General features: G+C 39.6%; 1 protein-coding gene across 4 annotated transcripts; it reads right to left on the bottom strand.

Annotated features, from left to right (window-relative positions):
• Positions 1-24,657: 24,657 nt before the first annotated feature.
• Positions 24,658-98,475, bottom strand: LOC125405445 (zinc finger MYM-type protein 2). 4 transcript variants are annotated; one of them, XM_085698574.2, is made up of 26 exons: positions 98,284-98,302; positions 97,258-97,323; positions 81,482-81,983; positions 81,127-81,220; positions 73,793-74,078; positions 70,945-71,110; positions 69,857-70,069; positions 65,855-65,926; positions 64,443-64,593; positions 63,706-63,821; positions 59,527-59,643; positions 57,148-57,298; positions 53,604-53,776; positions 45,975-46,140; positions 45,263-45,297; positions 43,311-43,440; positions 41,968-42,083; positions 40,735-40,906; positions 38,550-38,675; positions 37,548-37,642; positions 35,165-35,333; positions 34,562-34,713; positions 31,022-31,136; positions 30,213-30,464; positions 28,905-29,025; positions 24,658-27,296 (listed from the first exon to the last, which is right to left on the bottom strand). In XM_085698574.2, the coding sequence occupies exons 3-26, from the start codon at positions 81,971-81,973 to the stop codon at positions 27,104-27,106; spliced, it is 3,873 nt and encodes a 1,290-aa protein (XP_085554700.1). In that variant the 5' UTR covers positions 81,974-81,983; positions 97,258-97,323; positions 98,284-98,302; the 3' UTR covers positions 24,658-27,103. The 4 variants fall into 4 exon arrangements, with proteins under 4 accessions (XP_085554700.1, XP_085554696.1, XP_085554697.1 ...); XM_085698570.2 differs by lacking the exon at positions 98,284-98,302 and adding an exon at positions 98,402-98,475 and having other exon boundaries at positions 81,127-81,983; XM_085698571.2 differs by lacking the exon at positions 98,284-98,302 and adding an exon at positions 98,111-98,194 and having other exon boundaries at positions 81,127-81,983.
• Positions 98,476-112,121: the final 13,646 nt, after the last annotated feature.

Below are 112,121 nucleotides of genomic sequence, written 5' to 3'. Positions count from 1 at the left end.
GGTTGTCAAGTCTGGCAAGGAAAACCGCCAGTGAATATGGGAGGTGCCCCTGTGCAAGGGACAGATGAGAAACTGAAGGTTCTGTCCTTTGAGAAGTCCTCACCCACTCTCCCCAGCTCGCATTTTCCCAACTTCCTTTCTGTTCTCATAGTGCTAAAAGTCCATACTTGACTCTCCTAATAAATGCCAGCTGTGCTTCAAACAGCCAAGGGTATCAGACCAATTGTAAGACCCAATACTTCTCCATCTCCTGCAAATAAACATGGCTGTTTCCCAGCCTGTTTCACCTGCATAGTCCTCCTGAGACTGTTCAGCTCCACGGAGTCAGGGACCTGGGCTTCTCAGAGCGTTGTTGGGTGCTCAGAGTCTGGAGTGTGGAGGGAGAGCTCTGCTCACTTTCCTGGCTTCTGCAGGTCAGAGACTCTTTGGAGAGCTGGCCCCTTATAAAGCTCTGGTTAGTGATTGACTCTGGCCCACCTATCCGGATTACAGGGCGGGTGGGCAGAGGATCACAACGAGCCTTTAATCCCATCTCAGGAGGCTGAGACAGGAGGCTTCCCCAGGCCTCTACTTCTCAGTCTCGATTTAAAATTACCAAAGAAGCAAAGCCAAAACAAGGACAGCTATCTTCATTTTCTTTTCTGAGAATTGTTTCTTGGTTTGTTTGTTTTTACACAGTCCTGGCCATCATGAAACTCACTCTTATTTACACTTAACAGTCCTGGAGACACACTGACCTGCCTGCCTCTGGATCACCCTCCTGAATGCTAGGAATAAAGCATGGGCCTCCGAGTGTCATACACGTAATAATCTTTTAACGATATTTTCTAAAGATGTTCATTTTGTCAACTTTCATTGAAAACCTGAGAGATACAAAACTTTTTGGAATTGTTATTTTGTTAGAATAAATCACCTCTAAAACTGGCTAATCCAAGTATTTGGTAAGCGGAGCTTGGAGGAAAAGGAAACAGTGGGGGACCGCAGGGAGAGAGGGGAGCATGGATGTGGGAAAGGCAGAGTGGGGAAGCAGGGGCCACACTGGGAACGGCCATGCTGGGCCAGGCCAGAAGCCTTCACTGTCCTCTCAGTGCTGTCACAGCTGACAACAGAGTCACGCACCGTTCTCTCTCCTGCAGAAGCACAGCTGATTCATCTGCCACAGCAGATCTTACCGTGTGGGTTTTCACACTACAATTCATAGCAATAGTCAGTTTACACTTAAAGAGTGGCTCTAAAATAATGGAAAGTTGGGGGTCACCCCAACAAGAGGAACTATGTCAAATGGTTGCAGTACCAGGAAGGTTGAGCACCACTGGTCTACACCATGTGTGGGAAGGTTTCCATCCTGTGCTTGCTGTCATTGAAAGGATACTTGAGTGACACCATGGATAATCACTTTAATCAGGGATCCGCAGGATTAACTCTGAGGGTCAGGGACAACCTTCGTTCTGTTCCCTGGTGGGGGTTCCTGGTTTGCTTTTCTTGATTCAGTATCTCATGGATCATGGGCTATCATTCAACCCACGTTCTAACTAAGGACGAGCATGATCTTCTGCCCCTCCTCACTGGATCTCCCTGTTGCTGGGATGATCCACACACTCCTTTGACTCATATGATGTAGGATTTCCCTCTTTGTGGATTAATAAAGAAACTGGCTTGGCCTGATAGGGCAGAGTAGAGCTAGGCAGAGAAAACTAAACTGAATGCCGGGAGAAAGAAAGTGAAGTTTAGGGAGAAGCTATGTAGCCCTGCCAGAGACAGATGCCAGAACTTTATCTGGTAAGTCACAGCCTTGTGGCGATATACAGATTAATAGAAATGGGTTAAATTAATATGTAAGCGTTAGCCAATAAGAAGCTAGAGCCAATGGGCCAAGCAATGATTTAAATAATACAGTTTCTGTGTGGTTATTTCAGGGCTGAGCAGCCAGGAACAAACAATTGGTCTCCTTACAACACTCATATACAACTGCTGAGCTGGAGTACATAGGAGTTTTTAACATGGATTTTTGGCACCAGGACAAGAGAAAGTCGCCTGGCAATCCTGTTGGATAGGTGCTTCTTTTTCTTTTCTTCTTCCTTTGGAGACAGGGTTGTCATGTACACTGGGGCTGACCCACAACTTCCCCAATAACACAGGATGACCTTGAGTCCTGATACGCCTGCCCTCAGTGATCTCACATATCTGCCTGTCTACAGGTTCAGCAGCTATGCAAAGTCCCATTTAAAGGAGTTAAGATGTGAGCTATGCATTAGGAGATCCTTTCTATATAACCAATGTCCCATAAAATCCCTGTCTTTTCTGATGCCGATTCCTGGAGCTTCCTAGCAAGCCTTAATAATTTTGATTACTGAACGTATTATTCATTTTGTGTTATTCAGAGTCCTCTCGAGCAATAGAAGTACAGAATGAACGAGAGAGATTATCTGTGTGTGTTATGTTTTTACATATATAGGTATATAAGATTTCTAGAACGTCATACGGGCCATAGTCCAGCTAATCCAACAATCTCTGTTGGTGAATGAGTGTTCCAAAATTCTATTAGTTATTTATTCCCTGAGGCTGAATATTTCACCTGTCTATTGGTATGCACTGGAATCCTAAACTTGTAGGCTCTCACGTCAGTGATGGAATGGAATGGACTTGCCGCTGAGGTGAGAAGAGGCAAAGAGCAAACACCTCCTTCCTCCATGTGCTTGTGTGTAGGTTTCCAGTGCAAGGGTTTGCCCACATTAGGTCTTGGCCAAGAGTGTGTCTTCCCGGCTGGAATTCTGGTGAAAGATGTGTGTGTTCCTCCCTCAAAGATCTGGATTAGAATTAGGTCTTCCCACTGCAGATTGAGCAGTTTTCCTTCATAGGCGTGTCCTCCATTTGGGTGTTTTTTACTAATTTTTTACTAATTCCAAATGTTGTCAATATGGCTGCCAATAATAGCTGTCACGTGACCTAGCAAGACTCTATTTCTTTCTTTTTTTTTTTTAAATAAGTTGAAGAAATTGTCCTGAGTGAAGCAGGAACTAGAGTGAAACAGAAGGTGTACAGGAAAAGTTGGGGTCTCCTTTGAGTGTTCTGAGTCTCACTGATGAACCCTAACAAGGGAGTCAACGCTCTAGATCAATTGCCCAGAGACGGTTATGGGAAGGAGAGCGGGGAAGCCATGCTTTATAAATTGGCCAGTTCAGACACCTGCCAACAAGCAACTACATGAGGGGATCGCAAAGGAATGACTCTAGAGAATGAATAAGGAAGCTTAAGATGGGGGGAGGCAGAAAGTGTTAGGGAGAGCACACTCAGAAAGAGACAAGCAGGCAGACATCTGTGTCATATAGATTGCCTTAGCCTATAAACTAAGAATGGGGATTCTGGGAAGGAAAAAGTATCTCGTTAAAGGACTAATAATTCTTTTTTTAAAAAAGATTTATTTATTATGTATACAATATTCTGTCTGCATGTATGCCTGCAGGCCAGAAGAGGGCACCAGACCTCATCATAGATGATTGTGAGCCACCATGTGGTTGCTGGGAATTGAACTCACTACCTTTGGAAGAGCAGGCAATGTTCTTAACCACTGAGCCATCTCTCCAGCTCCAAGACTAATAATTCTTACTATCTCTTTATCTAGACTTCAGGTGAGCCAGCCTTCTTTGGGGAGTTCCCTTGGACAGGTGAATGCAGCATTCAATTGGAATGCTAGGTCTCCACCCAGGCCAGAGATTCAATTTTCTTGACCAGGAATTGAATTCTACTCTAACAGTATGAGAAACAAATTTTGGGTCAGAAAGTCTCATGTTACATTAACAAACTAGCAGGTTGGTGGTAGCGCGTGTCTTTAACCTCAGCACTCAGGAGGCAGAGGGAGATGAATCTCTGTGTGTTTGAGGCTAACCTGGACTACTGAACGAGTTCCAGGACAGCCAAAGCTACAGAGAGAAACCCTGCCATGAAAAAACAAAACAAGTCAGGTGGTAGTGGCACATGCCTTTAATGCCCGCGCTCAGAGACAGGTGGATCTCTGTGCGTTCAAGGCCAGCCTGGTCTAGAGAGCAAGTTATAGGACAGACTCCAAAGCTACAGAGAAACCCTGTCTTGAAAAACAAACAAACAAAAAACAAGAAAAAAAAACATGCTAGAAGGGAAAGAGGCAAGTGGGAGCAGGGACAGTATGTGAGAAGACCAATCTTGTCAAGTCTAACGAGAATCCTATCCATGGATTCAAACCCTGTGATTTCCAAGTTGTCCCTCATGGTGCCTCAAGACTCCTTATAGAGGACATATAGACACAAAGGCGTGAAGGAGCTACAAAGGGAATTTCTCTCTTAGCACTCTCAGGTCAGGTCAACTCTGTTTATAGTTTGTGGGTTTTTTGTTGTTGCTGTTGTTGCTACTGGTTTTTGTTTGTTTGTTTGTTTGTTTGTTTTGTGTTGTGTTGTTTGGTTAGGTTTGGTTTTTTGAGAAAGGATTTCTCTGTGTAGCCCTGGCTACCTTGGAACTCAGACTGGCCTCAAACTCACAGAGATCCACCTGCCTCTGCCTCCCGAGTGCTGGGAATTAGAGGCACAGAGAATCTTGGTTATTCATGTTTCTCTACATTTTTTCCTATTATATCATGAATATTCTCGACATTAGTACATTTTCTTCTTCAAATTTATAAAAATCTAAAGACTACAGTCCAACTAACCCAGCAGCTAGCTGTGAATAGATAGTCCAAGATTCTAAGTAGTTGTACCCACGGGGCTGGGTGTCTCAGCTGGTCTCTGCATCTGCTGAATTCTGAAGAAGTAGGCTCCAATGCCAGTGAAGACAGAGATGTGCTGGCAGCGTGAAGGCAGGGAGACAAGGAAGGCAAAGGACTGCCTGACTTCCAGCAGAAGGTGTGGCCCTGATTAAAGGTGTGTGCTCCCCAGGTCCCTGGGGGAGTTACTTACATCAGGTGTACACTCATACCTGTAACCCTGACACTCAGGAAACTGAGGCAGGATCACCAAGATCTGACCAGCCTGGGCTACAGAGCGGACTGAAGATAACCTAGACTACAGTGTGAGGCCCTGTCTTAAAAGCCAGCAACAACAAAATAAATAAACAGATTCTGCCATTTCATTGTATGATCATTTGTTTAATCAGAAACTAATTTTGTACAGACATCTTTTCTCTTTTTTCTCTCCATTTTTCATGTGCGTGGTGTGCATATATGTGGTGATATTTTGTTTGTGCTTTAACAAATAAAACTTGCCTGAAGATCAGAGTGTGGAGCCAGCCACACTCGTTAGCCATAGAGGTGAGGCAGTGGCAGCACACACCTTTAATCCTAGCATGTGGGAGACAAATCTCTGCGAGTTCATGGCTGCCCTGGCTATATAAGATTGAATCAATCTAAATGAGAAACAAAGCCAAGTGGTGGTGGCTCACACCTTTAACCCCATCACTAGGGATCTCCTCAGCTTCCCCTGGGACCACCCAGAAATGCTTTGCTCAGAATAAACCTGGATATGTTAATTCGGTTTGATTGGCTTATTACATCAGTGGCAGCATGTGGAGGGCCAGACCACATTCTCCATTGCTTCTAGGAACAAAGGTAGAGATTGACCTCAGTGACCCCAAGGTGTGGCGGTACACGCCTTTAGTCCTGTTGCCTGGGCGGCAGAGGCAGATTGACCTCTGTGACCTCAAGGCGTGGTAGTATACGCCTTTGGTCCCAATGCCTGGGAGGCAGAGACATGCAGATCTCTGTGAGTTCAAGGTGATGTAGCACACGCCTTTTATCCCAGCGCACGTGCTTGGTAACTCTCTACCGCTGCGTCCCTGCCTACTCCCGAGGCATCATCTGGGATAATGGGCAGTGAACCAATCAAAGAGTGACACGTCCAAAGCAGGGTCTGTTTCCTATATAAGGGATGGGTTCCATCTTATCTGGGTCTCCGCCATGTGGCTTATGCTCTAGCTCCCAAGAGACATAAAGCTTTTCTGCAGAAGGATCCTATGTGTACCGCGTGGTTCTTGCTGGCGAGACGGTAGCGCGGGACAGCAGCAGATTTCCATTAACCAGGAATTTAAATAATTAACATTTGGTGCCAAACCTGAGTAGAGTGCCCCCCCCCCACCGCTACCAGGTTCCCTGCCGTAGGAGACTTGGCTTGGTGAGTTACCCAATTTCCAAGCCCTGGCCTCTAAAGCGATCCAGGATCCCTTTCATCTTCCAGCCTGCCTGTCAAGACACTACAGTACCAGGTGACTGGCCTGTTCTGGGGTAGAGACAGTCTCAACCTTTTGGGGCCTTTGTATGGGGACCCCAAACCTCCTACTGTTTTGACCCCAGGCTATTTCAGAGGAAGCTCTGTCTTAGTCTTCGGGTCTCCGTCTAACAAGGCCGGGCCCAAGTTCACTCCTCGGACACCCTATAAAATTTATCAGAACAGGGTACTGCATCCCTGCCCCGTCTCCTCCCACTGTCCCTAATCTTTCTCTCTACTCCCAGCTTTTGCTTGCAGCAATCTCCCTGCTTCTCGGCCTATCTGTATTTCATACTTCCATCAGATTGCTCTTCTAATTTCCCCGACTTTGCCTGTGCTACCCCGCCATGCTGGGATTCATGCCCAGCGCATGGCTGCTTACCCCCTCCCTCAATAGTCTGGGGGGGGATCCACAGCTTAAGCTGCTACTGGCTGTGTCCTCCACGTGGCTCCTACTCCGTTCACTCCTGCAACGCCTTCTCCATGCTCCAGGCAGCAGGCTGCCCCAACCTGGTGAAAGCTGCCTTAAAGCCAAAAAACGTCTTTCATTCTTACGGTTTCTTTCTTACTTTAGGGTTTTTAAATCAGTCCTCTGACATAGTTTCCCGGGCAGAATTTTGTTCACCCTTTTTGTTAAGTTTTGTTTCTGTTAAAAGTCTAGTCTGTTCCCTGAGCATGAAGATATGCAAATAATGTGGCCGCAGTATGCTCGTTTTATGCCTGTGTATGTATGTGTGCTTGTTTTAAAATCGGTAAAACTTGTAATTCCAGATTATATCAGCTCTGGAAAGATACAAACATGTGGATAGTCGCTATTTTGGTTGAGGTCAAAACAAAAACCCCAGCACCATCTTGACTAAGAACACCCACATGCATTGGCCCCACCCAGGAGACACTCCTCTCCAACACACTTTGGCTTCCAATCTACTTCTGTATCATCCCAGCACGAGGGAGGTAGAGATGGAAAGTGATGCGGCTGTGCAGGGGGAGGAATACAAGGCCAGAAGAGCCAGGAGCTCAGCAGCCAGTCTGAGTTTTGTAGAGACAGGATCACCCTTTCAGCCTGAGGCAGAGGTTAGCATTAGTGGCTGGCTGCTCTGCTTCTCTGATTTTTCAGTTTTCACCCCAATAGCTGACTCTGGCTGTAGACGGAGGTGGCCACATGGCATCTCCTTGACTCCGCCTTCTTTCTCCCAGCATTCAGTTTGTTCTCCCCCACCCCTCACCCCCTCACCCCCCCACACGCCTAGCTCTATTCTGCCCTGCCATAGGCCAAAGTAGCTTCTTTATTAACCAATGGTAATAAAACACATTCACAGCATACAGAGGGGAATCCCACATCATCTGGGTTTTTATTATTAAGGCAAATTAGAATTTCCAATACACATGTGTGTGTGCACATTTTTGCATGTGTGGGGAGAGCGCATGCATGTACTCCAGCGTAAAGGCTTTAAAGGTGACGTCGAAAATCAGTTTCAACCGCACTTCCACTTCATCCATTGATCCAGGATCTATCAATCAAGCTCAGAGCTCACAGCCATGACTGGTCTTGCTGGGCACCTTACTCGGGTGATCTCCACCTTCAGAAGCTGGAGTTACAGGTGATCCACCATGCCGACCAGACATTTACATGGTTTTCCTGGGCATCCAAACTCCGATCCTGACACCTGCTGAGCCATCTCCGCAGTCCCCACTCATGACTGCTCCAGGACAGACGCCTAGGAGTGGGTTGCGGGCATGAGGGCGAGGAACCCTAAGGTGTACATTACCAAACTGCTTTTCAGGAAGATTGTCCTCTACCTCAACCCGAGGACCCTGTCTCAGGTCTCAGCTGTGGGTTAGCCACTGTCCCCAAGTTATGTTAATTGACTTTCATGAGTGACCCTATCCAATAAATGAAAGCCCAGCTACATATAGACCCGGAAAAGAGCCCCCAAAGCACTCATGCCCCTTAGAAGCACAAAAACATGAAAACGTGGAAACCCTCTTGGTTTGCGAGCTTTGCTTCTGTTTTCCAAAACAATGGTGCTTCATTTGCTTGAACAAAACCTGTTAAAGTGCAGCTGTCATCTGTTCTCCCCCCCCAGCACCCGACAGTTTGTTTTATGACAAATGGTGGCCTTAATTCAGACCACGTGGCGAAAGACATTCAGTACACATCCCAGCCTCTAATCCCAGCCCATAATCTCGTTTTCACATTGCTCTCTGGCTCTCCTGCTTGACCCTGCTGACCAAAGCACCTTCATTGTGCTGCGTACAAAGGCGAGGTCTGAGAACTGTCACACCATGTGCCCGGCCAGCTCTGCCCTCACATGAATAGAAACGAGCTGGAGTCTAGCCAACACCACTTGATGGAAAACGCTTGACTTCTAAAAACATGTTCCTGGTGCTTTTGAAAATGCACCACCATTAGCCCAGGTTGAAAGGAAGACTGGTGTGGTCACAACAATCGCACAGCTCTCCGCCTCCCCTCCCCCACTGCCTGGCATCCCTGGACTCCACAGGCCTTTCCTCTACAGGGGGTACTTTAGACATGAGAGCCAAATGGTCTCTTATGCAACCACTCAATACTGCCTCTGGCACAGGAAGTGGCCACAGACACTAGGTCAATGAGTGTGGCGGTACCCACACAGCATCATCCAGCGTGAGCGGCGGCAGGATTCAGTCTGTGAGCAGTCCTTTTCCAATTCCTGTTTATAATCTGACAGCCACTCTTGACCTCTTTAACTGTGTGACTGGGTTCAGTCCAGTGGGGAAGGAGTGGCAGTTTGGAATTTGGTTGTCTAGTGATGGGGGACAGAGCGGGCTGAAGAGCGCCCCTGTGAAGCCCCTGCCTGCTTTCCTGGCTCCCACTGTCACAGATGCTTATGGAGGAGGTAAGAGTCAGAACGAGCCACCCACCAGTGACTGGGCTCAGCTTTCAGGGCAGTTTTCTCATCTCTTCCCTTCCACCAACAGGATTCCCAGGAGCAATATTGCTTTCTTAAGCCTTGATCTGCATTTTAAACTCCACATTCACGTTGGCTCAATGCCTCTGACATCAACCTCCTGCTTCCTCTAAATGCCCCCCCACAGTCTCCCCAGTTCCCCCAAATCTTGTCTTTCATTCTTCTCTTTAAATAGGCTCCTTCTGGGCTCTCACCTTCTTCCAGGCCCATGTCTTTGTAATCAGCTCCCACTTCTTCGCCTTCCCTAGAGTTTAGCTTGTGACACATCTCTCCTGCTACCCAATGTGAGAGGAGCCTCTCCTGATGGACAAGTCCGCGAGGAAAGGAACCGGGTATCCTGTAGCAACAATGGATGTGACAGAGAAAGGAGGCTGCTTTTCTCATTCCCAAAGAGAAGATCACAAAGCCAGTTTTGTTTCAGGGTTGAATTTTTGATAGTTCTTTATCTGCTACACAGGCTGCCATATACCTGTATTTTATTGCTATTCTTAAATGGCAAATGAATATTGGTAACAAAAAAAGATAGGAACAGAAATGAGGCACAGTATATTAACTGCAGAACATTTTATTAAATATGCCTTAAAGGAACTACATGAAATATTAATGTTATACCAAGAACAAGATAGAATACAAAACGATTGTACTTACACAGAAAATAATATGAAGGTGTGGCTAAGGCCCACACGGAGGAGGTGACAGTAAGGGAAACCTTCAGACATATTTGCTGTATTAGCTTCATCTTGCCCCTAGCCAGGGAAGCAGATAGGCTGACTGCAGATCTTCCCTCACAGCTTCTCCAAAACCTGCCAGTCTCACCCCAGCTCTGTGGCAGACCACCGGCTGCAGACCCCCCCCACACACACACACACAGAGACCTTCTCCTCCTAGCTCCCCTCCCCCCACTCACTGCTTTATCGCAGCCCCTAACGCCTGCAGGACTTCCTGGGGACCCGCAGGCCTCTCCAGCCAGCTAAGCAGGAAGGTTAATGGCAGATCTTCTCCACCTCTCTCCACCCCTCCGAGTCCAATCCCCCATCTCATCCCCAGCTCTGCGCCAGACCTTCTGCTGTGGTCTCTCCTCACTCTCTGCCCCATTCCCAGTGAACTAAGCAAAACCTGGTGAGACAGCTGCTTCCTTTCCTCCTGTGGATCTGCTCAGCCCTCCCGCAAAGCCCATTCCCATTCCCAGGTGGCAGTTCCCAATACCCAAAACACACTTTATCAGGAAGCTCCAGTGTCCACACCAGACACCAGTCAGGATCCCAGAAGAATTTCCTACCAGGCAACACACAGCCACCACACCCTCTTAGGAACCAGAGAGGGCAACAGAAGTCAAGGATCAAAACACCTACCAACAGAGACAAGACCAGATATCAGCACCTAGAAGTACAATCTTCCCAAACCTAGATGCTGGCATAAAAACACAATCAGTAATAGCCAGGAAAACATGGCTCCACTAGAACCCAGCAACCCTCCCACAGCAGGCCCTGAGTATCGCAACACAGCTGAAGCACGAGCAAAGGGTATTAAAATAGCTTATAAATATGACAGAGGTCCTCAAAGAGGAAATCAATAAACCCCTTAAAGGAATCTATGAAAACACAAACAGTGGAAGCAAAAGAGTAAGACAGTTCACGACCTGAAAGTGGAAATAGAATCAAGAAAGAAAGCCCGAACTGAGGGCAATCCGGAGATGAAATATTCAGGAACTCAAGTGGGAACCTCAGAGGCAAGCTTCACTAACATAAAACAAGAGATTAGAAGAGAGAATCTCTGGCATTGAAGACATGATAGAAGAAATGGATACATTCATCAAAAAAAATGTTAAAATCCAAAAACTGGCACAAAACATCCAAGAAATCTGGGATACCATGAAAAGACCAAATCTAAGACTAATAGGAATAAAGGAAGGAGACCAAACCCAGACCAAAGGCAAAGAAAATATTTTCAATAAAATCATAGAAGAAAATTTCCCTAAAGAAAGGGAAATTTTCAAAGTACAAGAAGCTTGCAAAACACCAAATAGACTGGACCAGAAAAAAAATTATGTATTATGATACATAATAATCAAAACACTAAATGTACAGAACAAAGAAGGAATTATAAACTACAAGAAAAAAAAGACTAAGCAACATATAAAGGCAGACCCATTAGAGTTACATCTAAATTCTCAATGGAGAATCTAGAAGCCAGAAAGGACTGAACAACTGTTATACAGACTTGAAGAGACCACAGATGCCAGCCCAGACAACTATAGCCAGCAAAACTTTCTATCACAATAGATGGAGAAAATAAGCTATTCCATGATAAACCCAAATTTAAGCAATATCTGTCTACATAACTAGACCTACAAAAGGTGCTAAAAGGAAAACTCCAACCTAAGGTTAACTACAACACAAGAACAATCTCAGATCAGAAAAATCAAAAGAGGAGAAACACACACACCACAACAAAATGCAGAAATCAACAAACACTGTTCATTGATATCTCTCAACATCAATTGTCTCAACTACCCAACCAAAAGATACAGACTAACAGAACGGATGCATCCTTCTGCTGCCTCCAAGAAACACACCTCAACATCAAGGAAAGACATCACCTCAGGGTAAAAGGATGGAAAATTATATTCTATGCAAATAAACCTAAGAAACAGGCTGCTGTAGCCATTTAAGTATCTAATAAAATAGACTTCAAACTGAAACTAATCAGAAGAGATAGGGAAGGACACTACATACTCAGCAGAAAAAGCCACCAAGTAGACAGACATTACAATTCTTCACATCCATGCACCTAACACAGGGCATTCAAAGCTACCAAGAAATAACACTACAACTTACATCACATGTTGGCCTGCACACACGTATAGTGGGAGACCTCAGCACCCTACTCTCACCAATAGACAGGTCACCTAGATAAACAAATTAAACAGAGAAATGCTGGCACTAACAGATGTATAAACCAAATGAATCTAACAAATGTCTACGGAACATTTCACCTAAACACAAAAGAATATACCACCTTCTCAGAATCTCATGGAACTTTCTCCAAAATTGACCACATACTCAGACACAGAGAAAAGTATCAATAGATGTGAGAAAATTGAACTGACTCCCTGCATCCTATCTGACCACACAGAATAAAGCTGAATAGCAACAGAAAGCTGACCAACTTACGGAAACAGGACAACTCACTACTAGATGAAAAATGAGTCAAGGTAAAAATTAAGAAAAAATAAAAGATTTTCTAGAATTTAATGAAAATTAATACACAACATACCCAAACTTATGGGACACAATGAAGGCAGTTCTAAGTGACAAATTCATAATACTAAGCGTCTACATAAAACAAGGTGAGACTGCATACTAGTAACCTGACAGCATACCTGAAAGACCTAGAGAAGAACAAGAAGAAGAAAAGAAATCACAGCCAACAGGGGTAGACAGACAGAAATAATCAAACTCAGGTCTGAAATCAATAAGATAGAAACACAACAACAATACAAAAAAGAAGCAATGAAGCAAACTCTTAGTTCTTTGAAAAAAATCAATTTTTTGACAAACCTTTTGTCAAACCTTTTCAATTGGATGACAAACCCTTATCCAAATTATCTAAAAGGAGCAGAGAGAATATCCAAATTAATAAAATTAAACATGAAAAGTGGGACACAAAATAGACACCTAGGAAATCCAGAGAATTCTAAGGACATACTTTCAAACCTGTACTCCATCACATTGGAAAATCTTAAAGAAATGGATAATTTTATCAATATACACAACTTACCAAAGTTAAATCAAGATCAAGTAAGCAAATTAAACCCTTAATGAAATAGCAGTCATCAAAAGTCAACAACAACAACAAAAAGCCCAGGGCCAGACGGTTTTAATGCAGAATTCTACCAGACTGTTAAAGAAAAGTTAATGCCAATACAAAATAGAAATAGAAGGAACATTTCTCAGTTCATATTAGGCGTGATTACCCTGATAGTCACATCACATAAAAAACAAAGAAAGAGAATTACAGCTCAAACCCCTGATGAACACAGATGCAAAAATTCTTTTTTTGTTGTTGTTACATGACTTTTTAATTGTTTTTATTGAGCTATATATTTTTATCCACTCCCCTCCTTTCCTCTTCTTTCCCCACAAAAATTCTTAATAAAATATTTGTGAACCAACTCTAACAGCACATCGAAAAGAACATCCACCATGATCAAGTGGGCTTCATCCCAGAGATGCGGGGATGTAAATATGTAACATATGTGTCAACATATGTAAACTGATAAATGTAATCTATCATATAAGCAAACTGAAGTAAGAAAACCACATGATTATTTCATTAGATACAGAAAAGTCCTTTGACAAAAATCCAACATCCCTTTACAATAAAAATCATGAAGAGATTAGGGGTACAAGAGACATACTTCAACATAATAAAGGCAATTTATAGCAATCTCACAGTCAACATCAACTTAAATGGAGAGAAACTCAAAGCAATTCTGCTACAGTGAGGAACAATGTTGCCTCTTTTTCCATACCTACTGAAATCAAAGTATTTGCTGATGATATGGGAGTATACATAAGTGGCCCTAAAAATTCACTGGGAAACTCCTATAGATAATAAACACTTTCAGTAAAGTAGCAGGACACAAAATATTCAAAGAACATTTCATCCTACCATAGTGATACTTGTTCAACCGTGTTTATTGCTGCTCTAGTCACAATAGCCAAAAACTAGAAACAACCTAGATACCCCTCAACAAAAGAATAAGTAAAGAAAATATGGTACATTTACATAATGAAATATCACTTAGCTGTTAAAAATGAAATTATGAAATTTGCAGGTAAATGAATAAAACTAGAAAAAAACATCCTGAGGCATCCCAGACTCAGAAAGACAACTATGGCATATATTCACTTATATGTGGATATTAGCTATGAAGTCAATAACAAACAAGCTACAGGCCATAGAACCACAGAGGTTAGGTACAGAGTAAGGAACTGGGGCAGGGCAGATAGATCTCCCCAGGAAATGGAACTAGAATAGATAGTTACGAATGGATTGGGGGATGGAATGGGAGGATCAAGTGAGGAGAGGGAGGAAAGAGGTTGATGAAGGAGGAAATACAAGAAAAAAATGCAGCCGGGCAGTGGTGGTGCACGCCTTTAATCCCAGCACTCAGGAGACAGAGGCAGGCAGATTTCTGTGAGTTCGAAGCCAGCCTGGTCTACAAGAGCTAGTTCCAGGACAGGCTCCAAAGCTACAGAGAAATCCTGTCTCAAAAAAAAACAAAAAACAAAAAAACAAAAAAATAAGAAAAGAAAAAACATGCTTTATCTTGTCTACTTTTTCCATACCTATTCAACATAGTACTTGTTTGTTTAACAGTTAATATCCATGTATAAGTGAATACAAACCATAGTTGTCTTTCTGTGTCTGGAATACCTCACCCAGAGTGATTTTTTTCCCTAGTTCTTCTATTCATTTACCTGCAAATTTCACTATTTCATCAATTAACTAATTAATTAGAAAATTAACAAAATACTGACTCAGAAAATTTAAAATCTAAAGTAGAATATTTTACTAATAATCTGAAAGAGAGTTGTCTGGAAGCCGTTGTTGGAACCTAAATTCCTGCTCTCCTTGTCACGAACCTCTGCAATCTCTTTGCCTCACATCCCTGCCGTCCTGCAGTTCGCCAGAATGTGTTCCCATCAGCCTTTTCTGACACCCTGACCATATCTGGCTGCAGCTCTTTGTTGTGTTTCATTGAAAGCTTGGCCACGTGATGGTCTCAGACATTTCATTCAACAGGACAGAGAAGGTTCTGGGCCACATCATCGGACTCCAGGGAAAGAGGAAACAGGGTGAGAGAGGTTTTAAATCATTGTCTCTGATCTCAGAAGGTTTGATTTTCTATAGAAATGTCTGAGTAAAATTTACCTCGATTTTGAGGGCTTCTAGAAGGTACCACAGAGCTGGGATTTCTGTTAGAACATAAGACCACGTCTCTTTCCTTCGGTGTCACCTTCTGATAACATGACTCAGAGGAATCCATTGTGGTCAAAGCAAAAGATTTTTCTTCCTTCCACGTGGGGGTGTGGGGAATACTCCAAAGATTCCGTGGCAGACACACACAGGCACCAGCATCAGGGAAGGAAACTGCTAAATCTCTGGCACGCCGACTTGTGTCAGAACCGAATTCTTAACCCACAGAGCCAGCTTGAGTTGATCCAGAGGGCTCAGGAGATAGCAGCAAAAACATTTCAAATTATAGAAAACTTCAGGTTTAGGATAAAGGGCGGTGTCGCTCTTGCAAAAGTTCAGCAAGGGAATCCTGTGAGCTAACAGGACAAGTTCCTGTAATAGTAAGAGCTACAGCATTTTTCCTGAACCTGCTGCAGCAGCACCACCCCAGAGCTATGGCCTGGCTTTACTGAACCCCCTGGTGTGAGTGCCAAGTGGGGAAAGAAGGAACGCCTTTGCTGGTCCTCAGAGCAGAAAGACTCGGAGTCCCAGACTATCTTCTGTGGGGGAGAGGGGAGTCTTTGTGGAATGGACCGGGGACCTGCACAAACTCCCCAAGGACTCCTAGATAGAAGCTGGCCTTCCCAGTCTCCTGCTCCACACCCACCAATCCAGATCAGCATCGCTCTTTAGTAAAAACTGAACATATGTTGAGAAATGCGGTTTTACACTTATTCTTTTATATGAGGATTAGAAGGAGGGTTGGGGGAGCACATGCCAGTCAACTATGAGTATGTGGCAGTCAGAGGATAACTTGTAGGCATTGGTCCTGTCCTACCATGTGGTCTCAAAGGAACTAAGCCATGTCATCGGGCTTTGTGGCAGGCACTTTCAGTCACTGACCCATCAGGAATGTGATTTTAAGGGGTACCAACTAATGAAACTGCTTAGCTACCAACTCTGCTCACAACCAGCCCTGCTCACTGCACTTCTGCAAAAGTGGTGCTGCCTCCCCACTGCAGGCTGCTGCTGAGCCGGAAGGATGCAAGGACAGCTCTGGGTGACTGTACCTAAATACCTGGTCCTTAATAGTTCAGCCTCTCAAAATCCCAGATAGCTAAATGTTAACCCATATACACTCCATCAGTGAGACACGGGCAGAAAGTGGCCAAGACCAGCCCTGTGAGACTGTCTCCAAAGACCCCTGGGGGTCTGTCTGGATCAGAAAAAGGCAGACAGAACACCAAGCCCAGGGCACTCCAAGGAGCTCCCTTCCTGCCACAGGACTGGCAGAGTGTTTTACTTGGCAGTTAGGAATTTTCCCCCAGGCATCTTGCCTAATCTTGAGAGGTTGGGCCTGGCCCTACCCAGGGTTCTTGTAGGCTGTGGAGTACCACTGGGGCAGAGCCCTGGAGTTGAGAAAGGCTAAGGTCACCCAGAGCAGCTGTGAATTGCTCGGCTAACCCTCATCACTATACAGTCTTCTTCTAGTCTCCCCTTTACTTTTTCCTTTCTTGGGGGTGTGAGGGTATATGTGTAAGACCAAAATCACACTTTACAGCCCAAGCTAGCCTCAATCTCTCAATTCTCCTGCCTCAGATCCCCAAGTGCAGGGACTAATGGTGTCCAATCACCACACCCGCTTTCACTCCACTCTTGGTAAGTCTGGTGATTTTACTGACACACCTTGGTTGTTTCCTAAGAAGTCATCCCAGATTGAGAAAGCTTAAGAGTCAGCTTTTTCTTTACTCTTTCTCACAGGGCTAGAGAAAGGAAGAACCCAAGACCTTGTATATGATGTGATAGGCCAGCATTCTGCCACAGAGCTCCACCAGCCCTCCCAATTAAACTTCTATCAATAGATCTGTATGGGAAAATGTACCACAGAGCTGGGATTTCATCCACTTAAACCTGAAAAAAGATGCTGAGATAGGTGTGAAGCAAAACTCAGCAGAGATTGAAATGGTCAGAGCTGGTGGTAGCTGATGGTCCTCAGCAGGTCCCCCTGTAGCATGCCTCAGTCTACCCATGATTGAACCTGCAGTGCCACGGGCCATCTCCTGGATCCATAGACTTTTGTCAAGGATAGCCCTGAAGAGCAGCCCGATTGTTCTCACCACAGTTGAGCTTAACACTAGTAAACTTTAATTGCGACGTTTTGCACTCAGGGCCAAGTTCAATTTTTTTTTCCCTTAGGTAGTGTGTGTGTGTGTGTGTGTGTGTGTGTGTGTGTGCGCGCGCGTGAACATGCACACGTGTTCCAATCTCCACACCAAACACTAAAGTTTTGGGAACTATTTTTGTTATAGTTAGTAATGTTTCCTAATGAGCAAGTCAAAAGTCACAAGACAATGAGTGCTGCAGCATAAGACATCCTGCAGGAGAGTGATTTCTAAAAATTAACATTTACCTGTGTAGTGATATTTCGTTTGTATTTTAATAAATAAAGCATGCCTGACATTCAGAGAGTAAAAGAGCTGCACTGAGAAGCCTTACAGACCAGGCAGTGATGACACACAACTTTAATCCCAATAGTCACACTAGTTTGTCAAAGAAACCAGGCAGTAGTGGTACACACCTTTAATCTCAGCACTAGAGACAGGAGGAGCTCTCAGACAGTCTTATTCTGAGATTCCTGGAAGCAGGATCGCTATTTCAGACTGAGGTAGAGATAAGACAGTGGCTGTTTTGCTTTTCTGACCTTCAGGTTGAACCCTGATATCTGTCTCTGGGTTTTTATTAATTGTACTACATACAACCTGACAGCTGATGGTGCAAGCAGTCCATGGAACTCTGGATGGAAAGGGATTGCTGTGCAGCATGAGACTTAAATGAAAGAATTGTGCTATTGCCTTCCAAGGAATAGACTTGACTCATGACTTGCCAATATTCAGCAATCCCTACCCATTCAAGGAGACATTCTTGAGACACAGAGCAAGATGTGACTGTCTCGCCAAAAAAGGTACAAAGTCACGTGGCTAACACAGACAGGAATTATGGGCCAATATAAATTATAAAAGTTAATAAGAAACTTGAGCTACTAGGCCAATCAGTTTATAACTAAGGTAGACCTCTTTGTGTTTCTTTGAGACTGAATGACTGCAGGAACCAGGCGGGACAGAAACCTCAGTCAACAGAATTGAGTGCCAATCTCGGGCTGATCAAATCCACTTAAAAGCCTGACAGAGCTTGGGAAGTTATTCTAGATAGAAAAGAATAGTTAAGCATGGCTTCTTGATAGCAGCACTTTCTCAGGTGAGCTCTGCTTGCTAGAAGCAAGTGCTCTCATTTAAAGACAGGCTTCCTGACTCAGCTTTAGCTGTAAAACCTTGCAGCTCTTTTAAGAAGTCCTGCCACGAAATGCTTAAATGGCACTGAGGAAAAGTTGACTGCATACTTTTTGGTGGTGGCAGGGACCTTAAAATGCCATAGAGTTGTGGCAGTAAACATGGCTCCAGGCAGTACCTCTGCCATGAGGCTAGACTCTCAGAAAAATGCTAAGGAATGAGCTGGATCCAGCCACCAGAGCCACGGCTTTAATCCTAGCCATATCGCTTAGAAAATTAAAGACTCATATGGTCAGAAAAAGAGAGATATACAGTAAAGATAAACTCAAAGACAAAGAAAACCACTGAACGGTTTACTGTGTTTAAAAATATATGTAGGCTTGAGGGGGAAAGAAAAGGATAAAGTCCTTAAAAAAAAGGAGTAATTGGGTGTGGAGGCACAAACCTTTAATCCCAACACTTGGGAGGCAGAGGCAGGGGGACAACCTGCTCTACAAAGTGAATTCCAGGATAGCCAAATACACAGACAAACCCTGTCTCAAAAAGCCAAAACTTAAAAAGAGGCTAAAATAAAGCTATGTAAAGATGAAAAATACAGAGTCTGGATATTGTATGTTATTGTGTTGTGTTTAAATTGTCTGATGACTGGGAAAGGAGCAAAAGCTGCTAAAAGACATTTGATTATAAATGCTGTTGGATTAATCCAATATATATATATTGAAAATGCACTGACTTTAAAATTTAAGTCAAAAGATATGTTACTTTGGAGAAGAGGTTTTAATTTTGTTTCCACAGGAAATGAGGGATTGTGGATTCGTTCTGCGTTAAAAAAAAAATCAGGTTTGACCAAGAAAGACCTCCTGAGAAATCTCCAATAGGAGGAATGGCCCAGATGTCTGAGTTCTATATCCAAAACAGTTCAAAGACTGCCCCTGAGATGATCAAGCCGCACAGGATACTCCAGTCAGGGCTTGATCATAGTTCTAAATTTTCTATCAGCGTCCCCAATCAGCAGGAAGTAGCCTGGAAAACTATGCCCACATTCTCAAAAAAAAAAAAATAGATTATGGATGTTCGCCTTTGTTTAGAATGTTGGTTACAAGTTGTTATGGATAATGGTCAGGAGAAAAGCTCAACAAAGGAGATTTGATTCAGAGTTCTTGCTTAAAAAAGGGGGAGGGGGTGCTGTGGGACAATGGTCTATACCCTGTCACTTGTATTTTAAATAAATGCTGATTGGCCAGTAGCCAGGTAGGAAGTAGAGGCGGGACATGAGAAGTATGGGAAGAGGGAAGTTTCTGTCTGGAGTCATCATCCAGATACAGAGAAGCCAGATATAGAGCAAACAAGATGTGACTGCCTCCCTGAAAAAGGTATCAAGCCACGTGGCTAACACAGACAAGAATTATGGGCTGGTATAAGTTATAAAAGTTAGTAAGACACTTGAGTTACTAGGCCAGTCAGTTTATAACTTTAAAAAATTCTTAAAAATAAGAACCAACTGATCAACATCTGCAACCACTTCTGATGATAATTATTGGATTTGAACCCCAATTAAGCACAATGAGTTTGATAAAGGGCATTCCATCCTTATTGGAATTTATTAGAAAATACTGATTTTTCTGTAAATTGATATCTTGTCAGTAAAAACCCTGTGGAAATCCTTTTCAGTATCTCATATCAATGTTTTCCATGGTTCCTAGGACCTGGCATATTCTCTGGTCTTTTACAGCTTCCAGAGAGCACTGTACCCTTGGTGCTGGCAGCTGGGGCAGCACTCCCAGTGCAGCTATTACTGGCTCTGCTGTGGCCACTTTCCATCTGTCTCCTAGCTCCCAAGCCTGTGTCATTGGATGTCCTGTTTCAATCTGCCACCTGCTTGTGTGTCACAGGTCTTTAAATTGTGGGGAATGCCATCACTTTGCAAGTTCATACACAGAAGACACTAGAATTAAGGCAGTTCTTAATCCAATGGAAATTTTTGATGTGACTAGAGTGCTCACACTTTGGGTAAACAGAATCAGTCTGATTCAAACACTCCACTCTAGCTTTGGTGAAAAGTACAATTGTTACAGCATAAATATGGCCCAGTAGAGAGAACTACTAAGTGGAATCTAAAAAAGAAATGTAGGCACAGAGCACCCCTTTAGAAACCCAAGGGTAGGGCTTTCAGACTTTAAGATCATAAAAATATGTATGTCATCAAGCACAGTACGGGTTAAAACATGTTTTGTCAAGAATGCCTTTATCAGTCTACCTGTATGCCTGTTCTTCCTCTAAGGAATTGTGGCTGATTTGGACTAGCTTTTTGTTTTGGTGTTTTTCTGTTTTGTTTTGCTTTGTTTTTTTGGTTTTCTTGAGACAGGGTTTCTCTGTAGCTTTGGAGGCTGTCCTGGAACTAGCTCTTGTAGACTAACCAGGCTAGCCATGAACGCACAGAGATATGTCTGCCTCTGCCTCCAGAATGCTGGGATTAAAGGCATGTGCCAACACCGCCTAACTGGACTTTATTTTTTTGGGGGGGGGGGCTTAAAGATTTTATGTATACAACATTCCTTCCATGTATGCTTGCATGCCAGAAGAGGGCACCAGATCTCATTATAGATGGCTGTGAGACATCATGTAGTTGCTGGGAATTGAACTCGGGACCTCTGGAAGAGCAGTCGGTGCTCTTAACCTCTGAGTAATCTCTCCAGCCCCCCTGGACTAGGTTTTTAACCAATGTTACAAATACAGTTCTAGAGTCTATGAAGACTACTAAGCAAATACCTACATCTAGCCCTGTATTCCAACTCTCCTGATTATTGAAATGGAAGGCCGAGGAACTCACCAGGCATCAGAAGGAGACCCACATAACACAGAGGCTCAGAGGCATACCCTAAAACAGGTCCATTATCATGCATCGTGTCAGTAATCCCAAGGCTCCTTTCCTTTCAGTTTTTTTCAATTAAAGATACTTATAACCATTGATTATAAGCAAATGGGGTCAAACATTTATTGAGACCTAGTTTGTGCCAGAATTCTCCTAGGTACTTGTGATAGAGAAATCTTACCAAGTGCATGCTCTGTTCTTGTACAGGGGAACACGAAAAACAGAATGTACAGGCATGTATGAACAAACGTCTGAAGACTAAAATCTCAAGTCTGAGAGAGATCCTCTGCTATTTACACTTTGCAATGCCCTCTTGAGAGAAGAGGAAGCATGCCAATAAAGAAGCCTTCAACTACAGTCAAAACAGAGCTGGTCTGAGTTTAGGTCCTAGGTATAGTCAAAACACTTTCAGGAAGCCCAAATGATTATCTTATCTGAGTCTCCTTGACTATAGACCATATATCCTGATATATATAGACCATATATAGGGGCTGAGCTCAATGTCCCATTGGGTTCTTCGGACATGAACAGGTGCCTGAATGATGGTCAATTTGTTGAAAGAATAAACAATTCACTCCACGGAAAAAGTGCAGCCCTCCACAAAGGTACAGTTTATGAGCATATGCTACAAGTGCCCAAAAGGGCTGAAAGTGAATGCTACTCTTCAGTGATTTAGAATTCAGCAGTTAAGTCTAAAATTATCACCTGTGCATTTTATTCCTATTCTAGCCATTATGCATTCTTAGAATCCAAATGGGGCCAGGCATGGAGGCACACCTTTAGTTCCAGATTTGGGAGGCTGAGGCAAGCAGACTTCTGTGAGCTGGAAGCCAGTCTACATAGTGATTTCCACGACAGTCATAGCTCACTAACTACATAGACAAAACAAACATAAATAAAATGCAAGACATTTATCTCTAACAAAAATGCTAAATCTTACTAAAAATACCAACCTATTTACTTTTCTCATCACCAATTCTTACTAATAATTTAAAAAATGTGAAAAAACTTCCTTGTGACAGAAACTGACACTGTAAGACACAGCCTATGCCAGTCAGACTGAGCTCTTAAATGTATTGAAGTCTAATAACAAGGTGCTGCCCCAATTTCAGTAGCACAAATCTACAGCATATAATTCATCTTTGAAAATTCTGCATTCCAAGATTTCCTAGGGATTTTAAATAAAGTAATATGCATACTATAAAAGACTGTTAGTGTTCTGCACTGCTGCCACCTGCTGACAGGAACTTATAACTACAAATTTATACACCGGAGGGAGGCTAGAGAATCAGGAGTTTGAGGTCATTCTGATAGGTGAATGAGATGCTATCTCAAATAAGCAACAAAAACAAACTGTGATCAAAGTGGGAATGTCTTATACTGCATATAGAGTTAGGAACATACTATACTACAATATAGTGAGCTGAGACTGTTTCAAAAGAAATTACTATGGAAAACCCTCTATCACTGTAAAATTCTTAGCCTGTAACATGTTGGACATTGTATGTTCCACTTACTGTACAGAGCACAGAAACTGGCTTATTCTTGATCCACTGTGGCTGAGGTTCTTGTAGCCTTGTTTAACCCATGAAAAACATTCCAAGTCTGCGGTTGAGAACTACTTTTCAACTACTCATATACGTGATTGGGCCTAAAACCAGGGACCAGGGCTGATACCATCATTGTTGAGAACCGCTCTGACCATTTCCATTGGAGACACTAACCATGTGTAGTCACAGGAAGTAATCTATAACATGTTCACAGGCAATGACGACCTCTCCAAACCTAGAGCATACCAATGGCCTTTGGGAGTACTTTTAGACTGCACACAGCCTTCTAAAGGTAGAGTGCACTCCTAGCAGTTAAATGTGGTGTATTTATTTAGAAGCACACTTTGACACATGATCTTTTTCTTCTCTTCACCTACCATGGACAGAGGCAGTTCTTGGGGCACAGAAGACAATGTAGCAGCCACAGCACTCAGGCAGGCAGATCTCAGAGGCCAGCCTGGTCTACAATGTGAGTTCCAGGACAGACAGGGGTTACACAGAAAAGCCCTGTCTCGAAAAATCAAAAAGAGAAGGGGGCGGGGGGCAGTTATCAAAAAGAGAAGGGGGGGGGCGGTTAATGTGTAGTAAACAATTTTGTGTTAATAATGATGTTGTGAGTTGGCCTTTAAAACCTGATACAGTTTTTAAGCTAATAAAGCTGCTTTAGAACTCTCCCCTCTAAGAAAATCTGTTCCACCAAGCTCCAGAATCAGAATTCAGGCACTATTGGGCTTTATAGACCTTGCCATTGTTCTTGCCACCATGCTGCATCAGGGAACATGGTCAGTTTAGATGTAAGCTCAGAGCCCACTGACTGTGGTCGTCTTCAGTTCTACACAGGCTGAAATGAGTGGTGCCACGGTGGTTCTGTTTGGGGGTCTGTAACATTCTGACTACTCCTCACCCAAACACCTAAAATATGTGTTGTCATGAAGGCTCGTCAACATTTTTAGATTTTAGGCCATTAAAGATTTCAGGTTTTTAAACTAGAAAAGCTCAACTTGCCACTACTTTTTACAAGTTAAATCTCACGTTATACTTTGGTCCCTTTTCAGGTCTATATTCATGAGCTTGTAATTCAGTTATCACAATATTCCCTGCCTTTTGTTGTAGGGACATTGTCCTATCCAGTTCACCTCATGTGGGAAACACAGCCTTCCAAAGGAAGACACAGAGTAGCTGTTTCTACACCCAGTCCCTGAGAGAAGCTGGCTGCTGTGGACACAAGCTCCTAAGCTGGCAATGCTCTGAAACTGGTGTAGTCTTAACGGTACAAGCAGAACAGATTAACAAACTTCAGAATCTACTCTAAATATGAATAATGGCTTGTCAGGGTAAAACTGAACATTCTGCAATCTGGCTAAGAAATTTATTTTTTAGGACATGAAAGTAGTAACTAAAGTAACATAATAAATGGTAGCTTAGAACAATGTAATGTTACCCTCTGAAAATGGCTAGTCTAAAAACTAATGTTCAGTGTTTTAAGTCTACATTTAGGGAATTTAAAGTATTTCAGAGTGAAGACCAAGTAGACCTATAATAGTGCAAACCCAAACGTGTTCTTTTCTGTCCTCCCCATCAGAACAGTCTATTTATGCTACATATACATAAGTTACCCTGATTTGCAAATCACAATTGGCCAGGACAAATGGATGCCAGAAGAAAGTGGTATAAATAGAAAGCACAGCACAATACGCACCCTCCTATTTCAGTATAACACACTGGTAACCACTCCATTTCATGAAAGGAAAACATGAGTTACAACTTGAATAAAAAGAACTTTTATGGGAAAAAAAAAGGCTGAGCGTCTTGCCTAGAAAAATTCTTTAATATCTCACGTTACCTAATACAGTAAAAGCCTTTTGAAATGCGTTGAGAATTCAGTTTGCATGGGAAATCCACCTGCCTCAGAATGGCTAGTCATCTTTTCAATTGAACGATTTTAAGTGGCAAAATCGTTCAGAACAGAAAAATATAGTATCTTCAATAGACATCTCAAGACAATAAAGTTATATTTACAGGATGCTGTCTATAATCAGAAATCACCAAGAAGCAAAAATAAACTAACATTTCATTGTCCTTTCTCTCAGCAGTAGGGCCAAGAACCAAAGAAATGTGTTCCAGGTGAAATAAATTTCCCAGAACAATTCTCATAAAATAGTTTTTTTTTTTTTCCTTTCCCCCTGAGAATCAAGTAGATTAATCATTGGATTGCATGAGACAAAGACAAGCTCTAAATCCTTTATCATGTAAGACCAAAATTCTGTAGGCATTTCTGTTTAGAAAAGCTAAAATGTACAAATAATAAAAACTAAATAGCAAGACAAGGTGCTTAGTAGTAAGTACCACGGCAGGAATTTATGGTATTTGACATTTGTGGATAAGTTTATTGCTTTTTGATGGGCTATAGCACCACTCTGAGGAATAAAAGATGGTCAGGATTAACCAGTCTTTAGTCACAATAAGCGTTTCTAGTAGAAGTATTTCAGAATGAGCACTGAAAAGCCAGGAAACATTTGCATTCTGTTTTAAGTGCTTCCAGCTTCATTCAACAGGCGAATGGGGAATCAATCTTAGTGAAGTAACTTGTACTGGATTTGCTACTGTCAGTCTGATGATTCAAATAGAAAACCAAGGGACTCAGATCATTCAAACTTACAAAAAGTACACTGCAAATTTTCATGCCAAAAAAAAGCAGTAACAAAAACCATTTCAGATAGTTATTGCTTAAATGAGCAGTGGCTATACATGTGAAATTTTGAAAATCATGATTGATCAAATTTCTTTAGTGTGCTAAAATTTATCCTAAGGGAGAGAGAACTGGGCAAGGGATGTGTAGATACTGTCTACTCACTATGGAAAACAGGCCAATTTCCCTCAAAACTACTTTAAAAACTAATATCACCATAGTGATTTCAGGATTCAGAAAAAAGAAAGTAACATCACACATGCTATACAAAGTCAGCCAAATAATTATTTTCAGCTACCACTTTACTCAGTCTTTAGAAAGTATAATTTGAAGTTTCCTTAATCTAAAATTTCTGAACAGATAAACTGCTATGCAGAAGCACAAATATATTTTAAATGCAATCTTCTATAAGAAGTAATTAAAATTTCAAAGCCAAACAATCTAACATCAAGTATGATTTCCTCTGAAACTGACTTTATCCACCAGTCTTTTCTTCAATCATCTGGATTAACCAGCATTCTCCACTGGTAATCTTTGTAGGAAAGTGTGACACTATCTCCCTTCAAGTAGCTTGACTTTCTAAAATGACTATTTCAGGAGTGGAATTTCTAAAAATAATTCTGTCCCACATAAGCATCAGTCACTTTTGGAAGCAGGCACAAGAATTCTCAAGAGTGGTGAAACTTGAGAGAGCTGTGCAGGTTGTAATGCAGCATGGTCTCTACCCTTGGGGAGGGTGGGGTCGGCCATGTACTGACGGTCGGCCTTACACTGTCACCAGACACTCTACAAAGAAAAATGTCTTAACCTTGTTTTCAAGTTACAGTCACTCTCTCTCCTTACATATATTTATGTATATATGTATGTATATACATACTTTTTTATTGATGGGGTGATGCAGAAAGTCACAAGTGAGAAAAGGACACTAAGTTTTAATAAGGGGAACATAAAGTTGTTTTCACCAGCATAGGTTCACATTACAGAACACCAGTATCGACAGCATTCTCTTGTCTATTTTTGGTACAGAAGATGGTATCTCTCTACATAACCTGGTAAGGCTTCAGTAACTAAAACATAAAACAAACAAACAAAAAACCCAAACAAAACAAAAAACCCAGCCTATTAGTTTACAGTTTATTTAAAAATTCTGAAAGACACTGCAAGTTCTAAACTTGAGTAGTGCTACCCATACACAACCATCTGGTCAAGAACGCAGTAAAAGCACGCCCTTTTGGAGGGAGCTTTCCAACAGTAGAGCAGTGCAACAAGAAAAACTTATACATGGCACATTCTCTTCATATTTTGTAATGTAAAAAGTTACAAACATACCTAATCAAATAAATAATAATAAAAAAGAATTTGATGTATTTGTTAAGTATCCTAAAACCACTACATAGAATAATGGCAACTTTCACTCACAGATTATTTACATGGTAATACCCAGTGTGGGTACATTGCTACAAAACTCAGAACAGAAGGAGTAAACTTGAAATGTTTTCCTGTAAAGATCTAGCAGCATGACTATCTAATGCTGTGTTATTCCATTGCTTCTGAAATGGTCCTTTTTTAGTCTGTGTCTTCATCCAGTTCATAATTGTCTTTATCATAAATATCTTTTACTAGAAGAACCCGTACAAGCATATTTTCCAGGGTGTTCCGGTCCAGAGAAGTAGATGTGTACCACACGGGGCTATCTGCAGAACTAGAACATTCTGGTTGCAAATAAAAAACATCCATTCTCTGATTAAGATTCTGTGGACTTTGGAGGAAAAGAGAAAAGGTCAATTTCACAAAACACGACAAACGTCCCCACACAGCTTTACTTCTTTCAAGAACAACTCTGCCCCCAGCAACAGATATGCTCAGCGCCTTCTGCCTCATTAACTGCAGTAATGTTTTATCAGTAAACTGTTCTCTTAAGTTTTTGTGATTAAAAAAAAGTAGGATTAGTTCCCTACTGTAATTTAAATCCTGTATTTCATAGAATCCAAGACTCCACTAATAGATACACTATTATTTCAGTCGTTATTAAAATGGTGCCAATTATAATCTCAAATGCATTAATTTAATGATGCATGTCCGTTTCAGGAAAAGGAAACGTGAAAAATATGACTTAAAATATGCAACACATAAAAAGCCTTATAGCACTGAACAAGAGAAAAAATATTAAATGCCAACAAGACAATACTGAGAAAGGAATTCCCATCGTGCAAATAGTTGCCAACACTGGAAATCCATGAAATTAAACTGATGCTCCAGAAGAGAGTTGAAGAAAACTAACCTTACACCACAGTTAAAAACACGGGCATGCTAGAGGTGAGGTTCATACTTTTACAAATTCTTGAAAGCCACCCAGGAAACTGCACTATAATTTGATAAGTTGGTTACAAAGTACAAGCTAACTCTGAACTTTCTGAAAGTGAAAGTGCTTATTTAAAACAACACTCAAAATGAAACAGTGTCACAGAGGTCTCAACACTTAAAACAGTTCCCAGAGCCTGCGAGTTTCAGACAGGGAAGACAGCAGTCATGCAACTGGAGGACCTCCCAAAGAATGTCTTTTAAAAATTGTTCTCATTCACATCTAGGTATTTCATTTTCATCTTTTTTCATTGCACATTGTACCCACTTTTAAACACATCTACCTTTGCACTAGAAGTTGGCAATGCTCAGCAACCTGTTTACATAAAGCCATGTACCGTGAACTTATTATTGTACAGTATATGGTCTCTTTCTAGCTGTAGTGGGACAATCAAGTAGATAAAATAGAGACTAAATATCCAAAAACCTAAAATAGTTATCTTTAAACAGAAAGCCTATGACCCTGCTTGGCAATCAACAGAACTGCTCCAATCCTCTAATATAGAGAGGATAGCAGGAGTGTTAGTTTTAGTTAAGAGTGATTTCTTAACATGAACTGGAGTCCTAAAGTGTATGTGCTGAAGTTATGGTTGAATATAACTTTGGAATATAAAATTCCATTTAAGAAGAGAGAAATTTCGAAAACTGATAAAATACTGTCACTTTTTCGTGGGGGAAAAGAGAGGGAAGAAAGGAGGGAGAGGGAGAAAGGGAGGGGGGAAGGAGGGGGAGAGAAATGTATATATTGGATTTTCAAGACAGGGTTTCACTGTGTAGCCCTGGCAGTCCTGGAACTCACTCTGGGTGTTGGGATTAAAGGTATGCACCACACTGCCCAACAATACCATCACTTCTGAACAGTATTAAATTCAACCAACTCATACAAACATATTAAAACTTTAAGTTATCAGGCTAAGAATGTAGCTCAGCAGTAGAGCAATTATCTAGGAAACATGAGGTCACAATGTCAATTCCCCAGTACTACAAAATAAAAGCCAAAAATCACCTTTTAGACAAGTAGCATTCAAACATTTTCACAGGACATCTAGAAGGGTTGGCTGTGTTTTCAATTTGCTCAAACACTGGCTCATCATCTTCGTGTTTTCGTTTCCCAGTAGCAATTTTATCTTTAAAAAGCAACAACAACAAAAGAAAAACTTGTAAAACCAATCTTTTTTTTCCTTTTCGTGTATATGTGTATGTATGGTATGTGTATGAATGTGGACACAGTATGCCACACAGCATATATGCTAAGGTCAGAGGACTTTTGAAAGTCAGTTCTTGTCTGGGCAAGGCCTCTCTGCTTTTGCACTGCATACTCCAGGCTAGCGGGCCTATGAGTTTCCTGTTTCTGCCTCTCCTCTCCATAAAGAGTGCAGACCCACTGACTGCACCTGGCTGTTCCTGTGGGCGCCAGGAACTCCAATTCAGACTTTGTGCAGCAACTGGTTTTACTCAGCGAGTTATCCTCTAGCCCCCCGCCCCCCAAACCAATTCTAAGGAAAAACTGTTTACCCATAGGAATATAGGATTAGATTCCCTTCAGAGTTTTCTATGTGGTAGCTTCTGGTAATGTTTAATTTTGCAAAAAAGAAACCGAGAGGCTGAGAATATAGCTCAGTTGGTAGAATGCTTCCCTAGTACGCCTGATGCCTGAGTTTGAAGCCCAACTCAGCATAAAACCAGGTGCACTAGTTCATGCCTGTGCTCAACAAAGAAAGGAGGGTCACAGTTCCAAGGGTCATTTTTTTGCTATATGGTTTAAGGCCAATTTAAATTAGAAATCTAATCTCAAAACAAAATAAATTACAACAAATAAATGAGACATTTTAAGAAGATAAAGTTTGAAGGTGGAGGCAGATGAATGTTTAGGAGTTTGAGGCCATCCTAGTCTACACAGGAAATTCCAGACTAGCAACGATACATAGGTGAGACCACGTCTCAAAGTGAATGAATGAGGATGGCATATTTTGTGTTTTATGAAAGTCATTGTCTTTAGGCTCTTAATGAATGGTTGAAGTGGACTTAAGAAAGTCTGAATATTCCCATCACAGGCAATCTCAAAATAAAAATGCTATACCAGTGATGGCTCAGAGATGAAGATCACTTATTGCTCTTGCAGAAGATCTGGGTTCAGTTCCCAGAACCTTCAATGGTGACTCACAACCCTTCATACCTCCAGTTCCAGGAGATCTGATACCATATTATGAAACCCTCGGACACTGCACATATGTAGTACATACATATATTTGTGCAGGCAAAACACACTCATACACAGAAAAAAGAGTCAATTTTGATTTTAAAGTTACACTACCTTCATTGTCTGTTCCACATAAGGAAGACACCTGATATCGAAGACATGCTTTATTTTCCATTGTTAAAGGATTTTTTTTCCAATGCCTAAACACAGTGCCAAAGGAAAGTCTTAAGTGTTGCTCCACTGTTTTCAGGCCAAAATACTTAGTGTTAAAGTAGAACAGGGTGTTCAAAAGAGCTACTGGAGAGTGTGATCCTAGCTGTTTTATCCTCCAGAGATAGTCTTCTTCAACTCGAGAGAATATTGACCCTTAAATAAAGAGAACTATTTTAAAAGAATTATAAATACAGCAAACAGTTTTAATTTAACCATCTAGAAATAAAATGATTTTAAAACAGTCCTATGCCAATCCACTATACACATTACATCAATGTGAATAAACCTCAGAATTCTGTATTAGCTATTTTAACAACATTGAGGTTGGGAAACAGTCTATAGAACCACCACCCACAGAATAAAGTACAATCCTTCAGTAGGGCAAACACATTATGATCAGAAAATAATTTAAAATCTGTATAATTCTTGGAAACAACACGTGATTCTCATAAACAAATTTCTTCACATTAGAACCTATCTATTGTAGTTCTTAAGATATATCTAAACTTTGCACTCCAAAGAAAGTAGGTCACAGGTTTTACGAAGTTCTTCACAAGCATTAGTTACTGACTACATGTATTTACAAATGAATACATAGGCACAAAGATCTTACTCTCTAATTTAAATTATTTCCTAATTATACTTAAATACTTTCTGTAAAAATAACAATTCCATTATTAACTATCAACATATATTTAAAACAGCATTACCATCTGGAAGGATGCTTGGTTGCCAACTTCGGAGTATTTTATTCAATTCTTGCTCAAACATCTGGTATCCTGGATCAATAAATATGTTGTCCTTTCGATTACTACCACATAAGTACTACAAAAAAATTATTGAAGAAAAACCAGCTAATTATAAACACTGAATGTATTATACTTTTCATTTCTTAAGAAAAAGTTTTATGTTTAATAAAAGCAAAAATTCTAGTAAAACACAAGAGACTACTGTCCTTGGTTATGTGTGTACAAACTGAAAAAGTATAAACTACCAATCAACCATTGCTTTAAGCATACAAAGGGAAAGTATAACACAAAATCCTAAATGTAAAAACTGGATAAGAATCATCAGTCTGGGGTCACAGAAACAGCTTAGCAGGTAAAGTATTTACCATGCAAAAGCCTGACAACCCAAGGAAAGATCTAGAAACCCACTTTTCAGTACTGTCCGCTGACTGCCATCTGTGTAGTGTGGCACACACTGCTTTCATCGTGTATGCATGCTGCGCACACACACACCGCACCAAACACCCACATGCACTCACTGTCAGACAAAATAGTTTATATCACACATGGGAAAAAAAATAAGCGTTTTAAGGAATAATCAATGATTAAAGGAAAGCACTGAGGAGCTGACTCTCTGTGCTCTCTTGTTCCTCTGCCAAAAGGAAAGAGTACATGGCTGTGCTTTTGGAAAAGCAGAGAACCTAACCACGGTTGCAGCACAAGGGAGGAACACCTGATTAATGTGTTCAAACCTAGGCATTATTTCCAGTATAGCAGAAATCAAAACAGACACAATGTTTTCACCTGAAAACTAAACAACTTAGAAAAGAATCTTTATGGTGTAACTTCACCATCACCCTTTATACTTCACACCTGACATCCCGCCATGTTAAACATGGTTCCTGGGAAACTGACTGTCTTCTGGGGATACCATTCTCCTCTCATTCTTTCTGTCTAGGAATTTCTACCTGTATTTCAAAAAATTCAATTTAAAAAGTCTTTCATGCTGTGTACACATTTGTGCAATGTGTGTTTACATGCTGTAATATGTGTGTGTGCGCACATGCATGTAGAGGCCAGAGAGGAATGAGGAGTATCTTCCTTAACTACTTGTCAATGTTTTTGTGAGACAGGGTCTCTCACTGAACATGGATTTTACTAGCCCCTTCTCTCCACCTTCCTAGTACTGGGGATTACAAGCAAACACCACCACACCTAGCTTTTTACATAGGTGCTGGGTATTCAAATTCGGGTTCACATGCTTGTACTAGAAGTACTTTACCAGCTGAGACATCTCCTCACCTCATTATTACACATTTTCCTGAGATACTTGGGTAGAATTCATGTCCAAAAACTGTACTACAAATACTCTTTGGATAGAGCACCATATACATACTTCAAATTCTTGAGCAAACTATATTATGGTGGCCTCCCTTGATAGACTCCCTCATAGCCCATGCTGTCTGGCCTAAAACTCACAACCATATTGCCTCACATATGCTAGCATGTACCACATACCATGCCTGGTTTATAATGATTTTTTTAAGTCAAACTGATCAGATTCTACTTGATTTTTCTTGTTGTGGTGGTATTTTTCTGTTTTGTTTTGCTTTGTTTCTTTGGTGTGGTTTTTTTTTTTTGCGAGGGGGGGGAGAGAGATGGGGACAGGGTCTTGTTATGTAGTCCAGGCTGACCTCACACTGATGAGCCTACCTGCCTCAGCCTCCCAATTACTAATATACTCAGTACAGACTCAAAACTTATGAGTTACTAACTTGGACAAGCTACTACTTAACACATCTCTCCTCATCAGAACAATAGGAAATAATAACAGGAACATCCAACACTTAGCATGGGTATAGAGAAAATCAAACAGTAGCAGTTAGTATATGTAATTTAGCAATAGGAGTACATCAATTTCCAAAACATGCCAATGTCCAGTAAACAGGAAAACTAAAACGAAAGATTAGCAAAACTCAAGTTCACTTCAAAAATATTATTTTTATAGTATATAAATAATGCAGTTTTAAAGTCTCATGAATAAAAGTTGGCTGTATGTATTTTAGTAATTACTGAAAACTACTCATCTGTATAGAACTTTAGCAACACAAGCCACTGCTCTACTATTTACTAATATAATTTACTAATATGGTGCAAAGTTTTAAAACAAACTCTGATTACATCCTACCTATAAAATACTCAAAAGGTAAAATGCTTGAAGAAATTCTGGGATGAAGTGAAGTTAATATTTAGGGAAGCTAGGGAGTTGGAGGAGAAAGAAATCTATCCGAATCTACAATGAAATTCTCAAAGAATAAAATTACTAAAAACAATGAACAAACCCTCAAAACTGAACCAATCAAGCAACCAAAAAAACTAGAAGCTCATTTTTAGGATATGTTTTATATATTTATTTATTTTTTTAATTATGTATGCAATATTCTGTCTGTGTGTATGCCTGCAGGCCAGAAGAGGGCACCAGACCCCATTACAGATGGTTGTGAGCCACCATGTGGTTGCTGGGAATTGAACTCAGAACCTTTGGAAGAGTAGGCAATGCTCTTAAACCTCTGAGCCATCTCTCCAGCCCCAGGAAGATGCTTTTTAAAACTCTAAAACACGACAAAAATAAAAAAATGAATTTTAAAAAAAAAGCCTAAAACTTTCTCTTCTTTCCCACCAAACCCTATTGCTCTGTTTTATACAGAAAAATGGTTGATTATTACATCTGCCTGGTCAAAAATATTGTCTTTTGAAAACAAAGGGCATGTACACTGCTTCCATGGTCTAAGTACATATACTTATATTCTGTACTGAAACAGAAACATCAGCAACTCTAAAGGGAATTCTGTAGCTAACAGTCTAGTCATCACTAAGAAGTGATGTCATCTCCAAACATACAACACTGTTAAGACTCCTCACCAAAGATTCATGAGGCTATGGATAATGGTGCACGTGCTAATTCCAGCATGCAGGAGGCAGAAGGAGGTGGGTTTCTGTGAGTTCCATGCTGGTCAAGGATACACAGTGAGATCCTGCTTTGTTTTGTTTTCATATGAGGGAGTGCAGTTGAGTAAAGTCTATTGTTTTTTTGTTTTGATACACAGTTCTAGAGAACTTGAAATTGTAAGGAACATATATACTTATAGAAAACCACAAAGCACCTAGGAAAATCTTTTATATACCCTAGGTATTTCCAAAGAGATTAAATTCTACCTCTCTTGGTAAGTCAAAAGAAATTCCACAAACCTGACTGGAGAAACGGCACTCCCAAGAGCACTGCTCAATCCTGAGGAGCAGAGCTTGGATACTAGCACCCACATCAGGCAGCTCGCAAACACCAGCTTAAAGGTATCTGACACTCTCTCTGGCCTCTGTGAGCACCCATACACACATGTGCACACATATACACACACATACAAATTAAATTAAAAAATTTCTACCCTTAAATTTTCAAAGGCACATTGGTATCTACAAACTCTACCACAACTTTTCTTAATAATATTGTATTCAAAAACTTACCTCCTGTATACCAAGACAGAGGTAATAGATGCTGTCAGGTGCATAATTCTCTCCATTTGGTCGTCGGATCTCATTAACAAAATGGGCTAACCCATAGTTGAGCTCAGCAGCGGTATGAGAGAGTAGATCTTCTTTTAACTTTACCGATTTAGCTAAAAAGAAATAAAATAATCAGCAACTGTCATGTCTCTGCACCCATGTTGAACAGCTCATAACTGTCTAACTCCAGCTTTAACTCTGAGGCCCTCTTCTGGCTTCCACAGGCACCCATATACACATGGCATATATTCACAAACATACAGACATAGACAAAAATAACATTAAATCCTGGGGTAGAGACGACAAAGTGATTTAAGAGCGATGACCATTCTTCCACAGGATCTAGGTTGATCCCCAGCACCCACATGGCAGCTCACTAATGTCAGTAACCCCAACAGTCTTTCTGGCCTTGGTGGGCACCAGGCATGCAGGTAAAACACTCGTGCACATTAAATAATAAATCTTAGGGGGGAATAAGACATTAAAGATTTAAAAATATTAAAATTAATTACAGAAAACAGATTTTTATACAGAACGTATGATAACAAAACAAAAGACACTTACAGGATTTTAGCTCATCTAATACCAGAAGATCTTCATCAAGCTGCCGAGTTTTGACCCAATGCTTCCATGCATTTACACCATATGAATACTTGAAAGGAAAGCTGCATTCTGAGTTGTCAGAACTATCATCATGAGACTGGTATCCTGACACAGCTTTTCTTTTGGTACCCTGGCAATAAAACAGCACTGTAAATCCTTCCTTTGAGTCTACATTATTCTATGACTTCTATACACGGTATCTTTGAAGAAAAACAACTAAAAAAAGAACTGTATTTATTTGTGTGAAAATTGGCTTGTACTCTGACAACTGATGATAGTTATCCATACTGCTTCTTGAAATCTACCTCCATGTTTCCATACAAATCACTTTGCAAAATAAAATTAGAATTATATGAAAAATACAAGATAAATAATAATAGTAGTAGTAATAGTAACAGAATTCTAAATGCCAACTTGAGACTGAAGAATCTTTTAATAACTTCCACCTATTAGAAATTTACTCTTAATGCCAGCGCTTAGGAGGCAGAAACAAGTAGATATCTGCGTTTAAGGCCAGCCTGGTCTACAAAGTGACTTTCAGGATAGCCAGGGCTACAGAAAAACCCAGTCTCAAACTCCACCCCCCCTCAAATGCAAGAAACAAACTAAAGAATTAAACTTTAGACAAGCAGTGGCAGTGCATACTTTTAATCCCAGCACTTGGGAGGCAGAGGCAGGCAGATCTCAAAATTAAAAGGCCAGGCTGGTCTACAGACTGAATTCCAGGACAGCTAGGACTATACAGAGAAATGCTGTCTTGAAAAACCAAAACAAGAAAAAGAAAAAAAGAAATGTAGTCTTTACTTGGTTTTCACTGTTCTTTGTTTCCTTTCTTTTCTTATTAGTGCTGAGGATCAAATCCAGGAGCATGCACATGCTAAGCAAGTATCTGCCATTACTAAGTCACAACCCCAGTCCCTTCCTTTCAATGTTTGATGGTAAAGTTGATCGCTTGTTTGTTTGTGAGAAAGGGTATCCTTATTTAGTCCGGACACTCTCAAACTCACTATGCCCACAAGGTCATGAAGACTTAGGCCTAAGTTTATACTTTTAGCTCTAACATTTAATACTATGACTCATTTGAGTTAATGGCTGTGTATGGTGTCATTTGGAAAGGATTTTTGGTCTGTTTTGAAGACAGAGGTTTCTCTGTGTAATAATTCTGGCTATCCTAGAACTTGCTCTTTAGACTAGCCTAGCCTACAACTCACAGAGATCGGCCCTGTCTCTGCCTCCAGAGTACTGGGGTTAAAGGTGTGCACCACCACACCTGTCCTGTGTATGGTGTCAAATAAGAGCTCAATTTTATCCTACTATGGATACTCACTCCCTTTTTCAGTTCTTTCTTTAGATATAAATTTATGAAAGTTTTTTTCTTTTTACAATGCCTTTGATCTGGCCTTGTGTTGAAAGTTAGAAACAAAAAGTTGTTGATACAATATTAAACAAATTTAGATTTTGTATGTCTGAATGATCAAACTGTCTAGTTCATATCTAGTTTTTTTTTTCTTGTTTTATTATTGTTTTGTTGCATTATTTTAGGGTTTGGTTTGTTGTTGTTGTTGTTCGTTTGTTTGGTGATGTGTGAAACAGTATGCCATTTATCTCAAGCTGGCCTCAGACCTATGATCCTCCAGCGTCTAATCTCCTGCTAGAATTACAGGCATGTACCATGACACCCAGTTTATATAGTGCTGGGAATCAAACCCAGGACTTCCTGTATGGTAGGCAAACACTCTACCACTGAGCTACATACCCCTAGTTCCCAACATGTCTTTCTCTCTGTGCTTGCATGTTTAAGAATAAATTATAGGTCGGGCAATGGTGGCACACACCTTTAATCCCAGCACTCAGGAGGCAAAGACAGGCAGATCTCTGTGAGTTCGAGGCCAGTCTAGTCTACAAGAGCTAGTTCCAGGACAGGCTCCAAAGCTAAAGAAACCCTGTCTTGAAAAACCAAAAAAGAAAAGAAAAACAGAAGAAAAAAAAAAAGGATAAATTATACCTCTCTTGTATTGATTAACCTAATGAAAAATAATGATGAAAAAACTAACCCTTGAAAATCATCAACTCCTTCCCTCTTCTTTTTGAGACAATCTTCCTGCCTCAGCCTACCAGTGATTAGTTCTCTGCCACCATGCTCACCTAGAAAATACTCTATTATTGTCAGAGTTGAATTTTCTTTTTAAGACAACTATTTTCTATTTTGACCTTGTATTAAGATACATTTTAACATCTTCCTATATTGTCAAGCATAAAAAAAAATGCATCTTTCTCTGACTGAGATGCTGCTATAGAGATACTAAGTGACTACAAGACATAAAAATATTAACAAATTCTGTACCTTTTTTTTAGATCGAGGTCTGGGCTGCTCCTCATATTCTTCTCCAAAAACAGGTGGTAACAAAAACTCGTTTTCCATATCAAGCTCCTCCGCAGCTGACAAATTAGAAAATCTTTTATTGTAAATAGAACAGTAAAGGCTTACATTACAAAAACACAGCAATAAAGAATAGTCACATGACATGGATGATCATTCAGACATGGGGATAGGTTTGAAGTAGGCTAGGCAGTACAAGACTAGGAAGGAGAAGTCCGAGTTTAGATAAATCAACAAGTATCAATACATAAATTTCATAGAACTATATGATACTAGAAAAAGTAAACAACTGTAACTTTAGTTGGAAGACCTAAAATGCCAATCCTATTTAATCTATTAACTCTTTTTCATGGCATGCTTTATATTTCCCTCAAAAGGAACTCAAAATTAGGGAGAAAAATGAAAAAAGGAAAGCATTCGTCTCCCTGTTTATGGTCTGAAATTCACTTTAGAAAGTCTATAAACAGCTAAGAAGCAATGGAATGTATTGTAGCACAAATAACAAACACTCAGAGACAGAATATAGCTTTTTCATTTGAACGTGAATTTAACTTTCAAAAACATTAAGAAAAATGATATCAAACTCGACATGCTGACACGCCTATAATCCCAGCGCTAGACAGGCTGAGGCACAGACTGAGGGCAGCAGGGGCCAACCCAGAATATAGAACAAAACCCTATCTTGATCCCTACCTCAACCCCAACAGTATCAGGACCTTTGAGCTGAAAAGAAACAAAGTATTATGTTCTTCTCTAGTGTCTAAAGCTCCTGTAATGAATTAAGTTGTAGATGGGGAAAGGAAGAACAGAGGGCGAAGGACACAGCTAGGAGGAAAGAGCCGAGGATGAAAAGCACATCCCCACATCCCCAACACAGAACACACAGAAAAAAGGAACAAGTATGGAGACAATGGGTAATGATATTAACATTGATGATCAATTATCTCTATAACTTGATTCAAGTACCTCTAGGGAAATCTATTTCGATATCCAAATCTGGTTCATATGGTACATCAGGCATGTTGGATTGTGCATCTGTGTCAGAGTTCTTTGTGAGATCCGAGCCAATTATGTCAGTCTCAATAATTACACCTGTAAAGAAACAATACTTTAGTAGAAATCAAACTTTCAAAAAACTCAACAATATCTATACTCAATCTACCAAAGAAAGAAATACAAAACCATCTTAATAAGCTACTATAAAAGTCATAACTATAATTGGAAACTTTTAATACTATACATTCTGGCTATCCCTTTTCAAAAAATAAATAAATGTTAGAACACTAAAACAATTCCCATGTTAAGAGTATTTTTCTGTGTGTGTTTGTGTAACAGAGAGACAAGTATATACTTGCTAGCATGGCACAGGTACATCCACACAGATGGGCATGCATGTGGAAACCAGAGATTGATGTGTTTTTCTTTGTTTACTGGATCCACCTTTCCTCCTAGCTCTACCTTCTCCATTCACTGGGCTGATAGGCGCAAGCCACTGAGTGTGACCCATTAAGTGAGTTCTGAGGGTCTGAATTCAGGCTCTCATACTTGTGTAACAGACACTTAACCAAATGAGCCATTTCCACAGGTACTGGAATTCTTAAAAGCAATTCCCTGTCAGAAATAAACTTTTTGAATTTTGACCAAGTTTCCACAAATACTCAGTATATACTTGTTTGTAATTAACATATTTGTTTGGATCAGCTGCTTAACTTTTTTGATGTTGTATAGTTACAAATGCATTCTATTCAATATGTACTGCAAAGTGATGGTTATGGTTGGTCTCCAGAGAAGTAAGACAAATGCATACAAATAGAGAACAAAGGGTTCACAAAGCAGCATAACATTCTTATAAAGGATTCATGATATAGTTCCTCATTCTTGTTCCACAGAATCTCGCTATGTCATGTACTGGGCACACCTAGAACTCACTCTCCCAAGTACAGGGGGTAAGTGATTATGTTGTTTTAATTAAAAACAAAAACCATACAACTAGTTATAGTCCACTAAAATTTTACAATCCCCTAACAACACTGCAAAACTGCTACTACAATTGTCTTCTAGTGTAAATGCAATCAGGTAATTCAGGACTAAAACGGGATTCTGAATATTACCTAAAGGCTAGTCGTAAGAATAAATATTCCAAGGAACAGAACCACCCACAAATCATCTATTAGGTAGCAAACAGTATCCAAACAGAAAGTAGAATAAATTCTGATTTAGATAAAGCAAACTATATTTAATTAATGTAAGAAATAAAATAATACTGGAAAGTATCTATCATAAAATAAATCTTAGAAACTTACACGTTACTAAGAAAAATAACTCGGCTGAAGTTCAAATCAAATTCTATTACTATTAAAAAAAAAAACAAAAAACAGGGAGTGTGTGGCTCAGGAATCAGGGCAAATGACTGCTCTTGCAGAGAACCCGGGTGACTCATCACCTGTAACTCCAGTTCCAGAGAATACAACACTATTTTCTGACTTCTGCAGGTACCAGGCGCACAAGTGATGCAGCTCTCACACTCATAAATAAACCTTTTAAAACTGTTTGATAATTTTGAGAGCACAAGTAAGTGTGTGTTGTGGTAGGTAAAAATAATCTTATCTACTTGGGAGGATGAGGCTGGAAGCCCTCTTTAGTCCAAAAGTTTCTGTCCAAAGCACATACCAAGACTCCATTTCAAGAGAGAGAGGGAAAAAAAGGAACAAATCATTTCACTGGAAATTAATCTTAGAATTAGAGCATACCTTGATCAAGGTGGAATGTGTATCTCTCTTTTCAAAAATATTTATTATTGTCTACAGGTGTTTTGCATGCACTGATTGCATTGTCTGTGCCCCACTTACATGTCTTATGCCTGTGAAGCCAGAAGAGGGCATGAGAACCTCTGGAACTAGAATTATAGATGAATGTAAGCATGTAGGTGTTGGAAGTCAAACCCAGTCTTCTACAAGAACAACTCATGCTGTTAACTCCTAGGCTAAAGTGTGTACCTCTTAATATAAAGTACACTTCTGCTATATAGAATTCCTTCTCCTACTCCCGTATGAAGTTTTGTTACAAGATCCACCTATAAGTACTGTAACAATGACAATGCACAGAACCCATTCCCCAAACCACTTATTGACAAACTGTGAGTATGGCTCACTGTTGACATTGGATGCCTCTGTTTTCCCCTCATCTTCAGTCATCATATCTGGCATTGTAAGCAAATCTGTATCAAGAGGATCTGAAGAAACTTTGCTTTTTACATCTTCAACTGTGGCAGGAATCTTCTCACTGCTGTCCAATGGAGCAGGCAGAAACACAGGAATGGGCACCTAATTAATCAAAGCATTTGATGTTAGGTATATTAAAGAATAAAAGAAATTTCCACAAATTAAATGCATGACATATTACTATATAAATACACTAAAGAAGAAAATATTTGGGAAGAATATATATCAAAACTAAGATGTGTACTATGGCAAGGAAATCCCAAAATATATACATTAAAAATAAAAATTAAGAAAAAAAAGCCAAGTTCAAATACACTATTCTACATATTACAGGTGATTTTAATGAAGTGAACATTTTAAGAACCTCTAGTTGGGCTGGACAGATGGCTCAGAAGTTGAGAGCACTGGCTGCTCTTTCAAAGGTCCTGAGTTCAATTCCCAGCAACTACATGGTGGCTCACAACCATCTATATAAAATGAGATCTGGTGCCCTCTTCTGGCCTGTAGACATACATGCAAGCAGAACACTATACATAATAAGTAAATATCAAAAAAACCCAAAAACTCTATTCCATGTTTCATTTCTAAACCCTATGGTTTCACAAAACATTTCTTTTGAAGATGAATTCAAATGTAAAATCAATAATGTCACAGCACATACATTCATCTGCTCGACTTAACTCTGGGATGACCATATAAACAAGCATCATCATAACAGGAAATTGACAAAAATCTAACTGTGGAAGAACACAACAGATGGCTTCTGTTGGGTGTAATGTCAACTGTTCTTCATATGCTCATGTGTTTGATCATTTGGTTCCCAGCTGCTGGTGCTGCTTTGGAAGGTTGAGGAACCATTAAAGGGAAGAAAACCTCTTTGGGAGAAATGGGTCACTTGAGTCAGGCATTAAGGTTTTATAACCTAGTCCTACTTCCTGTCTTCATCCTGACTGGAGATGCAGGAAACCATCAGCTCCCTCTTGTTCTTGCCTCCATGCCCTCCCTTCTAAATCATGAGCCAAAATGAAGCTCCTCCTCTCAGTAAGTCACTTTTGTCACAGTAACTGTAACAAGTAAAGCATCACCAGTATCACCAAGCTACTAATTAAAAACCATCCCAAACTGCCTGCAAAAACAAGAATGAGAGGGTGAATCTCACGCACAGGAACAGGAACTGTGGTAGGGACAGGAATACTCTGGCTGTACATGTGCATAGGCACGGGCACATAGACAGGTACAGGAATAGGCACTGGGACATACTCTGTCTTCCAATTCTCATCTGAAAAACAAGATACAGGCAAAAAAGAACATGTGTTTTGCTTTGTTTGAGACATAATATCACACTGTTCTACACACGGGCTGACTTTGAACTCCGGGTGTTCCTCCTGCCTCAGCCTCCTACATCCTGGGAATACAGGTATGAGCCACAATAATGGCTCTTTGTTTTTATAAACTTGCTTGAAGACCAAGCTGGTCTTACCCTCATATGTATCCTCTTGTCTCTGTCTCCCCAAAGGGCAATTAAAAGCATAGAAACACCAAGCATGACTTTTCATTTTTCACAATGGCTTTTTGTTTCTTTGGTTATTTGGTTTCATAATGAACTTAACTAGACAACAAAGGAAAATAACTTTGTACTCATTTTAAAAGACATTTCTACTGGGTGGTGCCGGCACATGCCATAAATTCCAGCAGAAGCAGGCTGGTTTCTGTTAGTTCAAGGTCAGTCTGGTCTACAGGTCAAGTTACTACAAGACAGCCAGAAAAACAGAGAGAAACCCTGTCTCAAAAAATTTTGAAAAAGAGAAATTTCTAATTTCTGTAAGACTTAATAAACTTCAAACAGTAAAACTTTGTTGTTTTCTGCAACAACTGTTCTACCTTAAAACAAATACAGCTTACACTTTTTTAAAAAATGAAAAAGAAGTATATATCCTTTTAAAATATCCAGCAGACTGTTCTGGCAATTCCCCTCAGTTTATTTACTTCAACAATTAAAATGCAGCAAACACTGAGCTGCACAGCAGCCCACTCCTGTAATCCTAGCACTCAGAAGGATTGTATTCAAGGCAAACCTGTACACAGCAAAAGAGAATCCTCCCCAAAATCAAAAGAAAACTAAGAATTAATGCTACAGATGTGAAATAAGTACAAAATTATTTAACATCTTTCTGACCAGAAGGAAACAGAACTATCATTGTTATAAACCACAAAATCATTTTCTCAACAGGAACTAAGCAATCCAAGAAAAGTTTTACAGAATTATGTGATTTTTAACAAGTTATACTCTGGGTCTTGAATCAGCTACTAACAGATCACAAGTAATTTAAACACTATGCTTTATTCCCAAGGTGATATTTAAAAAAAAAAGAAGAAAAATCACAGAAGAAAATCAAAAGGACACAATGTCTTAATTTATTTTGTAGCCTTCACCCTAGAAAATCATGCATTTTAGTTCAATAAAGTCTAAGCAGAAGGAGATATAATTCAAAAGTTCCTAAGTTACCTGTTTGACAAGATTTGGTCTGCATGTGAGGCTTACAGTAAGTTGCTTTTGTCATTGTTAAAGGTTTGCAAAGAACTGCTTTATTCTTCATCTCTTTGTTTGGTGTAGGAGAAGGGGGTGGTGCTGAGCCCTACAGAGAAGCAAAGAGAAACATTTTATTTCTTTAATTTTTATCCTGATACCAATAGTCTGTTTTCTTTCCACTTTTCCTCTCTCTTTTCTTTCTTGAGAAAGGGTCTTACTATGTAGCTCTAGCTGGCCTGGAACCCAGTATGCAGCTAAGCTGGCCTAAAACTCACTAAGATCTACCTGGTTTTGCCTCCCGAGTGTTAGAATTAAAGGCATTATCTGTTTTTCAAGTCCTAAGGGGCTTACTTTCACAAAAGTGGAAAAGTATAACCTAAAGCTATTACTACTAGTTTATCAGTCTTAATCTAGGAAGGTCAATGTGAATTTACTCTAAACACTATCCAGCAGCAAGAATTCATTCATTTCTATAAATAAACTTTTTTTTTTTTGGTTTTTTTTTATTTATTTATTTATTATGTATACAATATTCTGTCTGTCTGTGTGCCTGCAGACCAGAAGAGGGCACCAGACCCCATTACAGATGGTTGTGAGCCACCATGTGGTTGCTGGGAATTGAACTCAGGACCTTTGGAAGAACAGGCAATGCTCTTAACCTCTGAGCCATCTCTCCAGCCCCTTTTTTTTGGTTTTTTGAGACAGGGTTTCTCTGTAGCTTTGGAGCCTGTCCTGGAACTAGCTCTTGTAGACCAGGCTGGCCTCAAACTCACAGAGATCCGATAAGCATATTTTAAGGGAAAAAAAAAATATGAAAACAATTATTTCACCAGATCCTGACTACAAATAAAACAACAGCTCAGCCTGACTTTTGACTATGAATACAGAGCTATAAAATATTACAATGCAAAGGAAATAGCTTTGTAAGACGCAGGTCTTAACAGCCATAATGGCATCCTAGTCCAAGGACATGAAGAGTGTATATCTCTTAGTTATTCTCTGCTTTTATATTAAGACTACCCAATAAACTTTCTAAATCACAGTTTCTGAGTTAGAGTCTAGATATCACAGTTCTGAAAATCTGATACGTGATCTTTGCTGGGGCTAAAAATTAGTAACTACACATCATCACCATCTTGACCAGAATTAGGGCTAGTACAGAGGCTTTTTAGGACGCCAACAAACAACTCCTTCAAGCACAGAACTTCATTTGAACAAGAAAGCTATAAATTCCAGAAGAGTCAACATATTGAAGGCAATCAATGGCCCACTGTTCAAGGTATGGGAAAACACTACTTATGCTCTCAAGTAATCATTACATGTAAATGGCCACTACCAACCTATAAAATTCTTAAAGTGATAATTAAGGATTGCTGCATAGTACCAAGAGACAGAAAAAGACCAAAAAAAAAAAAAAGGCTTGGAACATATTATGTACATGTTTTTCAGGTTTAAAAGACTCTCTCTACTAAGAGATCTTTAAATCACTGCTTTTAGCTTCACTTTCCTTATGCTCTCAGAGATCCATATCAGGGTGTGCCCTAATGTGTTGCTCTGTACTTCTCATGTACTTTTTCCTACTGATCCTCTTGACAACGTCCTACTGACTGTTTACACTGACCCATCTACGCTCTCCAGGAAGACAGGCAGAGGGAGAGAGGAGGAAGATTGAGGGAAAGAAAGAGAGAGCAAACAATCATCTCAAAGCTACCGCTATGTCAATTCAAATACCATGTATTATCTTCCCCGTTTGGGTAGAGGCCATCAACAATTCACTTTTATGCTCCTTTTATGTTTCTGATACTAGTAAGCTGAATGTTTCCACTGTTTCAACAAAGTAAAAATCTTTCATGATGATTAGTGCGGCCTAACTATTTTTCACTCATACTGTAAACCACGTCACAGCACTGAACTGAGAAAATACTCACTGTCATTTTGGTTCGGGACGTCTGACAGCCCTGATCTAAAAGACATAAACATTTAAAATAAGACAAATAAAACTTTCTTGTCTTTCTTTGTATCTCTATGTATCATTAAATCTTACCGATTTTAAAATTTAAACAAAGAGTATAAAAATATGGATGAGTAAAGCTGATTTTCCTCTTTGCTTTCTCCGAATACAAAATATTCTAAGAAATACTGCTTAAGTAAAACAAAAGGCCACAACTTCTAAAAGTTGTTGCTCCTTCCAGGCCACAAATAGTACATAATCTGCTAAGAAAGCTTCTTATCTGAAGCTAGATGTCACAGGATAGATTATTTTTAAATGTTCTTTTAGTAGTTTAATTTCTCTCTAATTTAGTTCAATGATGTCCAATATTTTCAGCATACAGGTTTTTAAAGGGGAATAAAATAAGCAATGTATTTATAAAACACCATCATACAGGGGACTTGGACCTAGAGAAAGTATGGGGTTCATTTTAATAGATTATTTTCCATCCGTATATAAACTATGAGAGACCTGACCTTTTCCAATGGGAGACTTACTAGAGTTACATAAAACCTATGGTCCTTCTCTACCATTGATCCATGCCCCAGTCTTATTAACTATCTTCAAATCAACTGCTTATTTATCAATGCTTGGAATTCAAAACTAGAAAAATGAAGAATATAAAGTCTTTAAGTAGCCACAATACATACCATAATGTAGGTTTTCGGGTCCTTTTTGGGTTGTCATATTGGGCTCATTTTGTTGACAGTAGAAACGTAGTAAGCAGTGTTGGTCACAGAAATGTTTCATCTCCCCACGCCACTGCACTCGCTCTTTAAGGGTGCCTTGGGATTTACAGCAGTCACACCTCGCAGCCTTAATAAGAAGGGAAAGTGCTCAGACATTGTAAGTGAGGAGAAGACTTAACATATCATACACATTAGCTGACAAAAGTGATGAGAAAGTACTGAAATGGTATCAAAGCAAAAAATAAAATTGTGGGTCACATACAAAGACTAAATCCAATGCTATATTATTACCAAAATAAATAATTAAAAAAAACATCAATAATGGCAAAGAGATGGCTTAGCAGTTCCTGTATCTGCTAAGCAATCATTAGGACTGGAGTTCTGATTCTAGCACCCGTAAAACTGAGGATCCCATTAACACCCATAAATGCATTTCTACGGGATCTCACGCCCTCTTACGGTATCCATGTGCAGGTATGTGCACCTACATACACACACATAAATCATTTAAAAAATAATTAAATGAACATGATTAGACAAAAACTGATAAAATTTACTTGAAACTGAGCGTGGTGGTGGGCACAAAAATTACTCAAACAGTCAGCAGGCTAAAGCAAGAAGTTGGCAAGTTTGAGGCCACCCTGGGCTACACAGCAAGTCTAGGCTGGATAGCAAGATCCTGACTCAAATAAAAATAAACAAAACAAAACAAAAATTTAAACCAAACAGTAGTGGCATAAGACATTTTTTGAGAGTCATAATCATAACAAGTAGAAGTCTCTAGAAATTATATTATCTTGAACAGTTCCTATAAGAAGCAAATTTCCATGCTTAAGTATAGAAGACCAGACTATTTTCTTTTAATTCAAAGAAAAGAAAATTAGTTCATTGAATGCACTACAAGGTAACACTGGGCAATAAACAGAACAACACTTGTAGGAAGACCAGAGTAATTCTGAAGCAAGCGCTTATATTATGGAAAACTCAAATTATTTGCTTTCTGTGAGTTTAATACAAAACTTAAAAGGAAAAGTTTAGTTTTCTAAGAACTTTGAGAATGTGTTTTAAAAGAGCCAATATTTACTTGAAAAAGACTTAAATAATTTATCAAGATATCCAATCAGAAGCCAGGTGGTGCCTTTAATCAAAGCACTCTGGAGACATATGTCCAGGCTAGTCTACAAAATAAGTCCCATGACAGCCAGAGCTATACAGAGAAACCCTGTCTCAAAATAAATAAATAAATGAATAAATAATGAATAAAGCAAACAAATGTTATGCGACAGATCTACAACCAGGAAAGATCAACAGATCTACAACCAGATCAAAGCAATCCAGAACTTCTTATTAAAATCCAAGAAGAACAACAAAAAAACACTGTAGAATTCAAGACAATAACACTTTAAAATAGTAACTCAATACAGGGGCAGATTTCACTTTAAAGGGATACTAATTCACCTAAATCCTGTCCATCTTTTAAAGACATTTTTGATCAGTGAGTGAAACAAAAGATGTAATTAATTCCAAATAGAATGAGAATGAAGTTTCTAATCTAAAAATAAATTACTATAATTTTTAAAAACTGATTGTCAGCTTAACAATTTAGAAATTCTGATAACACTAAATTATAATAAATGTATCTCTGCCTGCTTCATTACTCTAATTCAGTTTTATATTGTATATATGATTATCTCTCAACTTATATCCCAAATAAAATTCTATTAATAAATACTTTAAGAATGTATCTTAGAAGTAGAGCACATTTTAGCTTAAGAAGGAAAAAAGGTAAGCTCACAGTTGAGAGATATTAATAAAGACTCATATTGGCACACAGGTCTTAAAGAACAAAGAGATGGACCATAATGCACGGTCTCTTTTATTCTATTTCAGCTCCCCTGCTGAACAAGCATGAAATAAATGAAGCTTTGTGGTATATATTATTAGCAGTAACTGATGCTATTATGCCTTGTCTAAAACTTTATGAATCAAATTTTACAATACTGGTAGATTATATGGTAATCTCAATCGCAGAAGCATTAAGTATTTTAACCGAGGTCATTATGATAGCAGTGGGAAGACCCACCTTAAATGTTGACAGCACCCTAGATAGAAAAGCAAAGAAAGAAGATTTGCCTTTGTCCTTTGCCCCCACTATCATGTTCATCTACGTCAGTGCTGCTACCGTGTCTTGGCGACAACAAAACATAGATTTTAGGGGCTTCCAACAAGGACTACCAACAGCTCTCGACCTTGAATACCAAGCCACAACTGCTGAAGAACCCAATCTCAAGGACTGAACTGCTACCAGGTTGAAGGCCTCTCCCGTGAGAGACAGCCATTGCTGGTAGTAGTCCCCTTTTAATATGCACATTCTATCAGGTCTGTTCCTCTACAAAATTCGTAGTACAGTTATACCTGACTCAATAATGGAAACAGCTCGTATGTACAACTCTTATCAACAAAAGACTACTTGAAATCAAAGAAATGTTTCAGATTCTTTTGTCCTTTTTTATAATCAAATCATAAGTAAGGAAATAAGTTTACAACCACTTACAAATAAATCAGAGCACTAAAGAAAACCAAGTGAAACTGCAGCCTGACCACCCCCCCGCTGAGAACCTGAGATTAAAAGCCTAAAACTTACCTACTATCTGCAGTTCTTACAACAGCCCTGCAAAATGGACAGTGAAAAACCAACACTCAAAAATAAAAGATCCGACTAACATCAAATAAAGTTACAGAATTCCAGCAGAAAACCAAGACAAAATTTGCACTTTATCATGACCTCAGGATAGACCAGCAAACAGAAAATAAAGAAGTAGAAAGTAAAAGCCCTAATAAAAGTAAAACACACAAAAAGGGTTCTCAATTTAACATCTAAGTCAAAACTCAGTGTAAAATTTAACAAATTTCCATAGCACATGTACTGTACTGGCTTTCTGAAAAGGTGGGTATCAGGATGTTCAACCTTGCCTCAAACCCCATCAGTTATCTTGCTTCCACATCCCAAGTGCTAAAATTATAGGTGTATACCACCACATCTAACTAAAAATATCTTATCCTGAAATCTGAATAATAAAATAAGACCTTCATTCTAAAATCTTACATACTTTGTTTTCCTACATCTAGCTCCTTTCTTTAAAAATATCGAAAACAATGCCCAAAGAAAACCAGAGCAGGATTAATATCAATTATACATAAAAACAAATTTTCTACTTTTTTTTCAAACTAAAAGGGTGAAAACTCAAAACTAACAATTCTAAGCTTAATGCCATAAACAGAACTGTGAAGGCTGTAAACTTCTATTTATTTGATTTAATGTATCTAAGTATTTTAGTGGCAAATCTGTGAACCATGTGTATGCCTAGTGCCCATGGAAGTCACAAGAGTCAAAGCCGGAGAACCGCAGTTAAGGGTGGTTGTGAGCATCAACACGGGTGTGATGAAAGGAACCTGGATCCTCTGCAAGAAAAGTAGTGCTCTTAACCACTGAACCATCTTTCTAACAGGGTCTTCTTATATAAGCACAGGCTGGCATTCAACTGGCCATACAGAAGGTCAAGTTAAATTACAGGTGTGTAACACACTCAAACAAATTTTACTGTAATATTTTTTGGTTGTCTATCAACACTTTTTTTATATTAACTCAAGAGACAGTTCTCTAAATATAGAGACAACCTACTGCAAAGATCAGAAAATATAGAATTTTTGAAATGTCCGAAGAAGCATATGGAGTAGTTGAATGAGAATGCCAACAGGTTTCCACATCTGAAGACTTGATCCCAGTTGGTAGCAGAGACTTAGGCAGTCTTGTTTTAAAGAAATCAGTCACTGTGCACAGACTTTCAAGAAGTAAAATCCACCTGCCACTTCTAGTTTGCTCTCTGCTTTGTGCTTACAACTAACTCACACTGAGTTCTCAGCACCCTCTCTCCAGCCACCACAACCTGAACGTCTACCTGACATGGACTCTAACCCTCTGGAACCACGAGCCAAAATAAACTTTTGTATAGGTCACCTTGGCCATAATGTTTTATCACAATAACAGAAATGTAATTAATACAGCATACCAGCAGAAAATTTGAAAGCATAATGCTAAATGCTTCAATAAAATTTAAATACTAAAAATATAAAATTATTTCAATTCTAGGTAGTCTCTCAATATTATTATGAATATTACACAAAAGTTTATGGGTTTTACATAAGAATTACTATACTGGTTCAAAAGACAGCAATTTGGAACTGTGAATTTAAACACTACTATAATGGTGTGGTGTGGGGGTAGGTGTGTTTGTGTAACTAGGAACAAACACATCTTTACCCATAAAAACAGGAACCATTACAATTATCAGAGGGGAGGGTGAGAAATGAGAAATGTTTGTTAATTCCATAGAAATCTATACTTTGGGATTTGGTGAACTCTTAGAAAACATTCTCTGTACTCTGCTGATTACAGAAGCACTTTCCCTTCAAAAAGTTGTCAAAGTGCTTGAAATAGTAGTATCTCATTGGCAAGAGGTGGGAACGGTAATCTACCTCATCTTTGGGAGCATTAGTTGTGCAACATGTGGTGGGTGCTGATGAGGAAGAATTGGTCCTTCTGGTGGCCAACGTCAGGTACAGATGCTCGTAGTTTCCAGTGCATCTCATGGGTTTTCTGAACAATTTCTCTGCGGTGTATCAGGCAAGGCAGCAGACAGCCCAACGGTGACATTTTTAGGTGGATGTTTGGTCTTGAAGTGCTTTAGAACTGATTCTCAGCACAGCACTGAACTGCCGACTGCCAGTCGTATACAATTCAATTTTTTTTAAAGGTTTAAACTTATATATTTGTGTATGTATGTCTCTGTGTATATATGCCACATGTATGTAGCTACCCAGAGGCTTGAAGAGGGTGTCAGATTTCCCAGAGACATTTCCTACAGACATTTATGAGCCACCTTATTTGGGTCCTAGGAAATGAACTCAGGTCCTCTGGAAGAGCAGCAAGTGCTCTTAACTATGAAGTCATCTCTCCAGCCACTATTTTTGTCAAATGTCACAATCTGACGAAGAAATGGTTTGTTGCTGGGCAGTGGTAGCACATACCTTTAATCCTAACAGTCGAGAGGCACAGGCAGGGAGATTTCCCTGAGTGAAGCCAGGACAGCCAGCGCTACATAGAGATACCCAGTCTCAATAAAATACAAGATAATTTCAGCCTATGAGACAGACACTTTTCCCACTATCACCTTTCCAGTTTGCCTCAGGTACCTAGTGATCCTTGACTACTCACTCCTCATAAAGCTGTAAGAAGTTCAGCTCCACTGACTGCTTTCCAATAGTCTATGTTAACTTCTCATGGCTGATTACTGCCCTCCGTATCTTCAATGCTCAGGTCTGCTTTGCAAAATCCCTTCAACCACCACAATGCACTCTATAATTTGCTAGCAGCTCTTGGGCCAAAGACATTGCTGATGTGTTACTTCTGTGCTTTATGACTCACTTTGAACTCAAATCTGCTTTCTGTCTAACACACTTTCCATAGTATAAAATAAGAGGTCACTAGCAAAACAAAAACAAAAAGTGAGAAATGAGCACTAAAATGAGATATAGAGCCACATTTATTATACAAGAACATATTTCACTATAAAACGACAAACTTCAACAGCGCAAAACCTGACATTACTTTTATACCAACCTAATATTATACAGAGATCTTATACATTCTAGAATGTACTGCTTCACTGAGTTGTCATAACTGAGCACTATGTAAATAAGCATTATTAGCATGTACAATTAGTATGTATGAGGTCCTAGATTCAATCCCCAGCACTAACAAAATTAAAGTAATAAAGTGGAACATAAGACAACAATGTGGTCTTTTACTAAACAGCCACCAAAGAAAAAGAAACTCTAAGATTTCTCTATTTTCATTATAAGTAATAGAAAGAAAATATTCAAAAAAGAGGTAGGAAAGGGCATCCAAGAGGAAAAAAATAATAAACAGAGAGAACAGCTAGCTCAAAAATGCATTTAGTTTATTCTATGAGCAAAAAACAAAATCTCCAAAATTAAAAAATATTTTAGGTTCACAATTAGGTAGAAACTTTAACAGTAAATTAATTTTAAGGAAATTATTATCACATCATAACAACAACTGTCTCAAGAAGTGAATGATAAAAAGGAATAAATGTCACTTTTAAATATGTAGTCAAACACCTTTACTGTTTTGTGATTATTAAAAAAAAAATTCAAAACTAAAACTTATCCCTAGCACCATCAAAAAAGAAAAAAAAACCAAAACAACAACAAAAACTAAAATCTGAGGATGGAATACAGTGTTGGAGCACTGATGTAAAAGGCTATGAGTTTGATCTCTAGAAGGGAAAACAAACAACTTAATAAAACCTAACCTGAAGGTAACAGAGTATTTGTGTGTGTTAAACAAAAATTAAGCACTAATAATATCAAAGTAGTAAGTGGGGGAAATTTTCTTAAATACACAATAGAATGAAACACTGTTTTAAACTATGAAAGTGTGAACAGAGTGTTAAGACGTGTGTCCTCTGTGTGTTTATAACTTTGAACTTTAAAATTTAAATCATTCAAAAGCAATTCATTCATAATGAATCAAGTTTCTGAAATACATCAAAACCATTTTATGAAGCTACACCACTGAAAATACATGAAATCTCAATTATTTTACCTCTAACCAGGAAAGTATTCTTTAGCTAGTAGGATGATTTTCAGATATATCATTAATACTAATCATCTTCATAAAGTGAATGAACTACATCAGGTTCATCAAACTTCATCTCTCTCACAATTCAGGAGTCATGATATCTATCTTCGCATGCTTTAAAACTGTATCCATAATGAAGCTTTTACCACCGAGGTACTTTTCCATGTTATCAACATAGAAATTAATACTTTGTATAATATCTAACTTTCCCTTGGGTAACATCTGATGATACAAACTCCAACTAATCTTTAATTTCTTATCTAAAAAAGTAGTAGCCAGGAAAGGTGGTCCACATCTTTAATCCCAGCAGTTAGAAACAAAAAGAACTGCGATATCAAGGTCAGCCACTGCTACACAGTGAAACCCTGTCTCAAAAAAAGTAGTCAATGCAATGGGCCAAAGGTCATCATTACTAACTTTTAAAGTCTTTTGTAGGACACAACACAAGAGTTGTTCCACACCTCTGTTCTACAAAGAAACATTTACATGTGAACCTACATACACATAAAAGCAAAGATTTATAAAACACTAGCCAAATATTTAAAGCCACTACTGCTTTGCTCAATACTCACAACAGACTTATTAAATAAAAATTGGAGAAATATCTATTTTATGAAGCTATAAAACTGCAAATACATGAAAAGCCTAATGGTTGGTAGCACCTAAACTCTTAAGAAAAATAATAATAACTCTACTTCACTTTATAAAAAACAAGTAGAAAAGACAAAAACCATTTTAATGAACATCAGAAACAGGGCTAGGCATAAAGTATGCAAATTTAAGTAACAAAAAGAGTTAAATAGCCACCAAGAATTTTAAAAGACTACCCAAAGTAGTTCCTGCAATCAGAATGTGTTGTTACTTGCCTTGTAGTACCACTCCTGAAACTTCTTACAGCAGTCATCACTGCAGAAGTCTCTGAGAACCCCATCAAGCTCTTTAGTGGCTCCCTTCTTACACAGCTGAGAACAATAGTTGCACGTAACACATCTTAATCCTAATCGTCTTGCAAAATCTTGTTTGTATAATAGCTTGCAGCCTGAAAAATGTTACATTTTTTTAAAGAACACATAAAACGACAAATTTTAAACTGAGACAGATCTTTTAAGGCTAGTTACTTATTAGTTTCAGGAAATGCCCAATATATTCACATATAAAGTCCTCTTTCCCTCCTGGTTAAAAACATATGTGTATGTTCAGGTGCATGTGGAGGCCAGAGCTTGATGCTTGTTGTCTTTCTCAATTGCTCACCATCTTTTTTCCCCCAGACAGAGTCTCGCTGACCCTAAAGCTAGACTGGCTAGCCAGCAAGTCCCCAAAGGAATCCTCCTGTCTCTGCTCTGCAGTGCTGGCAGTACAGATGCCAAGCCTGACTTTCACAAGGATAATAGGGATCAGACTCAGCTTCATGCTGGGACAGCAAGCACTTTACTAACAGGACCTTTTTCCCAGGCCGTACAAAATGCTAACTAACACCAACCTCTAAAAATGTGAATAGAACATGGATTATTATATTAGAAAACATATCTATAACATGGGTTCAAACAATACTTTAAGACATTAAAATCTGTTAACACTTCAGAACTAATTCTTTTTGTTCTATTTAAATAAAATCACAAGGATACAGCAAATATGTTAGAAAAATGAACACAGAATGTTGAGAAGTTCTGACTAAATTTATAGACATTCTCTTTTTTTTTTCCCCAAGACAGGCTTTCATTATGTAGCCTTAGCTGTCCTGGAATACGCTCTGTAGACGAGGCTGGCCTCAAACTCAGAGATTCACCTGCCTCTGTCTCCCAAGTGCTGGGAGTAAAGGTGTGCACCACCATCACACGGTTTATAGACATATTCCTTAGAAAGCATTATACTTAAGTTTTCTAGATTCTTCCTATCAGCCTATTTTCATAGAAGAATTTTTCAGGGAGACACAACTGATTTTCTGACTTGTCTAGAGAAAATACTATCTACTTCTTTAATGAATACCTCTCTGTATATACTGCAAATATGTGCAAAGTATTTTCATATATCTAATTTACTATCTATACTATCTCTGAAGTTGAATAGGCCTCTGTATTATTACTCATGCTATTTCATGAAAGAAGAACAATTTATTAACATCTATGGAAACCCTATCTCCCCGTTAATAAGAAGCTCAAATTATAATTCTAACATATACAATGTTCTCATTGACCTAAATGTTTTAAAAGTTTTGTCCTATCTATGAATCTTCTGCTTTTGGAAGTTGGGACTCATCATTATCCTGAACTATAGCTCAGGATGGCTTTGAACTTTCAATCCTCCTTTCTTGTCAAACTTCTATGTTGTTAAGACTGTGGGCAACTGCTACCACACCTAACTGTACAGTTTTTAAAAAATACAAAGTTCTGCAATTATTGCAAATCATGTTTTATTTTTAAAATTACATTTATTTATTTATTTGTAATGTGTTTTGTGGCATCACCATGATACAGCATACACGTGACACTCAAGACAACCTGAAAGTGTCATTTCTTCCTATGATGTGGATACTAAAAATCAAAGGACCATTACCAGTCCTTAAGCTATTATATATCTTTTTCAGATTTTTTGTTGTTGTTTTTGTTGGGTGTTTTTTTGGTTTTGGTATTTTGGAACGATCTCTATGTAACCTTGGCTGTCTGAGAACTCAGTATGTAGATCAGGCTGTCCTGGAACTCACAGGTATCCAACTGCCTTTGCCTCCTTAGTATTGAGATTAAAGGAATGCCACCACATCTGGCCTTTATAAACAAGATTTGACTGATAGTAACACTAGGTATTTTGTTATTTATAAGTTCTAGCAGAAAACTAGGGTAACAGAGGGTTGAAAAAAATGTCACTTAAAAATAAAACATAAAGATTTACATACCTAACACTTTATTATCCATCTTAAGTTTGTAAGTCCTGCCACTATGAAGATTATGTTTCTAAGTATCAATTAACCATTTGATACACTCTGTATTTCATAAAACCCATGTAAGGTTTACAAAAATTTAATTGCTACAAGATCACTGATACATACATTAATACTCAATTATAATATTTAGACTTAGGAATTAGATTGTTCTTGCACAAAAATGCAAGTGATAGATTAATCAGCTCAGTATCATCATCAAATTAGTCATTTTCACTATAACTTCATGGTTACAGGTGAGATGTACCAATCATAACTAAGTAAAATTACCTTGCTTTGTTAAGTAATTCCTGTTTGTTTATTTGTTTTTCAAGACAAAGTTTCTCTGTTTAGCCCTGGTTGTCCTGGAACTCACTCTATAACCAGGCTGGCCTTGAACTCACAAAAATGCACCTGTCTCTGCCTCCCGAGTGCTGGGATTAAAGGCATGTGTCACCAATGCCCAGCAATCAGTACCTTTTAATATACATGTTCTATTGCATGTGAGAAATGAATAGGGAGATGCCAACTGAACTGAACGTCTGATTCTTCTGTCACTGACTGCTGGCATTTAGGGTTACTGAACTTTCTTCTTACTCCAAATTTGCTAAAGGAGTCCACAAGAAAGTATAAGCAAGGGACAGAGTCTTCAATGGAAAATAAAGATAAGCCCCAGCAAAAAAATAAGAGAAGGTGAAAGTAAACTTAGAGCAAAACTGTGCCAACTGGGAATACCAGTGACAACAAGCACCTAGAGACCACAACTACAATCCTCTTTACATCTCCAGAGACGTGAGTTAACAACTAAAGTTTATGTCTATAACCCGATTTCTGGTATGAGACCAGAAACTTTAAGTAGTGAAAGGACGTTTGTAAACATATTATAACAGAATCTAATGTGCCTCAGACACCATATACTTAGTTGTACCCACTATCCTTGCATGTAATTCCTTGCAGATCTCCATCGATGACCCTTATCTAAAATGCTTTTGATGAGAAGAATTTGAGATTGGGGGGATAGGGGCTGTGGGGTGTTTATTTATTTTCATCAGATGTACTTTAGCTTTCTTAACCTAAAAATCCAAAACCTGAAACTTCTGGAGAATCATGGGTTTCAGATTTTGAGGTCAGTGATGATCAATCTATATACTAAAGATGTCTGTAGCTAGGCAACAAGCTGGTAGAAGGCATGAAACTAACACAAAATATTCTTTGCTCTTGAAAATCAGTTTTCAGGCCACAATGTGCAAGTTTAGAGATGTCATGGTATCACAATGCTTTCTTTCATTTTATCCCCAAATTTCAAGAGGCCCAGAAGTCTAAATAGACACATGTAAAACAAAACAATTCAGCAGAAAATTAACCTATGTTTTGTTCAGTCTTATTAAAATTGTGTGCCTGTTCTGGACATCTGTAATTACACATTCTTTAAACATTTTGGCAAAAGGCATTATAGAGTAAACGTTATAAAGAATGAACACTGTATACACACTTGCCTTCACTACAGAACGGTCTCTTAACGCCGGAGAAATTTACTGTTTCATGAAGCGTCTTCTCCTCTTGGCAGTATTCGCAATACGTAACTATGCAATGCAACTTCTTATAATCATCTGAGCAAGTTTTGCTGCAGAACTGATGCACTTTGTTCTAAATGCACAATGAGAACTTTGGTAAGTAGAGAACCATCTCAAGACCAATCTTAAGAAATAAACTACTTTTACAATAAAACTATTTACTGTTATGATCTTTGGAAACACATTTCCAATAGGTCACAGACACCTAAACTAACCAGTTTGCTAAATATAAACATAACTCCACTAAATTCAGCATCATTAACTACCCTAAAAGTACTCCATGAGCAAGTGAGCAATCACTAACATAAAGTATAAGTCTGGGAAAACTAACTGAATTAGAGAAACAAAAAGGAAATAATGAAAAATACAAGTACAAAAATACGAGATACAACATTTTTAGTCAATGCAAGATACTCTTTGTTGAGTAGATTCCAACACACTCCTGATATACTTTAATAAAATCATTTATGTCCAAAATTTCAATTTCGTGCTATTCTACAGGATTAATGAAAAACTTGACACTAAGTTTCCTTAAGTGAAAAAATGGTTAATTATTATTTTTCCTGGATTAAAAACGACTTTTTAGACAATGAGCCAGGAATTAAGAACTAAAATTCAAAAAAATGTAACTTTTCTTCCAAATTATGGCACATATAAATTAAGTCTAAATCATCAGCTTAATTAATACATATCAAAGATATATGAAGACTAAAATAAGAAGATAAAACGATGCAGCAAACAACTCAAGTAGTTAAAGCAGTCATCAATGGAAAACTTCCCCGTTATGAATACAAAAGTCAAAAGGAGAAAAAAATGGCTGGGGGAACACAGGCACAAAAACAATCACGCAGAGACATACAGACAGAGACCACATGCACATGAAAAAGAACACAAAGAAATCAAAACTGCTAATCATGGACTGGAAAAGACCCTAAACTCACAGTCTCTGAGGGAGATGCTCAATCAATATGACAGTATCTCTTAATGGCATCTAACACTAAAGTTCTCTGTAAACAGAAGCAATATCGTATCACCAGAAAATTTAAGTAGCAATGATTTTCATCTGAAATTACCAAATTTCAATTTATAAAACATTTATTTCCTATATGATACTATTTGTATGCTTGTCAATGGATTTCTTCCTTCACTCCTTTGTCATTCCTTTATTTTCTCATGTTGGTCATTCAAAATTATTTGTTACTCGTTAGGTAGCTATTAGTCTAAAACTCATGACAAGACGCCAGTAAGAGTCTCAAAAGAATGACTAAATTTAACTAGATTAGAAAGAGCACCAAACAAAATAATAAACTATAGAATTTTACAGGTAGTAAAATAATAAACTTCCTCAGATTTCCAAAGTTTAGAAATCGTGAAATCTAATTCTAGATATCACTTTTCACCTCAGTGTTATTTATTTATTTATGATTTATTGTTATTTGTTTGTTTACTGGTTTTTAAAGACAGGGTTTCTTTGTGTAACAGCCCTGGCTGACCTAGAACTCGCTCTGCAGACTACGCTGGACTGGAAAGAGATCTGCCTGCCTCTGCCTCCTAAGTGCCGAGATTAAAGACATGTGCCGCCAAAACCCGGCTGAGTGTTACATTTTAAGTGTTGTGTGAACAATCACAAAACAAGCAGTCTGATTTTAATTCTACATCTTATTTAACTTTTAAGTATATACTTCATGTTCTACTTCTGACCATCCAATCCACCCAAAAACAGGTTAAAGAATGGCCAAAAGTAAACACTGTTCTTCTACACAGCAGTGAGCAGCCTGGATTATCTATCTATCCATCACTGTCCTCAAACAAACTTACTGTTCAGAAGTGCCAACAGCAAAAGAAAGAACATGGCAAAGTAAATTAACACACTAAAAAAGGTTAAGAGTGCTATGGGGAAAAAAAAAAAATCAAGAGTCACAGGCCTCTACTCTCTTATTAAAATAGAAGAGTCTTACTTACAAATTCTAATTCTACAAATACAGAGCACAAAGGTATTTATAGTTCAGATAATGAAAATAATGAAGAGAAACAGGAAAATAAGTCAAAAGATACTCAGGGTGAATGAGGAGACGCTATATATTCTATTACAAGTGTATTACTTCTTGTGTATTTGACTTCAATAAATTGCTTCACATTACATCTATCCTGCGGATTTCACTTCCACACAAGTATACATCAACAATACAATATATGAAACTTATTATCTACTAAGAAAGAGGTTTACAAACAGAAATGCTAGTTACTTTATTAGGTTCTCATCTTAACATTAGATAACACATGTAAGGAAACAAGACTTGCCTCCCATTCCAAGATTTCTGGTTTTGAACAAAAGGAATTTTTACAGTAGTTGCATTTCAATTGAATATCACTGGGTGCTACAAATTGGCCATTTGGAGATGACTGCATGCTTAGTGCCTAAAATAAAAAACAAAATACACTTAGTCTGACATGTATTTTTAGAACTTCTACTGTTAAGTACTATGAAAAGTCTAATGTATGCAGAAAGCAATAGTTTCTTTACTAATTATTTCCTTAGTACATAAAATGACAATTCTTAATTTTCCCTCAAAAATACACTATTGAAAAGCTCTGGGATGTGGCTCAGAGGCAGCATGATTTCTTAGCAAGTTCAAGGCCCTAGCTTCAATGCCCAGTACTGAAAAAAAAACCAAAAACACAAAAAACCTGTACTGTTAGCTTTACATCAAAATGTTTACCAAGAATTACCTAAAATAATGAAAAATAAGGAAAAACTACAGCTTATTTTTTTTCAGTTGAGAAAATAATAATAGGTTAGTTCTCCAAGTTCTGAACTACAAAACTAAAGCAAGGAAGGGGAATAAGAAGGGAGGGGAAAAAAGGAGGGAAAAGACAGAAGAAAGGAAACAAACCTGTACTGATCTTTCCAAAAATGAAATATTAAACTATTAATAATTTGCCCCCACTACATCACTCCCATAATCCTCACTCTAAGTCCTTATCAAGGAAAATATGCATGTATTACTTTTTAAAAAGGTAACAAAGCCAAGTGGTGGTGGTGCATGCCTTTATTCCCGACACGTGAGAGATAGAGGAAGGTGGGTCTCTGTGAACAAGGCCAGCCTGGTCTACAGAATAAGTGCCAGGACAGTAAGAACTACACAGAGAAAACCTGCCTCAAAATAACAAACAAAAAAAGTAAAAGCTGATAATCATACAGGAATAATTCACAGAATAAGACAGGAAGGATATATAAACATACATAGACTTGAATCTTTTTCCTTGATTCTTTGTGCGAGGCAGTCTCTGTGTAGTACTTGATGTCCCTGAACTAGCCATTTAGAGCTGCCTCTTGAGTGCTGGAATTAAAGGAGTAAGCAATCACCATGCCCAGCTTTTTTTTTTTATCTGAATCTTAACCTAAATACACTAATATTTATCATTCTTTTGGGTATGTTCTGCATCACATATACAGGTTAAACATAACCTTATGCATGCACCAAGAGGCTAATAAATTTATTCAAGAAAAAGCACAGGGAGAAACAATCACTTTTAAATACCATATTGTACAATACAAGTAAAGTTAGTTTAAAGAAAAAAAGAAAGGCCAGCCAGTGGTGGCGCAAGCCTTTAATTTAACCCCAAAACTTGAAAGGCAGATCCCTGTGATTTCAAGGCCAGCCATGTCTACAGAGTTAGTTCCAGGACAGTCAGGACTGTTTCAAAAAGAAACTGTCCCAAGAAAAAACAAGATGAAACAAAGAAAAGGGAGGGAGGGAGGGAGGGAGGGAGGAAGGGAGGGAGGGAAAAAAAGTAAAAGGATATTTTACGATCAGATGACTGAAATGTTACATCCTTTTTTACTACCTCATTGAACTTCATTTAGTCAAACATAACAAGTCCTTGAGCCACAAACTTGCAAGTGCCATAATGGATTTTCGAAGTTCCAAAACTCAGAAATAGCAAATTTTGCTTATAAGCTGTTTTGTTAAAATAGTTTTTTAAAAAAAAGAGTAATATTCTGTTTTCTTGGGTTTTTTTTAAGATTTATTTATTTTTATATCCATTGATGTCTGTGTGAGGGTGCCAGTGCCTCTAAAACTGAAGTTACAGACAACTGTGAGCAGTAATGTGGATGCTGGGAAACGAACCCGAGTCTTCTGAAAGAGCACCCTGTGCTCTCTCTTTTTTATTATGTAATTATTTTTATTGATTTTTATTGAACTCTACTCTACATTTTTCTCTGCTCCCCTTCCTGCCTCTCCTCTCCCCTTAAACCCTCTCCCATGGTCCCCATGCTCCCAATTTATTCAGGAGATCTTGTCTTTTTCTACTTCCCATGTAGATTAGATCTATGTATGTCTCCTTGGAGTTCTCACTGTTGTCTAGGTTCTCTGGGATTGTAACTTGTAGGCTGGTTTTTTTTGCTTTATGTTTAAAAACAATTTTTGAGTGAGTACATGTGATAACTGTTTTTCTGTGTCTAGGTTACCTCACTCAAAATGATATCTTCTAGCTCCATCCATTTGCCTGCAAATTTCAAGATGTTATTTTTTTTTCTGCTGTGTAGTATGTGTAAATATACCACATTTTCCTTATCCATTCTTCGGTCAAGGGGCATTTAGGTTGTTTCCAGGATCTGGTTATAACAAACAATGTTGCTATGAACATAGTTGAACAAATGTCCTTGTGGCACGATTGAGCATCAAATTATACAGCTTGCTTAAGAGATTAAAAAAAAAAATCACCTCTATATCAATGTTGTTTTATTTGCATATAAATGAGACAATATAAGGATGGGTATGTATATCCTTATCTGGATGTGTTACTCAAAGTTGTTTCTTAAAAACATTGGATGTTCACATATATAGCATCTAACTATAGCCAAGAGAAGTTTAAAGTAAACGTAAAAAGTAGGTAAATTGGCCATAGTGGCTCAAGCCTGCAATCCCAGCACTGTAAGTTTGAGAACAGGGTATGACTTCGATTCTTAACTAACTATAGTTGAGCTATACTGTAAAACACTTTCAAAAACAAGGGTGGGTAATAAAGTAGTGAAAACATCATCTATAAGTCTAGAATACCTAACATCAAAAGGGATAAAGGTAGTTTTATAGTTTTAGGATCTGAGAAGCAGCAGGCCATCATCCCTATTCTTCTCTTCATAAATTAATTATCCCTTTATTTATGGTTTTAAAAAATTAAACTATTAGAAAGATTATGCACCACTAAAGCAACTTGGCTTTAATTTCATAAATTGGCTTAATTTCACCTTAGAAAAGATTAGTGTTGAACAAGTTTATTATCTAATTTCAATGAGAGTGTAACTCACGAAAACAATATCCATTCACTTGACTGAATTTAAAAACCTCAATTTAAATGGTAGTTATTTGTAGTAACTACTGTAGCATACATATTTAAAAGATTATAGTTTCAGTTTTAAAAAGTTAACCTAGGAGCTGAAGAGATGGCTCTTAAGAGAACTGACTATTCTTCCAGAGGACTCAGATTCAATTCCCAGCACCCACATGGCAGCAGAGAAGTATCTATAATTCCAAGATCTGACACCATCACACAGATATATAGGCAGGTAAAACATCAATGCACATAAAATAAGAATAAATTAAAATAAAAAAATACGTTAACCTAGAGCACAGTACCTGGAATAAAATAGAACTGTTGGATGAATTAATTCATGAATCATGGCTTTCTTTATGCACTGATTTGAAATTCTCACATACAATAGGTAAACCTACTAGTGCTACCTACGAAATTCTTGAGTACCCTCTAAACTATTCCTTCAGAGTGGTCAACCAAATACTATCTTTTGATATTATCCACACACCAAATGTCTAAAAAAAAAAAAAAAAAAAAAAAAAAAACTATATCAAACAACCCAAGTTTTGAGGTGATTTTTTTTGTTTGGTTTTGGTTTGGTTTTAATTGTTGTTGTTTGTTTTGGGGGGAGGGACGGTGAGACAGGGTTTCTCTGTAGCTTTGGGCCCTGTCCTGGAACTAGCTCTTGTAGACCAGGCTGACCTCGAACTCACAGATCCACCTGCTTCTGCCTCCCAAGTGCTGGAATTAAAGGTGTGCGCCACCACCACCACCAGGCTAAACAACCCACCATTTACAAAAATCAATAATATCTCCCTGAATGAATCCCAGACTAAGTTAAGAGCTACTATAAGAAGTCTAAATCCCCTTTTTATAGTGCTCATTTCTAATTTGGAAAACAATATGCTTAATATTTCAAGGCTAAAGACACTGCTACTATCTAATAAGAAAAGCACTATACATCCAACACTGAATTAAATCCTATTAAAATTCATTTTCCTTCAAGCTCTGTATCACATCAAATCTATACAGAAGTTCAGCAAGGCCTTCTGTGACTTGTGATATATATAGCTCCGCCCAAAGAAGTAGAAAAGAAAAAAGTATATTATGATAATTGTTTTCTATATGCACTTTATGGGTAAGGGGGGGGGAGTAACAAACCTGAAATTTAGCCACACAACTGGAATTGCAAAAGTTATACAGTTTTCCATCAGGCATTGTGGCTTGGTATTGAGGTAAAGAGTTTCGCTTACAAAAATGGCAAATAATTCCCAAACCTAGAAGAAAAAAAAAGATGCATACCTGATTTTCTTAAAGAAAGATTTTCTGAAAATGTTAACTGATTTTTTTTAAATGGGTCTCTCTACAAATTATTCTCATATTATCTGTACCTTTAATTTTCAAGATATTTTCATCTTCAAAAAATACTGCCAGGGATTAAAAGAAAGCAAAAAAAAAGCTCTTGCAAAGGAACCAAGCTCTGTTCCCAGCACCCACAAAGCAACTAACCAATCTTAACACCAGTTCTAGATAACCAACCATTCACCCTCTTCAGACTTCTGTGAGCACTGCATATACACAAGTAAACACAGACAATGCCGGCAAAATACCTATACATGTAAAATGAGAATAAACATCTAATTATCTATAGTATACAAGGATACATAAAAATGTTTTAGATATTTTTGGGCTTAATAATAGTTTTAGCTAATCATATACAAATAAAGCCTCGCTAACTTTTAAAAATAAAAAAGTATGGAAATGGCCAAAATAATTTTAGGTTTGCAATAAAGAAGTTCAGTATGAGAAAATCAAACAGTTAAAACTATATAAAAATAAGATCAGCTATCTTTAATAAACAATTATGTCATTGAACTTTCCAAATACCTAAAACTTACTTTGTGACTTTGCATATTTTGTCTTGTGACTGTTCATGCAAGCAGTTGAACAATATGGCTCCATATACCCATTAGGACCTATGCACTGAGTCATGTCAAAAAATCTGCACTGTGTTCGGCAACCAGTACAAGTTGTCAGTTTTCCATATTTCTAAAATTTGAACATAAAAAGATAATTAAACACACACACACACACAAACACATACACACCCAGCTAGAACTAATTTCATAAGAGCAAAAGACAGAGGTCTATGGCGCCCAGGAAGGCCTCAAAACTTATGACCTTCTTTCCTTAACCTCACAAAATCTGGGATTGCAGAATATGCCATCATGCCTCACTCAAAGCATCTCCTGTCTTTTCAAAATGATTCATTATATTCTTTCTAAATGCAAACTAATTGTGCCACCAACTAAACTAGGTTCTAGCAAGCCACTTGTCATCTCACTCTCCTTCAAAAAACTGATTTTTTTTGTTGATTTTTGTTGATATACAGTTGAAAATCTAGGAAAGGCATAATAACTTTTCTGTGTGTACGTGGTTTTGGAGCTGTGTTCAAGACTGCATCTCTAAGAAACAAAAACAAAGAAAAATCTATGGCTACTAAATCTCACTGCCTGGAGGTGGGTTTTGGAGCGCAGAAGTTGAAAAAACAGATCAAGTTCTGGACAACTACAATTTGGAAAACAAAATAATCAAGGGCTCTGCACAGAAAAGACTGTGGCTACCTAACCACCAGTATCTCAAAAGAGGCCTTGGCTAAGAACTAATGAGTGCCTGTGTGAGAAGGACAGACCTGAAAGGAACTGACAGTAGTGCTGCATGTTTCAATTGAGACTGCTGCATCTACAAAGTTGAAGCAGGAAGGTAGGCTACATAATGTTACTCTGTCTCAAAAATACAGCACCAACAAAAAACAGCTCAAAATGGAGCACGGAGAGAAGGAAATAATATATACAGCCTCAGTGGTAAGAAACATCGACAGCAGGAGTCAGATGTATGAGAGAAGCATTAGTCTAGGTAAGCAACACCGAAACAGTATCTGAGAAGAATTGTCTAATGACACAAAAGGATTTTCTGACAAATAAAAGACATGAAAAATTTAGAGGACTTGAAAAATCTATCTCTTGGAGAAAATAAAAACATTCATCATCTGATATAATTTAAGAGAATAAATTTTAATAATTACTTAGACAACTTATTATGTTAAAATACACTTAAATGCTTGAAAATGGATGCAACATTGTGACATTTGACACCAGGAACTTACAAAGCATAAGATAACTAATTCCCACAAGCTGTCCTCTGACCTTCATATACCCACAATGTGAGCACAAGCCCACATACATATACACAAACATGAAATTTTTTTTTATTTAAATGAGTCTTCAATTTCACCAACATTCCTCCTTACCTCAGGCTGCATTAAGAAAGAATCCTGCATGTGATCTCGAACTTCCTTCAGGAAACTTGGATGACTACCTACCTAAAACATTTTAAAAGATTTTGTAAGTACATGAAGAAAAGCTTACAGACTGAAAATAAATATCTATAAAAGCTGCTTCAATGATTAACTAATTTAAAACCTTCTACTAACTTTATTTTTTAAGATTTATTTTATTTATTATGTATACAGTGTTCTGTCTGCATTTTTGCTTGCAGGTCAGAAGATCTCATTATAGTTAGTTGTGAGCCATCATGTGGTTGCTGGGAATTGAACTCAGGACCTCTGGAAGAGCAGTAAATGCTCTTAACCTCTGAGCCATCTCTCTAGCACCCCCCCCTCCTAACTTTCAAAGGTACATTTTCTGTTCTGCGCTCACTATTTAAGGGGGAGAGGGGGTTGATACAATGATAAAACATTATGATAACAATGTGAGAAAGATTCAACCCTCCATATCCTGGCTGCATTAAAGAACCAATGCCTGTTCTTTAATGCTAGATAAGCACTCTAATATTAACATCCCAAACACACACATACACACAAAATAGGGAATAAGAGCCCTAGACTACAAAATCACATTTAAGTTTAAAAAAAAAAAAGGCAATCACATCACCAAAAGCAAAGTTGAAACTTTAAAATTAGTAAAGCAATTGGGTAATTAATGTCAAAACCCAAATTACAGATGTTAGAATTATCTGACAAAGATTTCCTAAGTAGCCATCCTAAAAATCCTTCAATAGTTATAATATGCTTGAAGAAGAAATAAAGTAGATGCTCTCAATTTAAAAACAAGAAAAGGAGCCAGGTCTGGTACTGCACACCTTTAATCCCAGCACTTCAGAGACTGAGGTAGGCAAATCTCTGGAAGTTCAAACTGGAACCAAGGCTATATAGTAAGACCCTGTCTCAAAAAACAAAGAAATAAATATATATAAAAAAAACTAAAGAATCAGAGAACTGTAAGACAATAAATAGAAACTACTCTGTGCTATCTTTGGAGTTGTGGAGGAATAAGAAAAGAAGACAGAGTTCTCCAAGAAATATTGCCTGGGGACTGAAGAGATGACTCAGAGGTTAAGAGCACTGGTTGCACTTGCAGAGGTTCTGAGTTCAATTCCCAGCAACCACATGGTGGCTCACAACCATCTGTAATGAGATCTGATGCTCTCTTCTGGTGTGCAGGCATGTGTAGGCAGAGCATTGCATACTAAATAGATAAATAAATAAATAAATAAATAGTAAATATACAGAAAATAAATAAATCTTTTTAATAAAAAAGGAAAAATAAGAAGAAGCCTGACAGTGGTAGCACATGTTTTTAATTCCAGAAGAGGCAGGACCAGCCTAATCTACAGAATGAGTTTCAGACAGTCAAGACTACACAGAGAAACTCTTATCTTGAAAAACTAAACAAAAAGAAAACAGGCAAACAAAATGTAAATGTTCTACTACTGAACTCCAGCGTATCACTATAATCTCAGCATAGAGAAAAGGAAATAAAGATTAAAACACAAAAAATGGTAAAACAGAGGGGCTGGAGAGATGGCTCAGTGGTTAAGAGCATTGCCTGCTCTTCCAAAGGTCCTGAGTTCAATTCCCAGCAACCACATGGTGGCTCACAACCATCTGTAATGAGGTCTGGTGCCCTCTTCTGGCCTGCAGACATACACACAGACAGAATATTGTATACAAAATAAAAAATAAATATATATTTAAAAAAAAATTAAAAAAATGGTAAAACAGAATAAAAAAAAATCAATGAAAGTTGATATTCAAAAAAATAGGTCAGACCTGTAGGCAACATGGCTATAACCCCAGCTATTCAGATGATTGAAACAGATGGGTTGCTATGAATCTGAGGTTAGCCTGCACTACACACAGAGACCCTGTCTGAAAGAATGAAAGAGAGAGAGAGAGACAGAGAAGGGACTGGAGAGAGGAATAAATAGGTGAGATCACTAGCTATTTCTTCAGAGGATCCAGCTTCTGTGGGCATCAGGCATGAAAGTGCTGTGCATAGACATACATATAGGCAAAATACCCAATACACAAAATTAAAATTATGGCAGATGTCTGAAGAAAGCAGCTCACATAGTAAAGTGTTTTTCAGCAATTATAAGGATACAAGTTTAATCCCCAGCATCTAATTTAAAAAGCTGGGTATGGTGGTGGCATACATTTGTAGCCCCAGTGCTGGGGACTGTAAATGGATAGATGCTCTGGAACTCTGGAGCCAGTCAGTCTAGCCTAATCATGAGCACCCAATCTCAGGACAAATGCCTCAAACGCCAAGGTGACTAAATAACACACAAGACTAATCTGTGACATACATACATACATACATACATACATACATGCATCCACACGCACCTATGCCATCTCTAGCCCCCCAAAATACATCAAAAAAGAAAATGGAAATTATAGAAAAAGGGATACAACTCAGTGGAAAAGCATCTGCTTAGCATGTGTAAGGCCCTAGGTGCAGAAAAGGGTGGAGGGATAAGCAAGATAAAGAACATACATATACCTTCTCCTAAATTAACAAGACACAAAGGTTTGGAACCTGACCAGAGAATGAGAAGAAATATATAGAGGCACACCATTATAAATACAGTACTTCCACCACACAAATACAATCAATGTAAATAACCGAAGAGCATAGATAATTAAAATACAATAAACAACATAGGAATGGTGATATACGTCTACAATCCCAGTACTTGGGAGGCGAAGGCAGGAGATCAAGTTCAAGGCCAGCCAGAACTATGAGTTTTGTCTTAAAACAGAGCAAAATAAAGACAATGTAGTAAGAATTTTGAACATCTTTGCTTTTATTATTATAGACAGAAATGTGCACTCCCTTCAATCCAATTCCTACTTTGAAACTCTAACTTCTAATGAAATTGTGATGTATTGTTATGGCTAAACAAGGTCATGGGGCGGGGATATACTCTACTAAACCTGGTTTCCCTTTAAGAAGAGAGAAAGACAAAGCAAAAACAGTTGTAGAGAAGTAGGAAGTAAAGAAGAGGCAGCACCAGAAACCTGAACTGTCAGAATGTCAATTACTATTAATTAAGTCAGAGTCCATGATATCTAGTATATAGGATCCCTAAAGAACTAATTAAATATTAATCTAATCATGTTTTCATAATTTAACTTTTAATAATGATTTCATAAAATTACGATAAAATGTACTATGCTTCCATAAGGAATGAAAAAGATCAATCCATGTACTGATAGGGAATGAGTTCAGAGACATATATGGCAACATATATGTTAAGATATCTTCTGCTGCCAGGCAGCGGTGTGCACACCTTTAATCCCAGCACTCAGGAAACAGAGGCAGGTGGATCTCTGTGAGTTCGAGGCCAGCCTGGTCTACAGAGTGAGTTCCAGGAGAGGCTACAATGCTACAAAGAAGCTGTCTAGAAAAACCAAAACAAACAAAAAGAAAACCTCAAAAAAAAAAAAAAAGATACCTTCTGTTTAAGAAAAAGATAAACTATTTGGCTGTTTCCTTAAGTTTCCAAAAAATATACAAAACAAAGACTAAAAAGTACTACCTAAAACTAATACAAAGGAATCAAGGAGAAACAAAATAGTAGCTAAACTAAAGCTAAGCTTAGTATGCAAATTTTATGTCTAAATGTATTTGCAAAGTCAAATTAGAGGGCTAAAACAGGAAATTAATCTAAAAGCTGAAACACAAAGGTAATCATGCCCAACTCAAATTCTAACAATTTGAAATTCCCTCTCCAAATCCCCCCCAAAAATAAAATTCTAAAGAATTATACTAGATCACAAGTTAATTTTTAAAAACCTACATATTTCTTACTTCATTTGAGTTTAGCCATCTTCATATAGAGAAAATTATGGAATTAAATGAGATTCCAAAATAAATAAGGCTAAATGCTCCTACAATGCTTCCAAACTCACCCAAAATACCTGGGGTTTTAGCACGTGAGTTACCTGTTTGTATTCACTGACACAACTCTGACAGCAAAATCTTTTCTGCTGACCATCAATCACCAGAACATTATTTCCAGCACCTTTACTGGGCAAATATTCTCCACACTGTTCACAGCAATTCATTATTAGACCATTGGCCATTCTATATCTATTGAAGCAGTGGTCACTGCATAGCTTATGAGTCATATTTTTGAAACTAACTTCATGGCGAATCTAAAAGAAAAACAAACAGAATTTTAAGAGTGTATCTGTTTTCAAATACCTAAAAATCTTAATCCAACAGCAACAAGAAGGCTAATTTGAGTAAAAGGAAAATCAAAATACATTTTCTGTCTCTGAACTGTTTATATACACAAAAACATATGAACACATGCATCACACTATAGAAAATGAATGATCATAGGGATTATCACTATAAACCTCTCTAAAAATAAATTAAAAACAACAGAAAGCCAGGTGGTGGTCCTGCACATCTTTAATCCCAGCACTTGGGAGGCAGAGGCAGGCAAATCTCTGTGAGTTAGAGGCCAGCCTGTTCTACAATACCTAGATCCAAGACAGGCACCAAAGTTACAGAGAGAAACCCTGTCTCGAAAAACCAACAGAAAAACCACACTTTCATAAACAGACTTAATATAAATCCTTAGGCAACTCCAAAAGAAATGATAAAGTATACTGCACTAGGCAAGGAAGAAAAAAAAGTCAGTACTACTAACAATTCAAATAAAGAATGCATATATAGGTTACTTTAATATCATAATAATGTGGATGAATTTTGGAAATTCTTCCATTTCTATTTGCCTGTTTCTGTTTCTTGTGTAGTTACCCATTTGTATAAATAAACATATTAGACCAATAAAAAGGGGAAAGCACAATCATAATGCTATGATTCTTTTCTGTCAACCTGATGAAATAAAGTAATTAATTCTTCCTGAGTCAGCTTTCTTGGAAGACAAGGATTACATAATGGAATACTCTAAAAAGTTTATATATTCTCACTTCTAAGGACTCAGGCACTAATAAAAGAGTAGGGGGAAATGGTCAACATCCGAAATGATCTCGCGTGAGAGCAAGTGAAAACTACAAACCTCGGTGAGTTTGCCACAGATTGTGCATCTCGATTTATTTAGAGCTCCTTTAGCAGGACTCTGCTTGTCCTCATAGAGAGACAGGCAAGATGTACTACAAAATTCTTGGAAGGATTCACTTGAATCTACTTGAGCAACAATTGTTCCTTTCATTGTAGTTATATCTCTGAAAAGCAAGAGGTACAACTTAAAGTTTCATTTCAAAAGTAACTAAAAATAAAAGTTTTAACTCATCTTTTTTAATTTTCACAGACTAACTCACGGAAATCAAACATCATCTTTAGATTCAGGAGATCACTTTTAATATAAAATATGTACTCTTGGAAAAAAAGATCAAAAAGTCGCCGGGCAGTGGTGGCACACCCATTTAATCCCAGCACTCGGGAGGCAGAGATAGGTTCTATGAATTCGAGCCCAGGCACGGCTATAGAGCGAGTTCCAGGACAGCCTCCAAATTTACAGAGAAATGATGTCTCAAAAAACGAAAAAAACAAAAAATATTAAAAAGTCAAAACAGCCAGACAGTGGTGGGGCACGCCTTTAATCCCAGCACTCGGGAATTAGAGGCAGGCAGTTCTTTGTGAATTCGAGGCCAGCCTCTACAAAGCAAATGCCAGGACAGGCAAGAAAGATACACAGAGAAACCCTTTCTCAAAAAAAAACAAAAACAAAAGTCAAAATATTTGATTCTGTCACTTATACTTTATCTTCACATGCACTAACAAGGCTTTAAGATAATGGAAAAACTAAAATTACCATAGTTGCATTAAATTAAAGTCAAAGACTAATTTATTTCAACTGATAATACCAGTTCAAGTCCCCTCCCCAACTAATAGTCAAGCATAAGACTCCTAGATTATAGGAATTTAACATCAAGAGAGACTACACAAGTATTTTCTACTTAAATGCACCACTTGCCAGGCATGGTGGCTCACATCATTAATCCAAATACTTAGATGGGGGAAGGGCTGGGGAGAGCTTGGGGGAGTGGGATGGTTGAGATGAAGGAAGAACGGATATGGGAGCTGGGAAGAACATATCTTAATTAAGGGAGCCATTTGGGGATTGGAAAGAGGCTTGGCTCTAGAGAGGTTCCCAGGTGTCCACAGGGATGTCCCCAGCTAGGACCCTGGGCAGTGGAGGAGAGGGTGCCTGAACTAGACATAGTCAGACTGATGACTATCTTGAATATCACCATAGAACCTTCATCTGGCGACAGATGGAGATAGAGACAGAGACCCACATTGGAGCACTGGACTGAGCTTCCAAGGTCCAGTTGAAGAGTAGGAGGGAGAATATGAGCAAGGCAGTCAGGACCACGAGGGGTTGGTCCACCCACTGAGACAGTGTGTCTGAGCTAATGGGAACTCAAAGCCAGCTGGACTGGGACTGAACGAGCATGGGATCAAACTGGACACTCTGAATGTGGCTGACAATTGGAGCAGACTGAGAAGCCAATGACAATGGCACTGGGATTTGTTTTTACTGCATGTACTGGCTTTTTGGGATCCTAGTCTATTTGAATGCTTATCTTCCTATGCCTGGATGGAGGGGGGAGGGCCTTGGACTTCCCACAGGGTAGGGTATCCTGCCCCCTCTTAGGACTAGAGGGGGAGGAGGGAGGATGAGTGGGAGAGAGGGAGGGAAATGGAAGGAGGGGACGAAGTAGAAATTTTGAATGGTATTATTTATAAAGCAATAAAAAATAAAAAAATATTTAGATGGTGGAGGTAAAAAGCATCAGGAGTTCAAGGTCCTCAGTATACAGTCAACCTAGATTACATAAGACCCTAAATTATAGAACAAATTAATGTATAAATAAATAAAATGATGAGTAAATACAATGAGGAGGCATGCACCTGTAAGCCCAGTACAATGGAGAAATAGTGTGACTGCCATAATTTTGACGCTAAAATGTCTTATAAAGTTCTAAGATAGCCTGGACTACAAAGCAAGACATCTCAATAAATAAACAAACAAACAAATAACACACCAAAAAAACAAAAATAATACTATTGACTTTAAATTTCTAGACTATTACAGCATTTAAGCATGATGTGAAATAATCTAAACACCATAGAACAATTGCTTTTGTCCTTGGATTTACTATAAGAATAAAACACTAAGTCCTTATCAGAAGTTCAATATACCTAAAACTAGTTTCAGATTTGGGCAGCTCTAAGAGAGTACAAAAAAAAATCCACTTGACCCTCAATACAATATATCATCCAGTTTTGTTTGCAATCATTGAAAACAGATCTAAAATAGGACAGAAACTCTTATTTTTAAGAATACCTTAAAAAAAAAAAGTACCTGGGTCATGAAATTATATTTTGACAACAGTCAAAACAAATACTCAAATATTTGTCAATTGAAAATAACCACAACCTAAAGAGTATAAAATGAAGCTCATTTTAATATAGAATATATCATATCTGTATCATAAGTGTAAGCACATAACTTTCTAACATTAAGCTATATTCTTACAATTAATAATGCATTTAGTAGTAGAGTGCCTCTATAAGGTGAGGCTCTGGGCTTGATCCCTAGCACTGTAAATAAAGAAAAAAGTAAATCAACATAAATATATTTATATTGTCATTATACTAAATATTCATATTTTTGCAAGGGACTCATTGGAAATGACAGTCAAAATTGCAAGCGCCTAAACAAATCAGTCCAAAACCTACCAAATAGGAAGCCCAATTTATAAGCCACCAGACTTTCAAAGTAGCTTACAAATTTTAAAACATGAATGAATTCATCTCCAAGTGTTTCAATGAAATTTCTAAAAAAATTTTATGATCATTATTCAACCACATGGAATGGTATGAAAGGTTAATCTTACTTTTTACACATAACACAGAGTTTCTTTGGAGCAGGTTTATGAGAGAAAGAAGAAAGGCAGGTGGTTGAACAAAAGAGGTGAGCTGATCCTTTTCGTTGGTAAGCTGTCTGCCCCTTCTGCAGAGGTTTCTTACAGTTTGCACAAGTGACTTTAACTGGTTTAGTGGGCTGTTGTTGAGCAGAAGGCTGGAAAATCTGTTTAGGAAGTGAGGCCACTGGTGATAAAGAATCCACCCCTTGCTGTTTCTGGTTACGAGGAAATGATGCTGATTGGGAGATCCAGGAATCTAAAACAAAATATGGAGAAAAGAATAATCAAATAGGTATTTATAGACATAGAACTTTATTAGCAAAGAAATAGTTTTACTTTTCTAGTATGCCAAAGTTTATAATATTAATTAAAGCCACATGTGACGGCTCATGCCTATAATCAACATTTGGGGAACTGACACAGGAGTCCCACAAATTCAAAACCAGCCTGAGCTCTAAAGTAAGACCCTGCCTCAGATGCTAATTTTTTTTGTTGTTTGTTTGGTTTTTTTTTGGGGGGGGGTTGTTGTTGGTTTGGTGTTTTTTTTGTTTTTGTTTTTTAAAGACAGGGTTTCTCTCTGTGTAACAGTCCTAACTGTCCTGAAACTAGCTCTTGTAAACCAGGTTGACCTCAACCTGACAGAGATCCAGCTGCCTCTGCTTCCCAAGTGCTGGGATTAAAGATGTGTGCCACCACAGCCTTGCATGAAGCAACAATTTTTCAGAAGTAGAGCATCTGTGGGTAAGATTGTCTGCTTTCTAGAAACAATACATTATAGTCTTAAAAATGGCAAGACAGTAAATTTATTTAAATTGTTCTCATAAAAAGAAAGTATATGGTGTGATGTGTTATCAGTTTGATTTAGCCATTTCACAATGGACGCATATACCTAATCAATATGTTCTACATGATAAAAGCATTTTTTTCTGATAGTCAATTTAAATAAAAAAGAATGGCCAGGCAGTGTTGGAGCACGCCTTTAATCCCAGCACTTGAGAGGCAGAGGAAGATGGATCTCTGCAAACTCGAGGCAAGCCTGGTCTACACAGTGAGTTCCAGGACAGCTATTACTGTTGCACAAAGAAACCCTGTCTCGAAAACTAAAAAGAATGGAGCTGAAGAGATAAGTTGGTAATGTACTTGCTGCACAAACATGAGAATCTGAGTTCAATAGAACTCATAGTTTTTATTTTTTTCTTTGCTTGCTTGTTTGTTCTATTTTGTTTTTTAAAAAAGCAAGCCAAGTGGGTAGAGAGGTGACTTGGAGGTTAAGAGCACTGGCTGCTCTTCCAGAGGTCCTGAGTTCAGTTCCAGCAACCACACGGTAACTCACAAGTACTAAAATAAGATCTGGCAGGCAGAACAATGTATACATAATAAACAAACAAATTTAAAAAAAAAAAAAGCCATATGGTGATGCGTGCCTTATCCCAGCAGTAAGGAGGCAGAGGCAAGAAAATCTCTGAGTTCAAGGCAGCCTGGTCTACAAAACAAGTTCCAGGACAGCTAGGACTGTGACTTTCGGGGGGGGGGGGGGGTAAGTAAGGTACACACTCCTAATTCCAGTACTGAGGCAGAAACAGATTCCAAGTGTTCACTGGCCAGCCAGCCTAGTCGACTTAGTGAGCTCCAGGCAAATCCTGTCTCAAAGAATAAGATGGACAGTGACTGAGGAACAATACTCAACATTAACCACTGGCATCCAAAAAACTGCACACGAACCCTCCACAAACACCCGTTCACATACACACAAGGCAATAAGTAAAAATAAATTTGCATTCTGCCCCTTCTAAGATTGGTGTACCACTTAGAAAAATGTGTTTTACTCTTCTTTAAACTAGAAATAGCACCAAACATTAAATGTGATAATACATGTAATAAAGCTCAGTGACTAGCATACAGGAAGCACTAAAAAATATGTCACTGGGTATGAGATAGGAACTGCAGAGAAGCCCTGTCTTGAAAAATCAATAACCAGGCATGCTAGCAAAACTTGGAGACTTCTTGACCAACAAAAACATTTAAGAGTGATTTCTTGGTTCTGATCCATTCTATCAGCCTAATGATTTCAAGCAATTACACACTTTTTTAGTCAGATTTTATTTCTACTTAATATTACAATATTAATGCTCTTCAATCTAAAAAAGATGGTGATGTAGCTCAATTGGTAGAGTGCTCCCCAAGCAAGCATAAAGCCCAGGCTCAGTCCTCAGCACCACAAAACAATAGGCACAGTAACACAAGTTTGTAATCACAACGTGTGGAAGGTTAGGAACAGAAGAATCCAAAGTTCAAAGTCATGGAGTTGTAGCAATAACTCAGCTGTTAAGAATACTGCTCTTATCTGGGCAGTGGTGGTGCACACCTTTAATCCCAGCACTCAGGCAGAGCTCTGTGAGTTTGAGGCCAGCCTGGTCTACAAGAGCTAGTAGGACAGGCTCCAAAACTACAGAGAAACCCTGTCTCAAAAAGTCAAAATAATAATAATAATAAATAAATACCACTGCTCTTACAGAGAATGAGGGTTCAGGTCCCAGCACCCACATGGTGAATAGCATTCATCTGTAACTGGTCTCCATGATATGGGGCATGTACATGGTACACATACATATATGTAGGCAAAAGCTCACACATTAAATAAAAAAATAAAAGAAAAATTTTTTTAAAATTCAAAGATATTATTGACTATATAGTGAATTTTGAAGACAACCGGAGCAATGTTACTCTGGCAGATAGATGATTTGAACGAACAATGTCCTCATGTATTTAAAGACTTGGTCCCCATCTGGTATAACTGTTTAGAGAAATTATGGAATTTTTAGGATGTGTAGTCTCCTAAAGTAAATAAATCACTGGGGGAAGACCTCTTAAGAGTTCATAGCTTCATCCCACTTCAAGCTCAAACTGTACTTCCTGCCACCATACCTTCCCCATCATTTTCCCCTCTGGAACTACAAGCCAAAATAAACTCTTTAAGTTGATTGTGCTCATTGTATTTGATCACAGATCAACAAAATACCTAAAATGCCGTCTTCAAAGACAAAACTTTAAACTCAGCTTGGTGGTGCATACCTGATAAGCATACCAGAGGCTTAGAGCGACCCAGTGTAGCAGATTAAAACTAGGCAAGAAGATCTTCAGCTAGTCTGAGATGATACATATGAACATATAGAACAAATGAACATACAGAAAAGACTGTCTTAATTAAGATATACAAACACACATATATATTTTTATATTTAAAGAATAAACAGTACATTCTGGAACTGTTTTCTTGCTGTCATCAGGGTAACTGAACAGTCTTAATAAATGGATTAAAAAAAAACCACATATATGGAGCTGAACACATTGCTAGGTGGTTAAGGGCACTTTCGGCTCTTCCAGATGAACCAAGTTCTAGTCTTAACACCCATGGCAAGAAGCTCACAACTGCATGTAGCACCAGCTCATAGGATTAGAAATGCTCTGATCTCCTCAGACACTCCCACATTTACAAAGACACAAACACAAATACAAATCCTTAAAAAAAAATACAAAAAACAAAAAAAGCCAAAATCACTGGGCAGCGATGGTGCATGTCTTTCAGATCCCTGAGTACCAGGCCAGCCTGGTCTAGAGTGAGATCCAGGACAGCCAGGGCTACAGAGAAACCCTGTCCCAATAAACAAATAAACATGCATACAAATAAATGACAATAAAATGCTTAAGCATGTTAAGCTTAAAGAAGAGGACTTAAGAACAGTGCTGGGACCCACATCTTTAACACAAGCTTCAGGAGACAGAGGCAGGCAGACCAAGAGTTCCAGGCCAGCCAACAATACAAAGTGAGATCCTGTCTCCAAAAGCATACTTTATAAACAAGGGCATCTATTTTATACTTACTTAGGGGAAATGGTGCTTTAATATTTTATTTGGTTTCATGACTGTAGAAATAATGTATTTCTTTAAATAACAGTCCTTATATTTCTCTACTTCCAGGTTTTCACTTTCTCCAATATTTAAAAACATTTTAGGAATAGACACGAATGGTAATTACTTATCTAAGCCCTCAGTTTTATATAAACAGATGAAGGGGCAACCACTACATTTTCCCAAATAACACCAGTAGAAGAACTGGTATAAACAGCAGGCTTTTATAACACTTTAAGTCAGGGTGGCCTCAAAGACTCTCTATGTACTTGAGACTGACAATGAATTACTGATCCCTCCTGCCTTTAGTCCCCAATACTAGGAATACAGATTAACATTACGGTACCTAGGTAGTTTTTCTACTATTAATCTATTCTTCTCTATTACTAATGAAAACAGTCCCAAAATGCAAGAGCTAATTAAAAACTACATCAGTCTGATTATATTTTAAGTTTATTTTTTAACAACTAGAAGAAGTCAGCTCTCCTCTTCTACCATGTGAATTCCAGGAATGGACCTCAAGGCTTGGTGGCATGGGTATTTTTATTCACTGAGCTATCTTGTCAGTCTCTACATTTTTCTTAAGTACATCTTGCATATCTTTATATAATAAATAGTATACAAATAGTAGATAATGTTATAACCCATCAATATTCCTGAAGAAAAGTATAACAAAATACATACACAGATTACTAAGAGTAATTAAATTTTAAAAACTAGAATTAAACAAGAATATCAAGAACTTGACATGAATGTGTATCAAACTTTAAAAACTATTGTGGGGGCTGAAGGATGGCTCAGCAGTCAAAACCACTTGGTGCTCTTCTAGGACTGGAGTTGCAATACCCAGAACCCATGTCAAGAGGTTAACACCTACCTATAACTTCAGCTCCAAATGATTTGATGCACCCTCTGACCTCTACAGGCACTTGCAAACACACACATGCACATAACAAGACAAGCACGGAAGGCATAATTTTTTTTCTTTTAAAAAAAATAATGGCTGAACGGTGGTGGCACATGCCTTTAATCCCAGCACTCAATAGGCAGAGGCAGGCAGATCTCTGTGAGTTCCAGGACAGCCAGGGATTATTATACACAAAGAAATCCTGTGTCGAGGGGAAAAGAAAAAAAAAATACTAATAAATACACAGTGGCAATATAAACTTGTAAGAGTGTTCTGGAAAGCCACACGGCACTATGTTTTAAGTCAAAAATGCTCAAGCTGGGACTATGGCTCAGTAGAGTCTGTACAGCAGATCCCTAACACTGCAAAACTTAAGGATGAGGAAGTGAGATGGCTCAGAGATAAAGGCACTTGTCAATAAGTCCCAGGTTCAACAAGACCAAAGGAAAGAAAACCTAACTCCCACATGTTTTGTCTGTGACCTGGCTAATTTTATGTTAACTTGACAAACCAAGCTCAAGTTATTTGAGAAAAGGGACTCCCAAGTGAGAAAATCTCCATAAGATTGGTCTATAGGCAAGTTTAATCACTACCTGATATGGAAGGGCCCAGCTCATTACATGAGTTGTGCCATCCTTGGATAGGTGGTCCTGAGGTGTTATAAGAATATAGGTTGACCAAATCAGGAGAGATCAAGCCAATAACCAATACTATATATAGCACAGCCTCTTCATGCACGTGGAGATAGACACAGAGAGAAATTGAGATAGAGACAGGCATATCTAAGTGCAGAGCAGAGAAAGAGATGAAAGGAGAGAAATCCATTGTAAAAAGACCAGTTTTATATGTTGGTTGGTTTGGAGAGTGAGCTTTTAAGATAGTATCTCACTGTAGTTTAAGAAGCCCTCAAAGCAGCTTGAGCAGTGACTCCGCAGCTAGGAGCGCCTAACGCTCTGCTCTAGTGCCAGAGGATGTGGGATCGAGTCCCTTTGGCGCTGCTAGCGATCGATTGATCAGTGATCAATACACTATCGATCGATCAATCGGAAAAAAGATATTCCTTCTGTATTTGTGTTACAAAAAAAAAAAAAGCCCACAAATGTGTTATGTGGCAAAGGATGGCTTTGAATTCCTCATCTTTCTGCCTTTATCTCTCAAGTGCTGGAGTTACACATATGTGCCACTACACCCAGCTAAAGCTAGAGTTACAATAATCTCTGTATTATAGTATTCTTCAAAGAGAAATAGATTAAAAGAAGACCCAACAGTTAAGAATTATACCAACTTTCAAAAATGGTAAGGAATAAATGAAGTAAAATAAAATAAAAAAACTAACACTAGCTGGGTAGTGGTGGCACACGCCTTTAATCCCAGCACTTGGAAGGCAGAAGCAGGCAGATCTTTGAGTTGAAGGCCAGCCTGGTCTACAGATTTCCAGGACTGTCAAGGTTACACAGAGAAACTGACTCAAAAAAAAAAAAAAAAAACCTAACACTAGATAGGCAATAAAAAATGAACAGAGGCAGAGGTAAATAGATCTCTGTGAGTTCAAGGTCAGCCTGGTTTACAAAGCAAGCTCCAGGCTAGTCAAGGTTATTTAGTGAGACCCTGGCTCAAAAGAACAAAGATAATTACAAGCAAAAAAACCACAAAGACCTAAAAGTCATTGAGTTGAATATAGTAAATGTGTTCATGTCAATCATCTCTTAAAATAGTTTAAAAAACGAAAAATAGGCCTGGCAGTGATAGCAAATGCCTTTAACCATAGCACTAGAAAAGCAGAGACAGGCCAGGTGGTGGTGGCACAAATCTTTAATCCTGCCGGCAGATCTCTGAGAGCTTGAGGCTAGCCTGGTCTACAGAGCTAGTTCTAGAACAGCAATGGCTGTTACACAGAGAAATCCTGTCTCCAAAATAAAAAATAAAAATATATTAAAGAAAAAAAAAGGCTGGAGAGATGGCTCAAAAGTTAAGAGCATTGGTTATTCTTCCAGAGGTCCTGAGTTCTATTCCCAGCAACCACATGGTGGCTCACAACCATACATAATGAGATCTGGTACTACCTTCTGGCCTGCAGGTTTACTTGTAGGCAGAACACTGTACACACAATAAATAAATCTTAAACAAAAATCAAAACAAGAGAGACTATAAGTGCAATTTATTGTATAACGTTCTTAAGAATGTTATTAATCTTCTAATTTACATATTCAACCACTATTACATATTAGCAAAAAGTAATATATAGCAAGATGTTATGTTTATATTATTTTTAATCCATTAAACATAAAATCATATTATTAATATTCACTTCACAAATAATACTGCACAATTGTTTAACAACTCATTAAAATTTCAAACTTTGATGTCAACAGAACTAAAACATTTTCTATATGAAGATATTAAGCAAGGCAATGCCTCTTACTATTGGGAAAAAAATGATCAGACAAAAAATTAAATTATTTGTATGAAATAGAGTATGACTACTTACCAGGGTTATGATGAGGTGCAGACTCTCCATTCTGAAATACATCTCCTGCAACATTCATCCTACCAGGATTAAAAGGTCCTACTCCAGACTTGGTCTGTGAAGTTAAAGATGGGGTGTACGTTTGTATATTAACACCAAAGTTACTTGACTGAAGTCCATTAGAGACATCTCCCAGGTTGGTATTACGCAGTGATGTCACATGAGTAATCATTAAGTTCATATCTCTCCCGTCAGTACTTTCTAGCGGGCCATCACTCACAGAGCTTATGCCTGTTTCTAATGTTGTGACATTAGCGATCTGAATTTCAGAGTCTGGTTCTGTGGTAATACCACTATTACCCATTCCTGTGTTTACCTTACTTCTTGAAAAAGTAGAAGTAGAGAAATCCACATCATTCGTTCTGTTTTTAGTTTCAGAAGGTCTCCTTTCAATAAAATGTGAAGAGTTCTTCTCTTGCCCTTGATTTGTTTCCATGTCCTCTTCATCATCAATGACAATTGTCTCACTTACACTGCCCTTCTGAGAAGTCAACTCTTTCGAGGAAGGAAGGATTTTGGGATCATTTCCTTGTAGTTCTTCATTTTTTGAAGATGTAAATGTTATCGTTCTTTGATCAGCAACCAAAGGTGCAGAAGATGGAGGAGGTTGAACAGGTTCAATAAAAACAACATCATCATCATCTTCCACTGGTGAATTCTGAAACTTACTAGATCTAGATACTAAAGGATTTGCTGCGCCACTAAATGAATTTCCTACATTTGTGAGACTAGTTGCCATGGCTGTACTTCCTAATAAAACAGGAGTTTGATCAGTCAATTCTAATGTTCCCACTGAACTTGTGTCCATGCCAAAGAACCTGTTCAGGGAAATGAAATATATATGTAAGTATGTGACTTCATTTTTAAAGGCGCATTCTTTTTCTGTTATAAGAATACTGTAATTATCTTCTGTGGTCTCAAGCAGTTCATAGTTTACATATCCATATAGCTACATACACGGGAACAAGGAACACAGCCAATTCTCAGTAATGAAGTGTACTACATACACTCCCACTTTCTTTCTAGAGATACACTATTTACTTCATAAAGTTTACCCAAAATATAAACAGTAAGTGCCAACAGAAAGTCCAAAACTAACATGACATCAGGTATCTTCCTCTATTGCTATCTTTTTTTTTTGTTTGTTTTTTTGAGCTGGAATCTTTCATTGAACATGGAACTCACTGAAATTTTGGTTCTTGGACATTCGGAAACCTTTTACTGTTAACAAAATTTTCACAAGCATCCAATTTAAAAAGGTTGGCAGACCCTACCTAGAGCCTTCAATGTGGTACTGCTGACACCTTGATATGATTTAAAACCAAACCCTGAACCCTTTTAAAGAACAATAACATATATTTTACATGAAAAAAAAAAGGATCTCACTCTGTAACCCAATCTAGTTTTAAAATTATGGCAATCCTGCATCAGCTGCATCAGCACAGCAGTAAGTCTGTGCCACCCCATAATATCCAGCTGAAATTAAAATTGTCTGACTACTTAACCTAATCGCTAACTACTATGTTGAAGCCAAAGAGAAGGCAAAGCTAAAAAACAAACAACAGATTCAATGCAATGCCCAGAAAAATTCTTCAGACCTTGAAAGAACAGTACTCAACTTCATATGGAAACGCAAAAAAACCCAGGATAGCAAAAACAATCCTATACAATAAAAGAACTTCTGGAGGCACCACAATCCCTGACTTCAAACTCTACTACAGAGCTACAGTACTGAAAACAGCCTGGTACTGGCATAAGAACAGACAGGAGGACCAATGGAACCGAATAGAAGACCCAGATATCAATCCACACATCTTCGAACACCTGATCTTTGATAAAGAACCAAAAAATATCAAATGAAAATGAAAAAAAGAAAGCATATTTAACAAATAGTGCTGGCATAACTGGATATCAACATGCAGAAGAATGAAAATAGACCCATATCTATCACCATGCACAAAACTAAGTCCAAATGGATCAAAGACCTCAACATAAAGCCAGCCACACTGAACCTCACAGAAGAGAAAGTGGGAAGTACACTTGAATGCATTGGCACAGGGAACCACTTCCTAAATATAATCCCAGCAACACAGATACTGAGAGAAACAATAAATGGGACCTCCTGAAACTGAAAAGCTTCTGTAAAGCAAAGGACACGGTCAACAAGACAAAATGACAGCCTACAGAATGGGAAAAGATCTTCACTAACCCCACATCAGACAGAGGCCTGATCTCCAAAATATATAAAGAACTCAAGAAATTGGACACCAAAAGATCACATAATCCAATTTTTTAAAAAATGGAGTACAGACCTAAACAGAGAACTCTCAACAGAGGAAGCTAAAATGGCTGAAAGACACCTAAGGAAATGTTCAACATCCTTAGTCATCAGAGAAATGCAAATCAAAACAACTCTGAGATTCCATCTTACACCTGTAAGAATGGCCAAAATCAAAAACACTGATGACAACTTATGCTCGAGAGGCTGTGGAGAAAAGGGACCACTTCTGCATTGTTGGTGGGAATGCAAGCTGGTACAACCCCTTTGGATATCAGTATGGAAATTTCTCAGAAAATTAGGAAACAACCTTTCTCAAGACCCAGTAATACCACTTTTGGGTATATAGCTAAAGGATGCTCAATCGTGCCACAAGGACATGTACTCAACTATGTTCATAGCAGCTTTGTTTGTCATAGCCAGAACCTGGAAACAACCTAAATGACTCTCGATCAAATGGATAAGGAAAATGTGGTACATTTACACGATGGAGTACTACACAGCAGAAAAAAATTAACCACAGTTTGAATTTTGCAGGAAAATGGATGGAGCTAGAAAAATTATTTTGAGTGAGGTAACCCAGACACAGAAAGACAATTATCACATGTACTCACTCATAGGTGGTTTTTAAACATAAAGCAAAGAAAACCAGCCTACAAACCACAATCCCAGAGAACTTAGACAACAATGCAGACACTGAGAGACTTACACAGATCTCATCTACATGGGAAGTAGAAAGTATAAAAAGACAAGATCTCCTGAGTTAATTGGGAGCATGGGGACCTGTGGGCGAGGGCTGAAAAGGGAAGGGGAGAGGCAGGGAGGGGAGCATAGAAATATGTACAGCTCAATAAATATCAATAAAAAAATAAAAAAACTAGAATACAAATGAAGATGAGATTGTGTGCACAAAAAAGAGAGAGAGAGACAGCATAATACAAGAAATTTTGAGACCTTAGAACCGAAAGAGGTCAATGGACACAGCACAGGAAGGGGGTTTAGAGAGCATACACTAAAGGTAGACTTGTAGACTTGACAGAAGTTGATGTGATTTATAGATGATAGCTTTATTTTCAGAGGATATTACCTAAAGAGACAACTATACAGGTATTTGTATGTAAGCACATTCATGAGTGTGCACATATACAGGCATGCATAAACATGTGTGCAGAGGTCAAAAGCCAACATCCATTTACTCCTCAATGCCTCCTGTGGTAACCTTAATGTAACTGGTCCCCATAAGCTCATAGGGAAGGGCACTAATAGGAGGTATGTCTTTGTTGAAGGAGGTATGGCCTTTCTGGAGGAAAACTATCACTGTGGAAGTAGGCTTTGAGGTCTCAACTCTGCTCAAACCACACCCAGTGACTGAGTTCACTTCCTGCAGCCAGTCAAACAAGATGTAGGACTCAGATACAGCACCATGTCTGCCTGCATGCCACCATGTCTTGCCATGATGATAATGGACTAAACCTCAGAAAATGTAAGCTGTCCCAATGAAGTGTTTATCCCTTATAAGAGTTGCCATGTTTATGGTGTCTCTTCACAGCAATAGAAACCCTAAGGCAGCTATTCATCTTATTTTTTAAATTAAAATTTATTTTTATTTTTATTTCTATGTATGTGTCCTAAGTGCATGCCACATTTGTGTGGATACCCACAGAGGCCAAGAGAGGGCTTCAGATCCCCTGGAGCTGGAGTTACAGCTAGTTGTAAGCTGCTCTAAGTGGGTGATAGGAACAAACTCCTCTGGAAGAACAAGAAGCAGTCTTAATCACTGAGTCATCTCTCCACCTTAATTTTTTAAAGATTTATTATTATATATACAGTGTTCTGCCTGTATGTATGCCTTCACACCCGAAGAAGGCACCAGATCTCATTATAGATGGTTGTGAGCCACCATGTAGTTGTTGGGAATTGAACTAAAGACATCTATAAGAGGTCAGTGTTCTTAACCTATGAGCCATCTCTTTATCCCCTTCGTCTTAATTTTTAGACAGAGCTCACCATATGGATTAGACTGGCTAGCAAGTTTCAGAGCTACTGCTATGTCTACCTCTCCTCTGCTAGGATGGCAGACATGTACCACCACACACAGCTTATGTGGGTGCTTGAACGCAGGTCCTAATACTTGCACACTTGTACAACAAACATTTTTTCATCTGAGCCATCACTCCAGTCCCTGGTGGTGAAAATCTTTAAAAAACCTGGCTTAAAACTATAAAGTACAAAGAGATACTAAGATAGAGGACATAAATGTAATTATCACTTCAACTAACGGGTGACAGGGGTAGAGAATGTTTACCATTTATCAAATTCCTAATTTTTGGATCACATGATTTTATTTTTTTAACCTAACCTGTGGCGGGGGCTAAGTTTTTATGCTTGAGATAGGACTACCATGGTAGTCCTATCTGGCCAGGTACTCGAAATGTAGCTCAAGCTAGCTTTCAACTTGTGGAAATTCTCCCGCCTTATCCCTCCCAGGTGCTAGGATTACAGATGAAAACTATCCTACCTGGTTATAAAATTAAAATTTTTCAAGCAGAAAAAAGTATGAAGATGTAGCTCAGTTGGTAGACCGTTTGCCTAGCATGCACAAATTCCTGGGTTCAGATCCCTAGAATGGCATAAACTAGGAGTACCCACTTGTAACCCTAGAACCTATAATAAGAAGGCAGGAGACCCTGGCACCAGAGCCTCGTATTAAAAAATAAAACAAGAGCACAGTTTTTGGCTTAGGCATTCAAGCCTCAGTTTTCAGCTCGTGACTAGAAAAAGAACAAGTAAGTAGAAACCTCCTCTACCTGGTGCCTAGCAGTGAGCTCTTCTTTTGGGAATGAGCTGCACAACTGAGAAAGCATTTGCTGATGCTTAAGCCCTTCTGAAAGACTAAGAGACCAATGATAGTGCAGCAGAACCTCTGAGCAGATCACATCTCTCAACAAGTACAATGATTGAAGTAGCTAAGAAGTCTAAGAGCTTAAGAAAAAGACAACTGGGTTTGGTTGAGCCCACACACATCTTTAACACCAGCATGCAGGAAGAGAGGTGGGAAGATTTCTGGGATTCTGAGACCAGCCTGGTCTATAAGGCAAGTTCAAAAACACCCAGAATTGCATAGCAAAAACTAGTCAAAAACAAAAGCACAACACAAAACAGCAACAAAGCTACAAGAAATTGGCCATGGCTCATATTAGCTATGGGAATCACACAAGAAAACTGACAAATTCATGGCGAGAACAAAAATTCCATACTTTTCTAAAGGAGGGAGAATAGAATATTGATTTCTTTTTGTTTGTTTGTTTAAGGCTTTTCAAGACAAGGTTTCTCTGTGTAGCCCTGGCTGTCCTGAAACTCACCCTGTACTGTATGTAGATCAAATTGTCCTCGAATTCAGAGATCTGCCTGCCTCTGCCTCCCAAGTATTGGGACTAAAGGTGAGCACCACCACTGCCCAGCTGTTTTGAGACTCATAATGAGCAATTTTGAGAAGAACTATCCAGAGGGCTAGTGGGTAGCCAAAGAGATAATGTGGGTATAATTATGAAGATAAAAACAGAAGCCTGACCAATTACAAACACACTGACAAGATGACTGATAATAAGGCAGCAGCTAACGAAACTAAAGAGCAGCATGCTTGTAAGGAACAGAAACAATATTCCAAATTGAAAAAGAATACAAAAGCTTGAAAAAAAATCTCTAAAATACTCAAATCATTTTTAAATTTTAAGAAGGATGATACTTCTGCTGGGCAGCGGTAGTGCACGCCTTTAATCCAAGCACTCAGGAAGCAGAGGCTGGCGGATAAAAAGAAAGAGACAGACAGCAATAGAAAAATGTATAGTTGGTGATCAAACAGTTGAAAAGTATAAACTGAGCAGCTGTTAACTGGTCAAGAAATCAAAAATTTACAGTCACAGCTCAATTTACCAAGAGTGTTTAGCAGTGCTGCTAGATATCAGTAGTTAATACAGTGGCTATACACAGATAAACTTAAACATTCCCACTTAAGAATTAAGAATTCATAAAATCATCCTGGGGCTTTGTAAATGAAAGATCTTCATTCTAAATGTTAAAGACAAGTCGGGTTTAAAGGATATGAGTGCTTTATTACTATATATACTATAAGCAGGAAGGTTTAAGGCTAGCCTGGGCTACATGAGACCTTGTCTACTAAAACAAGCAGCAAAAACAAAACCTCTTAAATCAGTAAGGAACAGAGAAACAGCAACAACAAAAAGGGGGGGGACAAACTAAGTCCAAATTCATAATGGAAGAAGAAAGTTAGTAATTAAAAAAATACTATAGAAATAAATAACAAAATAGAAAAAAAACAAAAATAAAGATCATTCTTTTGGGGAAGAAAAAACCTCAAAATACTAAAAAATGGGGACGTAATTATCAACTTTACAGAAATAAAATTTTTAAAGATTACCATGAGCAATTCATTATATGGCAAACTGGATAACAAAGATGAATAGAAAATGGGGGGGAATCCTTAAAATTCATAGGAAGGAAGAATATGAAATCTGAGTAGATCTAAAACAGGCAAGTTGATTAAGTCAATAAGGCAGTAATCAGAAACATCTCAGGAAAAAATAAGGTTAGGACAGATAACTTTACTTATGAATTCTATTAACATTTCAGAATAGCCAACAACCATTCTTAAACCATTCCCAAAAATAATGAAAAGGGGAACATTTCCAAACTCCCTTTTTAATCCAGAACTATCTGAATATATAATTCTGGCAAACACCTTACAGGCAAATTATAGTAATCTTTACAAAGACAAATCCATGCTACACACAGGCCTTTATCACCAATATTGGAAGGCAGAGTAAGGAGGATCTCAGTGAGTTAGAGACCAGCATGGTCTGTCTATCAAACTCAAGGATAGGCAAGACTACAGAGACCTGTCTCAAAAAAACAAAACAACAAAAGCAGATCCAAAAGTCCTTAACAGAAAAGTAACTAAATGAATGAATAAAAGAATAAGGTATACAAAAAGTATATTCTAGCATGAAGAATAGGATTCTGTTATTTAAAGGAACATGGATGAACTAGAGGAAATCATGCTAAGTAAAATAAGCATAACTGTTCCTGTGCTTTCTTTCATATGGAAACAAAAATAAAGATGACCTGAAGGGAAGAAGAAGAAAAAAAAAAATCACAAAACTGGTCCTTTACTTAGACCATGTAAAATACATTAATAAATCTCAAAAAAAAAAAAAGAAAAGAAAAGAGAAGAATTAGGATCTAAATAGAAGCCACTGGATTTGTCATTCATTTTTTGGATGACATCAAAAACACAGATAAGAAAAAACATTAGACTGACCAAAATTTACAGTAGTAGTGCAAAGAATTATTACCAAGAAAATAAAGACAATACCAAGAATATAGAAATAAATGTAGGTAGCCTCCACAATACTCCAATTTATTTTTTAAATGAATACCATGCTTAAAACACACAAACTACCAAAAACCAAATCAAACGATTCTCCAACATTATCAGTCACATTAGGCAAATGTATATGAAACTAAGAGATCTCAACTTGATGGTATATTATCTGTAATCTCAGCAAGAGCTTCAGGCCAGCCTTAGCTACATTTTACTTCCTGTGCACTGTGAAGCAGAGGCAGGTGGATCTGAGTTGTCTACAAAGCTAGTTCCAAGACAGTCAGTGCTACACAGAGAAACCCTGTCTCAAAAATTTTAAAAAGCTCAATGTATGAAGAAATCTCAACATTTTAAAAGTTGTATTATACTTGTATGTGTGCATGTGAGTATGCATGTACGTGGGTGTGTACGTCTATGGATATGTGTGCACAAAAATACATACAGTATATACAGGTCAGAAATTAGTTCCCTCCTTCCAACACTCAGGTCCTAATGGTAAGCACTTTTACCTGCTGATCCAAGCTCACTGTCCAAGGCCCTCTAAGGAATTTTTTTACTTGAATTACTATGGGATCCAGCAATTGTACCACTGGATACATGTCCAAAAAGACATTAAGATACAAATTCAAAGTGACATTTGTACATCTATGTTCGTAGTAGTATAAGTCAAAAATGCTAAGAGGTTGAAGAAATCCAATGTCTACCACGGAATGAACAAAATATAGTATATCTACAAAATGGTAAACCATTCAAGCTGCAGTACAGAAGACCCTAGAATGGGATACTATTTAAAAAAAAAAAATTGAGCCACCTACAATGGTCAGATTCATCTAAATGAAAAGTAAAATGGTTGCTACGAGAGAAAGAAATGGGAAACTGTTTAATATTAGTTCTGGTTTTACAAAATCAAAAGCAAGTTTCCAAATATCTGCTGCTGACATTTAACACTATGAGTATCTCTGTTTCTGCTTCTGTCTTTGTCCCTCACTGCTTTTGTTTTTGGTGAGAGAAGAAAGCCTCACACAGTCTAGGGCCTCTGCCTCCAAAGTGCTAAAATTACAGGTTTGGTTTGTTTTTTTTTTTTGGGGGGGGGGGTAGACGTTCAAGACAAGGCTTATCCGTGCGACCCTGGCTATCCTGAAACTCACTCAGACTAAGCTGGCCTTGAACTCAAGAACTGGGACCAAAGGCATGAGCCACCACAGCCCAACAGTATTACAAGTTTTAAGCTGTATACTCTTAAGAGAAATATACTGACATACACCTTTAATTTCAATGTGCAGAAAGCAGAGATGGTCTATATAGCAAGTTCCAGACTTGCCAGAACTACATAGTGAGACTTTGCTTCTAAAAAGAATTAGGATGGTAAAACATAGAGTGAGGGGTACATGCAGCTCAGTGATTGAATGCTTAACTAGCATTCTATAAGACCCCGAGTTCTCTCCAGCAGGAGGGCTATTATATGGGTTCTCCTAAGAATTGAAAAATACTAAAGGGAAGAGGACACACACGTTTATAATGCCAGCATTTGGTTAATTTGGGTAGCAAGGGTAGGTGAGACAGGCATGTTTGAATACACAGCATGTTTGAGGCCAGCAAAGTTTGACTGGCACCCAGTCAAAAATAAAAAAATTTTAAAAATTTAAACTTTAATAAAAAGAAATAATATTTTCTTCCTTGTGCCCACTGGGGTGATTTTTTTTTAATTTTATGTATATGTGTGTTCTGCCTCCAATTATGTCTGTGCACAATGCGCATGACTGGTATCCCCAGGTCAGAAGTGGGTATAGGATGATCCACTGGAGTAGGAGTTACAAATGGTTGTTAAGCCTCCATACAGGAGCTGGAAAATCAAAACCAATGCACTTGATCACTGAATCATCTTCTGTCTAGTCTGTCATAATTTTTTTAAAAAAAAGTAATAAGTTACAAGGATACTCTAAAACTAGGGGGTTTGTGCATGCCAATAAACTGTAAAATATTACAGCATGGTGGAAAAGTTTGACAACTGTTCTAAATAGATAACATATGCCCTATTGATTTTATTCACTTCACACACACACACCCAACAGTACTAAAAGCAAAGAATCAAATGGATAGTACTAAAACAATTATAGGAGCATTTTTATAAGTATCAAAAAGTATAAAGAATGTTAATGACTAAATTTATAAATAAGCAAAAAAGTTGTTCTAGATGTTCAAAGTTGTAGTCATCCTTGAAAATGAATTAAATTCTGATACACACAACAACTCTGAAAATATTGTACTAAATAAAATAACTAAAACACAAAAAGACACAAAATAGTAGAGTACCTGCCTAACAGGCATGAGGCCTGAGTCTGATCTTCACCACAGCGAAGACAAAAACAAACAGTAAATTTTATTTTAATGTATTCTACAGGAAAACATAGTTTTGTTAGTATCTTTTTGAGAAGGGAACTTAACTATGCAGCACAAGCTAACTTAGAATTCACTATGTAGTCCAAGTTGGCTTCAAACACTCTTACCTCAGCCTTCAAAGTACTAGGAATACAGGTATGAACTACAACATAAGATCAACACAAGGATAGCTCAGGAGTTGATATAAGTTCAATTACCAGATTCCATGTCAGACTGATTTGTCTGTAACAGCTTCAGGAAGATTTCTGAAAGCATTGTGTACATACATACAAATACACACAAACAACAAATAAAAATAATAAAATAGAAGCTCCAGATGATTTAGTGAGTTAAGATCACTTGTTAAGGCCAGATGGTAGTGGTGCACGCCTCCCAAGTGCTAGGATTAAAGGCATGTGCTGCCACAACCCCCACCTGGCTGTCACAAAATTTTTAAAGAAAAAAGTGGAAGACAATTAAATATATGGGCGAGGAGAAAAGACAGAATGACCAATGTGGTTGTTTGAATTTATTTGGCCCCCACAACCTCTTAGGGAGTGGCACTATTAGGAGGTGTGGCTTTGGTAGAGTGGGTGTGGCCTTGTTAGAGGAAATGTGTTGGTGTGGGGACAGGTCTTGAGATTTCTTATACTCAGTGTCTCTGTAAACTTTCTGTTGCCTGCAAGATGTAGGAGTCTCAACTATTACTCCAGCACTAAGTCTGCCTGCATGTCACCATGCTCTTCACCATAATAGACTGAATCTCTGAAAGTGTAAGCAAGCACCCAATTAAATGTTTTCATTTATAAGAGTTATCATGGTTCGGTTGCGGTGCACTCAGGGAAGCAGAGGCCGGTGGATCTCTGTGAGTTCGAGGTCAATCTGGTCTACAGAGTAAATTCCAGCATAGCTGGAGATACAGAGAAAACCTGTCTCAAAAAAAACCACAAAAAATAATTGCCATGGTCATAGTGTCTTAGTCTTTTAATAGCAATAGAAACGCTGAGACAATCAATTAAGGGGGAAAAAGATACGTTGAAGGTTCTTCAACACTCCCATTGAAAACTCAGTACAGAAAATCTGTGACCAAATTAGAGGGCTTCCCTGAACACCATCAAGATAGCCTCTGACTCAACTAATTCTACCTAGGAGAATTACCTAGGAGAATGGTAGAGAATTCCATCTACCTAGAAGACAACATCAGATCCAATAGGTTGAGAACTCATGCACCTTCCATTTCAGATTGCAAGCCATATATTTTTAACTTGTGTTTCTGATTAACCAGTTCGAAACTGAGTTCTCAAGATCTTCTGCTGATGTCCAAATTTTGCTAAAGTTGTCCATAAAACTCAATTTAGAATTTACATTTAACAGTTTATTTCATAGAAATGGTATTTTAGAGACTACAGAAGAGATCTAAAGAACCAAAGAGTCAAACAGTCCATGCCCCCTTTGCAGTGCCATCCTACAGGGCTCTCTAAAATTTCCACAACCCGATCAAAAAAACAGTGAAAGACTACCTCAAAAGAACTTTAATCCCAGCACTTAGGAGGCAAAGGGAGAGACAGAGGAATATCTGTAAATTCTAGGACAGCCAAAGCTACACCGAGAAACTTTGTCTCAAAAAACTGGAGAGAAAAAAAAAAAAAACTACGGTAGAGAACAATTGGGGAAGACAGCCAACATTAACTTTTGACTTCCACATGTACACACACATAAGTACCAAATGTACATGGACATGCATACAACACATACAATGATCGCCATGAAGAAAAGCTTATTCTTGACCAAAGAAAGAAGTTATTATTTCTAACTTTGAAAGGTCTGTTAGGAACTTAGACATAAAACCCTGTATCCTACTCAGCTTCAGCTGTCAAAGTATCTAAAGGAGAGTTGCAGTTCAGGGACTACTCAAATCAGATTGGCCTGTGCCTGTGCCATGTCTGAGGAATATTAGTGACTTATGATGTGGGAGGGCCCAGTCCAATGTGGGCATCTCTGGGGCAAGTGTACCTGGGCTTAAAGAGTTTATCTAGAGCCACACAGTGGTGGCACCTGCCTTTAATCCTAGCACTCGGGAGGCAGAGACAGGCGGATCTCTGTGAGTTTGTGGCCAGCCTGGTCTACAAGAGGCTCCAAAGAAACACAGAGAAACCCTGTCTCAAAAAAACAAAGGAAGGAAGGGAGGGAGGGAGGGTGAGTTTATCTAAACCAGATGGTGGTGGCGCATGCCTTTAATCCCAACACCAAGAGGCAGAGGCAGGCAGATCTCTGTGAGTTCGAGGCCAGCCTGGTCTACAAGAGTAAATTCCAGGACAGGCTTCAAAGCTACAGAGAAACCCTGTCTCAGACGAGGGGAAAAAAAGCTCATCTAATTATTCTTTATCAATTAAAAACCCGGAAGTCAAATATTACAGTAAGAACCTGAACTGATGATCAGAAAAGTGGCAGAGAAGCAACTAGTGACCTCCTCTCTTTCGTTCTTCAATCCAAGAAAGACGAGACCCTCTCTTCCCGCCCTACTACTTCATGTGTCTTTCTGTCCTCAGTTCCCCAAAACCTCTATGGTTAATTTTGGTCAGCTAGTAGCTATCTTCGCCCTCTGATTCAAAGCAAATTTTATTGGCAGTCTAGGGAACATCAGAATCTGATCAAAATATCTGACATAATGGATTATTTAAGAAAACTAGATAAACCCAGCATAATGGTGCATACCTTTAACCCCAGCACTCAGAAGGCAGAAGCAGGTGTATCTCTGTGAATTAAAAGACAGCCTCATCTATAAGTGACGTTCCAAGAAAGTCAGGGATGTTATACAGAGAAAGCCCCGCTTTGAAAAACGAAGAGAGCAATAGAGAAAGAAAAACTAGATAGACATGAGGAAGAAAGAGAAAAAAGGAAGGCAGGAAGGCAGACAGGAGGGAAAACTAGATAAACATGAGCCTGGGAGTAAGTCAGAAAGTAAGCAAGGAAGCAGTGTTCCTACATAGTTCCTGCTTCCAGTTCACACCCCAACTTCCTTCTGATTCACAGAGATCAGCCTGCCTCTGCCTCCAGAGTGCTGGGATTAAAGGTGTGTGCCACCACACCAGTATTCAGCACCAAGTCCACCTTGACCAACTATCTTTTTATCATGAACTTAGCACTGGCAATGAAAATGTTCTTGCTATTGCTATGCTGAAAATGAATGGATGAATGAGTGAATGAATAAATGAATGACTATAATGCAATTGTTTTCTAAAACTAAGATAACACAAGCTGAGGTTGTAGCTCAATGGTAGAGCTCTTGCTAGCATGAGGCCCTAGATTAATCCCCCATTGGTGAAAGAAAGAAAGGCAGGCAAGCAGAGAGAGTGAGAAAGGGAAAAAAAGGAAGATGGACTACAGATATAAATTTCCAATTTCCAACTCCAAACACGTAAAACAGAATTTCCTGGATGGTATACAAAAAATAATGAACTGTAATTGCTGCTCTGAACCGCACACTTTAAACTTGTGCACTTATCTAACAGCCTGTTTTTTCTCACTGGCAACTTTATGAGTTGTACGTATTCGGATCTGCACACCTCTTAGATAGATGAGTGTGTTCAATTTGTAAAATCCTCCTTCTATACTGCTAGAATTAGAAGGAAAATTAATCAACTAAAGTTAAAATAAAAATTTACTAAACATGGACTCCAGGAAATCTGTTTCCTAATGAGATATTCCAGAAAGAGAAAAATAGAAAGACAGACACTCTTTCTCTCTCTCAAGTTACCACTGTGGTAGCTCACAAATGGAATCCCAGTTCTCAGACTGGGTTAACAGTCTAAACTTTTCTTATAATCCTTAAAGACACACAGCAAGAAGCAAATAATATGCCTAAGATTTCTTATAAGAAGTCCCTTTAATGTAATAAAATGTGTTAATGGTATCAATGAAATAGGACAGATAGCAATGCATAAAGAGACAAAATTAAAACTATACCACAACTAACTCTTGACAACAAAGAGTTCCATCATTTCACACATATTCTTTTCTATCACAGTAATACCAGAGCATCTTACTAAAGGCAAAGATGTACTTTGTCCCAAGAGCACTGCTTGCAAAATAGAGGAACAGACTACAAAATGAACCCAGTTATACAATCTACGGTCTGACAGGCTCCTATACAAGGAAGCTGAAAATGCTCTTCTGTCAGCTTCTATGAATACCAAAGTGACTGACAAAGAATTGACTCACCAAATGAGGAACACAAAGCCAGCCCATGTCAGGTGGCGCATACCTGCAATCCCAGCACCTGGAATGCTGAGGGAGGTGAATCTGAGTGCAGGGCCAGCTTGGTCTACAAAATGAGCTTCCAGACTATATAGTAAAATCTTGTCTCAAATAATAGTAATAACAATAATAAAATTCTTACAAAATTTGCAGACTAATCGGGACATATACTGCAAAAGATAATACTGCTACAAACAGCCTCAACTGGTTGAAGCAGTAAAAAAAAAAAAATCCAAATGAAGCAGGCCATGGTGGCAAATGCCTGTAACATCACCAACTAGGAAAGTGGCAGAAAGAACAGCACACAGACATCCTGTGCTACACAGTGAATTCAAGGCCAGTCTGGGTCATAATCCTAGTCAAAATTAAATATATAAATAAATGCAAGTTAAGTGTGAATGTATTCCTATCCCCTTTATTTTTTCCAAGACGGGGTTTCTCTGTATGGCCCTGGCTATCCTGGAACCCACTACATAGACCTTACTGGACTCAAACTCAAGAGATCTGCCTGCCTCTGCCTTCTGAGTGCTGGGATTAATGGCATGAGCCACCAATGTCTGGCATTCTCTTATTTTTTAAAAAGACATTCAACAGGATTGAAGCACTTTTTATGTTTCTATCAAAAATATCAAAAAACTATAAATACCAATTATTATAACATACCTTTGAAAGTCTACAAATTATAACTCGAACTGTGCTGGGCTCAAGAAAGATGTTTGGGACTAGGGATGTAGCTCAGTTGGTAGAGTACTTGCTAGCATTAGGGAAACATTGGGTTTGATTCCCAGCACCACATAAACCTGGCAAGAGGGCATATACCTGTAATTCCAGCAATTGTGAAGTTGAGACAGAGGGGTCAAGTTCAAAATCACCTAGGCTAAGCAACAAAAGTTCAAGGTCAACCTGAGATGGGTCTCAAAATAAGTGACAGCTAGCAAGATGGCCGAGTGGAGAGAGGTGCTTGCTGCAGGAGCTTAACAACCTGAGTTGGCTCCATGGAATTCAGCAAGCCTCAAAGAGTAGAACCAACTCCAATACCTGTCCTTACCTACACACTGATGCTACGGCATGAGCACCCAACAAAAATACATCAGATATACACAATAAAAACTTTAGCAATTAAGAATTGAGTGAGTTAATGGAAGATCAGTCAACACCGGAGAAGAATGAGTAAGACTACACAGCTCCGAGAAGTTTTTACTTGATGAGGTGAAACAGTAGATAGATACTAAAGGAACAGATATTTTGTCGTTTCTTAACCAAAGACATGAAAATATCTAGAAATACATCCACCGTTAAGGACCAAATTTTGTCATTTAGACCATAAATAAAAAAAGTTAATCAGCTCCCTCTAGTTTTCCAATACCTTAGATGAATTAACCATTATGACAAGAAAAATGTAAAAAATGGTTGCGTGCACTTCAAACGAAATAACGTTAATTCCCACTTTGCAACTCTAGAGGGCACCAGAAATATGTATGCCCTCCTTCACACCACCCCTCCTCCCCGGTAACGTGAGCAGCTGCAGAAGACCGTCGTCTGGTTGCTGAGGTTGGTATTGCAGCAGCAGAAGCGATGTCTGCAGCGGTGGAAACAGCAGCGCCCACTCCCAGCTGCCTCACCAGGCATCACTCGGGCTTCTCCCGGGAGCAGCTGCCACCCAAGCGAAGACTCCTCCCCCTGAAAACAACCAGGAGGGCCAAGTACCATAGCTGAACCCCTATAAAGCTGACGATGTCCTCTGTATTAAGCAACAAATTGGATGCAAAGGACTCACAATGGGGGTGTTTTCCTCACTTTCTGCCAAAGATGCACCAGATAGGGTTGAACGAAATTTCTGGTCCTGGGATAAGAGAAAAAAGGAAAAGAAAAACGGATCAACACCCAATCTGGTAGGAGCACCAAGTCTATTTCACCAGGAGGAGGCAGAGAGGGACTAAGAGGTCAAGGAGGTTCGGCCCTCTATTATTATCCTGAGCCCACGCAAAACAGCCCACTCCTAAGCAAGTGAAACGAAATATTTATTCGGGGCCAAAACGTATGTGAAAGCCACAATCTCCAGGGGAAGGGACCTGAGGGCATCAAGCCTGCTCCTGGGAAAGGGAGGGGGGGTGGAGGGCAAACATTGCCCCGACGCCAACAAGGGGACTTGCACTCCTTCTCAAATCTTACCACCCACCGTCATTCCAATCAAACGCAGCACCAATTTACAGGTAAGAAACAGTTCAGGTATGCGTAGGGCTGATATTGCCCGTATTTGCCCCAAGCAGTTGCCCTGGGCCCGAGGTTTGCCCCCCCTGCAGTCCGCGACCGGCAGCGCTGCCTCCCCGTCCGCCATTAGAGACCCAGCCAAACAATACGTGCGGAGCGAGAGCCGCGCAGCACAGCGCCGGGGAGGAGACCAGCGACGAAGAGGACCCGGCGAGACTCAGGCGGCGCCGCTCGCCTTCGAAAACTTGGGGTCTCGGTCGGGCAGAGAGGGTGGGAGTGCGGACCCCAGGAGGGAGGGCCAATGGGCCCCTCCCCGGCCCGCCCGCCCGCAGCACAGAAAGGAAAACACCCCACGACCTCCGGCCGCCGCCGCCCGCGCCCCGAGGCCCCCGCGCCCCCCGCCCCGGCGTCCGCCTCACCCAGCCCGCCCGGCCGCGCCCGCGCTCCCTCAGCCTTCGGGTCGCACGCGAAGCCGCCCGGGACATGAGCGCGGCCCCCAGCGCACCCCGAGAGCCCGACGCAGCAGCGGCGACACCGGCCGCCGCGGGCTGCTAAGCCCGGGTCGGTGGGAGGCTCCCGAGGCTGCCCTCACCCATCTCCGCCTCCCCAGTCGCCCCCGCCTCCGCCTCCTCCTCCCGAGGCTGCGCTGCTTCCAGCCACCCCCACTCTCCGCGGCCCTCGACAGGAAAGACAGCGGGGATAAGCCTCACCCGGTTCTGGCTGCAGCTCCGCGGAACGAACCTCCCCTCCCCCGGCCCACCCCCCTTCGGCGACACGCACAACTCCGCTCGGTCCAGTCCCGGCTTTAGCGCTGGTGAGGAGGAGGTAGAGGAGGCGGCGGCGCGGCGGAGCCCGGGGAGGCCCCGCCCTCCGCACGCTCATTGGCTGCTGGCGAAGGCGGCCCGGAATGCCTCGGGCATGTCCATTGGCTCCGTCGGCCTTCGTTCAGGACCCTCCACGGTGAGGTAGTCAGACCGGCTGTCCGTCAAACCCGGGCCACGCCCTCGTGCCTGCCGTTCCCTCCCACCCCCCCACCATCCCACCCCGCCGCCAGCCTCGGGCTTAGCCAGCCCTCCCTCCTTCCCTCCCTCCCTCCCTCAGTGCCCCCGCCCCGCCCCGCCCCCACTCGCCGGGTCCGCCGGGGTCAGGAGCCCGAGAGGCGAGGCCCGCGGTACGGATCGCCGTGCGGCCTCGGGGCGGGGGAATCTTCGTCGAGGCTTCCCACGGGGCCGGGATCGTGCCACCGATCCTCGGCCTCCAGACGGTCGCCGCGGTCCCCCGCGACTCTGCCCGAGGAGTGACGCGGCCTCGATGCCCCGGCGTCCTCCCTGTCCAGGCCGCCAAGGCCCGGGAGACGGCCGAGCCCCGCAGTGCCTGCGGCGGGCCGAGGGGGCGGGCCGGGCCGCGGCTGCAGGGCCCTGGCACGCTGGCGGCCGTGCGGGCGCTTCCACCTTGCCTCGCCCGTGGGAATGGCCCCCCACCTCCGCCATGGCTGCGGCGGGAGGAGACGTCGTCCTCCATTTTGTGGGATCTGTTGGGACAACTTGGTGCCCATCAGAACCGAACCCCGTGGAACCGGGAAACTTGGCCCGGAACAGCCCCGACCGCGGTCTGCCATCGGCCGTGCCCTCGGCGGCTAAGGGCCTGCGCGCCTAGGTTGCGGCCGGGGCACACGACGGTGCGCGCCCCGGGGACCCGGGCTGTCCGGGCTCGGCCGTCGGTGCCTGGCAAGGCGCGCGCTCCCGGGCCTGCCCAGCGCCTGTGCCCTACGTTGACGGGGCCTCGGCCACCCGTGCCTTTTGCTCCTCCTGCCCGACGTGGCCCCGTGGGTAGCTACCCTCGCCCGGGAGCCCTTCGGAGCGGAGCCGCGGGAGGGCGGCACGAGGGTCTTTTGTTCCTCGTCTACACCTACGTCTGCGGCGGATGTCATGGTGCGGGATTTCCAGGACTCCCTGTAAAGACCTAGCAGATGCACCTCACCCTGGCGGTTGTTAGCGGGATTACAAACTGATGCTGTTGGTTACTTCCCCAGCCAAAAGGATGAGTGCATCAGACCTCAATTTTCGGATTGACAATACTGCTTATTAATGAGAATATGACGTTACATTTTAAAGCTCTTCAGAACGATAATGAACATGAAATTTTTAATGAAGCGAATTATCGCTTAAGAACTCAAGACTAATGTGTAAATTCTAGTGGATGCCATTTACAAAGAGTAACATGGTAGAAATTGGTTCATTCTCAATAAAAAAAAAAAACAACCCGCGTCTAAATTACGTACATGCACTGTTCTCTTTCACTAACTGAAAAAGACCTACATTATTTGACCTAGCTTTTCAAGGACTATTTTTCAGAAAATTCCATAAACAATTTTTTTGTTTCCAAAACACTAAAACATACTTGTGAAATTTCATATTACACAATAAATGTGAGGAACAAGAAAATTCACTAAAAATGTGACGGAATCAATTTTCTGCTGCAATCTAGGGCCATATTGGTTTTCTTCTTTTAAAAAAAAATTTCATACAATATATTTTCATCATGTTCCCCCCCCCCCAGCTTCTCGAACTTCCTTACCTCCCTACCCCCACCTCATGTTCTTTCTCTCAAAAAATAAAAGATAAAACGCAAATAGGAAACTAGTAAGACAGAAAAATGCCAAAACGTGACAAGCAATGCTGGTGCACACCTTTAATCCCAACATGTAGGAAGCAGAGGCAGGTTCATCTCCAAGTTCGAGGCCAGCCTACTCTACAACGTGAGTTTCAGGGCAGTCAAGGCTACACAGAGAAACCCAGTCTTCAAAAAAGCAAATAAATAGATAATGCCAAAATGAAACAAAAAGCACACTTCAAAACGCAAGCAGTTCCTGTGCGGTGGCCATCTACTCCTGGGCACCTGGCTGTCCGGACAAGTGGTTGATACACTTAATGACACTCCCTTGGAGAAAACTAATTTTTCCGTTTAGTTGCAAATAGCTTCCTGGGTAGGTGTGGGACCCCAGGGTCCACTTCTCTCTCACAGTGCTGGAACCTGAACCCCTGCTGGTCCCATGAGTTCTGTCCCAGCCTCTCAGAGAGGCCATAAGTGTATCATTCCTGTTGTTTATAACAATGGGGCTCCAGGGTCCACTTCGCCTCACAGTGCTGGAACCTGAACCCTTGCAGGTCCCATGAGTTCTGTCCCAGCCTCTCGGAGAGGTCAAAAGTGTATCATTCCTGTTGTTTCCTTGCAATCATCCACCAACTCTGGCTCTTAAAATCCTGTCCTCTTCTACTGAATACATTCCTGAGCCTTGAGGGAGGGGTCTGATGAAGACATTAGACCCATATTCTAAGTCGACTACCTGAACTTATAGTTAGAAGTGTTTTTATGTGGTAAGATCATTGATTGATTTGCCGCAAGCTGTTCACATGGGAGCAGCTTTAGACTACTACCGCTTCCCTGATGGTATTGCTGTTTTATACTTCATTATTCTCTGGTGACAACCTGAGTTGGAGCTCTGGAACCCACGTGGTAGAAGGCAGGTGTGCATGACCCTTCTTGGAAAATATTCAAGTATTTATTTGGTTAATTGAGAGAGGTTCTTACACCCCAGGATGGCCTACAACTCAAATATGTAGTTAAGGAAGACCTTGAATTCCTGGTCCTTCTTCCTTTACCTCCCCAATTCTGAGATAAGCGTGTGCCACCTAACCCTCCCTGCTCAAATGCTTCATACACTCCACACTGGCCTACTTACATTCTAGCTGAGAATGACGTTGAACTCTTTTTTTTTTTTCCAGAAAGGGTTTCTCTGTAGCTTTGGAGCCTGTCCTGGAACTAGCACTCACAGAGATCCACCTGCCTCTGCCTCCCAAGTGCTGGGATTAAAGGCGTGCGCCACCACTGCCTGGCCTTGTCTTTGGACTCTTAATCTTGCCTACACCTCCTAAATTCAAGGATTACAAGTATGTAAAACTATACAAATATCCATGTGCAATATAAGAATTTTGATTGAACTAGATGTTACATGGACTTTTCCTAGGGAAAGAAACAAATGCCCTTTCACCCCAGGTAGAGTACTAAAGACAAATCAGTGACTCCACACAAATAGAACATTGTGCATGAATGGGTTTAATTATGATTACTTACAGGAGCATAGGTAACTTATTCTTGAAGAAAACTTTTTTTTTTTTTTTTTTTTTAGTTTTTCAAGATAGGGTTTCTATGGGTAACAGCCCTAGCTGTCATGGAACTAGCTTTTGTAGACCAGGCTGGCCTTGAACTCACAGAGATCTGCTTACTTCTGCCTCCCCAGTGCTGGGATTACAGGCCTGCACCACCGCCACTTGCTCAACTGTTAACACTTTATGTCCTAGAGGACAGCACCTCTGGAGCCCCTCCCCCAGCAACTATTAGCTATCTACTTATTCCTAGGAAGGCCCAGTACCTTGTAAACCCCTCACCCACCAGCTGTTAACTGGCTATATATTCTTGGAATGAGACAGGGTTTCATGAGCCCTTCCCTCAATCAACCGTTACCTGCCCATGTGATGCTCTGACTCCCTACCTAAATGACGAGTCTAAAGTAGCTAAGACCCCAAAACAGAAGAAATAACCACATTAGAGATGAGAACACAGTAAAAACTCTCACAAATCACTTTTTTTTTTATTTTTGTACACAGGGTTTCTCTTTAGCTTTGGACTTAGGCTCTTGTAGACCAGGCAGGCCTCGAACTCAGATCTGCCTGCCTCTGCCTCCCTAGTGCTGAGATTAAAGGCGTGTGTCACCAATGTCCAGCACAAATCACTTTTTTGTTTTGTTTATTTGTTGGTTGGTTGGTGGTAGTGGTGGTGGGTTTGTTGTTGTTGTTACTGTTGTTGTTTGGTTTGTTTTCTGGTTTGATTTGGTTTGGGTTTTGGGGTTTTTTTGTTTTTTTGTTTTGTTTTGTTTTGTTTTCGAGACAGGGTTTCTCTGTAGCTTTGGTGCATGTCCTGGAATTAGCTCTTGTTGACCAGGCTGACCTTGAACTCACAGAGATCCGCCTGCCTCTGCCTCCTTTTGTTCTCTTCCGTTGTGTTTGATTTATCAAGACAAGGTCTCTCTGCTCTGTGTGTCCCTGGCTGGCCTGAAACTTGCTATATAAACTTCCAAAGATCTGCCTGCTTCTGCTACCCCAGTGCTGGGATTAAATCCATGGACTAGTATGTTCTGCTAGCTGTACACTTTTAAAATATATTTTTACTGAGTTTTCATGCCTGTGAGGATGGGTGTACCCATGACACTTTAGTGTGCTGAGCTAAGAGGATAATTTGGCAAGAATTACTTCTGCCTTTCCACTTTGGGCTCCTGGGCTCCTCTCTAGGCCAATGGTTCTCAATCTTCCTAATGCTGTGACCCTTTAATACAGTTCCTCATTGTGATGACCCCAGCCATAAAATTATTTCTTCATATGCTGTAATCTTGCTACTGTTAAAAAGCGTAATGTAAAGATCTGACATACAACCCCTGTGGGGGTCGAGATTTGTGTTGAGAACCACTGTTGTATTGGAGCCCGTTCTTCTCAGGCTTGGCAGCAGGCATTCTTGCAATACTGAGTCACCTTGCAGCCCTGGACTTTTAATTCTTATTTAACTTCATATACAGCTTTTTTCTTTCTTTCTTTCCTTTTTTTTTTTTCAAGACAGGGCTTCTCTGTAGCTTTGGAGCCCGTCCTGGAACTAGCTCTTATAGAGCAGGCTGGCGTCGAACTCACAGAGATCCTCCTGCCTCTGCCTCCCAGTTGCCACGATTAAAGGCTTGCGCCACCACCACCCGGCTCTTACATAGCTTTATGGAACACTAGTGAATATGCCTGGTAAGGTAACAGGATGAAGATATTGAGCTGCAAATTATGGAAAGTAACAGTTTGGGTCCGCGGGATGGCTCAGGAGATAAAGGGGTCTTTCTACCAAACCTGATGACTTCTGGGAGAGCACCTTCCTGAAGAACTTGTCCTCTGGCCTCCTACTGCCTGCTCTGCCATGTCTGTGATGACAAACACAATAAATGAATAATATTTTTTTAAGAAAGTAGCAGTTGAAGGTAAAAAGAAAAAAAAGACCCGAGCATTAAGTTCTTTTCTCAAATACTTATTTGGCCAATCAGACCCTCAGAAATGTCCCTTCTCTTTGACCCTTTTTCCTCATTCCTAAACTAAAGCAGCACAGAGCTGTTTAAGGACTGAACAAGTTCTTTGACGGTGACGTGCAAATGTAAACGCTAGTGCTCTGAGGACCAAGAAACCACCCTGAGATGACACAGCCACCCATGCTAGCATCTGGATCCCAGCATCGCCCACCACAGGGCAGTATTTTAGGCATGCAGTAACTGCTCTAAGCCTGTCTCCTCATGTGTAAAGTATAGATAATCCCTCCTTTCAGAGACACAATGAGCACCCATGAGTAGAACTTGTAGACATCAATAAATGCTTGTCATAATTGGCTCGGTAGAGTACTAGAGATATATACTTCATTTAGTTAGGTTTGACGGTGCACACCAATGATTCTGGCACTCGAGACCCTTCATTAGAGTGATCTGTGGGCATGACTAGTTTTCTTGATTAATGATTGATGTGGAAGATCCCAGACCTCTGAGGGTCACGTCATCACTAGGCACACAGTAGTTCTGGGTTGTAGAAGAAAGCAGTCTGAGCAAACCAAGAGGAGTAAGTCAGTAAACATCACTCTTCCATGGCCTCTGATTCAATTCCTGCCTCCAGATTCCAGTCTTGACTTCTTGCCCTGACTTCTCTTCATGGTGAACTGTGATTGGGGTGTGTAAGCCAAATAAACCCTTCCTCCTCAAGGTGCTTTGGATCAGAATGTTGTAATTACAGCTATGGAATAATGGCGAATCAATCCCACACCAGTTATGTTTTAAGGGGTTATTTATTTTGGGGGGGTAAAACTTACATACACCATAAACCGTCAGGAAGGGAGCCTAGACGCTGGAGCTGGAGCCGGGAGCAGGAATCGGAACCAAGTGCCGGAACTAAGAGGGGCCAAGCCGAGACCTGCAACTCTTTTTAAAAGAGAAAAATACCATGCCCCAGTGGGCTGGTATTTCAGCGACTATTGGCTGATGGAGTGGAAGGCGCTCCCAGAGCACCGTGGGCTCGTGCTTCAGCGACTATTGGCTGAAGTAGCAGAAGGTACTCCCACAGCACCTCCCCCTTTTGTTTAAGTAAGAGAGTTCTAAGCCTACTACGAAATTATATACAGTAAGTACAAACCTACACAATTATATACAATAAGTACAAATATCCTATTCTAACTAGCTAAAGTTTTGTATAATAAATAACTTGGCCAAGTCATGAGAAGAAAGTAGCTACATTTATCTAGTCTTCAACCCCATAGAAGATCCGAGAAGGGAAATAATGTTACCTGAGTAATTAGGAAGTGCAATCAAAGAACTTCCAAAACATGTAACAAATCACAGAGACAACTGGCTACCTGGGCAATCACCAAAGACCTGTTTGTAGCGTTGAAGCAACCAACTTTGACTAATGCCTAGAATAACTGACAGATTATTTTTAACAGGCAAGAGATTTTTCAAAACCATCTTACCCTGTTTAGGCAAGATTTAACAGTTCTGTTTATCCATTTCCGGATTTTATCCATTTCCAGATTTTAACAGGCAAGAGATTTTTCAAAACCGTCTTACCCTGTCTTGGCAAGATTTGACAGTTCTGTTTATCCATTTCCGGATACCATGTATTTGTCAGTAGTTGAGGTATGGGCAGTTCCTTACCCAGAGGCCAGTTTTGTCAAGAAGACAAGCTCCAAGTGGAGTGTCTTTGGTGCTCAACAATCTCTCGGGAATAGGTCAGTGTTGCCAGGAGTGATTGTGTCTCACTACACAGAACTCTAAGATTAAATTAAATGCCATTTTCTACAGCTCTTTGAAGAGGTTGAAGACTATTTATATATAATCTCTATGTATCTAAAGAACCTGATTAGTCTAACCATAAATATGACAGACATAGATGATTATTGATCTACAATTCTTAACATGTATCTAACTTAAAGACTAAGAGAATAAACAACTGTGCAATAAATGAGGACAATGACCTCCAAATGTAAACAATAACTATCAATACATAAACAATATATGAGTATCTTAATCAGAGGTAGAAATGTACACTGCAATATGGTATACATATATCAATACAATATATATCAATACATAAAAAATGTTTTAAACAGGTAGAAGCATGCATATATACAATATTCAATATATGCCGATGTAAGTATCTATAAACAATAACTCACAAATACCATTATTATCTATCCAATCATCCCCCCCTTTTTTTTTAAAAGATCCCTGAGCTTATAAAATTCCTTTCCCAACTCTCAACCGTATACTAATTATAATCAATCCCTAAATATTGTTCCTAAACCTGAGGACAAACTTTGCTGAGAGAGGGGACATTGTCCTCTAGAATTACTTCCAGCTGTCATGGGGGTGAGGTTCTTTCTGGAGGATCCTGTGAAAGTAAAATGATGGTTAAGTTTCAAGATCAATGTCTTTTAAAGTTGCAAACAGTCTCTGAGTATTTTGTGAAGGTCTGGCCAGAATGTTGTTCAAGATGTGCACCATTTCAGCTAACCAAGTTGGAATCATCTGTGCAGCTGATACCTGGAACAGGACTTGTAGTAGCACTATCAGTATCAAGACGTCATATCAACCGAGTGGAGTTGTTGTTATGGGGATCCCATCTTCTTCCTGGAAACTTCAAAAGTCAGTGCACGAAAAACTCATTGTTCATTGTGGAAAACTTAAACATTAATTATATAGACATATACAAACATATATTCAATGAAAGATATGATAGACATATTCAATGAAAAGTATGATAGATATGAAGAAAAGCAAAGATATTTTCTAAACTCATATTTCTTTCTGTCTCATATTGTGGCTCTTGACATAAGACAGAAACTCCAGAAACTCTGGGTTTTTTCTCTTCACAACAGGCTTGGAATTAGAGAGGGACCAAGCCAAGAGTCCAACTCCAAAACCAGCTCTATAAATTCAGAAATATGATTTAGTATATTCCAGAGCTTCATACTCTTTATAACTTAAAAAAAAAAGAGGAAAATGGTGTGGGAGAATTGTCTGTATTCTGTCAATCATGTATTTTAATAAAACGCTGATTGGCCAGGAAGTATAGGTGGGTCAACCAGACAGGAAGTGGAGGCAGGGCAATGAGAATAGGAGAAGGCTAGGGAGGAGGAAACTTCCTCAGTCACTCCTGCCCAGACCACCGGAGAGGAAAGATGTAAGCTGCCCCAATGAAAAAGGTACTGAGCCATGTGGCTAATGTAGATAAGGATAATGGTGTAACATAAGTTATAAGAGCTAATAAGTAACCTAACCTAATGGGCCAATCAGCTTTATAACTTATAGAGATACCTGTGTGTGATTTTCTCTTTGGGGCATGCTGGTTGTGGGGTACCGGGCGGGACAGATACCCCAACAAGCCAGCCCTCATGTTACAATGGAAAGCAAACAAGAACAAGGATCTTGAGTTTAAGACCAGCCTGGACTACATAGGGAGACCCTGTGACAAAAGAATAATTGTTAGACGTACAGAGCCATACCATCTTGCCAGGGCAGAAAAAAATAGGTATAGCAGTTTGTGGGGGCACATTGGTATACCTACCACCAACACGATGCTCAAATGTAATCTAGATAATGATGATCACAAACAGATCAATGGTATTTCAAATTAATTTTTTTTTTACTTTTTGAAAGGAGTTTAGTGTAATTTTTTTCTTAAGAAAAAAAGACAAATTGGTTTATACAGCACAATGAACACATTGGGTAGACCAGTAATAACAAAGAGCTTTCTGGCTAGTGTGAATTACTCCTCTTCCAAATACGGCAGCCAGAAGACTAGCAGTTCTGATCTGAAAGTTGGTTGAGCCTGAAGGTTAGGTAGCTAATGTAAACTAATACTTTGAATTTCCCCATTGATAATAAAAAAAGAGCCAGGCAGTGTCAGTGCACACCTTTAATGCCAGCATTTATTTATTTAGTTAGTTACTTACATACTTATGTATGTATGTATGTATTTATTTATTTATTTATTTTGGGTTTTTGAGACAGGGTTTCTCTGTAGCTTTTGGAGCCTGTCCTGGAACTCACTTTGTAGAACAGGCTGGCCTCAAACTCACAAAGATCTGCCTGCCTCTGCCTCCCGAATGCTGGGATTAAAGGTGTGCCCACCTCTGCCACCGCCGCCACCACCACCACCACCCCAGCACCCCCCCCCCCCCGCCAGCATTTAGAAGGCAGAGGCTGGTGTATCTCTGTGAGTTCAAGGCCAGCCTAATCTACAGAGTTCCAGGATAGCCAGAGCTACACAGAGAAACCCTATCTGGAAAAAAAGAAAGAAAGGAAAGATGAAAAAAGAAAGAAATCCTGCGATTGTCAAAGACATAAGCAGGATTTTTATGGATTTTGGGTTTTTGTTTTGTTTGTTTGTTTTTGAATGAAACAAGTATAAGATGGCTGATTATTACATAGAAATCCTATCCCTGATGGGGCATGATAGAACATGCATGTAATCTCAACTCTTGAGAAACTGAGGCAGGCCAGGTAGTAGTGGTGCATGTCTTTAATCCCAGTGGGGAAGAGGGAGGCAGAGGCAAGTGGATCTCTGAGTTTGAGGCCAGCCTGGTCTACAGGGTGAGTTCCTGGACAGTCAGGGCTACACAAGAAAACCCTGTCTATGGGGAGGAAAGAAAATTGGGCATTCAAGGTCAATCTCCAGTACGTGGTCAATTCAGGGCTAGTTTGGGTTACACAAGACACTGATGGAGAAGGAGGAGAAGAAGGCAGGCATGGGAAAGTTCTTCTTTCATGAAAGAATGATGCTAGTCTCTGTGTGGTACGGTAAGTAGTTCTCAACCTGTGCCTCACAACCCCTTTGGGGGTCAAATGACCCTTTCACAGGGGTTGTCTAAGACCGTCGTGCGCATCAGATATTCACAATACCATTCACATTAGTAGCAAAATTAAATTTAGGAAGTAGCAACAAAATAATTTTATGGTTGGGGATCACCACACATGAAAACCTGTATCAAAGGGTCATGGCATTAGGAAGGCTGAGAACCACTGCTGTAGGGTAAGAGCCCTTTCAGAAATGGCTTCTTAGAAAGCAAGGGCGGTGAATCCTTGACCCCTTGGGAGGAAGGTTGCTTCCCTTTCTTTCCTGTCTGTTGAAGCAGGCATCCTTCAGTTTCCAGAGTTATCAGTCAAATTTCCTTTTTCCTTTTCTTTGAAACAAGGTCTCATGCAAATCAAGCTTAACTCCAGCCTTTGGCTTCCTCCTCCCCAGTGCTGGATTCCCAGCCCTGCATCACACAGAAAGCATGCCAGAATAGAACCTGGTACCAGAGAGTGGGGTATTGTTGCTGTAATGGATTATTAAAAATTGCTGCGGATCCCCGAGTAGCTTGCTGCAGGATCCCCGGCAGCGGTAGGCAGTGGGCAGGGGGTTCCAAGAGCAGCCAGTCCCAGGCAGGGATGACTCATGAGCCATGTGGGTGGCGAGTGAGAGACAGACAGATAGGCACACCATGTAGAGTGAAGTTAGATATTTATTTAGTGGTTATGGAAGGAAGGGAGAAAGGGAGAAGAACAGAGAGGGAGGAAGAGAAAGAGAGAGAGAGAGAGAGAGAGAGAAGACCTAAGCTGCCTCTCCAAGAAGAAGCCCGAAAGAGAGAGAAAGACTAAGGCTGCAAGCAGTAAGGAAGACCTGCCTACCTCAGCAGATGGGGTAGGGAGGAGGCGTGGCTTGTCTCTTAAAGAGACAGATCATTACAGCTGCGACAGACCAGTTGCTTTGGGGAGGACTGTGGAAGGAATTTGGTACTTTGAGCTGGAAAAACCATTTAGTGTTCAGAGCTTAATGCATTACTGTGGGAGTTTGGAAGAAAGGCACATTGAGAACAGCCAGATGATGGAGATCTGACTTGAAAAGTTTCAAAGGGGAGCAAAGACCAAAGAACTCAACAAAGATATACTCTGCCAGTATATCTAGAATCTTTTTGTTTTGTTTGTTTTGTTTTTCCGAGACAGGCTTTCTCTGTGTATCCCTGGCTGTCCTGAAAAGGAACTCACTCTGTATACCAGGCTGGCCTTGAACTCATAGCAATCCACCTGCCTCTGCCTCCAGAGTGCTGGGATTAAAGGTGGGCACTACCACACTCAGCTGCATCTAGAATCTTATCCAATAAAACATGCTCATCCACAAGCCTGAGTGTCCATAAAAACACCTGTGCTCCTAGAGAAGGCAACCCTGGGGCCTAGAGAAGGGAAGGGTGCAGTCAGGTTGAATGCCCCTAAAGGTGACCCGGGTGAGGTCCTCTGCAGGCTGCAATTTCTATGAATTTAGTGAGTCAAGAGTACAATAACCTGACATAGAGAAGAAGGGTTCCTCACCAAACATTCTAAACATTCCACAAGGCCCCTGGGGAAATGCCTGGTTTAGAAGTTTTCAAGCAGGAAGAAGAGGCCTTCTGCCTCCTTTTGTCCGGAGGAAGAAAGCAAGGAATGAACTTTGTACACAGTGGCCTTGGTGAGTACAGACCAGGCACTGAACTAAAGCAAGCCTTTATCTGTGAAAGCCAAAATGAACAAAATGCCCCCAGAGAAGAGTCCAGAGGACTGGAAGAATGCCTCAGGGGTTGAAAACAGGCTGATCCCATGGCTTGCTAACTCTGTGACTGTCTGCCTATTCTGAATAGGCACAATTCCAGAACCTGCAGAATTTACAAAGAATGGAATTTTAACCAGGTGATGGTGGTGGTGCACTCCTTTAATCCCAGCACTCAGGTGGCAGAGGCAGGCGGATATCTGTGAGTTCAAAGCCAGCCTGATCTACAGAGTGAGTTCCAGGGCTGACTCCATAGCTACTGGGAAACCTTGCCTCAAAAAACCACACACACACACACACACACACACACACACACACACACAGAGAGAGAGAGAATGGTAATTTATTGGTTCTAGGTTTTTGTTTCTAGATTTGGGGAAGTTTGTCAAGGTGCCAGATGGGGAGAGCCTTCCTACTGTGGACAGCAACACATGAGCAGACACCTAAATGAGTAAGTGGACATTGTTGTAATTATACATCTGCTGGCTAGCCCCGTCACCTGGATACCCTGTCCCTTTAAGAGACAAGCCCCACCGTCCACACCCAATGCCCCCCTCAACTGATCTCCCTCCTCCTCTCTTCCTCTTTCTCTCTGTCCTTCTTCTGAAGAGGCAACTTCTGCCTCTCCCTTTCCCTTTTTTCCTCTCTCTCTCTCTCTCTCTCTCTCCTCCATAACCCCCTTACCCTTATACCCTTCCCAATACCCACTAAGTAAACTCTACCCAAGCTCTCTCTGCATGGTATGTCTGCCTGTCTCCTACCTCTTGCGGCCCCTCATGGAACTGGCCTAGGGCCAACAACCTAGGTTCCCCACACCAGCAGGGGAGCCTGGTGCGCTGCCATAGTCATAACAGCCATACTCCTAGACGAGGAACTCAGAGTACTGCCAGAAGGGCAGTAATGCATTCGTGAGGGGGAAACCCTCATGATCTAAACTCCTCTTGGTATTGTCACAATAGCAATTCAATTTGAGCTCTCTCTCTCTCTGAGTTTGACTAGCCTAGCCTGGCCTTGAGCTTGCTACTTAACAGTGAACAACCTTGAACTCCTGATAGTTCTATTTGTGTTTCCTGAATGACAGCCGTGGCCGCGAATCCTGAGGAAAAGGAGAAGCATTCTAACTACAGCAGTAACTAAGTCTTTCGAAGCCTGAGTTTCTTCACTAAAACGAAAGACTCACACATCCTACGTCCTTGAGAGAAAGCTCGTGTCTTGTGTTGTTTGTAGGATCCCAGTACACATCTGTCTCGCTCATCTAGCTTATTCCCAAAGTCCTTTTCTTCTTTGTGGCTTTGTTATCTTTTAAAGAGTAATTCATTTCATGGTTAGGAGTGGTTTGTGTTATGGAGTATTCACCAGAGAAGACTGCTCAGGCACAGGTATAAGCCAATGGAAAGTCTTCATTAGCTGGCTGGCAACTACTCCGGACAGTTGGGATCCTAGTGTAGTAGCATCGAGCCTTTCTCAGGCTGAGCACTCAAGCACAGATAAAACCCATGTTCTGGGTTGACAGCATTCAGTTAACAGTGGCTAGCCTGGTGGAAAGCAACCGAAGAGCACACTAAGTCACCATTAGTAATGTCCACCATGTAGTCTAGGGCCCAGGAACATCGCTGTGCCCAGATGTGTGACGGAACAGGGAAGACTCACCAATGCCTGGATAAGGAGAACCACTGTGTTTACCAGCAAGGCGGACCAGCCGGGCGTTAGACTCAGTCAGAAGAACTGCCGAAATGAAACGCTT

The sequence above is a fragment of the Myodes glareolus genome, chromosome 12 (assembly GCF_982192425.1).
Source record: "Myodes glareolus chromosome 12, mMyoGla1.1, whole genome shotgun sequence".
Taxonomy (NCBI): domain Eukaryota; kingdom Metazoa; phylum Chordata; class Mammalia; order Rodentia; family Cricetidae; genus Myodes; species Myodes glareolus.
Note: the sequence above shows the minus strand (reverse complement) of the source record. Positions and strands in the feature narration are given on the sequence as shown.

Bases quoted from the DNA above. Each gene is read 5' to 3' on its own strand.
- LOC125405445 (XM_085698570.2), bottom strand. From the start codon at position 81,973: ATGGACACAAGTTCAGTGGGAACATTAGAATTGACTGATCAAACTCCT. The intron at 31,137-34,561 runs GTAAGTTTTTGA...ATTTTTTTGTAG, and splicing joins TCTGTCTTGGTATACAGGAG to TACTTATGTGGTAGTAATCG. The intron at 30,465-31,021 runs GTAATGCTGTTT...TCTTTATTTAAG, and splicing joins ACCAAGCATCCTTCCAGATG to GGTCAATATTCTCTCGAGTT.